General features: G+C 35.0%; 6 protein-coding genes across 8 annotated transcripts in view; 2 read left to right on the top strand and 4 right to left on the bottom strand.

The window, feature by feature from the left end:
- The window catches only part of LOC129257553 (uridine phosphorylase 1-like), a 13,194-nt gene extending 5,383 nt beyond the window's left edge, over positions 1-7,811 (top strand). The window contains exons 5-7 of the mRNA XM_054895910.2: positions 310-448; positions 1,714-1,860; positions 3,338-7,811. Coding sequence (XP_054751885.2) covers positions 310-448; positions 1,714-1,860; positions 3,338-3,477 — 426 coding nt within the window. The 3' untranslated portion in view covers positions 3,478-7,811. The remainder of the gene's footprint in view (positions 1-309; positions 449-1,713; positions 1,861-3,337) is intronic.
- Positions 7,812-8,909: 1,098 nt separating this feature from the next.
- LOC129257555 (uncharacterized) lies at positions 8,910-42,814 on the bottom strand. Of its 2 annotated transcripts, XM_054895911.2 has the most exons (21): positions 42,514-42,814; positions 41,404-41,457; positions 30,926-31,626; positions 29,868-29,976; positions 28,077-28,174; positions 26,680-26,816; positions 25,059-25,198; positions 22,850-22,873; positions 22,169-22,228; positions 21,942-21,982; positions 21,513-21,599; positions 20,903-21,058; positions 18,082-18,177; positions 17,823-17,924; positions 17,493-17,603; positions 16,616-16,790; positions 15,857-15,978; positions 14,492-14,585; positions 13,631-13,867; positions 12,868-12,965; positions 8,910-12,272 (listed from the first exon to the last, which is right to left on the bottom strand). In XM_054895911.2, the coding sequence occupies exons 1-21, from the start codon at positions 42,605-42,607 to the stop codon at positions 12,168-12,170; spliced, it is 2,841 nt and encodes a 946-aa protein (XP_054751886.2). In that variant the 5' UTR covers positions 42,608-42,814; the 3' UTR covers positions 8,910-12,167. The 2 variants fall into 2 exon arrangements, with proteins under 2 accessions (XP_054751886.2, XP_063952771.1); XM_064096701.1 differs by lacking the exons at positions 41,404-41,457; positions 42,514-42,814 and adding an exon at positions 38,091-38,420.
- An 8,395-nt stretch (positions 42,815-51,209) lies between these two features.
- Positions 51,210-61,096, bottom strand: LOC135153559 (uncharacterized). The gene is made up of 2 exons (XM_064096699.1): positions 59,044-61,096; positions 51,210-53,687 (listed from the first exon to the last, which is right to left on the bottom strand). The coding sequence occupies exons 1-2, from the start codon at positions 60,425-60,427 to the stop codon at positions 53,659-53,661; spliced, it is 1,413 nt and encodes a 470-aa protein (XP_063952769.1). The 5' UTR covers positions 60,428-61,096; the 3' UTR covers positions 51,210-53,658.
- Positions 61,097-66,593: 5,497 nt separating this feature from the next.
- On the top strand, positions 66,594-109,405 carry LOC129256432 (histone deacetylase 11-like). Of its 2 annotated transcripts, none has more exons than XM_054894639.2 (10): positions 66,594-66,888; positions 69,735-70,105; positions 71,216-71,316; positions 75,873-75,899; positions 79,828-79,944; positions 85,851-86,130; positions 86,785-86,854; positions 87,724-87,832; positions 88,171-88,351; positions 89,523-93,990. In XM_054894639.2, the coding sequence occupies exons 1-10, from the start codon at positions 66,794-66,796 to the stop codon at positions 89,654-89,656; spliced, it is 1,485 nt and encodes a 494-aa protein (XP_054750614.2). In that variant the 5' UTR covers positions 66,594-66,793; the 3' UTR covers positions 89,657-93,990. The 2 variants fall into 2 exon arrangements, with proteins under 2 accessions (XP_054750614.2, XP_063952767.1); XM_064096697.1 differs by lacking the exon at positions 75,873-75,899 and adding an exon at positions 106,688-109,405 and having other exon boundaries at positions 66,696-66,888; positions 89,523-89,648.
- LOC135153558 (uncharacterized) lies at positions 99,474-103,853 on the bottom strand. The gene has a single exon (XM_064096698.1). It carries the CDS (start codon positions 101,845-101,847, stop codon positions 100,507-100,509), a length of 1,341 nt encoding a protein of 446 aa, XP_063952768.1. The 5' UTR covers positions 101,848-103,853; the 3' UTR covers positions 99,474-100,506.
- Positions 109,406-115,679: 6,274 nt separating the features above from the next.
- Positions 115,680-143,903, bottom strand: LOC129255750 (uncharacterized protein C12orf56-like). The gene is made up of 11 exons (XM_054894078.2): positions 143,649-143,903; positions 132,116-133,051; positions 131,494-131,570; positions 130,775-130,916; positions 130,014-130,123; positions 128,032-128,121; positions 126,826-126,967; positions 119,729-119,803; positions 118,381-118,461; positions 117,614-117,795; positions 115,680-117,157 (listed from the first exon to the last, which is right to left on the bottom strand). Exons 1-11 carry the CDS (start codon positions 143,901-143,903, stop codon positions 117,010-117,012), a joined length of 2,238 nt encoding a protein of 745 aa, XP_054750053.2. The 3' UTR covers positions 115,680-117,009.
- Positions 143,904-144,179: the final 276 nt, after the last annotated feature.

Genomic DNA, 144,179 nt, shown 5'->3' with positions numbered 1-144,179 from the left:
TAATTGTCGGATAAAACAAGATTTGTTGGATGAAACGTCCAACAAGCCCTTTCATGAAACACTCTCCGGGTCTCAGCTATCTTTCTAAAGCAAAACAGGAGATGGATGGCATATTAATATTGTTCTTTTGGTTCTATTTTCAAGGGTTGCTTGAAGTCATCAAAATATAGGAGCTGGGGGTAAAATAATATTGCTTCGCAATTTCATATCTCTCTGTATTATGTTTCTTCTTGAAAATATTTTATTAGAAATGCGAAATATCATTGGTAAATCGATTATCCTCATAACGTGTAATATTGTATGTTTTAGCATGTTTTAGGCAAGGTGGTCACCCGTCCTACCCAACTAAGTCATGTATTAGCAGAGGATATTCTGTCAAGTCAGTCATCTAACAATGGCTTCAACATTATCAGAGGGAATACATTGTGTACATCAGATTTCTTTGAAGGTGAGTTAGTAAGCTTGTTTGTTTGGGTGTCCATATCAAGAATGTAAGACTCAACAATTATCAATTTTATGATAAAGACCATGGTCATAAAATTTTACGTTCACAAATGATTTTCATGTATGTGTCCAATCAAAGAAAATATTTTGTGATTGTTTTCTTTCTCCTGATTCATCTTATTAGTGGTATAGATCTCTTTTTTTATCTTATTTCTCTAATTTGCACTTTTGTATGTCTTTTAGCTAAGTACAATCCATTGTTTTCTGTCAATACCAAATTTAGATTTACTCATTCTGTAGATGGTACATGTTATAATATGATTAAAAAATCACCATTTTACTATGATGATTAATGCTTAGGTCATCTTTGCCCATGGACAATATACAATAATTTTATCTATGAGTTATCATACGATTTGGATTTATTGTAGATGGCTGCAGTCTACCATAATTTATGCCCAGGTCACATTTGCTTGTAGACATTTGAAGATGATGGGCAAACTATCACTCTCGAGGCAAGCTGGATGTAGCTATCTTGGTGAAGCAAACATGAGGATAGATAGCGAGAACACCCAGCTTGCCGTGGAAGTGATAGTTTGCCTCATCACCTGAATTCAAGAGGTGATTTTATGCTTTATATTCCACATCGGGGACCATGATAAGCGAAGAAACCAATATTCATATATCTCTACAAGAAGGAAGTTTGATTTTAAAAATTTAAGCTTTCCTTTGCAAAAAATATCATTCGAGTTGATATGCTTGTTTTAATGCTAGCGCATACATGTATGTAAACTGTTTACCACACATTGTGAGATTTTTTAATGTATCGTAAGGGGTAAGCCATACAGAGGCTGTCAGGAAATCATGCAACAATTGTCAGAATAGGTTAATCAACTTACCATCTCACCCGCCTCTGCCTTTAAGCTTTACGATGTACAGAGATTGTATTATTTTTGTGCATATATCTACCCAGAATTGTACTATCACTGTACAATAATCATCCAGTCAGAGCCGTTTCCCCAGGAAAGTAATATGATACAGGAATTACGGTTACGGGCATTCGAAGATCATCGTAGGCCAAATGTGACTGGAGCATACGTGATTGCCATTATGAAGATTTCACATTGTGGATTTTTCCCCCGACTTCTTCATGGCATTAAAGAACAAATTTGTATTTGCATGATTCTGATGCAAGTATAAGTATGTAAGATTATAAGCAATTTATTTTTATAAACATTATTTGTGATTTTTTTCCAACACCTATTTCAGGTCAAGCTCGGATAGATGGAGCCTTCTGTCACTATACAGAGGAGGATAAGATGGAATACTTAAAGAAAGTCAGAAATGCAGGAGTAAGAAACATTGAAATGGAATCAGCAGTGGTGGCTGGGTTATGTAATGCTGCAAATATTAAAGGTATTGAAACTTTTGCATTCCTGTAATTTTTTTATTCATTAAGACTATTTATGAAAGTAAAAAATATGAACAGTTATGGATGCAAATTGTAATATTATGAATGTTAATTCAAGGATGCTTGACATATGTAGGACTTGTGTCTGTAGCTCGATTGAAAACTTACTGTAATTGTATGTTTCCATTTTCATTTTTTCTGAACATATATTATATATAAGTCATGTAAGTGCATCCATATTAGATAGACTCACATTAGTGCATCCATTTGAAATTTGCAATCAAACCCTCATATTAATTCATGCAACCTGAATTTGTAAAGTCCTCTGTATATTATATCATGGAAATATGCAAAGTTAAATACACAAATACTTATTTGTTATGAGCGTAACTTTGATAAAATTCCTGTACTCATGCTGAGCTGTGTGTAACTAAGTGCGTTTGAACCCCAAATGGAAGAGTCTACCAAAAATATTGTCTTTATTGAATCTCTAGGGACTCATGAAGTAGCTATGACTTTAAAGACAAACTTTACTTACATGACCTTTAAGAAATTCCTTAGATATGAAAGAAGGTGATCTTGTGAACATCTTCAGTTTTAATAAGGATCAATTCATACAAGGTCAACTTATACAGCAATAAACTTGATACAGAAAACTTTCATCAGTTGGGGATGATCAAATAACATAGTGTTAAGTTTCGCTTCTACCAACCTTGATTTTGTTTTGGGGGTGAGCTTTCGTCCACTCCTGTGGACTTTCTCAAGCCAAGTGATCAGTCATACACAATGCTGCCTATGGTCTGTGACTCTGTGTCTCTTAAGGCCACCGCACACCTTACGACTGGTCTGCGACCCGATTTTGGAACAAATCACGTTTTGCTCATTATCTGAAGATGTGAATGGAACATATCATTTTATTTGAGGTTAGAATTAATTGAAATAATTATATTATAACAATTTTGAAAATTGCAAGCCCTTATTTTGGAGTAAAGTCCAAATTAGTTTCAAATCGTAGCCAATCGTAAGACTGCTATGACGTCATTACGACTAGATATTAAATTCGCTTTTATTCTAAGAATGATGATAGCATAGTCACAAATTTGATCATAGGTATTCGTACGATGATTTCGAACATTACACAGTAACTTATTCCAAGTCTCAATATTAGCATCAAATTCTATTACATTTTATTCTGAAATCGGGTCGGAGACCAGTCGTAAGGTGTGCGGTGGCCTTTAATCACTGGACTAAAGATGGGTGCATGACAATAGATATCCAGAGTCTCTATTAAGGACTGGGTTAATCCTTTTTATCCACAATGATTCTTTTACCTTTCTTTTCCAGAAGTTCCTTTCAAAGTCAATAATAAGGAATAAACTTATAATATCATTTTCCATAATATTTACTTGAAAGTGGGTCATAGAAAACAAACAAAACATGTAAACCATTTTTGTTTTCCATTTTTTCCCCTTTGATTCTCAGCGGCTGTTGTTTGTGTAACTCTGTTGGATCGCCTGAAGACAGATCAGGTGACTCTCACACATGATCAACTTATGAAATACGAGATGAGGCCAATGGATGTCATTCTTGCTTTTGTCAGTAAGAAATTAGGTAAACAATAGAAATTCCATTACAAATATATCTTCCTCTTTTTGTTACCATAGGGGCATGGGATGAGTTTGTAAGGATTCTTAAATCTTGTTGCCAGGTATATAGCATTTAAATGTTTTGCTTCTAAGCAGTTGCAAAGAGGGTATATTTTATTATATTTGCATACAAATAATATAGTTTTTATAGAATTTGTGTAGATTTAGAAAATCAGCAAAAGTGTATTCCATTTTGAAATTTTGAAGACCTTGTACCGCTGGATGCATTGTGATCATATATCTATGAATGTATATAGAAGCAACATGGAAATAATGAATTTTGGTGTTCTAATGAAGTTCTTATCTAGAATCTAGAAAATCCATCATATTTGTTATATGCATGTCTTCAACCATGTTTATTTTGAAGGTATCATCTTAAAGTACAGTATTCTTTAAATAAAAAACTTTATTATTTGATTGTTAAAACAGTTTAGTACCATGAAGCATGTGTATTGAACAGTAAACATCCAACAAGAGAGATAAAAAACAAGCATTTTCATTAACACGAATCAACAAATATGGAATTACTAAATACTAATAGACTCTGATCCTTACAGACTGGTTGTTGCCAAATCAGATTTGGTGTAAGAGAGGTAATTTCTGATATTTTCATTCCATCTCTTTAATTTATCTCATTTATTACCACAAAAAAAAATCAAGTAAATATAGTCAAATATATCATGGTAATACAATAAACAACTTGTGCTATTGTTTCAGTAGAAGTAAACATGTTAGCGTTTGTGTGAATATATAATCAATATTAGAAGAAGTGTGAACTTCATAAACAACCTTGTGATTTATATTTTTTGAATGGAGATGCCCACTATAAAGCATAGCTTGTATTTTGTGGGCTCTTCAACACTTGCGTGATATTTTGATCATAGTTGGAGGCTTGATATTTTATGTAAGTTAATGCAGCTGTATCCAGTACCAGCACCTTTTGGTTTCTTTAAATGCAGTTACATATAATTTTCACTTGGATATAGTGTCTTAGTATATCATCTTCAGTGTTGAGTCCAATAATTTAAACTCACTACATGAGATTCCATTCAAATAACAAAATATTAAAGGGAGAGCTTGGTCTAGAATGTATTTAAATTTTAAGACTAGATATAAAGACCATTACTGCCAAACATACCTTTACTGCCAATGTTTACTATTTAGTTCATGATTATTTACTACCCCCCCCCCCCCACCCTTCTCATCCTATTCCATATGAGTATGCATGATTATTCCATGTAATGATAAGCAGGCTATGTTATATACTTCTTTTCAAATGGTGCTTTATATTATTTATGTTGCATGTCAGTGCAATATGATAAAGATAAGGAATGCCATGCAATGACATGCAAAGGAATGATTTTTTTAATTACTTGTTCATTTGTTGATAACAAGTGATCACTGAAAGACCACTGACTGTGTTCATAGACTTATATCACTTAAATTACTGTTATAGACATTCCATGTACAGATTTTTTTAATCACCCAGCATATCCTGCTGTTTTTTATTTTGTTTCAGGTTCTTTCCTTTTGTTATGTGAAACAGTGGCCAAAAAGAGGAATTATAAGTTATAAGTGACAGATTTATGATAAGCCAGAAAAAAACCTTAGCATATCAATTGAAATGTAGGTTTTTGTTTAATTATGCATGCATATCTATAAAGTGGTTATCAATCTGTTTTCTTAACTTTGTTTTATCCAATAATGTTCAATCCATTTGAAATATGAATTATCTAGCTCATTTGCAGGCCTATCATTTTGAATTCAAGAATACTTTTAAATTATTCCATTATTTAAAAAATTATAACATGTATGTTTAGAATGTGTTCAATATGAAATAACTGAAATACATTTTGTGAGTCAAACTATCATGTTTATCTTTAATTAGATGTTATGTCACTTGAAACTCAATAGATTTTAATGTTGTGTATTTTTTGTACTACATTTTAATTAGATGTTTTCCCAAGTTGATAAGAGAATGCTTGACAGAGAAGTCAGACTTAGGAGAATAGATTTGAATGCAAGGCTGATTGTATTTATTCTCACTAAAAACGCAATTGGTTATGTGTGATATAATTTCAAGGGTACAGTTGTGCCATGTTATCACTCTACAAATTATTACAGGTGTTCATAATTCCCTCTTTGATATTTATTTTGTAGTAGACGTACAATTGGTTGTGTCGTGAAGTTATTCATGACATTACAAAACGACTCTTACGGCAATAAAAAAACCCACTTTGGATGTTTGTCCAATGAAATACATCACCGATGCATTCATAAAACATCGAAATGTATTCAAGTTTCAGATCGAAATCTGAAATTATCAAACAGAACATAAAAATTTGAAATAATCAGTGATGTTCTGCATGAAAGAAAAAAATATTCATATTCTATATTGCTTTGGTTTGCTCGTGTGCTACATTTAATCTTCATTTTTGACATTTTGCTGTTGCACAATGCACATATACTGTATATTGACTGCAATACTGTTTAATAGCTGAAAAGCAAATTTCATTCTCACTAGTAGCCACATTGTGAGGCAATACAATCAGCAATAATTTCATACATATTTGACCTTTACTGCGACCTAATGGCTTCCACTTCACCAGAGTTTGAATAATTTTTTTATCCTCGGAATCCAAATCACAGATTTGGGATGACCGTAAAGCATATTGGAAATATCATCTTTATACCGACACAATTGCACATACTATATAGCCATTTTGTTCTCAAGAATCGTATCAAAACCGACAATACCTTCCCCATTTTGAGGTCAGTGGAGCAAGAAATAGTCTCAGCAGATCAATTTGCATTACATTATACAGTGAGGTTTGAAGCTATTGGTATATTCAGGGAGTTGGGAGTACTACCTGGTATATTGCACCATATGAATGGACTGTGATTTATTTATTATTGCAAAAATAATCAAAAATTGTTTTGTACTTCTGGCAAACTGCTCGTATTTTTTTTGGCTTTCTGAACCATGAAAATAAAATAAAATAAATTTATATTTTCGACCAGAGTGCATATGTATGTGTGCTTGCAGTCTGCTCCATGTACATTTATCGTTCTTCCAATTTGTGGAATACAATAGTTGAGTCACAGTATTGATAACTATTGATATTATTTCATTCATTCATTCAAGTTTACCTAAGATACTGGTCAGTATACAATTACATGTAGGAAAAAGCAAAGTATGATAATAAAAGTGTAGGCCATAGCATAACGAGGAGCAAGTAGAGGCAATCAAACTATATTTTTCTTATGAACTTATTGACTCAGACACTTCCAGTCCCGGTTTTGAAAGACAGTATCACCATTTACAATGGATAGCGCTTTCAGTAATCAACAGCAATCTATGATGTTATTTGGGCATGATTTTCACCACTTGTTATCGATAGCACAAATATGGTCATGAGTGGAGACGGATCGCATTTGGCAATCAGTTGCCACTCATGATGAGGAGCACACAGACATGCATTTTTTTATATAAATGCATTCTTTTACCACTGGTGATTGATAGCATTATATCCATTATAAGCGAAAGGGAGGCATGCCTTCTATCTATCGGTGACCTGGGTCACTGAATAGACGAAAATCAATTGTATAGCCGCTCTGCAAAATAATTATGTCTGGATTATGTAGTTGTGATTATCATTAATTGGACCCATATTTGCATTGTAGTAATTATTGCCGCAGAGTTTGCATGTTTTTTGTGTCATAAATCTCTGAATTTCCTATTTTTTGGGACTCATTTCTTATAGTATGAAAAGATATTTTGTATATGGGATTTACCAACTTCAAGCAAGACTGACATTCTCATTGTTTGTGTGATTTACAGGTTCCATTTGAGGCTAGCCTTAGGCCTATTGAGATTGTTATTATATGGATGACAATCAAAATGTTTTACTTTTGTTTTGTTTTGTATTCCTAAACAGTGTGGACATATATAGTGTCTTAGTTTATTCATTGTGTAGAGCAGAGAAAAAATACAAAAGAGTACAATAATTTGCTTACATTTTTTCATTAAAGAAGGTTTGTCATTGTTTAATCTGTTGACTGCGCAAGCTTCTTTTTTTTTTACATTTCCAATTGTTTAAACTCTATTTAAACTGCGTTGCCTTGAAAAGAGGCCATATTTAATTCCATAGTATTTTGCTGTGTCAAATCATGTTCTGAAATGATAAAAATAAGTACGAAATATTATTTTAATTGCAATATTGCAGAGTGTTATTGCTGAAATGCTATAAGGTGGTGTGATGTTGCATGTTGAAAAATTTTCCTATTAAAACCTGAGCTTGATACTAAAACACACTGTTCCAATATTATTGTCTTTATTTCATATTAAAGGACAAGTCCACCCCAACAAAAAGTTGATTTGAATAAAAAGAGAAAAATACAACAAGCATATAACACTGAAAATTTCATCAAAATCAGATGTAAAATAAGAAAATGACAATTTAAAATTTTGCTTAATTTCACAAAAACAGTTATATGTACATCCTGGCCAGTATGCAAATGAGGAGACTATGACATCATCCACTCACTATTTCTTTTGTATTTTATTATATGAAATATTCTAACGTTCTCATTGTCAAGTGATACGATTAATTCTTCCCTAAATATGTGGAATTAGCATTTTTTAATACTACATGGTTCAGTCAAGTTGGTCCTTATTTTCAAATCTATAAAAAGTGAAATATTGTATAATTCAAACAACAAACAAACAAAAGAAATAGTGAGTGATGGACATCATTGACTGACTCACCTAGTTGTGCATATCACTGTTTTGTGAAAAATAAGCGAAACTTTAAAATGTCATAACTTTCTTATTTTACATCCGAGTTTGATGAAATTTTCAGCACTATGCTAGTTTGATTTTTCTCTATTTATTCAGTCCGCATTTTCCTGGGGTGGACTTGACCTTTAAAGAGAAATCATATAAATACCTAATTTACTGTTGAGAAGTGATGTTCTTTTGAATATATATTTACAGTACAGGCCAAAAGTTTGGGGCCACCCTCAGATTTAAAAGATAATAATACATAAGACTGCATTCTACATATAAGTAAAATATACTGATACTGAATGGACTTTGACAGTTCCATTGCATCACACAAGCATGTTTCCAGTTGGTTTTTACTGCACTTCTCTGAACCCCATTCGGTTTTCATAATATATTTTAAAAAGTAGTATTTTCTGTTATTATTACCAGTAGTAATATTGATTATTCCATTATTCCACATTTTATCTTTTGGTATGAAGTAATTTTATTGACTTTTTTCTTGATTAAACTTTAACAATTAATAGTTGATTCTTTTCAAATTGCAAAGATTGGACCCTAACTTGAATATTTTAGGGATGAGTTTAATTTTGACAAAAAATAACACAACTAGCACTTCAATCAGTTATCTTTGATCATACGCAGTATAATTTATTAAAATTCTTATATATTTACTGTGTTCAGCCTTGATTCTCCAACACCGTGTAATTTGCATATTGCTATTAATTTACATATATATCTATAAAGAAACGATATTTACTTATACATTCAGGATATTCAAAAGAAAATACCAATATTTAATTCAGTGCTTATTTATTTTCAATCCATTACATGCCAAAAAAAGAAAGAAATGTAACCTTGCAAATGTTTGCATGATTTTGAATAAAGCCTATTTTATTCACAACAGTATACCATCAAAATATTTTTGCTATCAAAATATATATTAAGTTTAATTCCAATGGACCTGCCATCTGTTAGTGAAACCATGTCTACTGACTACCTTCACAAATAAAAACTCTTTTTTTTTAATAAATACAATTGAACAATTATATCAACTTCATTTATATTACCAGGAGTAGTTTTCACTTACATTTAAAGTTAAAGCTTTTCATAGTGACCTAGACAAAATACATTTCAATATGCCATGTAGAGTTTGTATACTTCAATCATGAAAACAATGAAATCCAATTATGTATGATATATTCAGGCAAGAACAGAGCTTAATATAATCTTAAGATACATGTACATTGTCAAAATCAGCATTGGTAATGAAAAAATAAATATGTACTTTTCCCAAATATCATATCGCAATTTTCTTATTTGTGAAAAAAAATAAAGACAACAATATTGATATCACATAAAATGTCATTTTGAATACAAAATATTAAACTGTGAAGAAAGCATGTCTACTGAGTACTGTATTTATCTTATAAACATCCTGGTTACTGTTAGTCACTAAAAATAAAATATGATTCACAATAAGGGTCATGTATGGGAAAGTGGATTTTAATTTAGGTCTCTTTATGCTGATGAACATATAGTGATGTTCTATCCATGATGACTGTACTTAGTAAAACTCTCTTTCTTAAAAAAAAATGTTTTGGTGAATAGAAAGCAATGTATATTTTCTTATGATAAAATAAAGATATTACATTGATGCATTGCTATCATTGCCTTTTTCATGAGATATTTATCATAAGTCCAAAACATGCTTTTTGAAACTTTATATGAAGGATATTTTGGTTTATGACATCGTTTAAAATTTGAATATGAAAATAATATGATTGAAAGAATTAAAGAATTTGGTAGCATACATCAACAGCTTAAAGAGCAAATTTACAATTATTTTTCAGTCCCAAATTTCTCACTATTATATTTGTGTATTGAGGACAATGTGAAAAAGGCAACTTAGGTATACTTGGAACTTGGAAATATGATAGCCACGTTTGTTGATGAACATTCAACTTGAAGCAGATTACACAACATAACGTTTCATTATAGCCTCGGATATACTTTTTGTATAAAACTGCAAGCAGGAATTATGCATACATTTATTTCATTACTTGACACATTGGTAGCTCTTGCTATAAAATATACATTAAATAAAAACACTTGTAATTAAGAGTTTGTGGAGGAAATGGCCCCAAAACCTCATTTGTATAGCATTGTTTTTCATAAATACAGTATATTTATCTTTACTGCCCCTCTGATCCAGATTAATATACAATACATGAAATATTGTAATGTTCTTTCCAATCTAATAAACCCCTAAAGGAAATGAATGAGTAATGAAAAAAAAAGGATGGATGGATGGATGGGTGGATTCAAAATGAATGAAGGAATGAATAAATTCAATAAATAAATAATGGAATACAATTCAATAAATACATTTAACAAGGCATGGGTTTCGGAGGAGTCAGTCATATGTCTTTCATTTATATATTAAAAAAGAGTACAAATGAATTTGCTAGAACTGATCTTTCCTACTGTTCAGATGTGCACATTTAATTAATGATATAACAGCATCATTGTTTTTAATACAGAGTTGTACTTAAAAGAAAATGTTTACTTGAGCTCCATACTGATACTCTAAACTGATGATTCTATGTCATAAAAGTTGGTCTTCATTTGTTCATAAATCCAGACTCAATTAACCATAAGGCCACTTCAGAGAATACATAGGCCTTATTACCTTTTATTAACTTGCAATAATTGTTCTTGTCTTCTACTAAAACAGAATCGTGAATTAAATTATATTGAAGATGTAAATTGAGAAATTGTTCCAGTTTCCAAATTATAAACAAGGTAAAGACAATGCCTAATAGAGATAATGCAATCATTGTTGTCATCATCACAGTCATCATTGTTGAAATCATCACTATACTGTTTTCTTTCTATCTTTGTCTTCCTTGCTCTTTGAATCACCTCACAGTGTTATGATGGAGAGAATGCCATCATTGTTATTATTATCATTATTGTTGTGATCATCTCTACAGTGTTTTCTTTCTATCTTTGTCTTCCTTGCTCTTTGAATCCCCTCACAGTGTTATGATGGAGAGAATGCCATCATTGTTATTATTATCATTATTGTTGTAATCATCTCTACGGTGTTTTCTTTCTATCTTTGTCGTCCTTGCTGTTTGAATCATCTCGCAGTGTTTTGATGGAGAGAATTCCATCATTGTTACCATCATCATATTGTTGCAATCATCTCTATACTGTTTTCTTTCTATCTTTGTCTTCCTTGCTCTTTGAATCACCTCACAGTGTTATGATGGAGAGAATGCCATCATTGTTATTATTATCATTATTGTTGTGATCATCTCTACAGTGTTTTCTTTCTATCTTTGTCTTCCTTGCTCTTTGAATCCCCTCACAGTGTTATGATGGAGAGAATGCCATCATTGTTATTATTATCATTATTGTTGTAATCATCTCTACGGTGTTTTCTTTCTATCTTTGTCGTCCTTGCTGTTTGAATCATCTCGCAGTGTTTTGATGGAGAGAATTCCATCATTGTTACCATCATCATATTGTTGCAATCATCTCTATACTGTTTTCTTTCTATCTTTGTCTTCCTTGCTCTTTGAATCACCTCACAGTGTTATGATGGAGAGAATGCCATCATTGTTATTATCATCATTATTGTTGTAATCATCTCTACAGTGTTTTCTTTCTATCTTTGTCGTCCTTGCTGTTTGAATCATCTCGCAGTGTTTTGATGTAGAGAATTCCATCATTGTTACCATCATCATATTGTTGCAATCATCTCTATACTGTTTTCTTTCTATCTTTGTCTTCCTTGCTCTTTGAATCACCTCACAGTGTTATGTTGGAGAGAATGCCATCATTGTTATTATCATCATTATTGTTGTAATCATCTCTACAGTGTTTTCTTTCTATCTTTGTCGTCTTTGCTCTTTGAATCACCTCGCAGTGTTCGAATCCATTTTGTTTTTGACTCCCGTAAGTGTCCAAGCCATGTTTGCTGAACAAAAAAAATATGTATATCATTATAATCATTAAGAATATGATCTTTTACTCGTAGCATTAAGATTCTTCATTCTGAAGCTCAATACCCTTTTTAAAGGAAAATAATATGGAATTTCAAAGATGTCCTGATCATCAAGAGGACCCATGTACAAAATAAATATGATCATGGACAACTCCTGACCAAATATGCCTGATGTACTACTGTGGTCATTGAATAGCTAATTTTGCAGATATTTTTTGCATTTGCTTTCATTATCAACAGAGGGTTGTAAAGAGAAAACCACCCCATCCATCATGCCTTTAGAGGTGTTATGGTCGTAACAACCTGCCTGCAATTAAGCGTGGATGTGTGGGAGGAGCCATTGTGTGGGGGTGAGTGGGTGTGTGTCTGGTTTGTCTCTGTGTGTGTGTGATTACACATGTATCATAGATTACATTCAGAGCACCTTGATAGTGTCTTTTCTTTTTCATGAACACAGCATATACTGTGTGATCTCTATTTTTATACAAGACAGACAGGAAATCATTATCAAATTAATCTAACTTAAACAGGTTTCTGAATAAAGGAGGAGGCTTTTATGTTAGCTTACCTGTTTTGCTTCAGAAGGTGCAGATAATGCAAAGAGAGTATGAACCTGTCCGTATCTATTCAACTGTACCAGCACAAAGCAATGCTTTATCCCGTTTGCTGAAAATGAATTCAATCCATTGAGTTTTGGTCACGCAAAGTACACATCATTTATTTGTGGTTTTATGAAAATTTAATCAATTATGGATATCCCACTATAATTGTTTATACATGATATGCCTGCAGCCAGTGGTTACCTGTTCAGTAGTTCAAGTTTTCACTCATATTGATAGACTGTGAAACTGTATCAGTATCAGGTATAAAAAATTTACTATGAGTTTATAATCATGATAAAACTATTACAGCATGTATTATTGCAAGGATAAACATAGTGGCTTTATTTGGACCAATACGTATGTATTTATATAAAAATACATAGAGGTACTCACAAATGCTTGTTTTGTTTGGTTGTGTATATGAATATCATTCTCCAGTTATATCAAAAGTCCACTTCACAAGAGTCATTTTTTTAGGATATGTGGAGAATATGCAAACCTTGAAAGCATTCTTTATTCGCGGGATAGAATCAAAGCTAGAATTCAATGGCATTTTTTTTCTACAAGTTTTACATATTCCTCTTTATGGTTTCACTACACAATAATCTAGCAAATACCACTTTTTTCTTACAAAAAAACTAAATCATATTCAGTTTTTTTTTTTTTTTTTAATATTGGGAGGTTAAAACTGCATTTCATGAAAAACGCAAATAAAGAAGAAATATTTACCCATGGCCTGTTTGGCATCAACATCCACAATTTCCAGGCGATCAAGTGGAAAGGGTGGTTTACAAACGGTGAAATTATACCCATCCCTGTGTTTGGGGACAGAGTTCTGATTCTGGCCAAAGGGTGAGGAGTTGTCTGTAAGTGATTTCTTCTTGTTGAATGAAGTACGCCGCATACGGGTGATTAGCAACATGTCATCAAACAAAAAGACATACACATCTTGTAGTCTTCCATTTTCTGTCGGACAAAATAAAGAGATAAACAAAATCATTAAATGGTAGCACAGTGTTATTTCCATCAACCTGATGACAATGGTCCGTATTCTGAAGTCAGGTTTAACTAAAAACTCAGGTTTTAAAGTTGTGGACAGCCAATTGTTACATAATCACTAACAGTACAGACATCATACTTCAGCTCATTCGGCTCTCAAATCATTCATAATTGTGTAGGAAGTATAAATAGATGATTGTCTTCACCATCGATGAATCAGGAAAGAGCACAGTAAACATAAGAAACATACAACTTAATAACAAATTTGATAATTTTGGCTTCCCATACTTAAACCACAACTTTAAACCTGACTTTAAGTTAAACCCGACTCCAGAATACGGGCCAATGTGTCTAACTATATATTTCTATAGATCACAGGTTCTTACTCAATTTTCACTGAGGGCCACTGAGTAAAAAAGTTCACAGTGACAGATTTTGATAATCCGTGATAAAACCGTTTTGATAACATCACTTTCATGATGATAGTTGTAGATCATACTCATTGTTATGTTTGATGGCTCTATTCGTTTAGAAGGCAAAATGCAGACAATAACTTTTTATTTCCACAACGAGATTTCTTAAAGAACTCACCAAAGACTTGAAGATGACCTTCATGTGTCAATGAACGTTTAGTGCTGAACCAGACGACATCTCTTGATTTCTTAGCGATGGTGGATTTCAAAAACTACAGATAAAAGAAAAATTTACAAACTTGCATGGGAACTGAAAATTAACCGTGGCATAACAATATTTTACATGATGCACACTGGTCTGAACCGATTAATTATTATCATGATAACACTAAAATGATATCATGATGGTGAATAGATCCATTATGGAAATGTAATCAGTAATTGCACTATGCCACACTACAGTGTGGATGTGATTCATAAACACTCAATTTGATAATCACCCTACACAGTGTGGCTTAGCAAATAGTGGTATACACAAACCGATATTCAAGCTTATTGCACCTTGGATTTACTCGCAATGTCAAGATGTGAAACTTTAATGAAACTTGAATTATAAAGTGTGAACATAATATTTCGAATGTCAGTGTGAGTAACACACAATGGTGTACATGTTAAGATGTGATTGACCGTTTGAAACTCAAATCTAAAAATCATGGACATAATTTCACACCTCCAGTGTATACAATGGTTATATGTATGTAATACTATCTGACTTGTGGATTAATGTTGATTAGTGTGGATCGATTTACAATGTCAATGAATGTGAACTTTGAAATGCCCAATTAAACTGTTGAGATGACAAGCAATGATTATTCAGCTCTATAGTGTGGTTCACCATAGTGTTGACATAGTCTAGGTTGGATTTCACAGTGTGGATATGTGATTGAGACAGTTAAAACGCTCACATTTGAAAAGATGTTGATTTCAATTCAATTGAGTTCATCTATTTTTAACAAGCCAAACTAAGTCACAAAATGGTCAACACAGTGAACAATATGGAACAGGGTGTTTTTTCACTATGAGTTATATTACAGGCAAGTTCCTCAAGTCAGCTTAACATCTTAGATTACAATGATGACATTCCTTAATCACAACATTCCTTTCTTTAGAAAAAAAAACATGGTTAATCATATTCTAAATCAATCCTTTAGTTATTATATTCTAAATATTTGATTTCAATTCTTCTATGAGGACACAAAATTGGCATATCTTCTTTTCTTATATATATTTTGAACGAGAGTGATATAAATTGATGAACAACTAAATTTTGTACGTCAGAATGAATTTTAACTTGATGAAATTTTTAAAGAGGCAATTCTCTTTTAAAAGATCTGCTCTTCATCATTCTAAATCCCATATGAATTAATATGATGAACACATCCCCTTGTACTGAATAGGTATTTGTGATTTAGTGATTTAGTAAGCTGTTATTTTGAATAAAAAATACTATAAAAAATCTACTGTAAAGTCTACTACTACTTACATCAGGAACAAGGCCAGATAATTTTGAGTCGATTTCTTCAACTGGAGGCCAGCTTATCATCTGCTGTAGTTCTCTCACCCGTTCAAAGTTTGCCAACCATTCTACCTTACCTTCCAGGTCACCTGATGGGTAAACAAAGTTATGGAAAGAATGATTCAGAAGTTGTAACCATGGAGCTCCTAACTGCTTTGAAAATTTCAAACTAACGTTAGAAATAAACTAAGACATCTGTAATCAACATTATTGCCCAGAATCTTATGTATAATTGCAGTTTCATCCTCCTTTTGGCAAAAACTATATATGTATATCAATATTCAATGATGAAAACATAAATTCTTAGTATTTTTAACAATTCTCTGTACATTTTCGAATTATTTAACAAATCTTCATTAATGAAAGCATGTCAAAAATAATACTATACTAATAATAGAAAGAGGCCTACTTATGTTCATATGACTGTGTCATGTTAAGATAAACAGCAGGTTTGAGTAATGTCATACACATTTGCACAATCGTTTTGTGGACTAAACATAGACTTGATTCATTTTCAAACAGAATATATCCAAATTTACTGATATCCCATTTTTTCAAATACTTGCCAATCCCAAATTTGTTGAACACATGAAAATAAATCAATACTTCCAAGATCCTACACTAACATAGTCCTATATTTTTTTAAATATCGTTCCACGTTTTATTTTTCACATGTATATTGAAGCTTAGAAATTCAAACTACAGTGTTCTTAATTTGAAGCTCACCTATTGCACTTTCCACAGACGTTATAGTGGAGTCTAGTAATTCCTTTTCACTGGTTTGTGAAGTACACTTTCTGATATCTCTAAGCAGCAATGTATACTTTGTGATTCTTTGGATAGGTGTGATGAGAAGATCGGTGAGTTGAAGTCTTTTACATCGGCTGTCCTGCTCACATATCTAATGGTTCAGATTGCCAAAGACAAAAGGAATGAATGTGAATAACCTTATTTTATACATATATTAAAGTTATTGATACGAATGAAACCAAATTAGAATAACTTAATTTGATTAAATAGAGCCTTTAAAGTTTCCATAGAATTTTCTAGAGGATATCAGGTATTGTCAATAAAAAATATTAAAAAATCTGGTTTCATAAGGAGAAAACAGAAGTGATACATTTTTGCCATAATTTCCCATTCACCATCTCTCAAATCATATTACCTAGCATAGCATGTTGCCCCTTTCTTAAAGTAAGATCACCTCAAATACATTTTGTGGTCTCTCTTTTTCCCCAAAAAATAATCCATGCAACTTTTTATCAACAAACCAACAAAACATTATTTCCTTTTTACCCGATCATTAGGAAGAAGTGCACCCTCTTTTCCACTGCAGTAATTTCCAACTTAGTTAAATTTTAATATATAATTCTGCTTCTGCATGAAATAATCTAACTAACCCATCATCATTTCTGGGCAGATATATTCGATTAGAGACGGATCTTTCATGATAACTATTGGAAGTATATAAAGGTGAAATCTATAAAAATGCTAGCCTGTAGTCTACAGGCTAGCATTTTCCGTCAATTTTTGCATTTACATTTGTTCCAGTAAGTAATACGGTAGATTTATACAAGAGGTTTCATATTGACTCTATTCTCACCTTACAAAATTCATTAAAGTCATCTTGCTTCTTGAGAGATTCCAGGTATAATAGGGCTCCAGAGTAGTTCATACAGTAGCTTGAAAACGCGGGACACACCTGTGACTCAAACTGAGGAAATAAAATCAGGGAGGAATAAATCGAGTCACAAATTACTTCAAAAATTAATGACCAGAATAAACGCATAAATTTCCTCAATGTGTTAGCCTCCACGGTTATGAATTGCTCAATATTCATAAATAATTTTCTTCTTTAAATTTTGGTAAAATTAAACGAAATGAATGTAGTACATCGTCAAAATAAAGTTGATTCATAATAAAATATACTTACAGTAGCAAAGGCAGCTACGATTGCATCTGCTTGTCCAAATTCTCCTTCAGAAAGTCGACTTGAAAGGTTGTTGACCAGATCCCAGCACAAATTTGCACTTACCTAATAGGATATGGCAAATATAAGAAAGAATATATATATAGTATACATCTTAAATTAAAAATTCAATGAACGATTTACATCAAAGTTAAATGCTGACATTAGATATCAGACATTTTATTAAAATGAAACAGAAAGAACGAAGTTGGGATTTACTTACCGTACATAACTCATCGACATTGGCAAAGAGTTTGACAATCTCTATGTGCATGAGATGATCTTCACACTGAAGCCAGCGAAGTCTTTCTTGAAAGATCTAGAGTAAACAGAGATCCAGATATTTTTTTGTTTTATTTTTCAGGACATGAATCTTGTGAATTAAAGCCAACACTGTGACAGTGATACTCAAGTATTTGATATAGAACTGAATTAATATAATTTACATACACAGCTGGACCAGTGGCGTACCTAGGATTTTCCATAGGGGGGGGCAAAATCGGCCGCCAAAAAATTTGACAAGCAAAAAAAAAAAAAAAAAAAAAGGTCTTCAATATAAAAATAAAGGTTTTCGTACCAGAAAAAAATTTGACAAGCAAAAAAAAATAAAAAAAGGTCTTCAATACAAAAATAAAGGTTTTCGTACCAGAAGAAAAAATTGACAAGCTAGCAAAAAAAAAAAAAAAAAAAAAAAAAAAAAAAAAAGGTCTTCAACCTCGTCAGGGGGGGCAATAAAGGTCTTCAAGCTCGTCAGGGGGGGCAATAAAGGTCTTCAAGCTCGTCAGGGGGGGCAAAAAAGGTCTTTTAAGCTCGTCAGGGGGGGCAGGTACAAAAAATATGTCTTTTGTATGGGTTGTGGCTCGTCAGGGGGGGGCAGAGTGCCCCCCCCCCCTGCCCCCCCCCCCCCGTAGGTACGCTAGTGAGCTGGACGTTGTGGCATACACCTGCAATCCAGTTTCGTGTAAAAAATCCAAATTCAGAGATCCCCGGTTCGATCCGCGCCCTGTGTCGTCTTTCGCATGGTGACGTTAATAATCATAATTATTTGAGTCAAACAAATCCGTAAAAAAACACACACACAACATGCCGGCATTACTTTAAAAGATTTCATAATTCCGAGTGTGTTAGTTTAATCAGATCATTTGAATAATTATTTTTCTTCAGCCACTCGAAGAACTTGTGACGTCTTTATGAATGAATTCTTTAACTGAATGTTTAAAGGTGGACTTTATTTTTATTGGGGGTCGTCGGCTGACCATTCAAGTCAACGAATGATTTTATTATTGCTTTGCTAAAGTTAGTGGTCTCTGAAGGGTAGGGATAAGCACGGTCGCATATACATTTTTCATACCTTTTTGGAAAAGAGAAATTTGATCTACCTTAATTCTTCAGGAATTTTTCTCTAATTTGAACATCTGGTTCGAATTAGGGGCAGCAAAGATTGCTGAATATACAATATGTAAACTTTCTTAGTATCAGCCAAACCTGGGTTTATAGGATTTTTCAATAGTTCAGAATATATCGAGGCCTCCAATCGGTTAATTCTTCTGATAAGTGACAAATATTAAACCTTTTCAAACGCAGGAAATTATGAAAGTCCGACATCGAGTAAACGGATGGCCATAAAGTAGTAGGCCTAAATTACATTTCAGTCATCATCTTCCCGATATTACAGTATATAAAGGTTTAGTTCTGTCAACCATTTAAAAAAATAAAATAAGTGATGAGTAATTTTCACTTTAAAAAATCTGTCATTTACACTGACATCAATGCTTTAAACGATGTATTGCCTGACATATCTCTGAGCAAGATGAGTTTTTTATGTACATACGTTGGCAAAGGGGTAGAATTTACCAAGTGAAACATACAGAGATTATGGAATTTGAATATCAAAAATAGAATACGATGATGAATGGAAAAATGGCCTTGATGAGCCAATTGCTTTATTGACAATCATATTCTCAGTGATATCAGATATCACCTGATATGTTACAGATAATACCCGTCTCGAGAAGGCATGCACCTGCGAAAATCACACAGGTAGGTATAACTTTCATTGATTGAAATGTCAACATTTCATGCAGACCGTTTACACCATCGCCGAGTTGTATCGATTGAATTAATTGAGGTAGTTAGGGATTGAAGTTATCAATCAATATCTTCACGAAGAATGCAACAACGGTCAGAAACCTGATAGGTCATAGATATTACCATCTTGATGATAATGGAGGAATAATAGAACTAAACCGTAAGAACAGATCCTCACTGTCTCTATTATCGATTTGAATGAAGAGATTCTGTCATTTGATTATTCTTGATAATGAACTAATTCTGTACTGACGTTAATCACATATCGCTCTACAGATCTTAGTAATTTCGTAATTGCTAAGTAGAACTTTTCATTAAAAACAAAAGCAGCAACAAGAAAATAACATTTAATCAATTTCACACGCTCTTGAGTAAACATTTCACGAGTTAGAATAAGGTTTTCACTTTAAATAGTAAGGCACTCCTACATTGTAAAAAATTATGTGCTAAGTTAGCACTTACAGTGCTTGTATAGTGACTCTGTCATTTTATTATTCTTGATAATGAACTAATTCTGTACTGACGTTAATCACATATCGCTCTACAGATCTTAGTAATTTCGTAATTGCTAAGTAGAACTTTTCATTAAAAACAAAAGCAGCAACAAGAAAATAACATTTAATCAATTTCACACGCTCTTGAGTAAACATTTCACGAGTTAGAATAAGGTTTTCACTTTAAATAGTAAGGCACTCCTACACTGTAAAAAATTATGTGCTAATTTAGCACTTACAGTGCTTGTATAGTGACTGCACTACGAGTGCTGATTTTCTAGTTTAAATTTGAACTAGAAAATCAGCACTCGTAGTGCAGTCACTATACAAGCACTGTAAGTGCTAAATTAGCACTTCATTTTTTACATTGTACATTATTTTCTGACAAGCAAAGCTAATTGTTCTCATTAGGATATTGGGCAATTTTTCATAAATGGAAACGATTCGAAGTTTTACACTCACCTCTTTCAAGACTAAAATATGGTCAACGAGATATGCGCATTCACTTCTAAACACTTCCCATACTTTCTCCCGCCTTTTGTATTCTTCTGAGTTGATTGATGATGTGTCGATAGGGCGACCAAGTCCTGATTCTATAAAGTCCTTCCAATGCTTATCCTACAGAGATAAAACCCAATTATTGATACATAGGTCCTTATATGACATGATGATTTTAAATCATTAGCAAGTCATATTGTCAAATCCAAATAAAAGCAATTCCATAGAAACATTACTTCTGTAACACACAGTATCACGAAAAGATAATTATATTTTTAATTCAAGCGGAAATCTTTGGCCTTGGTTATTAAAATAGTTTTATCTTCCGAAAAAATTGATATCTAAAAAAAATAATGTTGAACTAATCATTATGATGAGCTGTTAAATATGATCCTATGCAAATGCTGATGATGATATTAATCATGACAATGATGAAAATATAAAATAACAAATTAATAGTGATAATATAAAATAGCATGATATGGGTAATAATGGGAATAATTATGATTATAAAGATAATGAATTGTGCTATTGAAATACAACGAAAAGAACATCGGGAGAAGATAACATTTACCTTGAAGATAGCGTATTCGAGTTCATCTTGGTCGTGCCGCTTGAAGTTTGAAATAATAGCCCCCATTCCACTCTTTTCTTGCTTTCCCTAAATTAAGCCAAATATAAAAATGGATATTTAATCATATATCAGAAAGTAATAGAATACTGACATGTCATATCTGATGGTACATGCAAACGAAAAACAAGTATTCATCTGAAAAAATAGCGTTCTGAGAAACACTTGAACACAATTTTTGAAGTACTAAAATACGTCAAAGAATTGACAAAATGTCAAACCTGCCAGATATACAAGGATAAGATATTTGATGATGTTGAAAATTAAAATGCAATTATAATAATGCTAAAACATTGTGAAAATGGGAGGGTCTACATCCCACTCGGTCATACAATTACAACGTTATATGACATTTGATAAATCCATACTTACAAACTTTTTCCTGAGCATGGCCGCTATCTTTTTCTTGCTATCTGTTGGTGAAAATAAAGACAAACAAACAAACAAAATATATCTTTCAATCCTGACAAGATCATACATTGAATTTGAAAAAGGATTTACAAAGGACACAATGCGTGTCATAGCAGAATTGTACATTGATTGTCCAAAGGTTCATTGAGGAGAAGATAAAGAATAATCATGATAAATTTGATACATACCTTGCACTTCTTCACTCGCAACATGGTTATCAAGGCCTTGTACACTTGATTCTATGAAACCTAGACATGAAACAGAGATAGAATAAATACAATGATTTACAAAATTGATTGAAATATCTATGGTAGTGCGTCATGACTCAAAGGGAAAATGACATTTATATTTTCAGACATGTCTGTCTTTATCGCTCCTTTACCTTTGTATCGTACTTCATCTTTGAACTTTGCCATTATTTGCAATTCATCATTGTAGTGAATATGCTATGTAATTATCCACCTAGATGATATACAAATAAAATGACATGAACATAATACTAAAGAAATCATGATGTATTCAAATTTTTATATCTACGAGACAATAAGAAACGAATCGTGTAATGCAATAATCATTATAGTCATTAAACAAAGCTCCTTTTACCTTGCTCAAACAAATGGGTACGGATGTTTCTATTTCTTTCCTCAAAAATTGACATATGCATTTCATGTGCATAAGTTCGAAACATAAACAATTAAAGCTGCAAACTAAACCGATGAGAAAATAAACAGGATAACGATACAAATTGGATATATTAGATAAATCATTAAAAATCCATTAGATCAAGACGTTTCATTATGATCAAATAAATAAATAAAAACAGCAGGTGTAATTGTCAAAACCCTAATAGCCGCAAAGAAAAATCTTACCTTGAACATGTTTGGCTGCAACAGCTGAAAAGAGGATTGAAAAATTGCAATTTATTATTAATCATTCAACAAAATTCATTAATCCTGTTTCCTATCACATTTCCCTTTCCCACCAGCTTCCAACCCCGACCGTATACTATTCTCAGACTATCTCTCTCCCAATGCATCTTCCTCTCACACTACTCCTCCCTCCCATTCTCCTCCACGCATCTCGTAGTTTTCTCTCACATTACTTCTCCATCTCCCCCTATATCACCCTCTCCAAATACCCTCCCTCCCACACTCACTCTCCCACTACATCACCCTCGCCATCTACCCGCCCTCCCACACTCCATATACCACTACGCCACCCTCTCCAACTACCCCTCCACTATATCACCATCTCCAGCTACCCTCCCACACTCACTCTCCCACTATATCACCCTCTCCAACTACCCTCCATCCCACACTCACTCTTCCGCTACATCACCCTCTCCATATACCCTCCTTCCCACACTCCCTCTCCCACTATATCACCCTCTCCATCTACCCTCCCACACTCACTCTCCCACTACATCACCCTGTCCAAATACCTTCCCTCCCACACTCACTCTCCCACTACATCACCCTCACCAACTACCCTCCCTCCCACACTCCCTCTACCACTATATCACCCTCGCCATCTACCCGCCCTCCCACACTCCATATACCACTATATCACCCTCTCCCCTCCCTTCACATCATCTTCTCACACAAACCCTCCGTCCCACACCGTCCCTCCCTCCTACACTACCTCTCTCACTGCACCACCCTCTCCCCTACCCCTCCTCTCACACTACCTCTCCTACTTCATTGCCCACTCACAAACACTCTCCCACACACACTCCCTTTCCCACCATATCCACCTCTCCTACTGATCTTTCTCCCGCACCTCCCCCTCTCACGTTGCCTTCTCACACAACCCCTCCCTCCCACACCGCTCCTCCCTCCCACACTACCTCTCCTACTTCATTGCCCACTCACAAACACTCTCCCACACACACTCTCTTTCCCACCCTATCCACCTCTCCTACTGATCTTTCTCCCGCACCTCCCCCTCTCACGTTGCCTTCTCACACAACCCCTCCCTCCCATACCGCTCCTCCCACACTACCCCTCCAACTATATCCACCTCTCCTACTAATCTTTCTTCCACACACCCTCCTCTCACATTGCCTTCTAACACAACCCCTCCCTCCCACACTACCTAACTCATTACATTTTCCTCTCACACTACCTATCCCTCTATAATGTTCCCACCCTAAGTCTCACACAACCTCTACTAATGCTATTTTTCTCCATTCTAACCCTCTCCCACACTCTCTCACTGTTCACCAGCCCATCTCACCACATATCCAACTACACGTACCTCTCCAACTCTCCAATCCACACTCATTTTTTATATCTTTTTATGTATATTCCCTCTATCTCGCTATCTCTCGCACTCTCTCTCTCTTTCACTCACACACACGCACTTTCTTTCTCCCCTTCCCTTACTCTTCCAATCCCTCTCAAACTCCCCACACCTCGCTCATCTGCCCCCGAGCTCCCTCCCCTACCTATTGCTTACTTTTCTCTCCCCTTCCCTCATTTCATCCTTCCTTCTGCCTCTGGCCGGGAAATTGCAAATAGTCAAAACAAATGTGAGGCGAGTATAGATCAATACACCTATTATCATTTCAGTAAATCAGGGAAGACCACAAATAATCGGTTAACAGTGTGAGTCTACTACATGGACCTTGTGACCAATGGCGTCCTACAATGGTTCTTTTTCCTCAAACATTTGTCAATCAAGCTTATCGATCTGAATAAGCTTTATATAAAGATGTTTACTCCCCCGTCTGAATGTTAGACATCTCTATGTATGACGTACGTGACAGCAGCGAGGTCGTACAACAAGACTGCATCAGTTTAACATTCAAAGATTCAACATCCAATTACATTTTCTTTATATTCTTTAATTGATAGTGTAATCTGAGCAAAGTCACTGACCATAATTCTGAAGAGACACAGCAAACTCGTGTGGTCTCTCTAAAATAAAGTGGCATATATCTCAGTTTACAAATATTCTTTCCCACATTTTTCATATGGTTAAAAAAAACTTTGATAAGTATAAGGCATTTTGATAGTTTAGGGGCTCTTCTAAAATGTCATCATTGTGACCTTTACAAATAATACGAGGCTGACTTACATTGTAAAGTGAAACTAGCTTCGCTCATGATACTAGCCCGATGCTCGTTGGATTGTTTCCGTGATACCGTAGGTACAAGAAAGTCCATCTGTGGCGTGGTGGAGTTCCGTGTCGCCTGCGGTGGTGAATCAGGCTTGTAACTGCAGAGAGGACAATAAAGCTGAAGTGAATATCTTGCAAATTTGTGTGTTTTTTTTAGAAGGCAGACATAACGACGTAAGATAAATGGAAGGATGAATCAGGAGTATGAATATATTACAACTCAAGCATCATTTTTTGTTACTCATTATCATTATTATTATTATAATTATTGTTATTATCGTTAATAGTCTAGTGGTCTAGTGATTCTGACTCATGCCTTTCAAACAGAGGGTCGTGGGTTCGAATCTAAACCATGGCGTGTTTTCCTTCAGCAAGAAATTTATCCGCACTGTGCTGCACTCGACCCAGGTGAGGTGAATGGGTACCCGGCAGGATTAATTCCTTGCATGCACTGAGCGGCGGTGATGGTAGCTCGAGCTAAAGCCGGGGTAATAATAGCAACGCTTGGTATCCTCAGGCAAAAGGCGCTTTATAAATACAGCTATTATAATTATTATTATCATCATTATAATTATTGTTATTTTCATTAGAAACTGTCTGGAAATTATTTGGACAATTTTCTTGGCCATGAAATAATAAAACCACAAAATAAGTAAAAATATCGAATGCAGCATCACTAATATATGTATCACATTTGGCAATCCAGAGATAAAGCAAGGATATGAACACGGACTTAAGTTAGTACAACTTAGTGAATTTGAACCATTAGTTAGCATTCTAATCTATGGTTATTTTGTGGAGTGCCCTTTACGATCTTAACCATCTTAACCTGTAAAGTTTATTGTAAACCCGCAATGAAAAAGGGTAAACAGTGATTTTGCACTAAAATAAAAAGGATAATGTGAATATGAATAATATAATCCAATAAGTATTTGATACATCATCTTTTCCATGCAAAATCAATGAGAAAGGTGAAGCCTGCCATTCCTTATCAGTGTAGACTGTAATTCTTGTTTAGTCTGGGCTTAATCCCAGCTTATCTATTGAGATTACCATCCATTGTATTTTTTTAATTGTGAATGGAAGAGAAATGTGTTTACCTGTAAGTTTAAACGAAAAGCCTATACAGTTGCTTATCATGCAATTCAAAATCTAATTTTGCCTGAATACTTCTTCAAGGGCTGTTCGTGGAAAGGGATGAGGATGGATGATTTCATTTGCGTTTGATCAGTCTCAACAAAAGTGTTACGGAGCTACATTAAAAAATGTTCTATTTAATCCCAACCGATGACGTCACATTTTTCAAGCAAAAGATAACAATTGAAAAAAGTAGTTACAAATAATAATCGAACATCAATTTTAATGCATTTTTCAAAGCATTCTTGTGACCGCAAGGGTATGCTGTCATGGAAAAGGAAAACAAACATAACAAAGAAAATCGTAACATACACATTGTGTTTTACGAATAAAATACCGAAAAACTTAAGCATTTTCTTTTAATATCTCTGTGACAATCAGGATTATTTAATTATTCAAAACGTAGTCATGAAGTTTTAAAATTAGAAAATGTTACACGTACTTGTTCAACTCGTGTTCTTCAGAACCCATATCTTGGGCCGAGGGTGCCACTTGTGATATGACAGCATCTCTTCTCTGTCTTCGGTAACTAGGGGGAGGAACGGTCTCTTCATCTTCACCTTGTTCCTCGGGCTCAATCTATGTCCAGATAACATTTATCAATAATTAATCTGACACACAGAAACATGACTTTCTAAGTAGATACTTAAAGGACAAGTACACCACAAAAGAATTCGATTTGAATAAAAATCCAACAAGCATATACACTGAAAAATTCATCAGTAGGACGTGTTTCGCTTAACTTCACAAAACAGTATCTTTAGTATTTTATTATGTGAATATTAAATATTCTAAATTTCCCCTCATTGCCATATGAAACAAAGTTTTATATTTTTCTGAACATGTGGTATTAAAATTATTTTAAAACTTTATGGTTCAGTCAAGTTTGTCGTCAAATCTGTAAATATAGAAATATTGTATAATTCAAACAATGAAAAAGATATAGTGAGTGAGGGATACATCAACTCTCTCATCTGCATGTCACTGGGTTGTGCATAGAGCGGTTTTGTGAAAAATATACTTTCTAAGTTTACATCCAATTTTGATAAAATTTTAAGCATTATGCTCGTTTCATTTATTCTTTCTTGATTAAAATCAACATTGTCTGGGGTGGGCTTGACCTCTAAATAATGCGTTTACATATTTTCTTTCAATATATTAATGTTTATCATAAGCTCCAGTACTTTTATGACAATCCTTCATCTACCTTGGTTTTCGGGTTCAGATAATAAAATTAAAAAATAGTAAACAACTTTCTGATTTACCAAAGATGTATTCGTAGTATATGCTCCACTTAAACACTGCAACGATTTCTTGATTATATAAAGAATGTGGAAAAAAGGATACTGACAATAATCGGACGTAGCTGTATGCTTCAACTGTACTTCTAAAACATTCTGTCTTTAAGTATACTTTATAACTATATGGACATATCATATCTTTGTGTTAATATACACCACTCATTAAAACATGATCGGATGATATCCGTATACTGGTTTTGAAAAATGAAACATAGAAATCATTCTACAGAAACCATTCACCAGAAAGTTCAAGAAATCTTTATTGTAAATGTCATTGCATCCACCAAATAACACACTTATCATCTGTTTTAAAAGGGCCTGCATATTATTTATTACACTCTTTCAGTACAATTAATAATTGTAAGACACTGAAAGTATTCTCAATATATAACAGTATTTTCCTTTGTAATTACAATTGTAAGTTTCGTTTGGAAAAGTATGTACAAGCAAAACATTATCTTACTCAATTATGATTATGGGTAAACTTGAAAATGGTTATTTTTCAATGTGACAGTTAAAACACGGAAAGAAAACTTACCTTTAGATGTTTTGGGTAAGAAGTCTTGATAGTTTGGAGCAATTCTGGCGACGGAACCCGGAGTGAACTTCCGTTACTTGTTACTGACCCAGACGAATCTTCATATGAATGGCATGAGAAATTGAAATTTTGTTTTCATTAACAACGATATCATTATGACCGTCCTCATTATATTGTGCTATAAATCATCGTTTGTTCAGGGGCTCGAAATGAAATGGTGAAAATGCTTTTTTGCCAAGCTTGCACATCTATCATAATCTATCATAAATATGCATGATAACAATTGTATAGTGGTTAGTTGCACATTTATACAATCTAACTTACAATTTAAAACACGAATTATATAAACAATGGATTTCATAATCATTTGTCTTCTCTCACTATATGCTTTTCAAATCCTCATATGTTTTCTTGATATCACAATGTTATGAAATCTCCAGAAAGACTGTAACATTGATAGTGGTATCTCAATGAACTTTAAACAACACATTGTCATTTTTAAATCTTTTAATAGTTCTCTTCCCTTTTACGACCTCCAAGATTTTTTTCAGCCAGGAATTATCTGTTCGTGTGGAAATTTAATTCCCGAGAAATTAAAACTGTCTTTCATCTGATATCAAGAGTTTCAGAATGATAACATTAAACAAAGACCTATACGTAGAAAACTACGGTGTCATATGACCAGTTTACAGAGTGAAAGCATTAGGGATATGAATTTCTCCCTGTTTTCTATACTAATTTTGATCCGCATTTTCTTTCCACAAGGAATACTATCGACGATCAAAATATGCTCTCGCGCCCACTTCATTCCACCCCCGCTATTTCTGATTAACATTTCAAATCGGTAGCACCAGATATGATCTTCACTGACCCTTCCTGCCTGTGAACTGTCCGTGTAATCGGTCAGAAGTCCGCTGGACAATACTTGAATAATTTTACATTTAAAATACTTCTATCTCATTCCCACATCATAACCCAATCAGTGCGTTAAATCTGGGAAAAAACCAGGTATAACCGAGTGTAAATTTGGGGTTTGGGCATCTCGGTGCAATCCTCTCACCTAATTGCCCCCGACATATACTTACTGGTGCGTTCATTTAAAAGCACCCGAAGATAAAGGAGTTCTTTGCTAGCTTTGTTAGACGATGACACGGTTGGGGCTCCCAGAAGTACCTGCATGAACACCGTCTGACCAGGGAATTGTTGGTGAGAATTCCCTGGTCTGACCATGCAAGGACTGTTGATCATTAAATGTAGGCCCCACAAGAATGTTTACAAGATCTCGGTTTGGGTTATCCCTATATAACTATAGTCCCTATAGTCCATCCTGATTCATTACACTGACTCCTACAATTAAGTCTGAGATGTAAATCATAATGGACCGGCCGTAGATAAGTTTTACTTGTTTATGGCTCCTACCGTCTTAGTATATTAATTTTTTGTTAAACATTGTATTATGTGTCATATTTCTTGTTTTTATGCTGAGAAAAATAAATCAATCTGAATTGAATCTGTATCCCCATCACGTACATCATATGATTAGTCAAGTCTTTAGTGTATTACAAGATTGATGATTTTTAGTTTCTAGAGACGTATATGCATATAGAACATTGTGAGATTAATATTGTGTTTAAAGACATAACATGAAAGAAAAATAATACCTTAATTGTAAGATCTGCAGACAAAATCACTTCGCTTTTTGTCAAATCTTATCGGAATTATGCACATAATGGGTGATGTTTTATGTTTGTAACTTAGAATTTTTCGACTGGTCGTAAAAATATTTTATACCATCATGACTTCCTGCATTAATTCCCGATAATGAGTCTGAATCATCTGGATGATAGCTGAGAACAACTGTAGGATTTGCGCTGTCGACGTCTCTCCCAATCTGCTTTTTCTGTAAACATGGTAAACATAAATGAAAGAACATAATATATCTCCCAGTGTAAATCTAACAATGTTAATCTAAAAATTGGTGCAGTGTATCATCGGGCTTAATCTGATAATCGACACTAAAATATGACCATACACAATCCGAAAATTGACGCAAACATGAGATTATAGACTATGTAATGTCAAATTGTGATCCGTACAGAATGAGATAGTCACACACGCATGCAAATAAGTTAATCTGAAAATTATTCCGAATGAAGAGATGTGGTCTGCATGATAATCCAAAACGCGACAGGATTCAGGCAGAGTCGTATTATTTTCATGTCTGTAAATTATTATTATATATTTCATTGCATCTGGAGCATAAACTGTGGCTTTGCAATATTACGAGTGTAAGACTGAAGCTCCTTTCAATCATAAAGAAAAATAGAAATTTACTGAGGTGATAGGACAATTGTGTGAATTGTATAATAGGTAAAATGAAATTAGACATGATATTCAAATTCACTGCATTGGAGCGGTGAGAAGGGTAAAATAGATTATGTAAATATACTTTAAAAATAGACTTAACTTTAATTTTAGGGGTACTCCCTAATTGTTTTTTTTTTGGGGGGGGGTGCTGTGAGGGGTTATGTCTGTGCTAACTTGTAATATGTTGCGGATTCAAAGTTATGTTGCACAAAATTCATTTCCCAACTTTGTCCTTCGTTCGTATTACAGCACCCTTAATACCATTTTGGTACATAGACTTCCTTATACACGTAGTAAAACGTTAATTCTAACATGATCAGCATCAGAAGCATGAGAAGTGGTGACTGAAAACGCAAGGAAATGAAAGGAACTTAATATATCAAACTAATCAGTCCTTAAATAAATATCACAATCAAAGAGTACTTAATTTGAATGATCTTTGTTATGAACAATGAGATAATAACGATTGTGTCGTTTCTTACCGCCACATCTGGTGAGGGGAGCGGTGACGGGAAGGGTGATGGCGTCAACGAATCCGCAGTATTGATGTTTGGCATGGACAACCCCATCACATCCCGGGAATCGTGTATGCCTCTGATATCAACAAGTGGTCTTCCAGTGGATGGGACACTGATGCTTGCATGGCGAGATGCTGGAAGGAAGCTAAGGTCATTTCCTATTGGTTTGAATTCAGAGCTCTGAGATTTGGATAGTTTGCTCCTGCGAAACACTCGATTTAAAATCGACGACGAATTGTCCCCTTTGACCACCCTCTCGGTGTAACACCTCTCACATACCTCTGTGAGTTCTGTCTGGATGCTGACATTCCTGGTGCCCTTGCGACCACATTGCGTCATCACATCCTGTTGCCATGGATACCGTCCTCCAACAATTTCTGCCGACACCGCATACGAATCACCATCAGTGTCGACGGTTCCATGTTCGGATTTACAACGCAATACGATGTCACCTTCGTCGTCCTGTTCGGTGGACATTGCACTCATTCCATTCGATGTCTGCAGCTGATGGCGATTCTGGTTGGCGTCCGGAGAAGGCAGGTAGCCTTTTGCTTCGCATACACCAACCATATCAACCTCATGTGATCCGCCATTCGTTTGAATCCTGCCATTAGACTTGGGTCCTTCTGGCATCATTGTCTTTGCTTTGGTGCTTTCTGATCTCTCTGTAAAAAATCAGCCAAGAAGTAAATATCAAGTAGATTATATGTACATGAAACTCAAGTACTCTTACCAGTTGTAAGACGTTGGGTGTCTTATCAAATCTCGTATTTCCTTTTGACACGGATATGTGCACTTTATACCGAGTCCCGTATCCTTCGATGCACTTCACTGCCTTCCTTCATGCAGACATATAACACACACGGGTGAGAGGAGTTAGAGCACGGTTAAAAAACCATAACATCAAAATAACACTAGAGTATTCTATTACAAATCAACAGTTCAATGGTATTTATACGACACAATGCCTTTCAGACTGACAATACATTAGGACCCCCAAAACTCCTTTTTGTGTGGCTGATTTTCTTTGTAACATACAAATTATAATTCATACCTTGCTAAGTTTATCGCCCCTCCCGGCGTAATTCATTATTTTCTGGGACACTTTTATGAAATCCTTTCAACCCCGTATATACTTATTTGTCGTATATACTTATTTGTCTGTCTCTTTGTGATTGTTCTTTCTATCCTGTTTTTTTTTTCCCTTGATGATCTTCTCGATATCATGAAAGTAGCATGGAAAAGAACATTTATTTCAGAAAAAGTTCGTTAACAAAATAAACTTCATTTCACAATTTAAAAAAATCACAAGATAAGTTTTAGTAAACCAGAACACTGTAATAATATGATATGAAATTCGTTCATTTCCTGAACACTTGTATCTATGAAGTGCAGATCCTGTTTATTTCACGGCAATTTAGCTTTTAGCGATAATTGGTTTAGTTTATGAAAAGTATACTAATGCATCAAATGGAAATCCACTTTAGCAATCATTGTCATTTTAGATTATCGAAAATTGTATGTGACCCTATTCTTTGAGTACAGCACATAATTAGTTTCAAGAGTATTTTTACAGAATGCAGATGGTTTAGTATTTTCATATTGTTAAAATGATAATTCCAGTACGTTCATATTTCGAACATTCGGCAAATTCGTTCAGATGTTAGAAAGCATTGTCAAACACCCGCGGCATCCGGGAAGATTTCACAAGAAATCTCAAGTTTTATTACGACTGGCTAGACTTTAAAATGTAAATGGGCGATCTTTAGGAACATATATAGCTAAAATGATATTGTAGGATTTTGCCGTTATCAATATTTGCATTCATCGAAAATACGTTTTTGCCCATGAAACGCACTCCTTTAAACGCGACAGAATTATCATAATCTATTCACCAGCAAGGAAATCTTGTACGAATGCATTTTCTATTCAAATGTCTTATTTTCGAGAAGCAAGTTGGTGGTGTGACATATATCGTTTCCCCGAGCATCGGTTGAGAACGACGTCATTTTGTTCACTTCTTCTATTTCCTCTGCGGTAATTGTCCAGGGACGAAATTCAACACTCTGGTACATATATAGACCGACATAAGTGGCGCGACATTTTTAATAAGTGCTTTTTGGATCAGCTTATCCATTTGATGTTGTAAACTTCCCCGAGTTCTCCCATTCGCTGTTCTTTGAAAACAAAACTATACATATCAGCTCTTGCATGTGCACTCATCATCATTCTATATTGGCAAACTAGTATTTGAACAGTATTTAAACAACAACAGCAAAACAAAAATCGTGAAAATCTGTTTATAGGGAAAAAATTATATTTTAGAGAAATATGCTATCTGGTTTGAGTCCGAGACATGTGTTTTAAGGAAATATCCCATCGTTCGGTATTACCCACTATAATATTATGTGAGATAATTAGCTCATTAGAAGGAACAACAAAAATCTTTGTCTCCCAAACCATACAGGTTTACTATGATCAGAATTGTGATGATAACCATGGAATAATCTTTTTTATTATTATGGGTAGCCAAATGTAACAGCATTGTCGAAATAATAATATTACTTTTTGTTTGTTTAGTATTATCTTTCAAAGACAGCTCATAACCAAAGTTGAGTACCGAGAAATATCAGTAACATAATAAGGCGAGTCTTTTGAGTGGCTGACCATTATTTCGCACAAGATTTAGCGCAATTGAGGCGAGAGGGAAATTTGAAAAATATATTACTTTCTAATAAAAACATTATGTCACAGATTTGGCGCGGAAATTATTACACAGGCCAGATTAATACAAAAATAATTCAATGCATAACATTAAACAAGTGGAATGCCTCTGGTGGTCTCACCTGCATCACGCGATTCAATATAGCAGCAGTGCTGACTTTGAAAACTACTATAAAATAATTATTCACAAAAAACACCATTCATATAATGATACAATACTACATTCATTGACATTCGACCTTGATCATGTGACCTAAAACTTGTCAGTGATACTTGATTACCCCTATATCCACATTTTATACACTATGTCTATAAACTTTGAAAGTTATGACAGCAATCTAATAATTACCTCTAAAATGGCCAAAGTTCAATGACCATAAATGACCTTTGACTTTGGTCATGTGACCTGTAACTCGCATGAGATGTTTAGTGATATTTGATGACTCTTATGACCAAGTTTTATGAACTAGACCAATATACTTACAGAGTTATGGTAATTCAACAAATACCCCCAACATGGCCAAAGTCCATTGACCTTTGACCTCGGTCATGTGACGTGAAACTCGCCCAAGATGTTCAGTGATACTTGGTTACTCTTATGTCCACGTTTTATGTACTAGACCAATACACTTAGAGAGATATGGTGGTAATTTAACAAATACCCCCAACATGGCCAAAGTTTATTGACCTTAAATGACCTTTGACCTCGGTCATGTGACCTGTAACTCGCATGAGATGTTTAGTGATATTTGATGACTCTTATGACCAAGTTTTATGAACTAGACCAATATACTTACAGAGTTATGATGGTAATTCAACAAATACCCCCAACATGGCCAAAGTCCATTGACCTTTGACCTCGGTCATGTGACGTGAAACTCGCCCAAGATGTTCAGTGATACTTGGTTACTCTTATGTCCACGTTTTATGTACTAGACCAATACACTTAGAGAGTTATGATGGTAATTCAACAAATACCCCCAATTTTGCCAAAGTTCATTGACCCTAAATGACCTTTGACCTTAATCATGTGACCTGAAACTTGCACAGGATGTTTAGTGATACTTGATTACTCTTATGTCAAAGTTTCATGAATCAGATCCATAAACATTCAAAGTTATGATGGTAATTCAACAAATACCCCAAATTTGGCCAACGTTCATTGACCCTAAATGACCTTTGACCTTGGTCATGTGACATGAAACTCAAGCAGGATGTTCAGTAATACTTGATTAACCTTATGTAACCTTATGTCAAAGTTTCATGAACTAGGTCCATATATTTTCTAAGTTATGATGACATTTCAAAAACTTAACCTTAGGTTAAGATTTTGATGTAGATTCCCCCAACATGGTCTAAGTTCATTGACCTTAAATGACCTTTGACCTTAATCATGTGACCTGAAACTCAGGCAGGATGTTTAGTAATACTTGATTAACCTTATGGCCAAGTTTCATGAACTAGGTCTATATACTTCCTAAGTTATGCTGTCATTTCAAAAACTTAACCTTCGGTTAAGATTTGGTGATGACGCCGCCGTCGCCGTCGGAAAAGCGGCGCCTATAGTCTCACTCTGCTATGCAGGTGAGACGAAAAGATACATTTGTCACGGCTAACCATAAAAAATATCGGACACTATCTTTTGAAAAAAATAAAAAAATAAATGTATTAACAAGCTCGTAAATTTTAGTATGTTCCAGTAAAATGCTGACACTCACCTCGTCAACACACATTTATCTGGAATGGTTACAGACAGACAAACACGTGACAACTTGGCGTATCCAAGGGCATTGTTTCTGTCCATATTCTTGACTGTCCAAATATTGTATGTACATATAGAAATTTAAGTAAATACTGATACTCCATAACATCATATTCCCTTTTTGCATAGCAACTGTTTCAGTATAGCAGCATATATGACAAAGAAAATAAACATATTGTGTCGATTGCCACATACACGACAGCACAAGGTCAAAATATGTCGAAAGGGACAAAATTGCGTTCCGGTTCGTGGATAAACAACTGATACAAAAAAAGAATATTCGTATTGTTTGTTCAACACCTTTACAGAATGTTACTCTCTTCAAGAAAGAGATAGAGGTGCCAGTCCTACAAATATATGTATACTTTAACGTGTTATATTTCCTTCTCCGAACTATACTAGTCATCAACCAAGTTACAGACGTGTGGCTCTACATGCACTGGATGAAAATTAGTATATTCCATGTAATGTCAGATTACATGATTATGTTAAAAAGTATACACCGTCTCATAAAATAAATCATAATATACAAGTAATAGCCTAAATCAGACCTACTTCAGCTACCACCTGTAAAAAGGAACAACTGTTTTTAAGAATAAAAAAAAGATGGTCTCTCCATTGAAATATACATAGAAGGAACGTGTCCATCAACACCACCATTTCTTCCATCCATTAGATGTTCTTTGTATACAGGTTTAACTTTATTTCATTTGCACCATTCAAATAGATAATCCCTTTTCGTATCATTAGTAAGAAGTAGGAACCTCAGAATTAAAGATATTACCACCGCATCTCCTCTCTCTTTCCATTTTCCTTCCATAACCATGTGTCTATAGTCAACCTCTCCCTCTCTCACAAACACTTCCACATATTATAAGCCCCTCACATACATTTTCTAAATGTTTGTAATGATTTCATCAACAGAAAATTAACAAAACCTGTATTATTTTTCTGATAATATATTCATATGTAACATGTACCACATACAGTATCACATATGAATATCGATGAACATGCATGAATGCACCACCCCCTCTCTCTCTCCCCCTCCCCCTTTCTGTCTTTCTTTTTCCAACACATATTTCGAATACTCTTATCACATTTGCAACTCATCCAAAACCTATTAACGTTCTAATGACTCTAAATATAATCGTGGATGCATAATGGGTGCTAACGATTTGTACGGAGTGGAACATATCATTTTATAGGGGAGCAATGTAACACTCTTAAAGGTCATTACTTCTATACAAATTTCATTTGTTTCAATGCCAATAAGTGATATGAAACTCTTGTACGTGACTTTTTACATGGTATAGATCATGAATGTCAATTTGATTTTGAAATATCATATTCTGTCATAAAAACATCTTCAATTTTAAGTTTCAGTTCACATTATGATTATTACTTCTTGATTTACTTCATGAGATGTCTCGGGACGATGGAACAAGGGGGAGGGGGTAACAATTGGAATAACTTTCTGTTCCAATTATTCCTATAATCCACAATTCGATATTACGCTCTCATGAACAATGAACATTGAATGAGCAGACAGGGGGCGACGTTTTTTTTTTGCGTGGGACGAGGTCAAACTGATGAGAGGATGAAAATATTCTTTTAAACTTGAGAGCAACACTGTTTATTTCACAAAGGAAAAAAATGAAAATGTAATCCATCAGTATTTTTTCACTTAAATTTTCTTACACATTCAATTCTGGGTTTAATAATAAATTATTGCATCATCATCATGACCATTCGATGGTTAATTAGATTCGTCCATTCCCATAAAAAAATAGAAGAAAACTATTAGCGAAAAGAAAACAAATGTATTATTTTCATATGAAGTCTGATTTCTTTATATGATTTTTTTTTTATCATTCGGGGGGGGGGGGGCTCCGATGGTGAACCAATGTTGGTATATAGGGGCACACTATATTATTCATGAATAAACGATTAAATCAAAAATTGTATAATCATATCTGATATATTCTTCTCATATTTGGCTCAATTTGTAGTTTGTGTGATGATAGCGAATGATAAAATCATTATTTCAACATGCACCTAAAATTTTCAATAACAAGTACAACTGAATCCATACACGATTTAACCTTACCAATCACTACTTCATTAGACTGATCACACAGTGTCTCCATGCACTGGTAATAGTGAGTCAACAGCTAAAGTGTACATTATGCTTCGCGGTAAACCTGACATTCAATTTTGTATTGCAATCTTTCAAAACAAATATTCCAAAAATATCTATGTAAAAACTACTAGGTTTCAGTTTCAAATGACATTTATATTTTGCACTTCCTCATCTATCGTTAATTTATTATAAACCCATGCAAATTAGAAATGTCGAAAGTCGTGTAAGTTTTGAGAAATAATTTGATGATATTTTTCGTAAGGTTACCGATGATAATGAATTCACTGAAATATAAGTAATGAGTCAAGGAAATAATAAACTAATTATTTGCTTTGGACAATGATATTCTATATGGTACCCGAACATTGTCGAAGAGACATGTTCAAAGTAATGTCATCCTACGCCAACTTTGATCAGATGTAGAACTGAACATACGTTGCTATAGAATGGCAAACATACCAATCAGCAATCATTAACAAAAATAATAAAATGGTATTTACCGACAGGCAGAGATAGTTTTTCTCGGTTTAAGATGGGCATTGAACGCCGACGCAATTTAGTCATAAATGTCGTCATGATGAAAAATACAAGATCACGTGCACTCAGAATCACGATATTAAAACCATAAAGCTCTTTTTTCTAATGATAGCCAGCAGCAGGTACCGATAGGGGGAACTATAATAGCATCCTAAATAAGATTCCTGATTCTTCCAAGCATGATAAAGATGGTGGAAATGTCTCCGGGGTTGAATTAGGTGGGTGATGTCATGTCAGGCGCGAGCTAACTCAAAGAGAACTCATGCATCAAGATACCTTTTCTTTCACCGACTAAAATGCAGGCTCTCTCGAGAGAGAGAGACCGGGGTGTGGGTGAAATCGGGACCCGCTACGCAATCACCCTTTGCTTTATACACATTTCTAAAAATAACAAAAAACCGCCAAAAGAAGAAAGGAAAACATGATGCTCAAAATAACCATGGTGAGGTGTGTTGTTCTTTGCATCCGGTTGTGCATCATCAGCGAATCAGAATCTACATAATGAATATATAAATTTTTAAAATATTACAATTTTTACAAAATACTTCTTTGATTTCGTTAGTAAATCAGTTTATATTTATTCCAGCTGGTTATGTTATAACATGAAATTTTGCATAGAATCCCAACCAGTTATCCATTAATATTATGCGTAGGCTTAGTTTTCGGATATACCCCACCTCTCTCTTACACTTTCCGTCCAGAAACTTCATAAAACTATTTCATACAACCAGGTCATCTACTTGCCAATAAGTCCAATTTAGTTTTCCCCGAACACATTTGACTCAAGTATACTACTAACTCAAACTGTTGATGTCTTAAAATGTACTAGATATTTTTTTAACACAGTTATGTTTACAATTCAAGTAATTTGAACTTGTGGTATATCAACCTTTACCAAGAAATCCCGATTCATTTTTGACATAGTTTTTTAATTAACTGCTGTTAGGTTCATATTGACAAACAATTGTTTTGAGAGAGTGTAACGATTATTAAAATTTTGAATGTACTTAACGATCAAAACTGATATATGTTTTATACGAAATGATAATTTCCTGATATTGTCCTGATAATTTTATATATGATTTGTGATATATATTTTCATATGTACCTTTTAAGGCGATTAAAGAACATTTGAATTGATTGGAATCGAAAAGTTTAAAGAGTTTAAGTACTGTTTAATCCATTTAGGAAAATTAACAAATAATTAATTATTACTTTCAAATATCATTCTTAACATAATACCACCGAGAGATCAAGTCCAACCAAACAACAAATTTATTTGAAGTAAAAGGAAAAAAATGAAAAATACATTGAAAATTGATTGCACAATCATGTGCATGTATAATCAAACTCTGATAAACATTATAGAATAGGGAAAATAAAATATTATATGTGAAGATAATTGACGATATTGGTTCCTCATATGCATACCGTTGTATTGAACTAAATACAAATGATAGATATACGTTGTGAATTTAAGCGAAGCTTTTATATGTCACACATTTCTTATTTTAAATCTGATTTCGATAAAATTTTCAGCGTTTTGCTTGTATCATTTTTGTACTTGTATATGCAGATCATTTTTTTGGGGGGGGTGGACTTGGAATTACAATAAGGTCAAGTCGTATCTTCGAAAATAATGGGCTCTACCAAAGTTATACAAACTATGATAGTGATGAAAACGAAGTGGATAAGATCGTTGGTAATGGACGAAATGGCGATATTGTTTATTTGTTTTTATTGCAGGATAATTAATTATTTTTTAGTGATAACGAATACTTGAAAAAAAAAAATCAATTTATGATGGATGCATATAAAGAAATACTGTAAATAAATTATGCTTATTTGCTATGTTGAAATACATTTTTATTTTCGTATTTTTTACACTGCTTAATCATCTAGCAATTAACAATTTTACATAATTGATGTCATGTTCATTTAGACATATGATTTCGTTAATATGATAAATGCAAGTTTCAGAGTTGCCTTACAAAATACACACTGTACCTATTTACCCTTTAAACGTTGTTTTCCCACGCCAACAAATAAAATATCAATTTATTTCAATTTCCACCCTATTATTTGCATCCAATTTAAAATATCTCAGCCCAGCCGTGTAATTTGGTCGTTTATATAAATTGCTAGTAAACTCAAATTAACATCAAGCCACTCAGTTTTGTATTAAGTTAAATCAATAAACTTTCCCATTCCCCTATATGCACAATTTACTCACATTTTTACATTGCGTGGTCGCGTGCAAACATGCTGTTTAAGAACATTTGCAAAATTCAATTAACTCGGGGCAAAACAATTGGAAAATGTGCAGTTTTAAAAAACACTCCTTATTTTGATGATTCACATATTGATTTGCTTTTTTAAACGTAATATAAAAAAAAAAAATATTTCGCTTATATTTTTAAATATGTTGTATGTAGTAGACCAAAGACTTTTTGAATAGCAATTTAGAATAATGTATTCATTTCTAAGCAAAATCTTCCAACGTATTTTAGCTGTTGGAGATGATGGGGTCGGGTAATAATAATACGTCAACTGCGAATTTCGCTTGTATTTATACTATTTTCTGATTTAAATAAACTTAATCGCATTCTTGTGCAGTTCCTTGATCACCAGTGGCGTATTTGGGGTTTTTTATCCAGCAAAAGTTAATAATGTCATAAATCTATTATTTTTCATCCGATTTTGATAAAGTGTAGAGTGTTTTGCTTGAACGATTTTTTTATATCAATTCACATAAACTTAAATTTGGGGCGAACTTGGTTTTTAAATTATGCAATCAGAACAAAATGTGGTGGCTACATTCTGGTATGCAGTCTAAATTTGATTGAAACCTTAATATAATGTCTCCAAATCATGTCTTGTTTTTGATGCGGGGGAAACGTCTCGATTTCGACCTCCTTCCGAGTAGAACCACAGAAAGGTTAGGGGGGTCAATAAGCGTTAGATGACAGATGGGGATATAAGCGGTATACCTGCACAGACATGGCGTCCTTAGTAACACAAAATACCACCAAAATCCAAATCACAAAATACTCGATTCCCCGCCAAAACCACCCATCAACAAGTCCACGAGAAAGCTCAATTTCCAGTCATATATCCGCGGCATATGCATATAGAACGTTGATACAAATCCCTGTTTGCAATTAACAAATAACAATTGTTGTAATTTTGATTTAGGACATTTGTAACATCTGCCCCGAATATGTCCCATTCAATATCATCAAACGTTAATAATGGTGTCAATCAAGGTATACGTACGTGTGGAGTTGGCTATCGGCAAACTTGGCGGTGCTTGTTTTCTTGTCATCATTGCTAAACAAATTCAAGATGAACAGAAATATCAATCATCCGTGACCTGGCATGGCTGACTGGCAACGTCGATGAAGAAAAGGCACATTAATCTACTCGATAATTGACCAGGAGAGAAACGATGTTTTCTAGCTATTTGAGGAGACATTCATGAATTTTTCAGATGAAAATGCGTTTCACCGTCAACCTCCCCGCTGGCAAAATGATGATGCGAGCCAGGCGAGGCGAAAATAAAAACACTACCTTGTCCAGCGCAGATGCAAACTACATATTTCAACACAATACGGAGAGGCACTATAACTTGATTCCTGTATCACTGGATCAGCGTCGCATTCTTTCCTATATATATTTTTTTAAAGGCAACCTAAAGGACAGATTCGTGAATAAATAGACCTGCATCATAAGACATTTTGCTGTATTTCTTCTAATTTTATTTTTTATTATCTCTGCCCATTTTTTTTCAAGAATAACGTTGGCTTGATGAGAAACTGATTAAGAATTACTCCCCTAGTTCCCTATCCCTTCCCCAATGCGTGTTCTAACACAGGAAAGAAAACATCGAAGTAATGTTAAGTGCGTATATTAGTAATAGTTGAATTTTGTAGAAAAAACTGTAACATAGAACGTAACAAGAAGCGCTCATTAATGCTCGAGGGAAGCGTCGTGGTATAATGGTTCTGACTCTCGCCATTTAACCACAGGGTCGTGCGTTCGAATCCAATGGCAAGGTGTCAATCCACAATTTCCCACTCTCCACCCAGGTGTTAAATATATCAATAATAATTAAACAGTTAATCCATATCTCGTACCATCTTCCTTTCACTCTCCATTTGTCTAGGCCTGTAGACCTAGAACGTTTGATTTAAAAATATATATATTCCCGTGGAATGTGAATGTTGGTTCAAGAAAATTCGAATGAAAAATGTCCATGATCCAAATACTCAAAGCAGAGTTATATATCAAACGTACTTCAATCCAATGTCCTCGCGATCGGCAAGTTACATGGGAAATACATAGTGGCATACTTATATGATTGTACCGGTATATGATTATACTCACCAGACTCTTCATCTGCTTCCAAGATGTCTTCGAAGTAAGAAACGCCTGAGAGACTCAACCGGCATGACCGGAAATCGTCCAACATGATCGACATTAATGAAATCCTTGATCACCGTATCAAACAAGGGCAAAGTTCCAGCTTAGATAGAGAGACATGTCAAAATAACCCATCAAACCGAGATACATCCGTGTTAACGTGGCCTTGGTGAACCGTACTGAATCTCATTCTCCGCTCTAGTTTTTTTTCACCATCCGCCACCGAAGACAGTCTCGCGCAAGAAAAAGACGCCACGATAATTGCACATAGCTTGAGCTCGTCACCGTATCAAAAAAAAGGCTGGACAATGGTCGATCACCAACCATAAACCGAGGGCATTAAACTGGATATCCTGTGTTCTGTATGAATGAGAAATTATTCGCCCATTTGCACAAAGAGAGTGCAGACATGCCTAGCTGACTTCAATTCACTGTTATCCTTTTCTTGAGCAGTCGATAGACCCACCAGTAAAACATAAAGACAGTGTTTTATGTAATGGCCGTCTGTGATCTTATTCTAGACACCATTAGGCCTATTCTTAAATCATTCCATCCAAATTTATGAGAAGTTGAAACCTATCGTGTTTTTTTTTTCTTAAATGCCAGCAGACAATTTTGTTCTGCCAACGTCGTCATCTTCCGACTGCAAGCTCTGGATCAAATGATCAAAGTCTGGCAACTTCTAATTTTCGTTGTGAATGACTTAATCTGTAGAGATGTCCACCAAGGCGGACTGCTCAATGGAGATTTATTCTTTGTCCTTGACATTCAATCCTCTTTTTTTCAACACGAATAGGATTAAATTGCCCTTTTTTATTCGAGAAGCAAGTAGCTGGGATAGCATGATTCTTCTTTAAAAGAATGAGACCACTGTCTCGTTGCATGCACGTTACTTTACCAACGCACTTCTAACAACCGATGCCTTTCTTTGTTTGTGAACCATGACCATGTATGACCAAAAGGTTTCTTACATTTACAATAGACTTGTTTTGTTTTGCTTTATCCTACTATCGATTATCCAGAGATGAAATCAATAGAAGAAAGGCCTATATGATTCACTTAACCTGACACCACATCTCCAACTAGTTCACCCGAGATTTACAGGGCCTATATGTTCTAGACGATACCATTTAGAGGGTATGATTTAACACGACAGGAAGCATTATGCGGTTAGAATCGAGAAAATAAACAATCATACAATTGGATGTTTTTTCCACATATTATTTCTTTTCACAAATTGTGATACAGTGTAATCCAGAAAAGAACTCTAAACACCTATTGGTCCAGTTCAATGAACCTATGATATTTATGTCGTGGGTGGCGCTCTTACGGTATTCAGCAAAATGCTGATTGGTTTCATTTGCTCTGAACTTTCGAAACGTGTGCAAGTTCGAATTTAGTTGAGTGTTCTACAGCGTATCCGGACATCTACCCCCTGGACATCCACCCCCCGGACATCCACCACCCGGACATCCATCCCCGGACATCCACCCCCTTAGGACATCTACCCCCTAGGACAAGTACCCCCTAGGACATCTACCCCCCGGACATTTACCCCCCGGACAAGTACCCCCCGGACATCTACCCCCCGGACATCTACCCCCCGGACATTTACCCCCCGGACATCTACCCCCCGGACATTTACCCCCCGGACCTCTACCCTCCGGACATCTACCCCCCGGACATCTACCCCCCGGACATTTACCCCCCCCCCAGACAGGCTACCCCCGGGCATCTACTCACGGATATTTTGGATACGGGGGGTAAATGTCCGTGGGGGGTAGATGTCCAAGGGGTAAATGTCCGGGGGGTAGATGTCCGGGGGGGAAATGTCCGGGGGGTAGATGTCCGGGGGGTAGATGTCCGGGGGGTAGATGTCCGGGGGTAAATGTCCGGGGGTAGATGTCCGGGGGGTAGATGTCCTAGGGGGTACTTGTCCTAGGGGGTACTTGTCCTAAGGGGGTGGATATCCGGGGGGTGGATGTCCGGGTGGTAGATGTCCGGGGGGTGGATGTCCAGGGGGTAGATGTCCTAGAATCGTTTTACAGACGTGCCGTAAGTTAAATAATTATTTACGGTTTTCTTGAAGTCACCATCCGATAGTATAAGTAACTCAATACGCAAACGACGGGCCTCTGAATTAGCGCGCAACTTCTACACGCATCTGGAAATATCAACTGGTGAATTGCATTTTTAATTCATTTTACAGAACACTACAGTGGATATCGACATATTCCACATAAAATCGGCAAAAATAAGGTAAATCAAATGATAATTATTGATACTGACCATACTGAAGTCAACAAATGTGGTCAAGTGATGGCGTGGTGTACCTAGAAATATTTTTATCTTTTTTTTTTAGTTGACAAGCCCTTGCTTCCCCCTCCTTTCGGGTACGCTAGAGTGTGATGGAAAAGTAGTTCAATGCCAGTTTCTGTAAAGAGTTATAATCCTTCAATCCTTCCTTAAAGATCATAAACGCATGCTTTAGAGTAAATTAAGACATTCTACATAGACTAAAATCAAGTTGTGAACTTACAAGTATAATAAATCCAATCAAAAAGGTCATAATGAAGTTATATTGCTGGACGGAGAAGGGTTCACTATTTTCACACCGTTAATCACAGAAAACTGTGAATTGTACAAAATATTTAACGAGTAAAAAGCTGGAATAATGATATACCCTACATTGATTTAAAGAAATTAATACTGAATGAATATAGGATTAAAAATGGATTTGATTGAGGTCGCTTGGAAAAGTATACGGATGCAATAAATGTAAATAAGTTGATTAAGTTTCGTCTCGAAGGAAAATATCCAATAAGTCATACTATAGATCATAGCAAGGATCAGTTATTAGCAAAAGGTGTGGCACCATAAATTGTAACCTGATAAGAAGTAATGCTTTATTATCAAGGGATGTGTACAAACGAGGATTTAATACGATAACAATTGTTCACGCTTTTCAAATTGAATTATTATAATGAATAAGTTGTACAGTTTGATAATTAGTTTGTAGTGAGGTATAATACATTTTATGAATCAAGGATAATACCGATGGAGCAAAGTAAACAAGGTTTAGATCCATTTACCTGAGTTTTTGTAGTATACTGATTACTTGATTTTACGATCCTGCCAGCAAGGACAAGAAATAATGTTCTACCACATAGACAGCCTCTTGATTGCATTGATGTTTTATAGTAATTGTTCAAGCCTTAATAGAAGCGGCTTCTCCATGCAAAGTAGACATAATTATCGGACACAATGTTTATTATTACAACATATTATGAACCGTTGTGGTGGAACGAATAGATCCATGATTGTAATTATGCCTATAGAAGTTGGGATGTAAGTTTTCAAATTAGATATGAGAGACGTACTCACCATGAAGAGTTGAAATGTATTATTCCCGTTAAATTCAATGTTTGACACTCAAATTACATCTACCAAATCCTCTTAGAGTGTAATATCCCTTGCGAGAACATTAAGAATTAACCACAGACTGTTGGGCAGCACATATTTCAGAGATATAGGCCTGCCACATATTATGTTACTACGGTGTAAGAATTCGAACAGACTGTTAACAATTTTGTAGACCGACTTTAAAATAAAATTACTCGAATGAGTGACAAATACATGTAGTTCGATAACTAACTTCACATTACATTATAATGGGATTATATTTCATTATTTTAGATAATTGTTCATATCATACTTAAAGTTTAATTCATAAGCATCTTCCGTTCAATGATCCCATGCAAAATGCATTTGATATTATACAATAATACTTTAAATATCTGAAACAACACAATCGACTTTGATTTGAAATTGAATGCTAATATTTTTATTACAAAGATAATTATCAATTTACGCTGTAAATTAATCCATAACAGCCAAATAAAAAGCAGTTTGAGAATTCTTAATAGCCTCCTTGTATGTTCAAGCATTATCAATGATGATACGGTCGATTCGCTGAGAAAATAATCACCATCATTGGATAATCCATACACGGAAACGCCCCTTCTCATCGAGGTCTCAAAAGGGCCGTCTGCACCATCCCGAAGTTTCAAATTAGCGCGCTATTTCTGATCCGGCAAATTATCCCGATCTGAAAAATCTCGAGATAGTTGGCGGTGCAGACGCAATTATCGCGCTAGTTCGTAGGATTAATCTCGAGATTGCAATCCCAAGTCAACTCGGGTTTATTTGCAAAATAGCGCGCTATTTTACGAATTATCCCGCTAATTCGTCGGTGCAGACGCACTCGAGATTGGACTCGGGGTAATTTATTCATGACGTCAGTCCATAATGCAATTCGCGTTCCACTTCCTTCTTGGTCAAAACATAAACACGTGCGAAAGTCAACTTTATACATGCGAATAGCGTTCATAAGCAACGATGGTGTCCCCACCAGTGAATGGATTTTGGGAGAGACCCCGGGAGAGACCAGACCGAAGGGGGAGGCGCTCATCACATCGACGATGGTCATATTCAATAGCAACACTGACAGCAGTGTTGTCTTATTCCTTCGCAAAATGTGAGCAAATAGCATTTCTTTCCTCCTTCTCCCTCTCTCTCTCTCTCTCTCTGTCGTTGCCTCCTACTCCGCCATCATATTTCACGAAGAATACATCACTTCTTCACTCGCTGAGCTGAAAGGATTGTTGCATAACACCGGTTGAATTCGGCGAAAGTACTAGTGAAAGGAGTTCATTGCTTGCATATATATCGCGGGAAGTTATTCAAAAGCGCGGGTCGTTGAAACTCCAAGATCCGAAAGTGCGCATGCCTGGAATATCGGGCTTGTTGCCTCGCTCGAGCAGATATAGCTCCTCGTGGGATGGTGCAGACGGGGTTTCTTGAATCTCGAGATTAATCGCGAAGAGGGCTGATCGGGCTAAAATCTCGAGATTGAGCAAACTCGGGATGGTGCAGCACCGCCTAAATAGGTCCGTATGAACCATAGAGATACAGATATACATACTAATAACATATCTCTATGGTATGAACTAATCTTTACTACATTAATATTTTTAGCCCTCAAATTATACAATTTTTACAGAATTAAAAAAGAACTCTCTCGAAAGTTCAATTTCAATTCAATTCAAGACACTCTTTCGGGCGCGTATGAATTTATCAATTTATTGACACTATAGTATTTATTATCAGCAAATGCACAAAAATGGTACAGAACCTAAACACAATTAAACGGAAATAAAAAGAAATATTACAAAAGTTTCAAGATGCATGTAATATAATCGAAGAAAATAACAATATGATATAATGTAAAATTGAGATAAGAAATATATAAGAGAGAGATAATATTAGATAAGGCCAGATAGGATCTGATAAGATATGATTGTATGAGGTAACGGGAGTGATGAGATATCGAAATAATACTTCAGGAACCCACTTATCAAGATAATGTTGCCTATAACTACTTCGAGAAGGCGAAGTTTCGCTTTCCACACTTTTGTTCCCATCATATTCGAGTTTTATTCTCTTTAACGGTATGTTTTTGTTTCTGAGACTTTTCTTCGCGATTCCATTTCATTGATAATAATATTGAAAAGAAATTTATTATTTTTTTAAACAATAAATTTGCAAAGTAAGGCGAAATTTAATACAACATAATGAAATTAAATTGTATCTTCCTGGAGAAGAGCCATTCAACGAAGGTTGCCTTCAATAAAACGAGTAAGTGACATATAAATACAAAACATAAAATTTATATAATATACAAATCATATCTTGGTTCATGTAAATTAAATATAAATGTCTTTTTATGTATTGATAAGAATTTATCTGTTACTGTCCCATTGTCCCAAAATGAAAGAAAAATGAGTCAGGATGATATGACAGGATAAGTGAATTGGACAAACGAGTAACAAAATTGAGAACAGAACGTTACTTTAACAAGGCATAATTATGAAAAAGCGATACACGAGAACAGGACAAAATAAAAACAAAGAAAGGAAAAAACAAACATACTTAGTAGTACTAGCAGTAGCAGCGGTATATACAGTAGTTATAGATGCTGTTGTTTTTGTTGTAGTTGTAGCAGATTATACACTGTGAAATTATCGGGTAAAATTTTAACCAGCACGAGGGTAATTATGTGTCCAACCAATTTGAGGTAGTATTTTACCTAAGGCGGGAATCATATTGTCCAGTAAGGTTAAAAAATAAGCAGCAATTATTTTAGAATGGGCAAAATTCTTTATCACACTGGATAAATAAAATGCCCCAAAAGAAATGCCGAATGTTGGTTGGACACATAATTACCCTCATGGAGCATTTCTTACCCAATATTTTTAGAGCGTAAGTCTACATGGCAAATAGCCTGAAGATTGAAGTCACCATTATTCCATGTTATTGCTTTAAAAATATCCATATTGTTCACGTAATCTACCAAATATTTTGAGTATATCATTATAATCGAAAATTAACCCATAAGACTATTTCTTTTTTTCTTTTTTATTAAATTACTGGCATTGATACGTTTCGAATCACTGTGAAAAATAAAAAAAATACAGAGATGACTAAAATAGGCCCATACACTATTCTTTTTTTTTTCACATGCAGATGTGGACCGGGAAATAGGGAACAAAGTATATTGTGAAGAGGGTGATGTTTCGAGGACGAAAAACTATGCAAATCTTTGAAAAGAAATCTGTGAGAAGACCAACCTCTTAAGTATTTATTGTGTTTCTCAGCGACTGGAGTGTCTGAAAAAAAAAACCTAAAGACAAAACCATAGAAAAGGAATTATAATCAGATAATGCGCGGATTGTGCTAAGAGATGCAGTGATAAATTGTGTGTATTTTCAGGCGACAAGATTGGAGTATATGCACCGTGAATTACATGGGAACTAAAAGAAAATAACAGGCACATGGAAACTAGCGACTCTCTTTGCTTCTTGGGATATGATCTTTATCCAGCAATAATACATGTTGACAAGCGAAGATGAGCTTTCAGCCCGAAGGCTATACATACTAGTCAAATACTAATCAAATTCCTATTATGGTCTTCAAATTCAGATATCGAATATTCGTTATTTTTGGCTCATCAGTATCACAGAAATTTAGGATTAACCTATAATGTTCAGCAAAATAGATTTATAAAAAAATGCATTTTTTTCATTCATTTATCTTTTTTTTTTTATCTATTTGGGCTGGTTATCATGTTTATGTCTGTTTTCTATGTTTCAATTTATATTCAATCAAGGTAAACAAATTCATGAGAATGCTTTCATATAGCTTCCATCGTTCTTTTCTCACTTATACAAACATGCTCAATTGACTACATACCGTATAGTGTTATTTACGTATAGTATATTGTAATAATATACATTAAGAGCTTCTATTTTACTATTGATGTATAATACTAATATTCAAGAAAATTATATTTTATTTACAGGATAGGACGTTAGATGGAGGCCCGTGCAGAGGAGAGTCACCATCTTTGCCCATTAAGATCCCACTGCACTATTAAAAAAAAGGGGGGGAAAAGAGTAGAGGGAAACCCCGCGAAGTGGTCCACCTGCACTCCCCAATCAGTTATATCGGGAGGAGAGACATGCGGGTCACAGAGATTCAGTTCGCTTTTCGCCTCCCAGGCACAGGTGACGCCAAACAAATAATAATGATAATAGTATTTAATAAATCATTTTATAAGTAAATCATGGGTAAATACCGGGGTGGATACTGTCTCCCAACATTTGCCAATGTATCCAAACTTGAGGGGACAGTTTTGAAATATCTCCCCGCGGGTATCATCCTCTCATACTTTAATTTATACTTTCGGATAAATGGTGGTATTGGATGTTTGCGTGTATACTTCATGTTTATTGGTTGTAAGAGGAGATGAGAGGGGACATAAATACAAGTATGTGGTAGAGACCAATGACCCAGATGAGATACGTCACAATTAAACCTGTCTCTATAATGCAGACGTAGATAACGGGAAGGTGCCAAATAGGTCGTCATCACTTCCTTAAGTAGAAGAAGCCATATTAAAGCTGGAAATTAACTATTCTATCCATTCACGAATGACATATGATGAAAGATGTCTGACACTACAAATCAGAGAGGGATATCGATCAGATGGGTCGCAATCATATATTCAGCATTTTGTAAGCCGAGTTGACGCCTGTTTGTAGGCTTAATGGGGGATTTCAAATGAAGCCGTGTGGAACGCTAGACTATTATTTCACGTTCTGTTCACTTTATAAATCATATTATCCAAAAAGATGATAAAAAAGATAGCATCTACGTGAGAGCTGGAGCCGTGACGTAAAATATAAAGCTAACACGTTGTGGCACGTGCAATATCATATAATAGTCTGAATTGAAATAGATAAAATAATGATGGCAGAGGGATTACGCTATAGGTGATATTACAGGCATTGAAGCAACATATAATGATCCTGATATTGCAAATTACACATGCTGGGCCGTGTAATGAGGGTACCAATTAGTTTATGGCGAACCAGTATACAGTATAACAAATTGCATATATCAATGGTATATTTTTTTTAATACACCCCTTAAATTACATCTCTATACGGGAGAAAATATACCTGCGTTGCATGAATTCCATAATGATCCATTGATGGTTATGAACTCAAATAAAGCTCCGTTTGTGAAGACGCCACAATAGTGGGTATCATTTTATTATGAACATATTTGTTAAAGTATAAATGCATCGTAATATTGTATACCGACCATTCAATCAATCTGGATTAAAAACATCATGATATACATGTAGGTCCACTTACATAGCACAGCTACTTTACTCTACTGTCCTTAATGTTTCCAATGATATTACAACCCTATGACAATCAAATAAAGATGAGCCACCAGGCAAGTAACAAAGTCGTTGGTCACCAATTCCACTCACTTGGATAAATTCCTTGCTGACAGAAATTGATAGGATTCGAACACACGACCCTTTAACTGAAATGCGAGGGTCAGAACCACTACACCCTTACACTTTTATCATAAACATAACCGTTATTGAATCAACATTCTGATATTGATATTAAAACAAACAAAATTTACTGTTCAATACTTATTGCTTATAATGGCCTTTATTTCAGACCTCGTCACGTCAAGTACTAATCCATATAAGAAGTGGTAAGAATCCTAAGTATCCAGAAACTCATAATTTATATGTTTATGAAGTATTTCATTAAAAATTTAGTCCGATTATTAAAAGTGTCAGTAAAAACTCAGTACATAGGATTTTCCAGGGGAAAACAATACTTCTTTTTTTATATATTTCTTGACGATGTGGTCCGTGTCCTAAAGGATTGAAATGTAATCATGTACGCAGATGATACCACTCTGTATGTCACCGGTAGTTCTATTCAAGAAGTAGAATATAAATTACAACTTGAATTTAATTCTATAAGCAAATGGATTTCAGATAACCGATTATATCTGAATACAGAGAAAACAAAAGTCATGGTCTTAGGGAGTAAACAAAAACTTCATATATATAGAAATTATTGTATTCAAATAAACCATAATGGTAACGATATAAGTCAATGCTCTAGTATCAAATGTCTAGGTGTTATAATTGATAGACATCTTTTGTGGCATGATCAAGTAGATTCTGTTTGTAAATAAATATTTGCTGGACTTGCTATGTTAAAAAGAATTCATCCTTTTGTAGAAAATGATACTCTGAAATCATTATGTATGTGCCTTATTGAATCACAAATGAATTATTGTTGTGAGATATGGGGAAATCGTTTTCAGATTCATGTGGATCGAATTACCAAACTCCAAAAAAGAGCAGCCCGTTTGATCCTTAGTTGTCACATATATACCCCATCTAAAGAAATGTTTTCAAATCTAGATTGGACGACCTTCAAGTACAGAATCATTTATTTTCGATATATATTTGTTTATAAATGTGTTCATGGACTCGCACCAGAATACTACTCAAATTATTTTCAGGATCTAAACAAAACCCATTCGAAAAATACGAGGCAGTCCGTCAGTCACGATCTTGTTATTCCAAGGTGTCGTTCTGATTATTGCAAGCATTCCTTATTTTACGCCTGTCCAAAACTGTGGAATAGCTTGCCGGTCATCATACGGGAATCGTCATCTTTAAATTCATTTAAATATAATCTTAAAAAACATCTCAGGTCGATTGACAATTAAGGTTTCGCTGGCACTTACTACTTTGTAAAATTTATGTATTTGAATGTTTGAATACCATTGAAATAATCTCTCTAATTTTGCAATGTTTATTATTGATGTCTTCGCAATTCAGCTTGTATTACATTTTTTGCATATGTTAAGTTATTTTGAATGCTTTAATCTGTAAATATTTTCTGTTATTATATTCTTGTGTATAGGGGCCCCATGGGAGATCAACTGATGTTGAATGGGCTACCCCTTATTGAATAAATAAATTTTAAAAAATAAATAAAAAAACTGAAGTAAAAGAGGAAGAGAAGCAACCGGGTTCATGACAGGCATTAAAAGTGAAATCAAAGAAAATTGTCCACACTTATGTAATGTATTAGGTCGTGAAATTTCCTGGACCCGATCCGTATGGCCATCATGGCCATGAACGCAGTTGAAAGTTGTTTAATATCCACATACAAACACACCCACCCACACACGCACGCATTTCGTTACTAATATTTGTAAACAAAAATTGCACAAGTATACACATACCACACAGTCTCTCCCTTGAGAATAAAGATGGGACGAGGGAGGAACCTTGGAACACACACCACGCGCACACACGCGCTCACCCTCCATAACATAGGCAACATCACAATACACATTCTTACTTAATATTCACCCAAAATACATAAATTACAAGGGTCGCAGAACCGGGGGCGGGGCCTCTTTTTTTTTTATAAACGTGAACAAAACGTAAAAAGTGACAATCTCTTTCTGATAGTGATTTTTTTGCGTCAACCTCACTACCACGTTCAAAATCCTTCCACTGCCCCTGAATTGATTTGAGACCTGTCCGGATCGAATCAGTCTTGTGCAAAGTGAACACGACTCCAGTTCACGCCGACCTCATTCCCGCGATCCAGTGAAGCTCCTAGAAAAGTCAAAGGGCCCTTATTCGGTTTACCCACGTGGACACAAAAAGAACATCCCTAAAAAAAGACAAATGAAGGGGAAAAGAAAAAAAAAGGAAGACTATTACCTACGTCAAAAGTTGGAATGAGAACCATTTCAGCACCTATACTCTGGCGCCAGGTGTTGGAAGTAACACTGCGTTTTGCACTTTCCTAGAGTATTGTTTTATTATTTTAAAGATACGCCATCGGCGCAAAACCAACCGCCAATCCACTTACCCACATCCCTACCTACACACCCACACCTACCCCCCCACACACACACACCCTTTCAAGATTTCAAGAGTCAGATTAAGGTTTTTTTTTTCAATATCCGAGATGGTGACTCAGTGGTAGAGCACCCGCCTCATAAACGGGAGGTCCTCGGTTCGATCCCTGGCCCAGTCATACCAAAGACGTAAAAATGGGACCTCCTGTCTTCTTGTCAGACGTTCTACATACTATGAAGAAGAATGTTAAACATCACCTATTATGCTATGCAAGGTCCGTTTGGAATTACAGTTTATAGGAGCTAAAGTGTCTACCCTGAGAGAATAAGAATCCTCATCATTATTATTATAACATCATGTTATCATTGGTTGTAAAAAAAAGTAAATCACAAAGATCAGATTGATTTTATATCATAAGCAAAATCATTTTGTTATTAAAGAACAACTGAATGGAATTGCGATTTGACATTGGATTATGGACAATGGTCATACTGACAGTTTGAAAGTTTGATCAGTAACACACTTCTTTCAATAATAGAAGCCGATGTCACAAGAATATAACGTCTAATTAAGTCTGACGTAGAATATAATGGAGTTAATATCACATTAGATGCAAGGTCAGAGTTCTCCTTAATCCTGTCAAAATTCATCTTTTACAATTTATGAAAATGACAGTGCATGAAGATGCTTTACCCAATTTAATTCTCTGTACAGTATTTTACTTCTTGATTTTACTTCTTTCCTTTTTTGTTTGGATTTGTGTAACCAAATTATTCATGATAGATTTGTTTATATTAAATTATGATACATACCATTATTTTGATAATTATCGATTTTCATGATATTTCTCAAGATGAGGTCGAAGATCAGTGGTGGACATAACTTAGGGTCTCTTTGGAGAGGAAGGAATCCATTAGTACAAAACAGCCACTGTGCCACTAAATGGCAAACCCATCAGTATGATTAGCATTCTCCCGAATGTCGAGTTTGATAAAAAAAAAATTAAAAAATCTTTGTATGGAAAATCATAAGAGACATTAACTACCTATCATCATTGTGGGATCATGTCTGTGTCAATATTTATTGCTTTACTACTTTCAAACTTTCACTATTGCCGCAAGCTTTTAAGTAAATATTCTTCCTCCTCTCAGGTTTCTTTTTTTTTTTCCTTTCTTAACTGTGCCATGAGAATCTTTTCATGATGGACGCATAATAATTGCCCAAATTAGATTCATTATTATTAGTATCATTTCCTCACATTCATGTGCTATTCCCTTCTGATGTTGATGTTTACTTTTCATTGAGCTAGTTGTAATATCTTAATTGTACTTAAACAGCAAATGGGTAGTGAATTTGCCGTCGAATTTTTTGGCATATGCATGCATAAAAAAGCTGCAAATGAGAAGGAGCATTAAACGTAGTTCAGATCGTCGAACATACCATTATAATTAACTAATCAAGATTAAAAATTCGATGGGGCCGTGCAAAACAACTATATGGCAATCTGTAAATCTGTAATCTGAAATACCACTTATTTCCAATCGCATGTGATTTATTTCATTTTGATTGCAATGAGATGAATAAAACAAAACTGAGAGGAATGAAAACGAACCGCAATGGAACCAGGTGAATTGAAATAATATTGTTTAAATATAAATGTGTGTGAGGGTGAGTGTGTGAGTGAGAGAGTGTGTCAATGTGGGTGTTTCTGTTTAAGTGACATGACAACTTTTAAAACTTTTACGTGTGACGATCAAGCTTTAACGTCACGAGTTTGAATTAAGTAAAGTTGTATTTATTAATTTTTAACAGAAAATAAACATACACACATACTTACTATGTACAAAACACTATCTAACAGTGGAATGCATAACATTCCGTCTTCATCTGAAGTTCCATTTTGTAAGTCCCTCTTCGACGAAGAAAATTTTCACGACCCAAGCACCACTTTCGTATTTCTGTTGTGTTGAGAGCAATAAATTGTTAAAAATTTCAAACTTACTTCACTCTTTATAAAAATTTATGTTGCAGAATCAAATAAATCTCAATTGTTTCCTGACAAATAACTATTTTGAAGCATATTTGTATTTTCTAAAGTCATGTAATTCAATCAATGATTTACAAAATTGATTTCTGTTTTTTCTTTTTCGGCCAGTAACCTAAAACGTAAAAATACAAACAACTAATTGTGTTCACGTGTCCCATGTGTTACTGAGAAATCATTACAAGGGAAAACCTCTTCATTTATGCACTTATTTATTTTACAGATTGGTGACAATGGAGAGCGGTGTGTATTTTTTCGACGGCTTGTGAATTCATTTTGTTCCCTTTACATCTTCCCCGAGAAAGGATGCAAAGTTCGTAGGTATAATGTCGGAGTTGCTCAAGAAAAAGAAACTTAAATTTACAGAAGTGAGCCCTATACGCTTATAAGGGATTACTTTCATGTTTAGATAATGAGTTCTCACAAAATTGTATGCAAAATGGCAGATTTAACACGATACCATAAAGTTCTTTGCGCTTATTATTGTCTTTGATGCCGCCATTTTGATGACTGTCAAGATAAAGAATGGTACCAACTCAGCACACTTTCTTCCCTTGTCCATCATGGAAATTTTTTTTTTCAGGTGGTCTGTTCAGTACAACATGCTTTTCGAGAGGATTTTGTACAAATTTAAATAGGTTATAAATGTATAAGCCTCTCTTTAAAATAGATTTCAACCATGATAAGTGGCACGAAAAGGTATTTTTCCCCTTCCATTCCAAGTTAACCCCTAAAGTAATGAAAGGGTTATACAAAAATCATATTAGATCAGACAATATACATTCCAATATATGTTATGTAATATATCATAGTCGTATGAGTAAAACCAGCAGAGCATAATTGTAAACAGATAGATCTGTTAATATCCTCTGGGAATGAAAAGGGGCAAGAAGAGAAAGTTTTGTGTAAAGAAATTCAATCCCTTGTCAATAACACTCGAAGCGATGCAAAGATTCAATCCTCTGGAGTGCATAATCCACACGAGACACGTATTAAAATATGGTCGACGCCCAGTGGACTACTAAAAAATGAGCGCAAAATTCCAAATTCGATTAAAGTCCAATATACACCCCTATCCAAATACTGGAGGAGAAAATACAAAATATTGAACCATGATATTGTAAACGTATTTTTAATTGCATTTAAATTATTGTTGGAAAGTTAATGGATGGATAATATTGAACCATGAAATTAAATGCAATTGCTCATTTCTTTGGGATTTCTTTCATCAACATTTTGGGCGTACAGTTCCGTGTTTTTTTATGGTAATGACATGCTTCATGTACTTCTGTCATTAGTTTTAACTCTTATCGGAATCTATAATTATTTTCATATTTATTTCATGTTTTCATGCCTACTTAAATACTTCCTCAATTTCATTCCGAATCAATAGTGTTTTGTTCCGAGGGGGTGTATCTTTCCATCTTGCAGCAACACTTTAAAAACAGTTTTCCCAATATTGGGTAAAATGGGAACATGTATGCTTGCTGGGTAAAATGATACCGAATGCTTTGTAAATTTTACGCAATGTTGCGTTGAAATTTACCCTTTAAACTTGCATTTTACCCAATACGCAGCAAACATGCTTCTGCCCATTCCATCCAATATTGGGTAAATTTGTACTCAATCTTTTTTTAGAGTGAAGACAACTCGATAATTCAGGAATGTTAATATTAATTAGGAAGAATGTCGATTGCCAGGGTTACCCGAAACAGCAATGCGTTTTTACTGTATCATTTATTTCATATATTTTTTTAACATTTATTATGAATGAAGTGGTTTTGTTTGAAAACCCTCACTTCAGACGCATGAATTCCTTGATATTTTTATTTGATTTTATTTCTTTTTACATAAAATGGAAATGATTATGAACATTATGAAGGTGAAAAATATTACACAGAAATGTATTATCTTTGACGGAAATAAAACTTTGATTTATCTTGACACAATAAGTTCTTATCATTTATTTGCTGTGTAGATTCAATCCACTGAGTAAGATCGAATTCTGAAATCAAAGATAAGTTCTCGATCAATTTTATCTCAACAATATTGTCCAGAAAACGTAGCTCAGTAGAGTTTGCTGGTTTGTAAGATTTCTTTGTCCTCGAAAGAAGATTTCGCTGTGCGTTGTGATATAACTCCCTTGGTATTAAGACGTAAACGTTACCAAAAATGACAAAAGGGTATATCGTCTTCCACCGGTTTAGAACCACACTGTCATGAATGATAAAATACATTCTCCTTGAAAAGGAAGCCACATTGTTCTACATTTGACCAGATAGCCTTTCACAATACATAAGGTTGACCAAGTATAAACAGGTGAATGATGTTTGTAATATCAGTCTTAAATGATGCCAAATGCCAATTTCCAATTTTCTCCTGTCAATATTTTATTGATAATATTAATGACAGCATAATGACTTTTATCACGACTCTTTCTTCGAATGTTTTCTTTCTGAAAAAAGAAGAAATATCGTGTGTGATTCCCTTGTCTGTCAGGGATGTTGACATGCATGACCTTCCGTCTCAACTGACAGTTGTCTTTTTCACAAAAAAAAACTTTTATAGTAATAAGTTAACCTCTATCTTTTGTATGTAAATTGTATAAACTCCTTGAGAATTAAACTCTCAATAACAGATATAAACGTCCTTTTGAAATAGAAGGAATGCGATCCAAGCATCGCACATAATTTGGCAATTTTGTGATTATCTGGGGGCGTCGGAAAATAGAATATAAAGGTGACATCACTTCTTTTTATCTAATGACAGGTTAAATATAGAGACTCACAGGAGCAAGACCTCTCTTTCCAATACTATTATGTCTTCTTTATATATTTTTTATGTTTTTATTTTCACTTATTTATTTTACTTATTTACTTATTTATTAATTTAGTTGTTATTTATTTATTTATTGAGATAGGCCCTTTCCCCTTTTTACTACCTAAACAATCATAGGTGAATGGAAGCCCCTGCATCCACTTTAGCACACTCTAGTGCTTTCCTTATAGAATATCAAAGATCAAGGTGAAGGAACATATTATTGAAAATGAAGGAAAAGTGAGAGTATACAACAAAAAAGCTCAAATCAGGATTGACGATCATGAAATGAATGACAACTAACCTTGTAATTTCCTTTTCAGTTGTCGATGTTGTTTGACGAGTCTGATGTAAGCTTTCATCGCCTGGACCTCAAAGTCGATGGTCTCTCTTAATTGCCTTTCAAGATCTTCATTACCTTCTTTCAGCTTGTCAAGTTCCTCCTGGAGATCTTTCTGACCGTCCCCATCATTCATTCTCGATAAATAACTTTCTGCATTGCCTCTCTGAAGTTCATTACCGTCAGATGCAACCGAGACTTTGCTTCCTTCAGTTTCTCGCCCAAGTAAGCCCCGGGGCAAATAAGTTTGATCTGGATAGGTGATGTCAGTTGAAGCATCAAGTTCGGCACGGTTGACATCCGTTTGTGTACTTGATTCTATGAGTTGTTGGTTATGGATTGTATTTGATCCTGATTGCTTAGGGTTTGATCTTCCCGTGTCGCCATCGATTGGAGTCCGTGTCGAAATCATTTGTTTCCCCGATGATCTTAATGAAGAACTTGCAATCGATTTTTGAAAATTACTTTGGTTGGTTTTCAGTCGTGCATTGCTTCTTGCCTCCGCAACCAAATTACCTCTCTCGGTGTGGGAAATTGGTTGTGTCGAAACCGTCGTTGATTGCAGTTGAGGTTCAGCTGCAATCCCACCAGTATTAATATGATCATTCATTTTGTTTGGCATTTCTTGAATATTCAAATTGTCGTCCACTCCCTTTCGTTGGCCATTTTGAAAGATTTCCTCCCCTCTTTTTCCATGTTTAAATGTTTTGTGCTGTTCTGTGGATTTTCCGTTTTTGAACGGCTTAAGATCACCCAACCCTATTGCCGTTATCCCTCGTTGATCGGGGATTTGTGGATTCGTTTTACTGTCTTCCACAGTGTTTCTACGTTTAGATTCTAATGCTCTGGAAACTTGGTAGTTTGAGTGAAATGTTCCTTTTTGCCACTTCTCTACCCCATACCAACTTTCACATGTTGTATTTTCTGCCACCACGCTCTCATCTCCTTCTTTATAAATATCCTCCTCCTGAAGTTTGTCAATTGACACCACTGTGTTTTGAATAACCTGGAGTGCCGCAAATGCAGTGGACTCTAGCTTTTCTAATTGTACAGGGTTCAGAGTGGGTTTTAACTTAGCATTTTCACTGCCATGTTTTCTTCTTGGTTTTGCCTCGGGTGTTTTTGAGGATTTATATCTTTGCTTTACACAGGCTTCACTGGCAGCTTTATTTCGTACTGGATTTTTGTTTGGTTTGGGGTCATTGGTGTCTTTAAGGTCCTTTATGATAGAGTCTAATTCGCGTTGGTATGCGCTAAAATTTCCTCGATGAACATCTCTGGACTTCCCTGATCCCTTACTTTTCTTTGCATTTGTCACATTTGCCATCGTGGCGTTTGAATTCACCATTGCAATTGATATCAAACGAAATGTTGAAAGTCACCGTTTACCACTTAATATTCATCTATCAAAATGTCAACAAGCTAGCTATTCATAGATCCACTCATTACAAAGCAAGTTTATCGTAAACCATTAAAATGATCAGCAGGTGGTTTTGTGCTTCCTCCATTTTGCAAAATATGACAGTCCTGTTCATCCCATCATGGCGTATTTTTTTTCCACCTCACTACTGTGTCTCACCTCTCCATCAGGTTAGTGCATTATTGTTTATCAAAAATAAAGCAACAAGGAGTTCATTATTACACAAACTAGATATTCACAACCCCATACTCGTTCCATCGTTTATCAGCTCGCCTAATATATCATCTTACGTAATGACGCATACATTTTTCCAAAGAGGTATCGTGGATGCAAATCCGATGGCGTAGACTGACTAAATATTGGTAGCTAAAAAGTAACTTCGCACGTCACAGATCATAATTTTGAAGCTTTTCTGAAATACTGATCATATGAAAAGTGCACCAAGGAACTGGGAGCAGAATGACCAATATCATTACTGGTTAATTGCTTTTCTAGGTACTTGTGCCCCGGTGACTCCTGGGTTTTGCATCGATAAATCCTTTTGACGAGCGTTCTGCCTCCAGTCAGTTAATGAATGAAATATCCAACTGAATGAATGGCATTTTCGATCCCTCTTCGATAAGATATAGAAAGGGTAAAGCGTTGAGGGAAACGAACGTTTATTTTCAACAGACATGCTTGTTAAATCGATACCCTTATAGGTGGCGCGTGTATACAATAAGATCGTTGCTTGTTAAACCGAGCCCATGTTGGTTTTTCTATCCAATTTCTATTGACCAGCTTAGCATGCCCTTGTGCGCCACTCCAGTGGGCTAATCTCACTAAAGAGGTTATAATCAGATGGTATAAAGTAGTTGCAAATTGTGGAGTAATGTCCCACTTGGCCATAACTGTCACTGTTTTGCATATTTTGTTGTAAAACTAAAAGTATAATGGGAAACATTGTCAACAAGAGAGATGATGAATACACTGACTACTTTTAGCATTAAAACAATTAGAATTAAAAATGCACTTCAGAAATGACAATGTATATGAAATATAATATTGTAACTATATATAGACCTTTAAAGTTGTTTCTCACTGCACTTTGAGTTCAAATAAACTTTTTTATGAACAGATATCATTAATCAAATACGGTATCCTAATGGATTAGAATTTAAAAAATCCAGGCCTTTTCTTCGATGTGCGCTTTGAAAAAAAAAACCAACAACGCCATTATCATTACTGTTTCGACTAAGTAAATGAGGAGTCAATATCAAGAAGACGGAAAAAAGAAGTTTCCCCTCCCTTAAATAAATGATAAACATCTCAGACATATAGATTAATGGATAGTAGAGAAAATGATGGATAACAAGAAAGGACACTCAGTCATTCAATCATGTTTAGATAACCACTCTTTTGAAGCTTTTCTGTATTCATCAACATTATTATAAAAAAATGTTTTATTTTTTTTTTTTTTTTAAGATTTTCTGCTTTATCATGCTGTTAAACGGGTGAAAAAAAATAGAATTTCACTTTAACATTGCCAAAATATCGGTAAAGTTACCAGGTATCGGTTTAATTCATTCAAAACAGTATTGTATGGCGGTACAATCTGAAAGGTTTACGCCAAAAGCATTATATTGATTACTCGTCCCCCAAAACCAACAAACATGTTTGAGTTTAAATAGGTGACAAGAACGGCTGGACAAAAGTCATGAAATTTAACGATTCAGTCATGTATAATTTAAGATATACTGTCAGGAAAAGGAAGCTTTGAATGATTTTAGGAGCTAAGGGCCATGAAAGATAGAATGAAGGAATTGTGATCTGGCCTGTCAGTTTTCGGAAGATTCAATCAATGAATGTTTTAAGGTTTATTCAAGAATTTGTGAAAGCCTGCCCTGAAAATCTGATACTTGAAACACATTTTTAACCTTTTCTGCCCCCTAAGAAAAGTGAAACGCATCGTACATGATTAAATCAACAAAATAAAATTCATGTCCCCTTAACAAAATATATGACATAAACATACACCCAGCTGCACATGCATTTACGGGGGTTGTCATTATCACGGAAGGACATAGCTCTGGAAGCAAATTCTCACTGAAAAAATGCTCCTTAATAATAATGAAAAATCAAACAAACTAAAGAAGAATTAAATAAAAACGCTAACAATAATAAGCAGAAAGGCTTCCTTTTCCCCTCTCACGCACACGCTCACACATTCAAACTCTAACCAATCTCTCTTCACTCTTCCTTTGATTTATCATCACCAAACACTCTCCAATGACCATCGTCATCATCATGGCCTTCATTTTCACCATTGTCACCGTCATCCTAATCCTCACCATCTCCATCTTCATCATTAAAATTATAAACAAATATTGCCATTCTGCTTTATAAATGTTTTAATCAATTTAATGAGTGTTAATCCGGGCTTGTCATTTTTGTTCAAAGCAACAATGACAATCCTCCTGCAAACTGTATATGTTGAAATTATTTGGTAGTAGATCAGATCTGTTTCGAATGACTTTTTATGTAGTTCATTTTTTTAATGATTCATGCCAAAAAACACTAAGCAATATATTATGTTTGTTATGTAATGAAACATGTATTACATATGAATGTTATGATTGAAGAAGAAAACAATGAAATCAACTCAAATCTCGTACCACACATCGCCTCAAACACACAAAAAAGGGAGTGAAGAGAAACAGAAAATTACGGAAGCTTGTAAGTGCCGTCTATATTTTATCGTGCCAAGCACTACATGGCAATTTGCCAACTATAATTTGAGTATGTTGCCATGTCGACTTCGAAATCATACATCTTACCATGGAGACGTCTTACCAAGTCGACTTTTAGACAGTTACATGTCGCAATGGCAATTTAGTAAACTTCAAAAAGGTTTATAGGTCGTCATGGCGACATAAGTCATTTCTCCAAGTCGACTTTTAGAGACTTAGATGTTGTCACATCATAGAGAGTAAAATGATAAAGTAAACTTCTGGAAATTTATACGTTGACATATGAACATAACTTATCTTTCTACATCGACTTTATAAGAACTTTGTCACTATGTCAGCATAATGAATTTTGTGAAGATGACATTTTTGACTTTTTTAAGAGCTTGAAAGAAAATGAAGAAAATAATTTCGGATATTCTACTAAGTGTAGTGAGGACTGGTACCAGGGGCGGCGATCCTAGCGGGACTGTGGCACAGCCCCCCTCAACTTTTTGAAGCACTGAAAAAGTGCCCTTTTTATGCGAGAAAAATGCCCCCTCAAAAACATGTACTGTGCCCCTTTCACATGCGGACACATTTTAGGTGTTACCAAGTGCCCTTTCTCTTTAATATAAGTGCCAATTAAAAAAAAACCTCTTGAATATGTTTTGTGCCCTTTCCACCTGAGAAGGACCTGTTTTATGTGTTAGCAAGTGCCATTTCTCGCATTAGTGCCCATTTTTACCCAAAATTGCCCCTCACGAACGTGTTCTTTGCCCTTTTCACCTGAGAAAGACCCGTTTTATGTGTTAAAGAGTGCCCCCTTGCCTTCTTGTAAGTGCCCTTTCTTGAATCAGTGCCCCTTATATGTATAACTACTCATGAAGGAAAACACTTGTAAGAATAATCCCGCGTGTCTTAAGTTTCATAAGCCATGTGAGTGGGGGTAGATAAGTCTTTTTTTCTTTGTTTTAAGATAGTGCCCTTTTCGAAAGAAAAGGTGCCCGTTTCCCCTGTGCCCCCCACTTTTAACTTAGCTCCGCCGCACCGCCACCGACTGGTATTCATATCACATAATAATATTTATCTTATCTAAATAAATAATATTCTGCCCTTTTAAATCCCCCTTACATGTAGCATCGGCTTCAAAAGAATGACTTTTAGATCAGGAGTAAATATTTTGTAGCTTGATGTAATTACTTCCAATTTCATAACACCTTGTCCGAAACAAGTACAATACTAAAAACTGTTTTGAAATCACGTTCATGCAAAATTAATGATTGCCGTGCGGTCCAATGAAACTAACTGGTCAGTTGGCTGAATATATACTCCTTGCTATCTACTGAAGATAACATTCAATTTTATCTTCAGTAGATAGCAATGAGTACATTAGACTTATTTGACGGTGTTGAAACGGGGTTCTACACCCGCTATTCTTGAAGATCGCTATAGTCGTAATCGGAAAAGGGGCCTTCATTCATAAAGGCCGCTGTTCATAATCACATGAGAGGGTCAATAATTGTAATTGAATAAGATGGTCGATAATATTAATCAAATAAGAGAGTTGCTAGTCATAATTTAATGAGAGGGTCGCTATATATTCACAAGCAAATAAGACGGTTAATATTCTTAATCAGGGTCAATAATCCAAATTTTTGATAGGATGTTCGATTGTCTTTATTAAATGAGATGGTTGCTATATACCTGTAATTGAATCAACCGATCAGGAGAAGGATATGCAGAAGCTAAATTCCATTTAATTTTACAGGCGATTTCAATTTATAATAACAGTCGTACCGTAAGTGAAACTGAAACGCATAGTACACACCTAAGTATGATGGAAACCCATGCAGGGGGGGGGGGTAATGTGACGGCATCCTAGATGCGAGAGGCGTAGCAACCGAGCCAGAAAATCGTTTTAATCAGTGAAACTTATACCATTATTTTTACCTTAAAAAGATACCCTGCATCGAAGGGACAATTATGATATACATAAGTTTAGAGACCGAAAGAAAGTCTACTATTTCATAAATGAAATTTAGAATTTTAAACCCCAAAAGCGCTGTGGAAAAGGGCAAGAATAATAATTTAGTTTTCGCCCGTCAACATGAGCGTTGTACCTACATGTACAACACAATACATAACAGTACTATTGATATTGTAGTAAAGAGATGAATGTATGTTATATGCCTGCGAGAGAGCGTAACGACCGTGTAAGAAATTTTGAGTTTATCTTGTGAAACTTTTGAACCCACGCAGGAATCAATTAGGGCACTTTAGTAGAAATTAGTACATTTACCCACGACACGGTAACCAAAGGGCCTAAAGTGAGACATTCCATTGAATGGGGCCTTTCTTCAGGAGTAGAGGTATCAAGTGTGTGTGTGTGTGTTTTTTTTTTTTTTGGGGGGGGGGCTATTTAATCTTGCACAAAAATGCCCCTTCATTGAATCTCTTATTGATAGGGTTCCAAGTGCCGAGTTTTGGGTCATTTGGTGAAAATAGCATATATATTATTTTGCTTATGATACGGTCTTGAAGGTCCAAATATATTCCAAGGTCCCCTCCCCAAATTTCCTATCACCAAAAGCAAAAATGATTTTTTTAAAAATGGGAAAAGGGTGAAATAATTTTTTCAAATTGTTGGAATCTAACACAAAATATGCTTATCATATTAAAGAACGTCAAAATGTTTGCTCGCTTGCTTCACTCGCTTGCAACATTCTAGAAATCTTGCTCCATAGGCCTATATGTTTTGCCCATTTCCAATGACAGAGCCCCGCCTCCAATTAACTCTTACAAGAAAATAATTAAAAGACGAAAGCCCTTAAAAACTGCGTGATAAGAGATACATAATCAAGCTGATATAATTATGTTATAACTTTCGACCATTATTTTGCTATAAAATATAGGCCTAGATAGGAATCCATTAAAAAGTTTTATGAATCTAGATTATTTCTACGCATCTTTTTTTTTTATCCAGCGTGTTTAAACAATAAAAATAACAATTATGCTTGCTTGAAACTAAGATTCATTTCATTATCATTCTATACAAACTTGCATACTTATATTAATACACAAAACAATATTCATTTTTGTGTATGTGCATAAAAAATATACATTTTCAGGGTTGAGAAGGCCGACCCTCCCCGCTTAGAAGGAGAGCCCCCATAATGGACCCCACATGCCTGTAGTCGTGAGTGCAGTGAGCTTTCCAAAAAATCTTAGTTTGATTGAAAAAGGAATGAATCCTAGCCAACATTTATGTAATAAAATAATGAATTAAAATTATAATATCAAGAAAAGGGAGGTGGAGAGTTTTGGTTTACCGAGAGTTTACATGACATCCATTGACAGGTACATGACGTCAATCATGAATATTCATTAGTACGGTACCGTAAATTTGGCGAACATACGGAAAAGCTGTGGCCTGTGCGAGTTATTAACGAACGGTCCTTTCCAAAACCCGGGCCCAGCGCGGCCCCGATCACGATTGTCTGATTTTCGCTAGATTGCATATATTGCGACGTATTTTGGTTCAGGTGCTACCAACGATGTTCCGTATAGGTCTACAATTTCTACAAATATGGCAGAATCTGGAGACAGTTTGCTAAAAACCACAGACGGAGAAGTTGTATTAACCGAAGGAGAAAGGAATGGGAATAGAGAGAGTAAACATTGGTAAGAAACACGAGAAATATTCTGACAAAAAAAAAATCAAAATCATAAATGGAGTCTGGACTCTGGAGATGATTAGACTCTTTTAACGTTAGAGCCGCCTATTTTAATTTTTAGGGAGTAAAATAATTCACTATTATTAAACGATAACGTGAGCTTACAATATGTTAGTGAATGATTTTTACTCTCTAACATTAGGAGCCTCCTGGCCAGGGGCGGAAATCTTTCCCAAAAGGTAGGGGGGACAAGGCAGGGCTGGAAAATTTGACAAGCAAAAAAAAAAAAGGTATCATCCCAAAAGTAAGGTCATCTCGTCCTAAAATACATGTTTTATTTCGATTTTTAATGATGTATTTCTTACCATCATAAAAGACCACAAATAGTACTTAGTAGGGGGGACATTTGATAATATTGTGTCCCCCTACTATTTTGAGTAGGGGGGACACGTCCCCCCTGGGATTTCTGCCCATGGCAGCTCCTGGCTAGGGATGACTATAGGTCTAGTCTAGAATCAAGATCTAAAAATTGTGACATTAAAACTCAGAGTCAAGAAAATAGTGTCATGTTTTTAGATGATTGATGGAGGGGGGGTGGGCGGAGATACCTGCCATTGGACAGTACAGTGACAGCATCCGCGACAAAGAAAACATGGGAAAAGGGGTGTGTATTTTGTGGGAAGGTGCGGAACATGAATAGGGGGTGTTGCAAGAAAATAATTGCAATCGCAAATATTCTGTTGCAATTCTACAGTTGATTGATCACTTTTAAAGATAAATTCCAGTTGTGGGAATGATCTCAAAATGACTTTTTACAGAATTTAATATAATGATCACCAAAGTGTCTGTTTGTATGAATAAAAAATATGTGCCAAAGGATTCTGGAAGAAATTGTGTAATTGCTGAGAAATAAGCAAAATAAGCGCGGATTCGGTCACTTCCTTCGGGTCTTTATTCCAGCAATAATAATACACTGTCCCACGTGTGCCTATCTGTGTCGGCGATCTTCAGTGTGATCATTTTTTTAGCTAGATATTATGATTCCACAAAGTTCAGTTTATGTAACTGTACCAGATCTAGATCCACGATGATATATCAATACTTTACCTTGGTTTTACAGACTTTCTCACGAAATCAGTGTTTTACTGCAACTACGTTCATTTAGCTTTAACAAATCAGATTACACTCCTTGTTTCATGGAGCAGATGAGCAATCAATTAATTGCATGGCGTATGATTGATTTCGGGAACGAAAATAGACTTGCAATTGATCGCAAGTTTCTTGCAACGCCCCAAATGAGGAAAAAAAGAAAAGTCCCCTAGATCTAGATCTCAATGGTCTGAAATGCGAACACTGATATGTCCGCACTCCGCACTCGAATATACTGTACCACTACCAAACACAGGGTATGTTTAGTGCATGCTGCATCAGTGGCCTGCATCAGTGGCCTCATTCACTCATGTTCAGTCATTGAATCACCCATGGAAACAACATGCGCTGCGCATAGAAAATCACAGGCACAACGCATGTAACACGTCCATGGGATTGTGTGAAATTCCAATGCCTAATCACTACATTAATAGATTTAAACTATAAACTTACCGAACAATATGAAGTCACTTTCCCGCTTTTTCATCCTTCTCTTGATTTTTCCAAATGATTTTTCTTGATGTTGACGAGAGCCATTTAACTGTCAAAGCGATATAGGAATTTTTCACCTTAAGAGGGTGCACAATTGACACTACATCATGGAAAAGATGAGGCACTCAAACTATTTTACTAGCAAATCAATGCAAAGTGTCATGCAAGTCGGCAATATGTTCAGTCTTTTCATTGTAGATCTATAGACTTTGGTATACCGTTTGTTGACAAACGAACAAAGGCATGTATGGTTGGAACTACCCCTTATCGACCACCTAATCTGCAAAAATATTTATCAGTTTTTCCTTATTTTTCACAAAACAGTGATATGCACAACTTGGTGAGTCAGTCGATGATGTCCATCACTCACTATTTCTTTTGTTTTTTATTGTTTGAATTATACAATATTTCATTTTTTATAGATTTGACAATAAGGACCAACTTGACTGAACCATATAGTATTAAACAATGCTAATTACACATGTTCAGGGAGGAATTAATTGTTGTATCACTTGACAATGAGGAGAAAATTATAATATTTCATATAATAAAATACAAAAGAAATAGTGAGTGGATGACGTCACAGTCTCCTCATTTGCATACCAGCCAGGATATATGTGCATATAACTTTTTGTGAAATTAAGCGAAAATTTTTAAAATGTCATAACTTTCTTATTTTACATCAGATTTTGATGAAATTTTCAGTGTTATGCTTGTTGGATTTTTCTCTTTTTATTCAAATAAACTTTTTGTTGGGGTGGACTTGTCCTTTAAGGATCCAGGCTATGCCTTGCCTACAACACACTAGTGTTAAAGGTGCAAGTGGAAACCAGTTGTTGTAGAGAAAGCCAATATGTGTAGCATTGGCTACAACACTGAACTTCTCAATGGCTAAATTGGCCACTTTGCATTCAATTATGAGAAGTTAAACTAAAGGTTAAACTAAATTTTTTTCAAATGAAAGTCCATCAACTTATATGTAGTTAATTATTTAACTATTAAACATGTATGCAAAGTACATGTATACTTTGTAGGCAGAGTTGACTTTTACTGTTTCTTGATGGTTCCTGCCATTTATACTCAATTCCAAATGTAATTGCATGTACAGTATTAAGAGCTCCCTACATACGTGAACATGGAGTTCTACAAGTCAGCTGTCTTTATATTGCTGATCAACTTGAACCAATGTTTTCTTCTCATTCCCTTATCCAGTGAAGACACAAGCATGGAGGCTGAGAGTGAACATCAAAATAAAGATGCAGAGGAGAGATTGCCAGAAAATCAAAGTGAAACAGAACAAAGTCCAGTTACCGTACAGGAAGAAAGACCTGTTGAAAGAAGAACTTCTGAAAGTGATGATATGGAAGAGGAAGAAAGAGAGGAGGAAGAAACGGAACAAGATACCGCAGAGCAGTTTGCACAAATCAAGGAAAGGATTCAAAAATCAAAACTGTACTTGGATGTAGAACCTCATCAATGGCCTATAATCTACTCACCTGATTACAATATTAGCTTCCTTGGATTTGAGAAATTGCATCCATTTGACTCGGGAAAATGGGGAAAAGTCTACAGCTTGCTCAAAAGTAAGTGAAGAATTACATTAAAGAAACATCTCCGGAAAATAGAGTGTAATCCAAAGAGGCTTTGTTGTGTTCTGGGATGGAGGTAGCTTTCAATTACCTCAAGAATGTCTTCATCTAATAGTCTTCCACAGTCTTGCACTCATACATACATCTCATTCTCAGTTTATGAACTTCATGTCCTTGTCATACACCATAGGTTTTGTCTTGATAGTAGATGTAGTTTCTTATTGCTCTCTTGATGTCTGCAGGGAAACCAATGCTTGGTGCTTTATACATATACATTTACAGGTACTTGTACATTGATGTAATTACTCAGTGCAGTTACCTTGGCTTATCAGAGCTTTGGTATGATCTACGGTACTCAAAATATTCATGGAATTTCTTCCAAGTGCTCTCTGATGAACTGTACCTGGATCAGGGGTAATATCAGAGATCTTACCCCTTCCAAATGGGACAAAGCTCGAGGGGTTAGTCAAGGTTCACCCATTCAAAAGTATAATTCTGATGATTTGGGGTTTGAAAGATTTCTGTGCAATCTTGGTTTAGAGTCTGAAAACCTAAATTAGATGGCAAGCAAGTGAGACTATCGGGCTGTGTTCCCATTTTGACCTCGTGCTCAATCTAGCAGAAAATTAATGTGTAATCAGGTATGTCAGATGTTCAATTTACAGTCTGACAAATGCTGAGGGAATTGTAGCAGTTTCATACAATGTATTTCAATATATGAAGCAGTTACTCTCTCCTACATTTTAGCTTTATGCAGTGGTAGAGATTTCTATTCTTATTTTAGATCATTATGCTAATTTTAATAGTGTAGGCCTATGTATTAGTAATTTTGCAGGATTTAATTCAAATAACACAAAAACCACCAGTATTTATTTCTTTCAAATCTATTTGGCAGTGTCACTGATTTTACCTTATGATTTTCATCAATTTTTTTTTGTACATTTGCAGTTTTATTATACACTTATTGTTTTTCCTCATGAATAAAAGTAAGAATAAAGATTTATGGCTTGTCTTGATTTTATTCACTTGATATAATTAGAATTTGATTCAAAATAATTTTAAACTGCTGTATTAATGCTTTTATATTTTCTTCTTTCTTTTCAGAGGAATGCATGTTGTGTGATGAAACTATAATCTGCCCATTAGAAGCCACTGAAGATGATCTTTTAGTAGCACATACAAAGAAATACATTTCTCGTTTAAAGGTACATACCATTAATATTTGATTTTGAAGACTTATATGGACACATATGATAGTCTACACTGTGTTTGCATGACTTGTACATAAATATTCTTTGTTGTCAGATTCTTTGCCTTTGCCACTAACCAACAAAAAGTTGATCTGGGTAACAAACTAATACTTCATATAGGTGCCTCGTTAAATCCGTTTAAAGGTAAATACCATTTATATTTTATTTTGAAGACTTTGAAATACACTTCCCTGTGTTAGTATACATGTTTTGTTTGCTGTCAAAGTATTTGCTCTACCATTAAACAACAAAGAATATTTTGATCTGTGTAGCAAACTCATACTTCATGTAGATGCCTAGTCAAATTCTAATGTGACTTTTTAATCAAGCTTGAGATTAATTCCAGTACCTGTATGCACTGTTTATCATAAAAACAACAACAAATATTGGCATAGACAACTTGAGACACCTGTTGACCTCAAAATAAGGGTTTGAGTCCTGTGAGATAACGTTTGAAACATCTTTATTTTTTCTATTTTCTTCATGTTCCTAAACTATCTTTCTATAGAATGCTTTTAATATTTTGCTTTGCCTATTGTGCAGATTTTGTTGTTGTTATTGTTGTAAGGATTGTCATTGGAGCATATGTTGTGAGATTTTTAAAATCATACCACACATTCATTCTGTCATAATATAACATCACATTTGCATATGTAGCAAATACCCACTTTTCATTTTTATAGAGGAAGACTATTTCATCAATTAAGATAATTGCACTTGCTGTTTTTTTCTTATAATTGCATGTAAATGAATTCCCCACCCCCTCCATTTATGTGATATACTCTCTGTATACTATACTTTCCTTTCACCTATTTGGTGATGTGAGCGTGGCTTTGGCATTTACAAATTTCATTAAAGGTGTTCAGTGTCTCCACATGTTAATGTGCATCTACATAGAAACGGCCGAAACCCTCCCCAATTTCGAACATTAGTTGAAAATTTATTATATTGACATCTAAGTCTGCGTAATATAATTTAGTGCTCGGGCAATCACATTTTGCTCCTGACTAAAGTTAATTTTTTCCAGAGTCATTTGATATTCAGTAATTTCTAGCTACATACATGTATATCTCAGCCCGTCAAAATACCGCTCATTCATCATGCCTACATACTGTGCATTATAACTGATTTCCCATAACCCTGATGAAAACATGGAATTACTGTGAGTCTGCAAAAAAAATCTAGTTTCATCTGCCGCACATGAACTGTTTATATGATAAGCAATACAAAAGATGAGCAATGGCCATTGCATACAGAAACCATGGAAGATATATGCTTTGAAATCTATATATAATATTGTGTTTGTTTTTTAAATTTGATATATTATAAAGACTTGAAAATTATCGGATGAAAAAATCAGTTACAATAAGTAGCAATAATATGGCTGGTACCGTAGTTTATTTGGCTGACCACTGCATTTATTGGTGTGATAATAATTTTTCATAAATTATATTTTTCTATTGAAGTGATAAATAATACAAGTACATTTAGAAAGTTTTTTTTAGAAAAAAACTAAGGATCATATTGGCCAATATTTTGAAAACTATGATTTTCTTTTTAAAAATGTCAAAATGTCAAAATTTTATTTGCTTTGGTTTACTGTTTTTATTCTCCATGTCGTAATGATGGAATGAATACATGTACGCATTTTCTGTTCTCTGACAGTAATGAATAGATGAGTGTCAAATACGCTGACAAATTAAATCTCTTCTGTTAGGTATTTGTGTCATATTTGGCTATCCATGCTAAACCACAACTTTAGACCTGGGTTTACAAACTCAAGTTCAGAATATCAGCCAAATTTTTTATTTCAATTTGGATACAATGTAAAGTGAATAACTGTTAAATTAGACCCTGTTCCCATCTACATCCTTTAACTAGTTACATGAAATAGTAGAAACCTGTTTGTTGTATACAGTAATGGAGATGCTAGAAGCAGTCTTTGAAGCAATTTTAAGTGTCTTCCAAAGCAGTTTGGAAAACCACCTCGCGATGTGGTTTTTAAGTATGCTTTGCCTCGTCAAACTGGTATAAGCTTTGTGCAGAATGCCTACACTACGGTTTCAAATTTTTGCAAAATCATGTGACTCCTCTGAGAGCATTCCATAGCAACAATACCACTTTTAATATGTGAAGTGGTTCTGGAAAGCAGTTCAGGAGACGGTGATGAGGACGCTACATGTAGTTAAGCAATCCTCTAAACTTATTTCCTAAACTGGTTTAAAGGAAACCAGTTCAAGAAATTATACTGAAAATGGATTCTGAGACTTGTCATACATGTAGTAATCATATAATCATATAATGATTAATCATAATAATCATGATCATATTTATAATGTTGGCTTCTTTGAATGTGATTACTATCATGATATTTCATTTTGATGTGATCCAGATTATATATAGGAATTCTATATTTTAATACCGGTCCTTTCTCTTTCATGTATCTTCACTTTTTGATACTCTGTGGATGATGGCAAATCCGTGTACATTCTACTCTCATCTTTGTAATACCTATGCCTTATTTCCTCATCTTGTGTCATTTACATTGCTTATTTTATAAACAATCCTTTGGCAACTTTCATCTCTTTCCTTCTGCGTATATGAGCATGTAATGGGCATGAGGCCTGTGGAGGGTGGATGTGGTTACGTGTGTTCAATATTGGTTTAGATTAGTTACCATGCACGCATGTAATAAAGATGACCCAATCTATAGAAACCCTGCTCTCATCGGCAATAAATATGATTTATAAAAACATGACGGATAAAGAGCTACTTTTGTTTTTGGTAACTTTTTTTAGTTGCAGATTTATGGGAAAACGATTATTTATGTAAGCAAGATTTCATTGTATAATTTCTTTGCAAAAAAAATGAAGAGATACTGTAATAGTTTATTATCATTTTATTGTTATTATTATAATTATCATTATTGTTATTATTATTGTTATTATTATTATTATCATTATTTGCATTTTCTATTGGTAAACATAGTCCCGTCAAGTTCCTGATTGGTGGATCAGGAGAGGGACTTTTTCCTAAAAGTTGTTATCAGTTGTACTGTTATAATATTTGATTGGTTGAACCATGGAGGTAGAAACTTGATTCCATCTTTGTGATAGAATTTTGGCCAACACAAAATAGAAATACAATTCTATGAATAGGGTAATATGCAGACAAGATATTTGTACCAGGGAAGTGTTATAGAATATACATGTACTTGTTGAGTCTGACAGTGTATGCTGTTTCTTATGATTCTGTACGTTTCCTTGTCACTTCTGATTAAAAAATTGTTAGTTAAACAATTCAGATAAATTGAATTGTTCACCCAAATACCTACATGTAGATGAGAGTTTACCATTTGAAAATTTTCTCATAGTACAAGCATTTTTTTTTTGCATTCTAATCACTTTCTTTACATTCTTTTCCACTCTTCTAATGGTATTAAAATGCAACTAAACTTTCATTAAAAAATATGATTCATTCTGACTTTATTTTGAAAATAAACATTATTGTATGAAAACATATCTTTACAGTTTGTTCATACAAACTACTAGTCTACACAGCCTAATCTAGTGTGACCATTGCGACTCCTTCAATATTCACAACCCGACATCACATGACATACATGTAGAGTAAAAGGAATGCTATAAAGATTGATCATTATGAAATATTTGGAATGCTACTACTTTGAATCTGAAAGATTGAATTCTATATACAGGACTTAAAAGAAAAATAAGGAAAGAAGAAAGGGGTCTTTGAATTTTGAATTCCTTTCTTTATGAACTAAGTGGCAAAATGTGGTGTAGGCCTATTTTTAAATTGTGAACAAATGTTGTCTAGATTAAGGTAAGAGGGGTGGTCTTTCACAAACTTGGTATTTCTTTCATGTCATTCATAAGTGAATAGTCGAATTTTTTCATTCAATTTCGATAGAAGTAATTATGATTATTCATGCCTTCATATTGCATACAATGATGGTATACCATGGAGCTCTGTTTGAAGCTCTTTGAGTACATGCAGTACATGATGTATTGTAGGCTAGATTAATCGTTGACAGATGTGGTAATGTATCAAATCCTTTGCCACATGCCACCATCTGCTAGATGCATGTTAATTTGTCAAAAATATTATAATGCTTTGAAAATTTGTACCTGAAATCATACATTTACATATACATCATCATCCACTAATTTCAGAATACCGGGTAATAGAATTTACAATTCATCTTTGTATTCTGCATTTACTGCACATGACTTATTTTTAGAAGGACCTGTGCTGAAAATGTGTTATCTATTTATTGCAAAATTTGATAATACCATAGCTACATGTAGATGTTCTTCAAAGGTGATGGTTCTAGTACAGGTATATAGGTACTTAATCTGCTATTAATATGGTGGAGGCTCTGATTAATTTTATTTTTTTGGTGATATAATGCGAGAAATCAACACTTGTACATTTTTACCCCCTATGCATTTCCTATGGGCTCTCTACAATGCAACGTCCACTCTATGCAGAAGGATATATCAGAGGGCTTTCCTAAGGTACACATTATTTATCAACTTCAGCCTCTTAGACTCATTATTCATTTTAAACTCTCATGTACATTTTGTAGACATTCCCATTTAGAATTTTTATTTTACAGTTTGGTTTTTACATGTAGTTCTTTCAGTTGATATTTACTTTATTTTGATTTTCTTTGTTACTGTACTATTTTGAGATGTAAAGTAGTCAGGTTTTGTTTTGATAGTACAATTTTTCATATATTTATTTTATGCCTGGAACTTATCCTGTACCCCAAGTGAATATTTGTGAGGAAGAAGTTTTGTATGTGTTTGTGGGTTTTTAGATAAAATTAAAGTTTTCAGCAATGTTTCAGCTCGCCAGCTTAATATACGGTACATGTATGTACTTGTATCTCTGCAATAAGTCAACCTTCTACAAGTGAAATAATTGCCTGATTCGAAGCAAGTTTAGACCAGGGCCCAGTAACAAAAAGGTTAGCAAGTAATCACTAAATGAAATACCCTATCAAGATCATTGTTCCATGTGCATTTTGCTCAGTAGACTGACTAGAAACCAATCAGATTTTTTTTTCAAATCAGCAATTAATTGCTTGTCTTACTGGGCCAAGATTATGCAAGACATTTATTTTTAATGGCACAAACGTTCATCTTGCGTAAAGACATGCAAAATTCATTTCCCAAGTGTATTGGAAGCTGCATTACCATGGTAACAGCATACATTGTGGGGATATTAATCACCGTATTAGTCTTTGGCTAAAGATTTCATTAGTTTTGTACAATCCTGTGGAAATGTAATAAACCTTCTACAAAAATCTTGTGCCGCAGTCATACAAAAAAGTATTCAATACCAGGAAAATGATTATTGTGTGGACCCTTCTTTTTTTGTATTCCAAAAATAGATTTTCTGAGGAACTCTTTCTCTTGAAAGCATGAAGCATAGAAAAATGCTAATGAGCCTGGGTCGTTAATTTGAAAACCACTTTTTATAGATACTATGTAGTGTAAATAAGAAATTCCATTTGAATGAACTTACATAAAAGAGATATCCCTCACAGAAAGAAAGGATGGACAAAGGTTTATGCACTATTGAGGAGCAGTTTCATCTTTTCAATGTGTGTTTTGTGTTGTAAAATGTTGATGAAATGCCATCGCTGATCATTTTAGACATCTAGGACTACCACAGGTTTTAGCTTACTGCATCTCAAAAGAACCAACTGATGATGATTTAATTATGAAAAAGAAGTCCAGATTATGACACACACTGAGTAGTGAGTAGTACTTCCCAAAATGTTGTTTTGTAAACTTTATAAAGGGTACTCCGGGCTACAAACACTAGTGTACCCAAGGGGGGGCAGACTGCCCCCCTGACGAGTCACAAGCAAAAAAAAAGGAAGCGAAAAAGAAAAGAGGGAAAAAAAGGGGGGGGGGAAGAAGAAAGAGTTTAAGAGAAAGGAAAAAAAAACCTGATCCAGGGGATGTGCCCTCCCCCCTTTTGAGAAGCAAAATTAAAAATTTGTAATGTAAAAATGCAATGAAAACAGACGTGTGCCCCCTCTTTTGAACTTGAAGACCTTTTTTTTTTTGCTTGTCAATTTTTTTTCTGGTACGAAATCTCCTTTATTTGTGGTTGAAGATCTTTTTTTTTTTTTGCTTGTCAAATTTTTTCGCGGACGAAATATCCTCCGAAAAATTTGCCCCCCTTTTGGAAAATCCTGGGTACGCCGCTGGCTACAAATAATATCTAAAGAGAGTAAAATTCATTGAGAAAAGAGACTTATAGTATAGATTGAATCATGCATGAATAATCAACCAAACAGAATGTGACAAATATTTACAAAAGTACATTTATTCATAAAATGAAGTAGGAAAAAACAATAGCCCTTGCAGGATATTGTATAGTCTGTAGTACATATCATAAAAAATATGAGTATGATTCCCTCTAAAAAGACTAACATTCCATGGCATGATTGAGCCATGCAGCCACCCATAAATACTTTCATTTGCAATGGGTTCAGATGAATTGCATTGATTGTGCTTTCAATGCAGGGAGTGTCTCAAATCCCTGATCAATGTGATTGGATGAAATAGATGCACATCTAAATGAATTCTGATGGAGACTTGACCTTGTGATGCTTGCAATGCATGAAGTACATGTATTCAAACAGAAAGCATTTTATCATGCCAGAAGGAAAATACATTCTCATCAAATTCAAGCTGATTGAATAAACCCCTTCCCCCTCTTAAAAAAAAGGTGAAATTGTCATAACATTAAATTAAACTAAATCATCATTTTAGACAGTATTATGAAACATTTATTATGGTGAATGAGCTGAGGCTGAAGCCTGCATTTTCTTTTGTAAAATAGGTAGACATCACATCTTCCATTAGTGTTGATAGTAATCTCTCAAATTGACCTGATGCTCTCTACTATAAAACCAACAACGAATAATACAACTATAAATGCAGCAAGAATCTTTAATATTGTGGTTCCCCTACATGTATCATATGTATTCATGAGTATGTATCTCCAGCTGCCACTCGAAGGGAACATTCTGTATGCTTTAGCATGTTCGGTGTGTACATATCATTATTCATCCAAATGTGTTATTGCAAAATGATAACCTAATTTTGATTTGCACTGGGGCTCGCACTTGGGGAAGTTCTTCTCACGTATAAGCAATTTACATGTATATTGGCCAAAACATGCCAATACACCAAGTGTACTAGTTCACGTTGAGAGTGCGATATTATTCGAGACGTTGTTTTTTTTTTCATCCATATCAGTTTACACATGTACGTGATCCCTGAGGCACCTCAATTTGAAATTGCATAATTTTTAAGGTGGGAAGCACTTCCAAATACTTAATGGCATCAGATCCACCCATAACATGCATACACATTTATTGCAGATATAATAAAAACATATTTTGATTTACATGTATATTATTACATAGTATATTTCATATACGATGTATACATGTATATTATTTATTTTTTGTATAATATAAGTATGTGTTTAAAGTATATGCTTATTATTCAGGAGATATTCAGGGGGGAGCTGAAGTAGACTCTCCTATTTTTAACATTATACATTTATATGTATCAGTGCCAGTTTGAATTGGGCAATTTTAAAACTGCAATCTGAAAAAAACCTAGATTTGTGTGTTAACAAATAATGGCTCTAAAAATTAGCTAATGGGAAGATGAAGATGCATTTTGATAAGGCAACTAGACAAAATGCACTGCTATTATGTTGGTCTTTGAAAAATATGCATCCTGGGAGAATTTATGCTCTATAAATAATTTGTGTATACTGCCCCCCGGTTGTCTTATCATAATAATAAAGTATTAATACATGTATGTGAGGTGTTGCAACGTGTCCATAATTGCAGAGCCCTTGTCGAAATTTACAATACATTTGTTCCACGTATATTGCGAGGGAATAATACAATGACTTGTACATGAACATTGCTCTGTCAGCTGGAAAGCTAGAATGGTTTGTGTAATACATTATTGTATACTTTGATACAATCCAGTATGTACATTCACATGCATAAGGAATACAGGGTAGATTTGCTTTCTCCTTTATTAATATTCATAGAATACATAATGAATTTGCTTATTTCTTCAGTCGTTCGCATTCTGGTCTTGTGACGTCTTGGTTTGTAAGAAGTAGGATAAAGAAATTTGACAATATAAATCATATTGTAAAATTTACCAATAACATTTTATATTAGAATACATTCATTATATTACCTGTATTGAACGAATATGAATTGAAATAAATCTGTATGTCTCCAATTGTAAGGGTTACAGAAGCATGTGTGGCAGGCTTTACCCTCAGTCCTTAATGGCACAGAAATATGAATTCTATTTATCATTATTGAAGATTTATTAGACACCCTCCCCTAAATTGTAGATATTTTTCTACCTTGTTTCTTTTCAGTGGAGCATTTCTGTAGCTGGTATAACCGAAGTACCTCCAGTTGCTCTTCTTCCAAACTACATCGTTCAAAAGAAGGTGTTACGGCCGCTCAGATTACAAACAGGGGGATCCATACTAGTAAGTATAACTTTCGATCCGCTATTTTCAATCTGGGCAATAAGAAAATAAAACAAAATAAAAATTTGGCCAATAAACAGCTAATTGAGCCCAAACAATATTTTGTTTTTAATACCACAACTGCTTTTCCACATAATAATATTATCAATGATGTGCATTTGTATCACATTACTTTTCCAATTGAAAGGCACATTGCCAACATAATTGTAAAAATTACACCAAGTGAAAATCAATAGTTCCACCTGCATTTTTAGGTGGTCTGTCATTAAGATGACAGATCACCTATTATATTCGTCAGAATTTTCTTTATTTTTATTGCCAAATCTTTGTCCACCTCTATCTCAAAATCGGGCATGTCAATTTCCTTGATTTTCATGTCATGTATGGGCATCATTATGGACATGGGAATCGAAACTTTTCAAGGTTATCAAATCATGATGACGTCATCTAGGCGCCATTTGGTAAAATTAAATGATTGATCATATCATCGCAATTAATCATAAAAAATCATCCATATTTGCATCATATCAAGTTCAGGTGACAGGTCATCAGGACATATCATCAGAGGTCATGCAAAGGTCACGACGCGCACGTACGCGCGCGTCAAAATTTTAAATTTCCCCAAATCGACCGTGGTCAAGTTTGGGTACGTTTCTGGTCATTTTGAGCATGTCAAGAATTTGCGCGCGCACAGGTATGCGTGCGCGTTCTTGCACCTACCATCGTTATGCATCTTCGAGTCATCATTTCTTTCATGTCTTTCCATTGTCCATTATCTTCTGATTAATTTGGTACCTCATTCAGCCTCTTACGACCAATAATACGGGAATGCGCGTCCATTCAAATTTGCATTACGCGCGCGTAAATGGGCAAAAATATGCCTATATAAAATTCACTGTAGCTCTTCAGGGAGTCCGTTGACCCCAATTTTTCTTTTCATATTCGAATAGAGTATGAATAGGAGATATGATTTCATGCCACATTTGACTCTTAATTACATCGTGACGTCATCAAAATGGCGTCGGAACTAAGAACAAGTGTTTTCTGTTTCATGATGTCACCACAGTCATTTAAATTGATTTTAATTCCGTAAATCTTGGTCTGTTCTCGCCAAATTTTCAATATGTTTTAGCTTAGAATGTATCCTTTAGACAATATCTCCACTGTTTCATTTTAAAGCTTGTACTATTCTCAAAACTAGAATTTGTAGAGTTTTGTCATCATGCCAATTTGGAATTGCAAGAATGTACATTCAATGTCAAGTTGACAATATGTTTCCTATTTTGCTCTCTGTGCTTGTCGTAAACACTGTGGCCAACTGGATAACACACCTGACTGGTATACCAGGGTTCGGTGGTTCAAACCTCGCTGGCCCCCTTTTTTTTTTTCTTCTTTTTTTGGTCCTTTTTAGGTGGTCTGTCATTAAGATGACAGATCACCTATTATATTCGTCAGAATTTTCTTTATTTTTATTGCCAAATCTTTGTCCACCTCTATCTCAAAATCGGGCATGTCAATTTCCTTGATTTTCATGTCATGTATGGGCATCATTATGGACATGGGAATCGAAACTTTTCAAGGTTATCAAATCATGATGACGTCATCTAGGCGCCATTTTGTAAAATTAAATGATTGATCATATCATCGCAATTAATCATAAAAAATCATCCATATTTGCATCATATCAAGTTCAGGTGACAGGTCATCAGGACATATCATCAGAGGTCATGCAAAGGTCACGACGCGCACGTACGCGCGCGTCAAAATTTTAAATTTCCCCAAATCGACCGTGGTCAAGTTTGGGTACGTTTCTGGTCATTTTGAGCATGTCAAGAATTTGCGCGCGCACAGGTATGCGTGCGCGTTCTTGCACCTACCATCGTTATGCATCTTCGAGTCATCATTTCTTTCATGTCTTTCCATTGTCCATTATCTTCTGATTAATTTGGTACCTCATTCAGCCTCTTACGACCAATAATACGGGAATGCGCGTCCATTCAAATTTGCATTACGCGCGCGTAAATGGGCAAAAATATGCCTATATAAAATTCACTGTAGCTCTTCAGGGAGTCCGTTGACCCCAAATTTTTTCTCACTGTTTTATATATTCAATATCTCATTTGGAGATTTTGTAATTACGTCAATTTTAAGTTATTAGTGAAAATTACTTATTTCCGCAACAAACGTCAACGTACTTGACCGTATCTTCGTTATTACTGGTCAGATTTCTTCCAAATTTTGATATGATATAGTGAAGACAATTCTCTACAAATAACGTGGAATAATTTTGACTTTTGACCACAGCATCACTGTGTTATGATGTGTTAAAATTTTTGCAAATTTTTTGTGGACGTTATTTTTGCGAAATTCTTTAAAGAAATGTTTTATTAACCAATTGTACAGTCTTCCTGAAAATTTCAAGCCCACTTGCCTTGCATTTTTTTATGTAGGACAATTTTTGTAATTTTGCCGGAACTTTTTAAGGGGCAATTTTAACATTGTAAAACATTATTTATGTATTTTTTAGTAAACGCTGCAATATTTAAACGCTATTGGGTTGAAAATTTTCATTCCGGACATTTTGCGGAAATTCCTGGATTTTTTCTGTTTGTTCATTTTTACTTAATATAACATATAACAAATTTTCAGGTGCCTTCTGTGAAATGAAAAAATTGTGCAATTTAGTTAATTACACATGTTCCCGAAATTTTGCGGGAAAATTGCCAGTATTTGAATCTTTTACCTGACTTTTTTCAGTAAAAATCATCAAGAAAGAATTTTCAAGTAAATGTCAAAGTCATACACAATTAAATAAATGGATATTGAAAATTTTTGACGGAAAATATTATTTGAAATGTTAAAAAATTTTCAGAAATTTGGCAAACATTTACAAAAAAATCTGGTTCTTTTATCCAATACATCACTGATGAGTTTTGATGTGAATGCTGTGAAATTATAGCATTATGAAACTTCTCATTAAAATCTATTGAAATGTAGCAGAAAATTTGAACAAAAATATTTAAGATATTTTAGCTTTAAAAAAGTATCACCTATGAATTTTCAAGTATTCTGTGAAATTAATACCCACTGACATTGTGAAATGTCAGTGGGTGAAATTTAAAAAAAAAATGCTCATAGTACAAAGAATTTTTAACAAAATTTTGCATGAAAAACATCAAACTGTCGATTAAAAATTAGCTGCTGTGAAAATTAAGGCGCCTTTCATTGCGCAATTTTGGAAAGCCAATTTCGGTAAAATCGTCTGAGATTTTTGGAGAGTTTTTAAGCCGGCATTTTACGTGCTCCTAACTTTATTTCGTATTTAACATATTGCATTATCACCACCATCATTATAATCATCACGATTGTCATCACTACATTTATAATCACATTTAGCAATGATCAAAATTTATTCCTTTGATGTCTATGATCAAGATTATCAATCATATCTGAATGATTCATTCCCGGGATTCATTTTATACAACATTAGCCGACAATGAATGAAAAATCATGACAGACCACCTAATTCGTCCGCATGACGAATTAAAATCTAGTTATGATTCTATCTGGTGTTGAGCACTGACCTAGATTTAACAAATCATGATTAATTCAATGATGTATTGTGCTGTTCATGGATTTTTGGATAGAAATGGAGTTGAAAGAGTTAGGTGATCAATGTGTTGGCTTTTCTTCACTTGTGCGAGTAATTACGCAGGTGTTATTTTTTCTTTATTGTTTATTATATATTTTTTGCATCTTGGAATAGCTTGATCATTGTTTGTTTTTTTGCAAAAAAAAATTATGTTTGTACCACCTTATGTTATTCCCAAAATATGATTTTGTAATTAGATTCATAAAATGAGACCTAGATTCTCAATAGAACATTTGATTTGTCAGATTTTTAAAAATATACATACCTAATATTGACAGGCTGCTAGCCATGGTATGAGATTTGGCAGCAAAAATAATATAAGTAGTTTCCATCACTTTTGTAAACAAAGAGCTTCACTGTGCATTAATTTTTAAGTGATGCCAGCATGCTTCATTCCCAACTAACTAGAAAGGGCAGAGAAAAAACAGGAAAATTGGCTTCCATAGCTATTTTTATAGAACAGTAATGAACGGCCATTTTAGTGCTTATTTTGGCATCACTTTCCCCTAGTCATATGCTTCCTATAAAAGCTGTGTCATCTATCAAGCTAATATTCTCCTACTGTACTTACTCCAAGGCAGGCTGCCAAACTAAACTCTAGGTAGGAAGTATGGAGTGAAAAAAAGAAGTGGCTGTCACCACTGATGGAGGAAAGTCTTCTGTCCCTATATACTAGCATCACATTTATTAAAGGCTAATATGAAAAGCTCTATGATTTTATTAGGATTATTCTATTTTTACACTTAGGATGCAAAACAAGCCATGGAGAGAGGTTTAGCACTCAACATTAGCCTTGGCTTTTATCGATGTTCTAGCAAGCAAGGAAGATGATTCTATTTTTGGAACATTCGATATGCCCTTTGATTCAACTTTGAAATTTGTTTCTTGAAAAGAAATGAAAAGGGGGAGGTCTTTATCCGGGGGGGGGGGGGGGGGGGGGTACTCGACCAAAAAAGTAGTAGGTACATTGTATGTGCCGCGGGCGAGACAAAAAACGAGGGCTTTGGAGCAGGCTTATTGTAAAAAGGAGGGTCCTCGGAACGTGCTTCGGAACTACAAATGTTTGTGAAAACGGGGGTCCTTGGAACGGGTCGCCTGCGTATGAGTTTGTATGCATCCCTATGGAATGGGCATACCTGTGCATGCAGCAAGCCCGGCGGCATGGGCGCCGGGTGCGCTAGCGCAGAGGCGATGGTCGGACAGCGCTTTGCGGCCGCTTTTCACCAAAATTGTGGCTCATTGTAGCAGATCAATGCCGCCAGAACGGCGTAACGGAACATATGCGAAGCTTTGGAGCAGATTTTTTTTTGATAAGAAGAAAATGCTATGCTTTGGAACGGAAATTTGAGTGTAAAAATGGGGGTCCCCTCCGCGGCACATACCCACTATGCATTATATACTGAGTGCCCCCCCCCCCCCCCCCGGGTCTTTATAAGCTTCTACTAACATTTCATGTGAATACAATAGTATATGTACTTCATAAATACACACTTTGCATCTATCAATTTTATACTCTTAAAGCCTATTATTTATAGCTTTGGTAAATCCCAACAAAAATGTCACTATTCTATATTCTATATGAATGTTTTTACCCCAAAACAGTTGTGATTTGAAGGATATGGACTAAAAAATGTGTTTTATTGGATAAATTTACCAATTTTACATCAGATTTTAATTTGATCTGGTGACTGATCAAAAAAGAATATCTGCATATTTTTGTCTTTGTTTATATAGAACACCTTCTTAAGCATGGAATCGGCTGAAAATTTCAGGATATACATGTACATTTATCTTTGTCAGCAGCGTTCCAATATCCAATTACATGTAACTAAATACGTAATGTATGTGTTCAAACGGCTATTTGAAATGAAAATAGAAACATTACTGAGAGATGATACTAGATTTAAATTGAAATTCCAATGGCACCTCAAAATGCCATATTTAACAGCAAGTTGGTTAAAAAATTACTTCTGTGCTTTTGTGCTACTGTAATGTTCTATGATGCTTGAGTATAGTTCATATTACTAATCCTTTATCAAAGCTAAAGACAGGCTTTAAATATAATCTCTCATATACAGACTGCTAAACTAGCCATGGGATGATGTTGAGCAGTCGATATTGGACATGATTTTAGTCACCGTTCTGGCAAACATGGAGATGTCTTCTGTGTCTTTGCTAACATCGCCTAAGGCTAATCCTTTGTGAATATCTTGTACCTATTTATCATTTGTCAATGTTATCATTTCATCTACAGGCTGCCAAACTAGCCATGGAGAGGGGATGGGCTATCAATATAGGTGGTGGCTTCCATCATTGTTCCAGTAAGCAAGGAGGGGGATTCTGTGCTTACGCTGACATCACCTTGGCTCTTCGCTTCCTCTTCCATCAAGGTACCATCCAGAAGGCCATGATCCTGGACCTGGATGCGCATCAAGGCAACGGCCACGAGAGGGACTTCATGCAAGACAAAGAGTCGGTCTATATACTGGATGTCTACAACAGGCATATATACCCTCGGGATGGATTTGCAAAAAGTAAGAACCTATTCATTGTTACTTCAGGGCCCCGTCTTACAAAGAGTTACGATTGATCCGATCAACCTCAAGTATATTGAAATCTATCATTGTCATAATTTTTTCTTTAGGAAGTTTGCTCACTGTTCTTTGAAAACAAAGAGAAGCATACTGATTTGTCCAGAAAACAGTGAATGTATGAATATACACCATATCAAAATATTTTGAACAGACCTGCATTTTAGATGTTGACGTTGCTGGCTTTCTATAGTTGTGGTTGATTGGATCAGTCGTAACTCTTTGTAAGACAGGGCCCAGAAATACTTGTATATCCACTGCTGTACTGGGGAAAGAGCAGTGCTCTTATGGTGAATAAGACTTGGCGAAGGAATGTGTGTTCTAGAATCTCAGTTACTGCAAAGGGGGAAGGCACAGGGTCATTTGCTACAAATAAGCATCAACATTTGTTATATGTATCATCTTCAAGGTGCCGTGTTCCATGATTCCCTTTTTTCAATTTTCTATACCAATATTATTGTTCGCACTATGAAGAAATTTGCTTTTTATCTTTAATATCTTTAGTATTTTTCAAATTCTCTGCAAGAACATTGTTCACCATGTTTATGTGCATACATGTAGAGTCGATTTCATATTTTGTTCAATTTTCCTTCACAGGAGGCATCAGTCGAAAGGTAGAAGTGAATTATTTCATCGCTGATGAGCAGTATATGACATTGGTAGCAAGGTTGGTTCATTTACATCTGAATATTTTTACACTGATTTTTAGGCAGTGATAATGTCAATTGGTCTTCTAATCAGTTTTAGATAGTGTTTTCCTCTTTGTACCATTGAAAATGAAGATTAGTAAAAGATGTTAAAAAATGTTATGTTGCACTCTCAGCATTTGTTTTGTTTGGTTTGGTTTTTATTTACCGTATAAATATCAGAACAAAATACATTGCACAAATAAAATAGTTTAAAAATGAATATATAAACACTGAAAAAAGTAATTGAAGAATCACTCTATTCATAGCCATTGGTAACATGGCTCTGTTCTTCCTAGAGGTCGAAGTATAGTTCTCTGGTTTAACAACAAAGGATAAAAGTAATAATTATTGTTGTTGAATTAATAACAAATATGCAATTTTCAACATTTACACAGATAGTCCGTCTTTAAAAAAAATCTTTTCCTGTACCATTGTTCCAGAGAAACTATGAATTCTCTTCTATCAAAATTAATTCAAGAAACAACGTTTTTATACTAAGATCTCAATGAGATGCTTGTTGAAAAGTCATTAGCCAGTATTGGATTGAAAGCAGTGGCGAATCCAGGGGGGGGGGGCACAGCCGGCCCCGTGCACCCCCCCCCCTTTGAGAGACATAATCAAAATTTGTATTTTAAATATACAATTTTTACTCAAGTGTGCCCCCCCCCACCTCTTGAAAATGAGGACCTTCTTTTTTTGGAGGGGGGGGGGGGGGGGCTTGTCAAATTTTCATCTGGAAAATAACGTTCCCCCCCCCCCTTTTGAAAATCCTGGATCTGACCCTGATTGAAAGTAAATAAAATTGTTGCCGTATAACTTCTGTGGTATACATGTTTTATCCCTACAGTAACCTAGAAGCAGCATTGAATGAGTTTGAACCTGACATACTGGTCTACAATGCTGGTACAGATTCCCTAGAAGGAGACCCACTTGGAGCTCTATCTATATCTCCTCAGGTATGTGTGTTATGATGTGATCATTTGATTGAAGTTCCCCTGTCCACAGCAGTAGAACATTTCACACAATACTTTGTGATGTCCACTACACTATCTCAGAAACGGTATCTGAGATCAGTTATTAAGTGAGTTTCATATAAAAATGAGGTATTTGACTAATTATAATTCGTTAATTAAAAATTATGTACAGGGTTCCGCAGTCATTTTGTTTGAGTGCAGCTTGCCACACTCTTACGGTAACATTGTGCTTTTTTGACGAGCAGTTAATTGAATATTTGTTGTGTAGGAACACTTTTTTGACCAAATCTGAGAACTTTGACTCTTTTGTTTAATTCCAGGGAATAATCAGACGCGATATGATGGTGTTTGAATTTGCACGCGACCGACCTAAACCCATTCCGATCGTCATGGTGACATCCGGAGGTTACCAAAGAAACAATGCAGATATCATTGCAGCTTCTATCCTGAATCTATGGAGGAGAGGACTGATATCATGTCCAGAAGCAGAAGAATTTCAAGGTAATAATTGTTTAATTTACATACTTGCAGATGTTACACTGTAGCTTGTGATATGGGGATGTGATCTTGTGAGGATTACTTCAAACTGATAATCTGTCATGCATCAATTTAGCCTATCTAATGTTTGGCTTGAACAATGTAATTGTCTGGACATAAAGATTGTTGTGAATATGGTCAAATTCATTTAAAAAGATCTTTTCAGGATTGGAATGCAGCTTCGTGGTCAAGTTGTATTTGCAGAAATTACAGGATATTTAAAGGTTACCATGAATATAAAAAATTGTTAAGAGACCTTATATAAAAAAGGTGCTGTCTTGCTTTCAAATATCAGATGTAGATCACAGGCACTACCTGTTATGATGCTAACACACCTCGTGAAATACAGTGTACACTCTGTCCATCTTTTGACTTGAGAGGCAAAATCCACTACTTGTTTGTCTGTCCCTAGAAAGAGAAATCAATTATTACCACAAAGTTCACAACAAGCTTTGAAAATCCCAAGTGTTTTGCTCATGGAAAAGCATTTTAATGCTAGAAAAACAGGTGTCCATTTGAAATTAGTTACGTTTTTAACCTCAACTCTTTAATATTTACTCACCTCGTTATGTTTGAATTTTGTCACAAACCAATGAAAAGTAATATTTTTGAAAAACATGTGTACTGTTCTTGCAATTTGCACTGAAAGTGGCAGGCAAGTGAAACGACCAGACCTTTCTGTTGTGTAAATGGACAGTAGTGTTTTTGTGTTGGTATTTATGTATGCATGAAACATACTTACGTGTTTCATATAAGTTTTGTATATTATTTACATTATGTTTGTACCCTGAAAGTTGGTTGAAAGAGTGAATAAAATCTTACAAATCTTTCATATCAGTGTACATAATTGGTGTTGAATGATTGCTATATTTGTGAGAGTGGTTGTGGCAATATGGTGAAGATGATAATTGTAGCAGTAGTGGTTGTTATGGTGATAGTGATGGGAATTGATGATGGGGATGATGAAGATGGTGATGGTGGTTACATTTTTGTAAGGTGTCTCGAACACATATATTTGAGAATTTGAGAATTTGTTTTTTTAATCATGGCATTGTATAATCATATTAAAAATATCACCAGTTTACATTTGTAACAACTAGTATAATCATCCATGTTTTTTTAATTTTATTAACAGCCAAGCAAGATGGACCCTCAACAAGTTCTAGACAAACCCCAGAGGGCGAAGAGACACCTTCCACATCAAACTCAGAGTCTGCTCCACAAGGGAATAGAGGGTTCTTCAGATCATTCCTAGGATTCTGTAAATAATGTTAACTTCAAGAGTTTAATCGTATTTATCATTCAATCAGTACTTTGTATATAATGTACTTAATAACTTATTAACTTATTTCAACATAATGTAGCTATGGGACCCCAATTATTTCAAATATGGTCAAATTATATATCAAGTTAAGACCTGAATGAGAGAAAGACGACAGTGAAAATAATAATATCTACAGCCATTTTTTAGGGATGCACCCTTGTTGCGATCATATTGTACCCTACACATCCAACGATACTCAAATGTATGTGACATTGTCTGATGACAATTTCCTGATATAAATCATTAGCTATTTAGGAGTGCACTAGTGAAGAAACCAGTTTCAAGTTCCAGTTTATCAATGATCCTTCAGGCTGTATGAGGATACAACAATACAATAAATACAATTAAGATGACAACCTAAGGGCTGTGAAATTACACACACACCCCTCACAATTCCTGTTGCTCCAATCCATGAATTTGCCAGTATTGTGTATTAAGTAATGGCCATAGTTAGCCTGTAGTTATAATGTAACGTGCACCAACAGACTAAGGCCCGTATTCTGAAGTCGGGTTTAACTTAAACTCAGGTTTAAAATTGTGATTTAAGTATGGAAAGCCAATTGTTACATAAATCATTAAAAGTAGAGATATTATATTTCAGCTCATTTGGATCTCAAATCATTCATATTTGTCTAGGAAGTATAAATAGATGATCATCTCGGAAGTATAAATAGATGATCGTCTTCACCATTGATGAATCAGGATAGAGCACAGTAAATATAAGAAACATACAACTTAATACAAAATTTTGACACTTTTGGCTTCCCATAATTTCAGAATACGGACCTTAGAGTGGGGTGAGATGAGTGGGTGGGCCCTCTAGTCCTTCAGAGCAAGCTAACAAGAGAAAGTAATCATGGCAGCATGAACAGAATTATTGTTTGTTTATGTTTATTTATTTATTTTCTGATTATTATAAAACACAATACATGAATATATATAAATAACATAGATGGCATCAATAGAAATAAACAAAATGAATTGCAAGTATGTTGAATAGATGATATAATCGAAAGGATTGCCTGTTTCAGAGTCATTAACATAATTACTCTGTTCTTCCATGAATCTGACATACAATATAACAACAGTAAAAAGATAAAAGTAACAATTAAAACAAAAAAAGTTCAACATTTTAACATTCAAAAGCAAGAGAAATCAACTGTAAGAGCAAGTGAATGGCTAACAGTAACATCAGCAAAATTAATTTATCACCAGTTTGGTGAGGGCAGCCATGTTTTTCATGTCACTTCATGCAGTAGAGTTAAAGAGGGAATGCATTGTTATGACTTGTTAGAATATAAGTGTCAAGGAGAGAAGATCTTCCTGTGTTAAAATGGCTACATAATGAAATTCCTCTCAGAACCCTAAATACCAGTATAAACATGTCTTCTCTTTCAGTATTGGAATGTTCTTGCTGTTGACTCTATCATCATTAACATTTGGCAGAGCCGTAGTGTATGACATGAGTTTGTATCGCAAGGTTGTCAGGTACTCGTTAATGTAAATCAATCTTTTGTAGATGGGAATGTCCTTCAACTTCCTGCAATTTGCGATGAGCTCATCCTTAGTTGATGAGTTGACAAAGCAGCAGATCACGGCCCTTAGTCTCCCCTGCATCTGCGGAACGAATCTTGAACTTTTTCTGCAAACTTGTTCATTGTTGTCAATGACAGCATTGGTCGACACAAGTAAATCCTTTGTTGTTATTAATTGACATAGTTAAGGAATGATTATCTGATGGAAATACCGGGAGTTAGGCTTTGCATAGAGATCAGGTGTCTAGGTGAGGCAAATGTGTTTTTCAAAATTAAAATCATCTTGGGAAGTAGTAAGTGTAACAAAAGGGGGGGAATGGATCACAGTACAGTATGTATAATACATCTACATTCATAATGTTTCATGGCGCCCTCAACACTGTCCATGCAGTTGGTCTGTTAGTAAGAATTTAGTCTGTTTGCTTTTTGGTAGCACTTGATACAGATTTGTACAACATGCTACTTGCATGCTGCTTCTCCACAAAGCTGACATTGCCGCTGGGTCTTGGGCAGACCCTTTTTTTATCCTCTTGTATCCATCACCATGGCAATCTTCCAGACAGCATCTACAGCGTCACCTACTTTCAACCACAGGCTCCAGCAAATCATGGAGGTCATGTTGTTGAACAGCAAGCGGTTCATTGCCAAGGACTCTCTGGATCTTCTTCATCACTGGCGTTGTCAAACCGCGAAGAGAATGTACCTCTATGTGTGGCTTGGTGATCTGTTCTCCTAAGATCATGCCAAACTCAAAGGAGTCAATCTTCCTTGGGTCCTTCCCTGTGTTCAGTGCATAGGTGGTCATGGCATTGATGCGACATGTGTCTAGGAGGTATCTGATGGCAACGATAGTCCATCTATTAGATTTTACCTTACACGTGAAACTCTGAGCCCGTTGATCTACGATATCTGTGCCACCCTTTGTATAGTCATGTAATTTGAAGATAGCAGGCTTCTCCTTCAAATCGTCGGTCATCACTCAAAGGATGCTCTTCATCGTTGTCATGATGAGAACGTTCTTGGTGCCAGAAGACTTTGTATTCACAACATGGTTCAAACTTGTTTGTTTGTTTTTTGTAGCAAGTGATATACATCCGTTTTGAATAAATCTCTTGAAAACCACTTTTGCTGACTGAACTGGATAAAGCTCTTCAAAGATGCATATAAACTTCTTTAAAAAACACAACTGACTAACCAAACTGATGCCAAATTAAGAACAGTTGTTGCACAATAACGGTAATGTAAGTTACATGTAAAGTATGTTACCAATTAAGAATGGATGGTAAAAACAAATTTCATGGTTCAAAATATATCTGATTCACTTTAATTAATCTTTGTCAAGATTATGCAATACTTCCTCTTTATAGAAAAAAAGGCTGTAAAAGCACAGGCAATGATTCATGTGTGCCAACCACAAATAACCTCGTAGGGTAAATTTCTCAACTTGTTACAACTGACACATTTTAAACTGTTTTCACGATCATTTAACTGAGACATACTGATATCGTTTATATTCCAAAAGCAACAATTAAGTATAACGTTAATGCAAAAACTGGTAAAATACGTAATATATGTTTCACATAATGATCATTACACACTATTTAATTAATTTTAAAACCATACCCCAAAACACAAACACCCTATATTTTCCTAGAGCAAACTGCACAATATAAACTGGGAAGAATATAGACAACAAGGTGTTCCGTAAAACAACTAGGAACATCAAATGTGAGGTTACTCATAGTTTTTATGGCAATTAGTATGATAATTTACCATGTATAGGTGCTTTAACTTTGGAAAAAAGTGACCTTTTTATGAAGGTTTTTTTTTTCAATGTAGATTATACTTGTCATCTTTAACATTCAATATTAATAAATAATTCAAATTCTCACTTATAACTTTATCATTTGGTATCATTCAATAAATCAATCACAATTTATACATATCTGGAATGCAGGTTCCCATAAGAGAAAGCAAATTGTATAACTGCAGTATTATTATAGTAATAATTTATAAAATATGACAAGGGATATCAGATAAAATTAGAAAGAAATGTGTCATTGCTCAGAAATTTGCAATTTGAGCTAAGATTTCATAATTTTACAAAGTTTCTCATGATTGTTTGCTGCAACTCCTGTCCTGTACCTTAAAATACTAAAAGGCTAAGCTGGTGCATGGCAATAGCTGTGTGCACAGACAGTCAGAAGGTCTTGTGTGGTCCTCTCCCCGTCTCAGTGCTCCTCCCAGGCTCTGAAGACACGGTCTTGCATTGTCCTGGTCTGTCTACTCTGATGGCGGGTTATAAGACGCCTGTCCACCATGCGCACCGTTAGATCCACGAGCTGTGACTCCTTGAAGAGCAATGACGACAACTGGTACACGCTCATACTCTTCCCTCCCGCTCTTCTGTTGAGTCTGTGGTTGTAACATTTCAGCGTCGTTGTTGGTCCTGATAGCCTTTCCATACATTGACCAGATTTGCACTGGCCAGGTTGGGTTCGTTATCCACGTTGACCCTAGGTAGTCAAAGAGCTGGAAAGATAAAAAAAGAAAATGAAGTATTGTCAATATTATTAATATAATTGTGTATCATGAGTTCAAATATTTCTTACTTCTTATAGTTACAATGATTTGCTATGCATGTCTTCTGGTAGCTACTAAATCCAATCAAACCTTTTAAAATGTCATGTCATCTTTAATTAACAAGTGAATGCATTTTTATGTAATAAAGTCAATTGAAACTTAATTTACTCTTCAAACATATAATTTCAAATGAAGAGTTTGTGGGCTCTTCATGGAATTAGAAAGTGAAAAACGTTACGTCTTAAGTTTGAACTCTCAGAAGAAAGTTAGACACACACAGTGAGAAAGACAGAAACGGAGTCAGAGAGACAGGACAGGAGAAGGAAACTTAGATATACTATGCTGATGACACTCGAGCCATGAATGGTAGGCGCCGGCTGACATCCAAATGTAGTTAAAGGTCAAGTCCACCCCAGGAAAATGCTGACTTGAATAAAGAGAGAAAAATCAAACTAGCATAGTGCTGAAAATTTCATCAAAATCGGAGGTAAAATAAGAAAGTTATGACATTTTAAAGTTTCGCTTATTTTTCACAAAACAGTGAAATGCACAACTAGATGAGTCAGTCGATGATGTCCATCACTCACTATTTATTTTGTTTTTTATTGTTTGAATTATACAATATTTCATTTTTTAAAGATTTGACAATAAGGACCAACTTGACTGAACCATATAGTATTAAACAATACTAATTCCACATGTTCAGGGAGGAATTAATCGTGAGAAAATTAGAATATTTCATATTTCATATAATGAAATACAAAAGAAATAGTGAGTGGATGACGTCATAGTCTCCTCATTTGCATACCAGCCAGGGTGTGCATATAGCTGTTTTGTGAAATTAAGCGAAACTTTAAAATGTCATAACTTTCTTATTTTACATCCAATTTTGATGAAATTTTCAGTGTTATGCTAGTTGGATTTTTCTCTTTTTACTCAAATCAACTTTTTGTTGGGGTGGACTTGTCCTTTAAGTTAGGGGTTGAATAGGCTGAGTCTGCGTCTGGTGTAATATGGAGAACCCCAAAATCCAGAGCAGCGGAGTGAAGATGATCCTCACTGTTGCTGCCCAGATCCGAGAAATTTCAAATGTTACACCTTCTACCTTACCTTCTAAAAAAATTTCATGCCCATTTTCATGAAGAAACAGTAATGAAAAAAAGAAAATTTATATTTTTGTGTTCAACTCAATAGCAATTCTTCTTAAACTTTGAATTACACAAAAAAAAACCAGGTCATGAACTTTGATATGCCTGTATGTACTCTCAAAATATATGATTCATGGTACCTAATACTATTTTCATCTTAAAGAAGTTAAAATACATTTAATTGTGATTTATTACCTCATCGATCAAGGGACTGTCGCTCTGAAGCCGAAGTCGTTAGAACTCTGGGACCACTTCTCCTACTGGCAGGAATGGTAATGCCATCAGCTGTTGTAGAAGAAGCCTCTTCTCATCCCTTGTGTACATTGGTGCTAGGCCAAAGGCTTGGATCTTCCGGTAACACAATATTAAAAACTGCAGGGCAAGGCTTCAGTCTCGGCCAAGCTCACGACTGCAAGTACATCCACTTCCATTGGCGATTCCGGCTGAATTCCACCCCGGCAGCCTGACATTCACCCTTAAGACCAAGAAATAAAATTAAAGAAAGTAAATCAGGGAAAAACAAGGAATGGAAAGGGGCACGATGAATTACATCATTTTATTTTAAATCCTGTAAAATATAAAAATAATTTGATTAAAAATGAAGCCCCGAATAAAACTTTTTTTTTTTTAATGGTTACCCTCAGCATGGCATGCCCACACAGCTACACCTAGAAAATTTTCACATTTCGTCAGCCGACGGCCAGCCTAAGAAGGCCTATGAATGATGACATCTAAAATCACATACAATTACAACAAAAGTAAATAAGGTATACACAAATTAAACCTAACATTATAAATAGCACATTAATATTTACGTTAAAAAAAAACATTTTCAGATCAAAAACTCCAAATGTGTTGAAAGAATTGGCCAGCGAAAATTGAGAAGTCGGATTGAATCAAATGCAATGATAGATAATGCAAACACATTTTGAAAATATGCATCTATCCAGCAATCCTTCCAATATTAAATCAACAGAGCCACAATTTATGATGTCACTAACCATGGCAAAAAATTTTTTTGACTGAAAGGACTGTTTTGTTCTATATAATCTGCCTGCATGAATACGCTTAAAATGAAATTAAAAGATTGTGATCTAACATTCGTGATATTTGTGACAAGGTTCCCTCAGCGCCCCTCCCTGCCCCATCATATCAGGGCCAGCCTATGCTTTTTCAAATGATGGGCATGACCATGTGTGACGGGTACCTGGCAAATGATGCAGCACTGAATAATTTAGCCATGGCTTCTAAAGAAAAAATCTTGTGGGCCCAGTCTCACAAAGAGTTACGATTGATCCAATCAACATTACTCTATGGAAATCCATCAGTGTCATAATTTTTTCTACAGGAAATTTGCAAAATGTCCTTTGTAAACAAAGGAGAACACACCAAATTGTCAAGAAATCAATGAATTTATGGATATACATGTACCTACATATCTAGACATTTTTTTTGAACAAACATGCATTTTATATGTTGACTTTGCTGGCTTTCCATAGTTGCGATGATCAGATCAATCGCAACTCTTTATAAAGATGGGCCCCAGAAGTCACTAATGTTTTAAAAGTCTCCTGTGGTATGGACAGCAGAAGGTGGGCTCTATGCTTTCAGATGCTTCTTTCTTGGTGCATCCAGCTATGTATGGAATGATTGAAGTTCGCGAATTGTGATCAGAACTAAAAGGATTTTGACTTAAAAATCATACTTCCTGATGAGTTGTAAATCAGCATCTTCATGCCTTTAGTCTGTATCATTGTTTTGTCCACTGCTTTGTATCGAACGGACATGCTGTCTTGTGGGGTGCAGTTTCCTCCAAAGCCCTCTGTTTGGTTCCAGTTGATTATTTCTTTCAGGAATTGTTGAATTCATACGCAGTTGGATAGTTATTGCATTCAAGCGGAGATCACATGCCACAGAAGAAGAATTCTATGTGTTCCTGGCTCATTTTATATGTGAGGAGATATTTTAGTTTTGGACTCTCTTTAGCTACCAATTTGTCATACATGAAGATTGCACTCTTGATTTCAATCGAAAATCTGAGGAATTGTGTCTTGCAAGGTGTAAGGTACATACTATTTCTGTGAGCATCAATGATGGAGCTTAGGTAATAGTATCAATATATAAAGACTCATCTTCAGAGGTGTTCATTTTCAAGATGAAAAGGAGCTGTAAAGCTAGGGCCTTCAGTATTGTCTCAACAAAGATGGGTATTGTTTATTTCTTTTTAAAAAGTACATAAGCAGTAATAACAAGGAGGAATTATCCTATTTATCAATATACAGGTAACTTTCTTCTATTCTCACCTAAATTTATGTTACATATAATAAAAAATATGTGCATTTACAATTTATAAGATATATTCCTCTTACTTTTTACTTGTTAGTATAAGTGCTGCTCCTTCTCCCATGGCAGCTTTGCTGAGTGACAGATGTGTAGCTTCCTTAGCTCTTCTGATAATATTTTTGCTGTATTCCCTTTGAAAGCAAGGGGTATCGTGTTCAAGCATGAGGGCTTCCAAGGTTTTTGCACTCGATTTTGGACAAAATGCAATATGATTCTTCTGTACAACACTTGATGATCTGTCACAAGATGCATTTGAATGAGGAGTGACCAAGATTCCCTTCATCACTTCAGTCAAAGTAGGATACATCCTTTCACTTGTACATTGATCTCTGAGATTTGAAATCCTATGCCATGATTGTGAAATCCCTAGTGGTAATATGTTCACTTACTTTACAACTTGCTTGATCGTAGAACCAGAAGGACCTGGAACTATTAAAGGATTAGTAGGTATATAGGTGCTTCCCATTCCACGTCCAAACCCAGTTCTGCCGTCACATATCAGCGTGTGGTGTGAGGTTGGCCGTGCGCGCGAGATACGTGCATACATATGTGTGCCCTAAAGTATGGCAAGCCATCTTTGTTGCGTACATACTAATCTATTTCACTACACACCTCCGGACCGACAAGATTTATCCCTATAAATCTCTTTTACTTATTATGTAAAATATATACATATATATATATATAAATGTAAATATATATATATAAAGGGGATGTGGCCGGGAGATATGAGGGCAAATCTGTAGTATACAACTTGTCCATGGTAAGGAGTCTGAAATAGTATGTTGACACATGGCATTACTCACAATAGTGCAGCTTGGGTATGTTTAATTATACAGTACATATATATACAGTTTGCATATATGTTTCGTCTCGTGTTATTACCAACTTCCATTTAAAATTTATATGGAGGCGTTCACAGAATTTGATGTGTATTTTAATCTGGACAATCTAGCCCAGTACGTCAGGCAGACTTCTCAGTCTAAAATAGTCCCAGTTCCCCCTTATACATGAAAGGGGCTCCAGGTTTTGCCAGCAAACCCCTGCTGTTTAAAGCAAAAAAGTGTAGGTATGGAGTGTAATAACTTTGAAAACACAGATTCTTAATTTAGGTACGATATAGCTATGGTGATAGTTGAGTAATCAGCCTAGGTAGTTAACTAATATATTTGATGCTGACACTCTGGGCCTTAAATTGATTTATTTATTCCTTTTTAATTTTTTTCTAAAACAGAAAACCTGTGTTCGCTCTTTTGCAAATGTCATGCAAAGCTTGGGTGATTTTCCCTCTAATTACATAATTACAAGTATAAAACAGGGAGGCTTTCCCATAAATCAATCAAAATTAAAATAGATTGACTTTCCTGCACCAGAGGAATCTCCCAAAGGCCTGCCACCTACCCGCCTACATCGCCCAGGAACTTTGGTTCATTAAACCACATTCTTGGGCAAGAAGGAAGGTATGGGGCATCTGTTTCTAGTAAGAGCCTTCCTTCGGGAATCTCCCTCACAACAGTCTTCTGGGGGTCGGAGAACTACCTGGTGAGTCCTGACAGGCCAAAATAGCAATTTGGAAACTCACTTGACCAGGCTCTCATCTGGGCCATAGTCCCATTGAATGAATGTAATTTTCCTAATTAGGCGGTGGCTAATGGCATGAACACTCGTCCCATCTTCTGCAGCACTAGCACCCATTCTCGAGTGCCCAAAACAGCTGTTCCTGTTTGGGCCACTCTTCGGGGACATTGTGAAATCGAACCCAACTTCACTCAAACCAATAACTTGCGGGTTATTGAGGTGCCGAAGAAGGGCCCGCCAATGCCTTTCGGTAAATGTACTTGCTTGTTTCGGGTGAATACCCATTGCTATCTTCCAGGCATTCCTTCCACCCTGCAGCCTGACCAACTCGTCGACAAAGTCTGGAGATTTGTTAGTCTCTGGGTCCCAATAATTCAATACTCCTCTGACCAAGTCGACGGGTTGCTCAGGCTGTTTCCCAGGTTCCCCTAATACCTCTCTTTTGGCTTGGATCCTGTCAGGGTGGAAATGCGTATTGTAGGCGAGGCATGGGGTAATTGGCACAATGTTGGTTTTTCGACCAGGTAATAATTTTCTAGGCCCCTACCCCTGCCTCGTCTTACAGCCATATTTTAGGGGGTGGGCACAACAATGTTTTCTAGGCCCCTACCCCTGCCACGTCCTACAGCCCTGTTTGGGGGGCACAACAATGTTGGCCCTGCCCTTTATTATATGGGGGCCAGAGGCTTGGGCACATCCTTGATGATGGCCCTCATTTTTGCCACCTTCCTCCTCTTCATGCGCCTCACCCATGTTCTTTTTCTTTTAGTCGGTGAACGAACCGCCAGCCTGGGAGAATTGTTAGGGGGCATCCTCTGCTAGCTGGGGGTCTTCCTCTTCTTCCTGCTCTCCCCAGAGCTAGCAAATAAAAGAATTTCCTCTGCCTCCATTGGGATAACACAGGATTGTGTCATGGTGCTCCTGTGAAATGAGAGAGAAAAAACAAACATATTTTGCCCTCTTCTCTTGACGGATTGTGTTATTTCTGCCTACAGAAGGGGCAAAAATATTTATAGATGTGCAGACTTTCAGCTTCTGTCACACAGACGCAGTTACCATGAAACCATTCATCACACCCATCACATTGGATCATGAGCGAACCATCATCATGCTTCCTGCAGGAACAGTATATGTCCCGCCAAGAGTTAGATGTGGAGACCTCACTCCGATCTGTACATTTTTTCAGTCTGTCGTGGTTAAGAGTCAACACTATACAGATATTGACTGCCTAGAGGGGAAATATAACATTTGAGATCCTCGAGGGAGTTATATTTTTGTCGAGGGATATTATATTTTTCCGAAGCGCGTAGCGCTGAGGAAAAATATAGTTCCCAAGACTAAAATATAACTACCCAAGGGAAATGAAATGTTATATTGTTCCCGAAGGATAAAGTCAATATCTGTTATATTACAATGACCTGTATAGATGCATATTACAAGATAGGTAGAAAATTGTACTGACTCACCAATATTGTAGTTCCAGTGCACTAGATGTTAAGAAATCCGAAAAAACGTGATAAAATCCAATTGTAAAATATTTCCAAACACCAACAAGTTGAACACACTAAAATTCCAACGCTTTAAAAGTAAACACGATGCTGAATACGTCTAGTCTCTATCTAGATTCCGTTGTATAGATTTATAGTCAAATGTTAGTTGTAAAAATTGACCGTACAATTGTAAAAATTGTACTGCCGCTTGTCCAAGGCTAATTTGTTCAAGACAACATTTATTTGAGGTGAAGACAGACTGTGAACTTTGTGACGATGCATCTTCGGTGTTTGCTGCTGGCATGAGAGCTGTAGGATTTTGTCCTGGTCCTGGACCTGTTCCTGGACTAGTAGGCCTAGTAGTAGTACTAGGATGAATGCGAGAAGTGGACGGTGCTGTAGGCCTCGTCTGTGTCGATGGACCAGCTGTTCCATCACCCATAGATGACAGGCATCTGCTCATGCATCTTTTTTTAGCTTCATCAACATAAGAGTAGTGTTTGATACTACTTTCCGACTTGTGTCCGGATACGGACATGATGTGTCTCGCTTCAAATCCACTCGCATCCAGGACGTGGATGTACACCTTTGATGTGTGGGCTTCAAGTGATATTTTCTTCATTTTATCACCCAAAGTATTCTTGCCTGCGGGAGAATTATAGTACCACACTTGTTGATTTCTTTCCCCACTTATCTTCGGACGCTGAAAAAAATCCTCACATGCAGGATTAAGATGAGAAACATACAGTTCAAACGTTTTAACGCGACAGTCCGGTTTATGGGTTTGATACATCCTTCCTTGTTGACTGCGTGAGTCGTCCAGTGATTCTCCACGGTGATCTTTAGTTAATTTATCAGTGGCGAGGTAGACATATTTCTCATTTGTTGAATCCTTTACAACGACAAAATCTTTCTCAGAAAAATTCCGCAAGTTTTCTCTCCCACGATTGCACAGATGCATCATAATGTCCATGAAAACTTTGTTTTGAAGTCCTTTCGGTGTGTTCACATCAGTTACTGTCGATGATTTAATTTTCAAAAAATCATCTTTTGTGATCGGCTCCTTGTGATCAACAGATCCTTTTCCTTCCTTCTTCAGCTTTACAAGAACAGCATGAAACATGTCATTTGCTTCTCTGAATTCCGGGTCATTCACGATGTTGAAACCAAATTTGCTGAAATGTCTCTGCAGTCCATATCGTAGCGTTATCATCAAACGTTTACTGTACAGTTCACCGTTTGATCTACGCACCTCCGCATAAAACGATCGAAGAAAATTGCTCAGCTCAGTTGATGTGATTGTTTCTTGAATTGTAAATCCTTTGTGTTCACAGTAAGCTTTGAGAACATTCTCCGCCAAAGTGATAACCCTTTTAGTTGAACGGGCATCTTTTTGATCAATGATTTCCTCCAATTGTTCCTCACCAAGCGATGCGAATCGACTCGCTGAATCAGCCATTTTGACGAACAAAATTTTGTTTCTTCAAATTTCGCGCTGCGCGAATGCGGCGCAAATATGCTCATGTGACGTCATACCTGGGAATATAACGCACGAGGTATGACGTAATCACAGCGTCATATTCCGAGGTATGATGTATTTTACGTCATGTTGGGAAAGATACCGATAATCATCCTTGTTACGAAGGTCACGTGACGGTATGCTGACCAATCGCGCATTAGTATCTATATAGGTCATGTAATATTTTGTAATATATGACTTGGTACAGATAGTACATCACTTGTAGATTATTGCTTGACCCTTCCAAGGGGACAGCAACTTCTTGGGGTTCCAGAATCTAAGAGATAGACCCGATCTCCCTCCTCAAATCGATTTAGGTGTACCCTTACATCGTAGTCTTTCTTCATCCGTCTTTGTGTAGAGCGAAGTGTTGCACGAGCGGTATCATGTGCTTTAATATTTTCTGCTAGTTTGGCATAGTAATCATCAAATGTCATGTCAGGCACAGATGGAGGAAGGGGAAAGACAAGCTCTGCAGGCTGATAGGTTTGTGACCCAACATAATCTGATTGGGTGTGAATCCCGTACTCCTATTTACTGTGGATCGAATGGTCCCTGCAATCATGGCAAGATGTTGGTCACATTGGCCCAAATTATCAAACGGTTGCTAACTTAGCCGATAAGCTAAAACACTTTATAATTCTAATAAGAAAGAGTTTTTAACTCACTTGATTTCATGCTCAACTTCATTGATATTGTTGACTTCATCATCCTCTCTTGCTCTTCCTCTGGCTAGGAAATCTAAGGCATTGATGGCTTGGTTATTGTAGCCGAAATCGACATCAAATGGGTTTGCAAGTTGAACAAAATCTGTAGGCACAATCTCTTGTATCAAAATTGTTGATTTGCTTAGTGGTGGAGGAGGCCCGACCCCTGTTTTTTGGGTGTTCTTCCTCCACTCGCTGTATTCTCTTTTCGCGACACACCTTATCTTCTTTTACTTTTCTTTGATTTATGGAAGAGTCCACTTGTGCCCAAACTTATGCTGTAAAGACGTTTGTACTGCCTCCCATGCTGCTCCTCTTTATTTCTTTGTGTGTATATCTGAACACTTGTTTGAGAAGATGGTTGATGTCACGAGCGAAACTGCTCTAATTAACTTATTCATCTATAGGATACTTAACCACCCTGAATAAAAGACGAAAGGATAATCAAGATATAAATTAAGTGATCAATTTAATGTCACAAAATATAATAAGTCATTATCATCATTTCGTTGAGAACATAAATGTATTGGCAAATGAATATTCAATAAATCTTTGCATATAGAAATTATAAAATATATGCATAAGAGAAGGAGGATAAGCATCGATTTTCCAAGTTTATGGTAGTAGATCGATCTAAAAATAGGCCTTTAAAATTATGTTTCCGAAAGTCCTGGAAAGTTGATCAACTATTCCATCAAACCTCAATCGGTATAAATGTGGACTTCAAAGATGGAAAAGATCGACGATCCAAGACGACTACGAAGATGGACGGTTATGACGAAGAACAAGTATGCCGATGGTTGAAGAAGACGAGGCATGATTATCTCTCTCTGAATCATAGATCAAATATAGACCATTGACTCTAACAGACTTGCAAAATACATTTCTTTCACCGGAGGTATCACGTAAAATATTCATAATTTGCAAAACAAGGCTTTCTACCAATGACACAGAATTGTATGACTTTAAATAGCAAAATACAACTCTGTTCATTGTAGTAAGAGTAACTATATTCACTTTGAAGAATGGAGTAAACTAAGAAATATATGTCATTTGGTGACAAAATGAGCAGAATATATGTAAATCTATCTTTCTTTCTGGAAACAAATGGCATAAACACTTAAAATATATAAAATAAACATTACTTACAATTCTGCATTCAGAAGAGAGCAACCTGCCTGCACTGGGTCGAGTGGCACACACCCTTTTCCTTGGTTAGGAAAACACCCCAAATCAGAGTCCTCCAAAATCAAAAGTTAGAGTGAGCTGGTTTAACTTTTCTTGCCAGCACACCAATCAGAAATATGTGACAAAGAAACTGCAATCCTAAACACCTGCTAACCTATAGTCTACTATGACAACCCAGCCTGCTGAAATACCAGGCAACCTATCATGCCTACAGTCTAGATACTATGGGTAACATGCCCATTGAAATGCCAGGCAACCTACCATGACTACAGGATTTTTCTAAGCTTTATCAATTGATAAAGCTCAGCAAAATCCTCAAATCAGAGCTCACTTCAGTCCTCCTTTGACTGTAGATGTTGTTTCAGTTTTTCTTGACTTTGAAGAAATTTGGTCTCTACAAGATGAACTTGAAGGGTCAATGATGCTACCAGCTCTCATCATATTCACAGTTGCTCCACTAGTGCTTGAAGATTGTACATATAGCTACAGATCCCACAGTGCCAGTACACACAGCGGTGTACTATGCTGTTGGCTTTCATTGGTTTCAATCTACGATTAGTTCAATAAGTTTTAGCAAGTTTAATTTTGAAAGCATAATAAGGCATTGCATCTACATTTTAACCCTAAATCTCCCGGGGTATTTTTATTCTTGTCATTCCCGGGGTCTCAGCCGCGGATTGCGCGATCACAACGAAAGTTTGCATGATGGTAGAGAATGACGTAATCTACGCAGTTGCATTGGTAAATTTCACTGAATTCATATATTTTTATTTTATATGAATTAATTATGCTAATTTATTCATGAAATCATACTTTTTGCTCTGATTCACTAAATAAAGCTCCTAGAATGCTATTTTTTGGTGAAAATATTCTTTATAGCATTCCTAACAATTGTGAATGAAAAAAATTCTGGTACCAAGACCGATTTCTTATGTATTTTATTTGTTTTTTAATTTCTTATGTATTTCTTTGTTTTTTTAGTTTTTGTTTTTTTTATTGTTTTTTTTATCATAAACAAGGCAAAAGTAATAAAGTTTAATCAGTAAAAGTAGAAATAATGATACATTTATGAATTTTTGCTAAATTCACAATTTGCATTGGATTTGTACATGAAATCACGTTTATGAGCAATTTTGGGTCTGACATGCACTTACATAATGTTGCGTAATGTCCTAACCGCGTACCCGGGCGTCACAAATTTGATCTCAAAATTTGCGCGAGACTTGAAAGTAAAAAGTCAGTGAGCGGCGAGGTCAAAAAATTTTGCGCAGCAGATATATCGCGAAAATTGTCGAGGGGGGGCCATTATGGCCACCCCCCCCCCCCCCGGGAGAATAAGGGATAAAAGATATTGCTGAAAGCTGAACACTATTGGAACAGTATCTAAGCAAATAGAAGAAGTCTGACCTGTCGGGTTGAAGCACTCCTTTAAGAAATGATCAGAACATATGGCTGAATATCGACTGGGCATTTAGTCAAATTCACTAGCAGAGGGTAATTACCCCTTTAGCCAAAAATTTATCTTATCATTCTAAATTTGTAATCAATGTATGACTCTCAAAACATGTAGGCAACATACCAAATGTTGTCAGTTCCTATTGGTGCCCATAGCTACATTATGTTAAAAACCATTTATTTCTCATGTACAATGCATCTTGAATAATATTTATATTTGAATTGTATGAATATATATTTTCTGAAATTTTGTTTCTTTCATTCTATAATCACATATATGTTTGCCTTTTATCATTTAGAGGCCCTGTCTGACAAACCTTTTGTCAACAACTTTTTATAGGAATTTAGGACAGTTTCCTCTTCACCAATGAAGTTGCAGGATTTAAGTTGCTTATAACAGGAGCTTGTATCCTCCATTGATATGTAGCTTTGTGAATCAGGGCCATTATATAATTTATACATTGTTTTCATCTGCAACAAGGCTAACATGACCTCTGTACATTGCTTGTGTGAAATTGTACCAATTACTAACATATGTTCTGTTTATATATCTAAGTATTTTATTCAATTCGAAACTTAAACCATACTTATATATTTCAGGGTATTTTATCAACAGCACTTTTGTTTTTACTATTGCTATCAATATTTATTTAGTTTTGGAGGGGGATGGAGTCTTTTTCTCCTTTATTTATTTTAGCTGTTTATAGCTCCTATTTTTCTAGAAGATTGGTCACTTTAAGCAAAATGGACCAAGTGCAATGAACATTCTCCTGTGTCATCTTTCTTTATCCTTTTTAGAGCTGCCCAGTGATTTGCATGAATGTTCAATCCTCTAGTCAAGGATTGAACCCTTTCTTGCAAAATGACTTTTTAAAACTTTTTGATATTTAAAATGAATGTATACATCTACTCATTTAAACAATCTTCATCATCTAATCTTTTAACAAAAATTGGTAAGCATATTCTCATGCAGCAATCATATCATTTATAATTCACCACTAAGGTTACTAATCTACAGTAAACAATCTAGCTATAAATACATCTTGTTTCATGAAAAGAAAGAGCACAGTATGGGTGTGTGTACTGATATACCAACCTTTAAAATGATGAGATATCAAGAATATGTTCTGCATCATATGATAGATTACTGGAATATTCCATATAATATAGACCTTGTTCTACAAAGAGCAATTATTGATTTAATTAAGATTAGTTTAAAGGAAGACAATTTTTAAGACATTTTTAAATAGATAATGTGACTTTGACATCAGCAATATATTTAGTTTCTTGGTATTCTATGTTTTAGTTTAAGTACCAAAATGTCAAATGGAGGATTCAAGTGCATAACAAACAGATAATTTTCAGTGATATGCTTATGTTTTTTATGATCCTGACTAACATCTCTTTTCTTTCAATATTTCATTCAATAGTCGGAAAATGATTGGAGTTGGCATTATGGCAGTGTTATCATAAAGGTAATGTCTTCCGGGCTTCTGTTCATTAAAACTTGCCATCAATGATTTATGGTAAACAGCCAATCGGATGGCTTGTTTCTAGTAGCTTTTCACAGTTATTGTGGTTGTAATTGACAATAAACTGTATGAAACAGGGCCCCGCACCACACTAATTTTGAAAGCATGAGAAGAATCTTCAGAGGGTTATCACTGAAATTAACTGTAACTTTGCATACACAAGAGCCATGATTAGCTGTTACAGCATGAATTCACCAAAAATCATGTTTAACCATATCTGCAGAGGCTTTAGCTCCCTACCGAGCTTTTCTAGGAACACTAAAATAAGCACTGATAAGCACACATTGTACTTTTGCATACCTTCAGTAAATAGGCAAAATCACATTCAGTGTGTGCATACTTTGAAAAAAATATATCAGGAGGATGGGGGGGAGGGTCAACATCCTTTGTTGAATGAATTCTGGTCTACCTTAACCTTTTAAAAACAGAGCATTTAGTGTGAGTTAAAAATATGCCAGGATACTTTTCATAACCGTTTTCCCATGATTCGCAATACTTTATTTGTCTGTGACCAAGACTGACTTTTGTAATGTTAATTTTCTTTTAATCATGATTAGCAAACTAACTAGCACATAACAGCTCTTTGTTTTGATTAAGCTACTGTTTTTGTTAAGTTAGCATATGCTTCCATTGTGCGGCGATGTTTGAGCCTTTAATTTCTGTCTGTATTGCCTTATATCTTTCCTTGCCTGAAAGAGAGCTACAGATGAATTTTGTTACTCTGCTTGAGGAAAAGGTTATTCTAAACTTATGAAAGATTTTGTCGAAAAATTGTAGTGATTTGTTATATTCTTTATATTTTGCCTTTTTTAACTTTGTTGCCTGTATCCTCTTCAGCTTAAAACCCTCTGAGTTTTTTTTTAATAATTGAATCATACATATATATCAATAGAAAGTTTGCAAAGCCAACATAATGAGAATGTAATATGTAGCATTTCATTTTAAGAACAATTTTAGTCGCTTATTCAATGGCATATGATTTATTACCGCAGCTGTATTAGCTCTAGCTGCTGTGTGTTATCAAAGTGTCAGAGAAATGTAAATAATGTTTAACTCTTATCTATCAAATTGGAAATGCCAAATATTTCTAAAAACCTTGAAATATGACTTAATTGAGGGATAGGTGTTCACAAAGAGTGTTCAGTAAATTAGTTTTTTTTCTTTTTACAATTATTGAAAATAAAAATATTCATCATCGAGGGCAGTAGTAAGAAATGCCAAACCAGGGTACCAGAACAATTCAAACTGTATAATGCCCAAATCAAATTATGTGTATTTGTTTTATATGATGATATGAGAAATCATCATCTCAAAAACATCACCCATCATCATACTTCTCTTGAACTGGTCATCACACTTTCAAGTTAAAATTCTGCAGTATCTCCCTCAAACTGTCATGCTCTCTAAACTGCCATGTTATTTATTTTTCATGTTAATGCTTGCATAAATCTTTTGATAGTTTGATTGAGATATTGTTTGCATGTGTTTGAAATGTCCAAATAGGACCATTGTGTTGCCAGTTCACAGTTTCACTTTTGATTTAATATCTCAAAATCAACATCATAACTAATATTTAACAAAACTGACCATCACATGTCATATTTGTACTTTTCAAATTGAGATTGCATCAATTATGGGTTGTGCTTGAAATATTTAGATATGTAGCATACAGGTCCATTGTGTTGCCCGTTTAGATTTAACTGATTTAACTTCTAATTTGATATTTTCATGTTAGTTTCTTTATTCTGACTTGGATGGTCTTGGGGAGGTTTTAGAGGAAGACCTGTATGTAATTGTAATTATTAAACCTTTTCTGTACCCAGGCAGCCACTCCAACACTTGTGCATGTTCACTTGTCAGGCAACATAATTGCTGCAATCGCTGTGTTTCTCTTTGAATTATTTATGATTTGTTTATACGTTTGTAATTTTTTTTCATTTTGAGCTGCCAAATTAAATAAAAAGTATTGAGTATAAACCAAAATAATGATTGGTCAATGTATACACTTTCAATCTGTTATATGGTTCGGATCAATCATATTATCTTGTAATACTAGTATCCATTAGTGTCAGTCTGTTTAATATTCTGCCTAAACTTGAATATGTAAATTAGGAATGGACCAACTTATTTGTTGCAGTAGAAGAGATATCATTCTACAAAGATAAAGCTATTCTTATATTGCACTATACTTTCAGCCTAAAGCTTAATACCAATGTCAAATTTATTATTTATACATATTTATTATGGAAAGTTATATGCTCTCTTGTGGTGCCAAGAGAAGTAGTATAAGTGGGACTTTATGTAAAAGTAGTTCATATGCCATATTGGTACTTATAAGATATCTTAGAATGTTGATTCTTGGATCATATCAACCCAATTTAGAAATATGTCCATATTGGTCAGGAAATCAGATCTGCTTTATTCACACCACGGCTTTTCTTGCCCAAGAAGTTTGTTAGAATGTGCAAACAAACTAACTTGTAAAATGTAGATACTTTTTGGAATTTCCTGTATGGTTTAGTTTTTTGTGCAATACTATGTATAGAGAAATGAAATATTAGGAAGTTTATTAATGATGAAATGTTAGAATTGAAATATATTGTATGATATACTGCATCATACCAAGTGTTTTATTTGACTTCATGCTTTGTATTTGGTGCATAATATGGACATGAATTATCCCCTCCGCCCCTCCTCCCCTCTCTGCCCCTATCACTCTCCCTCTTTTCCCTCTGGTCACTTCTAGTTACCCACAATCTTTCTCCCTCAACAACTTTTCTTATCTTCTCTCCTCTCATTTCTTTCAACCATTCTTCCCTATTAACCCACACTCTCTCTCTCTCTCCTCGTCATCAACAAGCTACAATTGCTATACCTTGCTCCTCTACCTCTCTCTGAGCAAACCACTTTTTTATGAAATCAATTCAAACATCTTTTCTTTCATGTCCTATCCCAGCAAAGTTTCTCTTTTTCAAGAGTAAAGTAAGGTATGTAACCTGTGCAGAATGCATGCTTGAATGATGCATCATGGAGATGCAAAGTATGTTTTCTCTCTGTTGTTATGAAAATGCAGTGAGTAGAATGAGGTATTTATGAATATAAATGAATTTTGTTGATGCATTTATCATTAAATGCAATCTTATTAACAACACACAATTTTAGTCTTTATTTCATGTACCTGTTGATAGTTGCAAGGATATAGATGGGGGAGAGAGAGAAAGTAAGAACAGGTGAGAGGCAGAGAGAGAGTGCAAGAGAGACAAAATGAGGAAAAAAGGAAAGAAAATTAAAATGAAGAAAGACAGAAAAATAGAAGGATGTAATGCAGATAGAGAACACTACGTTCTGATTTGGGGAGTAAATAAATAGCGTTTCAGTAATGTTGATCAGCTACTTAATTTCAGATCACACCCACTCTCCATCTTAAGTCATTTTCTCAACAAAAGCACAATGACTGAAAGTATAATTATTTTCAAAGATCTATTTTATTTAGCTAACTGAAGAATATCAGTATAGGAAAATCATGCAGAAATTTCACATTTCAATTCAAGGTGATTGATTGTACAAGAAGCTCAAATTTCTTTTTAAATAAGTACACATAAATGCAAATACTTTATACTCTATAAATGCAAATACTTTATACTCTATAAAGACAAATATATACCACACTCTAATAAGATAGAAGCACACTATAAACTAAGTTCATAAAATATGAATTTAAAACATCTCACTTGATCTAGTTTTGTAGTATGTCACTGATAGTTGGACAGTATCTCAACTCTCATAGATCTATATTACGATCTATATTACATTTTCATTTTACAAGTAAATCAAGCAAGAGGTAGAAGGTTCATCCACATAAATTTATTAAGTTAAATGATTATTACATTTAGTTGATACCTCGCTTGCATATGTTTGTACACATTCCTCTCTCTGACTGGCCAAATATGTTTGTTTCTTCTTCTTCTTCAAGCTACACTGCCTCCTTCAATCCTGAAGATTCTTGCAGTATTGTAGTACCGGGGACCGGCAGGTGCAATACACCGGGTGAACACCCTACTCTTTGACGAATAGTGTATTGGTTTTAACGTGCATAGGTTGTGACTCTCCTATACACGGGACCAACATTTGCGTCCTTTCCGATGGACGGAGTGTTTTCCAACTGCATTCACACCCGCACTGAACACAGCGGTGAGGCACGTTAACACACAACGCTAGCATCAGTTTTTTTTTATGTTAGACGTCTTCCGGCATGCTGCGGGACTCGAACCCACGCACGTTGAGATCTACGATCTTTTCCGGAACAGGCGCTCTAACCGACTGAGCTACACTGCCTCCCTTGTTTATCCAACTTTGGGGTATATCAATGTCATATTCAATTGACAATCTGACTTAAAACAAAAATGAGCTTTACTGTATAAGCAGTTCTTTTTCTGTACAGATATTTTCTTGTCCCTCGTTTGCATTCATCCTGAGAGACTGGTTGACCTGTGCATTAATAACAGTGTTGCATTTTCAGTTATTAAATGCTGGATTTAAACATGACAGTTTTTGCAGGATCTCACTTGTAGTTCTAACGATCGATCCTTACTCTTCCCTGTGCTTGGGATTCATCGTTCAGTTAAATATTTCTTCAATTTTTCAATTCACACTTGTGTTTCATGCTATCGTGTATGAAATAGGAAAAGGTGGACAACCCACAAACATTCAAGACACGTACATGTATATCATGAAACGCTTTGAATCGGCTGTATATATATATTATTGTGATAATTGTGATCATGTGCAAAATAAATTGTAACCAAATAGCAGCAAAGCCCTAATCTTGTAATAATAAAGATAATTACAAAAAGGCAATTACAATCATACAAAATTACTTATTTGAAGTTTGAAGATTACATGATATATTTGCATCGGAAGAAGGCAAAAGGCATGCATAACAATGTATCAGTTGCCATCTTAATGGCTTGTGTGATATGGTGTTATGTTACAAGGTGAGTACAATAAGGCTTCTTTGATTATATTTAGCATATTGAACTAAATGCAATTTAATACTGTCCATAAAATTCAAACTAGCAGTACAACTCTAGTTAAAAAACATGAACTACGTACATGTAAACATTATTCTTACAGAGCCAACAAAATAAAACTTACCACAGCAAAAGGCTTTCACTAAAAATCATTTCTATTGATAAACTATAAGCCAAGAACATATCTGTTTGCACTGCACTGTGACAATGATAAGCTAACAATTATTGTTGTAGGTGCATGTCAATAGACCAGTTCGTAGTTACTTCATGGACAATTTTGGTCAAATGACCTTTCATTTCTTTCATTAAGATAGGCAGATTTCAAAGCAAGATATTACATATGCATGCCTTACATAGCGGGATGAAAAAATTGAATAGACCAGGTGACTAGAATAGCACATCAATGAACACTATTTGTATTTGTTGCATTTCTACTTTGAATGCATATTAGAGATGTACAATGTACTTGGCAAACTGTGAAATATACCAGTCATTCGTGGACGCATTGTTTTTTGTGAATGTGAATGAAAAACACAATTCAAAAGAATATATGAATAATCAAGACATCGAAGTTGGTGCTTATCTCATTAAATTTTAAACCACCATGTCACTTTAGTACAAATGACCTTCCTCTGATCATGCGCAGAATGGAACTACGAACTGGCTTATAGAAGTGGACAGTCATAACACTGAGATCCGTTCTGTATGATGTCGACATCATGACTTTCTAGAAGCTTGATTTACGGTTTCTAGAGTCTACGCTTTCTCGAAAGTGACAGATTAAACCAAATACATAAGACAGTGAGAATGACCTGTTAGGGCTGCACCTCTAAGGAATATAGTCAATTCATATCACTTTGGGTATCAGTATAAACCAGATCCACTCTCAGTCGTAAAAGTTTGTATATTACTCTCTATTACAGATGAAAATGACAACATCCTATCCTTAGTATTTGTGTGATAATACCCAAACACAAAAACACATGAAAACACAACAGAACTAATACCAACTTCGAGTATGTGTATAAAGAAAGTATCTTGAAATAAAAACACAAAAAACATAAAAGAACTAATATCCAATTCAGGTTCATTGTTTATAAACTTGTACACGTACCATTTTCAAACATTTTTCACAGTCAGAACCCCTGAAAATTGTGTAATAAAAAATAATGTTTTCTTTGGGTCCAAATAATTTCATGTATCAATATCAAATATGACTTTTTAATTGCAATAGAATAAAGTTGGTCCTAATATCTCTTTATCTAAAACATAAAACAAAGTCTTGAAATAAAAATATTAGATTGTAAAACCATCTGTTTGCTAATACTATTAATACACAAAACACTTCATGTGTTTCAAGACAGTATCAAATTCAAAACAACTAAACTTGACCACAGTAATGATAGCTGTAAAGTGCTCAAATACGCCATTCTGATGTATTAAGCGCTATATAAAATAGAATTTTGTTTTCACTAAGGTTTATAATTCTTCATTTTACATAATTAAGGCTACTGATATATCTAATACTTTATATTTTATGTGGGACAAATGTCACAACAAAATATTCATTTCACGTTATGTGTTATCAAAGCTTCAGAATGTTAAACAAAATGGTGTTTTAGAAGTTACTTGTATATGAATATATAACTATTATCTGAACGCTAACCTACATAGGATTTTTAAAAGATATAGTGAGTGTAAATATATAATTTCACAGCATATATACATCACTTGAGTGTTTCGTAAGCAGATATAATTTGAAATAGATTTTGTCAGCCTTGTTAATAGCGATTTCATTGAAGACAAATGGCACGGATTGGAATTACATAGAAAGACTATGGTTCAAGAAGATTTTAGAAGATTCATACAAAATTACAATACTCTCACGAATCTTAGAACACAAATCACACAGAAACACAAAAATATCATATAAATATTCACAAAAGGCAGGCATAATGAAAATCAAGGTGATATTAGGAATAAAAGTTTCACTGGAATCTGTTTCCATTAAATCATCATTCAGGCACATATCATTATGAAGGAATCAACACAAATGATTGCATATTTGCATCTTAAAATCATTTACAATTTCTTATAAATATTTACATAACATGTATTAATTTCACCATATATATTCACACAGCATACATAATTTATGGTGACAGTTGAAACAACATCATGTGACTAAATCTACCAAATATTACAAAGTGATTTTGAGATTTCAAAGCATTGGACTTATTTTCATTTAATAAGGCAACTGATTAGAAGGCGATTGTGTTTTTTTTTTTCTAATCAAACAAATTAATTTTACAAGAATACATTCTGAAAAACAATATACATGCTACTCTGGTTACATACCAGTTCAAGAATTATATTTCTGAAGCATCCACAGCTTCAAAGCGAAACAAAACTGATTATAAAACAGAACAATGGGCATCTTGTCCCGGGGGGGCCACTTACATTGACGAGTGGATACCATGCGCGACCAAAAAAACACGTAAAAACGATGTCTTTTCAAGATAGGGCACGTTACGTACGTAACGTGATAAGGGTGTCAAAAACACAAAAATAATGAAAAAAGGGTATCTATTTCGCTAGGAAAGCTACGTGTTTAGGGTCAACTTTGCGGGGATGATAAAACAAAATTAAAATGTTTTATAAAGGATGTCCTTTTTGCCCCAACACTACGTGTTTAGAGTCCGATTTGCGCGAGGTGTGGAAGCTGGGGCCGTAGTAAACCAAATGGTGTGTAAATTGTCAAGGTAAGACCGACGGACCGTTTTAACAATAAAATATCGCTCTACTTGTTTAGGGGTTCATTTCAGGGAATACTTGCCAAGAGTGTCGTTTTGTTTCCAATACTTGTTAAGGGTAGGGTTTCAGACGCCAATACTTGTTAAGGGGTGCATTTTCAGAATATGGAAAATACGTGTTTAGGGTGCTTTTCGAGATCCCTTGGTCGCGCATGGTATCCACTCGTCAATGGAAGTGGCCCCCCCCCCGGGCATCTTGTAAGCATTGATAGTTTTAAGAAAAAAAAAACATAATATAAAGGAGAATAAAATTAATGTCTTCAAAGAAAACATAAACTGATTAAATATCACATGCATATGCCAACTCAAGTTCACAAGTTTATTTTGTCCAATGGCAACAAAGCTTCAACATTTCACTTTACTGTAACTAGCATTTTCCACATTTCAAATCTATTTACTTTAGTACAGATTCAATTGAGATTGAATATTCAGAGCAAACTAAAAAACAACAACATATAGTTACAAAAAAAAACAATGGTTGGGAAAAATCAGAGTTTATATGACATATGTAATGATTTACATCTAATAAGTTTATAAAACTTTAATATAGCTATAATAATTTCAATTTGATAAAGATGTCATTTTGCAATCATATCAATATTATACGCAGAAATAAGCAGTCATATATGGCTATTGGTGTACACATTTTTTCTTTGTTTATCATTAAAAGTTTGACTTACTCATTTCAGATGGACAAGACATTTTTTTTATTTCGTACAATCCTTTCCTAATGTCCTTATCATCTGCAAAATGGATGTTTCCCCTTGATCAGTTGAACATGGCCATTTGACTTTAACAAACAGTTAATGTTTGAAAGCAATTGAGAAGTTACAATATATATCATGAAGATAGGTGTCTAAGATGCAATATGGTGATCATTATTATTAATTTTTTTTCAAAAAATGCAAGAGAAATTCTCCGAAACAAGTACATGGGACCACAATCACCACACATAAAAATTAGCATGAATAGCAAGAGACACCATTTTAGATGTCTCTTGTCACATTTCCAATTCAAATGGCATTTGAAAGGCACACCCTTTATCAATGAAGTTGCCCTGAAAATTACATGAAATAATGTGAAAGCTCATAAACGTTTTCCACCTTTCCAAGATCTGAAACTTCCCTTTAAAAAGAAAAAGACCCATTGAGAATAAGTGCTTCAGATAAGCTGCCAAAAAGAACAGCTATACATTCAAAACCAGTGAAAATTATAAATCAGGAATGCATGTTTCATAAAGATTGATCAAGCACATGCTGATCTAGAATTCATTCAGAATAATGCAGCATTACTCCATTTTTACCCATTCTTGAACGAAACGACTTTATCATGGAAAGCAGAATGTCTATTTTCTATATACACCAGAATAATTTATCTGAGGTTATATTATCTTTGGCTTTTTAAGAATTCCTACAGCAGCGTGGCATCAGTGAGCATATTTTTTTTCTTCTAATTAACTGTTTGAGGTCATACACTTCTACCTCAACAGTAAAGTATTCAATACATGCCATTTAGGTGCAAACATATGATTTTGCAGGAAAAAGAAATTGCATCTATTAATACATGTCCCAAGATTTATTGTTCTTTGTTTTGACTGATTTAAATAAATCTCATTTAAGAAAGGCCATTGATGCCATTATTCTTTATCTCTTAGTGTAGTTCTTTCAAGTGAAGACATACACTTATGCACGAGTAATAAACTTAACCAGTGCTTTGTCTTGAAGATGAAAATTATGGTACACTGCTGCTTTTTTTTTAATAATATTTTTCAAGGCTGAAATTGAATCAAAGTTCTTTTTGGGCTTCTTGGTAAGTAGTGAGGAAGGCTTTTGGAGAATATGGCTGATGACTTCATCAATGACCCTTAGTGTCTAGGAGTTCACTATTCTTCTTTGGCTTCTTACTGAGTAGTAAGGCAGGCTTGTTGAGGATTTCATTGATAACCGTAGTGTCTGGGTGTTAACTACTTCTTCCCGGGCTTCCTAATGAGTAGGCAGGCGGGCTTCTGTAGCACATGGCCAAGGACTTCTATGCTGAACCTTACAAGTGTCTGGATATTCACTACTCCTTCTTTGGCTTCCTAGTGAGTAGTGAGGCTGGCTTCTTGAGAATATGGCTAACCAATAATGGTACATGACTTCATCGATGATCCCCAGTGTCTGGGAGTTCACTACTTCTTCTTGGGCTTCTTGGTGAGTAGTGAGGCAGGCTTCTGTAGGACATGGCTAAGGACTTCTATGCTGAACCTTACAAGTGTCTGGATATTCACTACTTCTTCTTTGGCTTCCTAGTGAGTAGTGAGGCTGGCTTCTTTGGAATATGGGTAAACAATAATGGTACATGACTTCATCGATGATCCCCAGTGTCTGGGAGTTCACTACTTCTTCTTGGGCTTCTTGGTGAGCAGTGAAGCAGGCTTCTGCAGGACATGGCTAAGGACTTCATCAATGATCCTCAGATTCTGGGATGTGATAGGATAGACCTTTGGCAGCTTCTTCACAATGTGTGGTGATTGCACGTAATACCTGAAGGGATATCACAAAAGATAGAGATATCATTAAACAAGAGAATCATAAAGTTATAATATGCTGTGTCGAAAATAATACTCAGGATCTAAATATATATTTTGGGGCATGTAACTGTTGGGGGAAAAAAAGCTTCCAGATAATTACCCATCATGTGATCCAAATGAAAATTCTTGTTTCCCAATGAGGTCGCAAGAATGACTCAGGTGTGATTTATTCAAAATTGGAGAGGATCTGATTGAACAGAATGACACCTCAGAGAAATCAAATAGAATAAAAAATATATATATCATATTAAAAAATCTAAAGAATTAATTAATTAGAGCCAATATCTATTAATATACAATAAGTTTTGAACTGTACACCAATATTGCTACCCGCTACACATGCATACAATACGGAGAATATGATACATGTGAAGGGGGAAAGAATGGATTTTGTTCAGGAATACCACACCTGAATTCTTCATTGTAGTTATTCCTGACGTGAACAGAGACCTGAGGACTGTACTCCAGTAGTGTTTGGATGACAAAGAACTGCTGGAAAAGGAGCACTGCATCACTGGGTGTCAGCTTCTCATGACGGGATGGCATCAGGAGCTTCATGGCTTGAGCCAGAACTCTTGTTACAAAGTCCAGCTGGGCAACAAAGGAATGAAAGTGATCATGATTCAGCTATTATCTACATATTGGTTGTAATAATTCTGCTTTGCTGTTTTATATTCCAAGCCCATATTTAAAAAAGAAAGGCATACCGGTAGTGAATTAAATTACAATTTAAAGCTGGTTCTATCGAAGTGCAACCATATGTCAGTCAAATCTTAAACATGTTATGTTTGATTTAGTAGCATTTTCGGTATTCGTAAAACTGTCAAATCAACACTCATTTGGCTACCCATTCATAACTGTTAACTCCATGTTAAATAAATAAAACCTAAACAAATGTGTGTATAATTTTAATAAAGTTTCTCTGGAACCAATGTATCATTCTTACTTCTCTAATTACTGCAAAAAACACAACCATAAATGCCTCTTCAATCTTTCACAATGTTTCAATTACTGTTTTGACATATAGAAATATGGCGTGGAATACTAATAATATTCATAATAACGATTGATTTAGGAAGCATACAATAAACAAACATCTCTCTATGTGCTTTGCAGAGTAAGAGCATTATACATATACACTCATTCAAACATAAGAATTTGGAACATTGATCTTACCAAAGTTGTTTGCATGGTCTCTAACACTCTCACAAGCCAACAGATGTTGAAAAACTTGCCTTCTCCGTTTCCCCAGTTTGACTAAAAAAATAAATAAAAATATAAAAAAATCAGCCAGAAAAGATTAATTATATATATATATGTAAATAAGGTATTACTCAAACAGTTTGTTTGATCAACCCCAATCTGTAAAGAACAAACCTCTGATTGAAACATAATGGTTTTAAAGAATATTAATTGTTTATCTTTGGAATATATGATATTTTGCTGAATTCTTACAATGTAAAGCTGCATATAAAGGGATGACTAACTTGATCTTTCAAGCAGAATGGCTGAGAGAATGTACTGAAAATAATTTTTTTTTATTTTTTTTATTCATTACAATTTGAACTGTAAGCTGTAAAAAGACGTTTGAGTTTTGTGACATCTATCTTGTCACAATAGTGAAGTGAAAAGCTTGAATGTATGATAAATACATACTCCATATTCACAAGTATTCACAAATATCCAATGCATCACGCCAACAAATGTGTGTTTTGGACATTACTTGCCCTTCTTGCCATCACATGAGCATGAGAGTATTTCATGAAGTGTTACATAAATGATCTTCGACTGTAAGCAAAGATACTACAAGGGGAAGATCGGACAGTACATAGACCGCGTAATGAAACGCTCGGGAAGAGCGCCCCACAGCATTGAGTAAGTAACGACCTTTTTTTACCTTTGCTTATCGCGAGATGGTTGTGTACAAAACATATGAGAGAAATGGTGAAGGTTTGAAGGAATAGACAGATTTTTTACATTTTAAGATTTTTTTCATTCAATTTTTTTTTTCTTAAATTAAAGATGAATATATCAGAGGTTTTTGGTTAATGAAAGGTGGAATCATTCCCATGCACCACCCTTGAGCCCTCTCCAAAGTCCCCTCTCTCATTTCCCCTATATGTTTTATACACAGCTGCATGCCAATGTGCGATGGTTTACTTACTCAACGCTAGTGGGCGTCCTTCCCCATGAGCATTTATCGTTTCAAAGAATCGCCGAAGTGTCCGATCTTCCCCTTGTAGTATCTTTGCTGAAAGCTACTGAAAACCTTTGCATTTTGACTGAGAACAAATTGTCATTGGAAATCACTGAAGAAACACTCCCCTGCATAGCAATTCATCTTTAGAAATATGTGACATTTCATGAGGCACATTGTCAGTGATTTTTACCAGAAACTGTTAAAAGTTATTGAAATCCTTCAATCTGATTGGCTAAGAGCATGTCTGACATGGGAAATCACTGACAAGGTGACACAGTCCCCTTTCTAGTGTGTTTTATCTTTAAGAAGGACTATCATCATTACCTGATGTGCAATAAGGATCAGTTCAAAGAGAACAGCTGTAGATGCATTGGTCAGTTCCTGGACTAGTTTCGCAACCTGTATTCAACATTGGAAGGAAGAAAATAACAATAAATTAATAAAAATAAATGATACCATGCTTGTTCTGAAGAATAATAAATCTCACTGACTATTAAAGGTAGCACAATAAATTGATTATATAGAAATATGTGATATATAATTGCTTATCATATCAAGAAATGGACTATATTGAAAAATAAAATTAAGCACATTGCTGTTTATTTATCGGGTAATTTACTTGGGTCAAAATGTAAGTTATACTTTACAGACATGTACATCACATCAGTAATACTCTTTTTTTTCACTGTCTATATGAAATCAAAACCTAATTAATGCCCATTTACGAATACATCACTTACATTGATATTACTGTACACTTATGTAGGGTACTTGTAAATCACTCAAATATGCAAAAATATCACCCTTTGGCTGCTGCAAATATGAATCTGTTTAGAATTTGAGCTAGAATGGCACACACTTATTTTACCTAGTGCATGCTATTTTTATGATTTCAAAAAATGAGTTTCAATCTTCCCCGAACACATGCAAGACATCCATACCTGCCAGATTACAAAAATACCTGTACATAATGAGAGCACCATCATGCCTTATATCCATCTAATTAAAAGCAGATGAAGTTTTCATAAGTAAGCCGGCATCATATGAACAAGACCTGAATGATGCAAATTCTTCTTACCTCTCATCAAAAGTTCTATTAATTTGCTTTGATCCACACTGAAAAAAAAACCCGTGTAACCTTGATCCCCACCAAAAGTTATCGTAATTTGTGGACAACCTACTAACTTTAGTACAGTTACACCTCTCCTAAGGGTCGTCTGCACCAGCTGGAGTTTTCAAATAATCGTGCTATTTCAGATCCGGCAAATTATCCTGATCTGAGATTATTTGTAATGGAGACTCAATCATCGGGATAGTTTGCTGGATTAATCTCAAGATTGCAATCCCAAGTCAACTTAGGATTATTTGCAAAATAGCGCGCTATTTACGAATTATCCCACTAATTCGCATGTGCAGAAGCGCTCGTGATCATTTATTTACGGCGTCAGACCATAATGCATTGATGCCTCGCTTGAGCACGAATTGCTCTTTTTGCGCTAGTGGAGATGGGGTTTCTTGAATCTCGAGATTAATCGCGAAGAGGGCTGATCGGGCTAAAATCTTGAGATTGAGCAAATTCGGGCTGGTGCAGCACCGCCTCTAGTGGCTACTTCTCTACAGTGCGTATCAAAAAAAAGTTTACACTTTGAAAAAGCCCTTGGAATTAAAAAATATACAACATGTGGGTAATTTTTTCACATATAATCTTGGGTTTGGGTCTCATCTATTCAATGAAAGTAAAAGTTTTGACAAAATGTTACACTTGAGTAAGCACTATCTATTTTTGTAAAGCTCGCAGAAATGCTCGTTTTCACGCTGTGTCAAGGGGAAAGGGCGAAATCAAACTTACCCTACGAAAAATTTCTCATACATATCTCTTGCACTTTTAGTCAATTGATGGGTTTGTCTGTATTTTCTTTTAGAAATATTACAAGTAAGGCTTGCTTTTGCACTTGCACAGTGAGTGAAAACAGGAACAGACTGTAGACAAATTCCACCTGGAAACCCTTCCAAAAAAAAAACGTTAAATTTACATAATCTGGAAGCTTATTTATCCACACACATTTCAAAATTGAAAACCAAGATGAATGGCACAGAGAAGATGGATTTGTTTTATGCACAATATGAATTGAAAAACATTATCTTTATATTTTTTTACAAAAACTTTCACAAACATAATGTTTCCTGTACACAAAATATGAAAATTTATACAAGAAATAAACTGGTTGCATGCAACATTGTGAATGTTCATGAATTTCCCTATTTTTATAAAAAAGCAATCTCCAAAATAAAGGAAGTCTCTCTCTACACACACAGTTGTTTCAGTTTAATGCAATACTTGAAAAATAAATATATCCTGTTTAGAAAAAAAATCATTAGTGTTTTATTAACTTTTATATCCTGGATGTACTCGTTTCTTTAAGTCTGGACTGGGTGAATGTGATGTACATTTCATATATGAACAACCTAGCTAAAAGCAGCCTGCTTAATAATAGTAGCCCCTATTTGGCTTGCTCTTGTTTTGTATTTTTTTTACAGGTCAAGTATGCCATTTTCACAGCAAATACAATAACCCAGCAGACTGAAATTGAAAACTTATAAACATTAAAAACAAAACACTTGAGTATGATCATGCAGATACTACCCTACTCCTTTATTGTCATGTAGAGTGTATGCCATTATGACTGTAACACATGCAAAATTTCATGAGCACAAAACAGTGAAGCAGTATTATACCGTACGTTGGATTTGCAATGAAAATACTGCAAGATCATATCAGGGCCCTGTCTTACAAAGAGTTACGATTGATCCAATCAATCGTAACTCAATGGAAATCCATCAGTGTCCTTTGTAAACAAAGAGAAGCACAGGGAATTTTAAAGAAAACAATGAGTGCATGAATATACATCATAGATAGAAAATATTTTGATTAAACATGCATAATAGATGTTGACCTTGCTGGCCGTCCATAGTTGCGATTGATCGGATCAATTGCAACTCTTTGTAAGACGGGCCCCTGATCCCTATATACTAACTAAATTTGTTTGGCCTTACCTGTACCAATTTATGTTTTATTCACAGGATCAAACAATATATTCTCCCATCACAGATTTAAAAAAAAATCAATGTTATACTATTATTGCTTTACAGCTGAGCATTGTTCTCTTGTTACTGATAAAAGGAATGATGAAGTGAATGTACTATCAGTATAAAAAAAACACAAAGATAAGATGTAGAGATAACATAAATTATGAGAAATCAACTCAAATAAATAAGAAATAGGAATAAATTATATCTGAAAACTGAGCAACGTAGAAGAGAGAATTGAGCATAGTCGAGGAAGCTATATTAACTGTAATAAATAATAAAAGTCAAAAGCTGGACAGATACTATTTTAAAGTTTTCCTTTACATACATGTACATGTATAATGATTCCAGGTAGCGGAAACGAAAAAAGTTAGGTAGAAGAATCCCCTAGTTTAGTTTTGAGGAACATAATGTAAATATGAACATGTATAAATGTAACAAGACTTTAATTTACAGACATGGAATGGTATCGATGGAAGTAATATTTCTTTGTAATGTGGTTAATTATGGAAGCTAATGATACAGCTCATGCTACTAATTTAAGAGATGGACTGAAGGCACTATTCAACATGAACAAAAATGTACTCCCTTTTCTTGTATATATATTTTATAATAATGATAATATCCCAAAGCTGTTTGAAGAACATGAGTCAAAAAGGAATTCAATTCTTGAAGGCTGGAATTGTTTTAGTTGCACACTGTATCAACATGAAAATTTTTGATATTTTGGAGAAAAGAATAAGAATGAAATTCAATATATATATTCAGTTATTTTATTTTGTACTTTTTATTCTTATTCATTTCTATATTGTTATTTTACTTTGTACTTTTTATTGTTATTCATTAATATATTCAGTTATTTTGTACCTTTTATTCTTATTCATTTCCTATATTTTCTGTTTTCAATAAATTCCTTGCATAAATGTTTGTGTTCAGACACTAATTTTATTAATCCCATTTTACAAATATATATACAAGCCTATAATATATTAAAGACAGCCCATCCCCCCTCCACCCCACCCCCCACAAAAAAAAATCAAGACTTCATCATAATTCTTTGATATTTTATGAATTTGGAAGTGAGAGTCAATTTTGCCAGTTAAATAGTACCTTTCATTTATATGCAATTCCGTGATTTTCTAAGAAGAAAAAAAAGGGTGCAAAAAAGCTTGCTTTTAATGTTTGCTTGAATGAGTTATATCTCCAAACACATTTTGTCAGTTGCGCAGAAAAGGGCACTTTGCCTGTGCAACCAACAGTTTATAGTATGAAAGAGTATAAATGTACTTTACCTCTACAGTCTTTGAAGTTTTGGTATCAAATTATAGAAGAGCAAGATGGAAAGGATTATCATTATTATCAAACCAGAAAACACTGTTGAAGTTTTAAAAAAATCCTCTATTTAGTATGGTGATATAAAACATTATTTCCAATACTGTACATAAATATATGATTTGACCTAAATTTAGAGAGAAAAAGATGACTGTACATAGACAGTATTTACATTTGTTACCTAGTTTTTCTTGCCAATTTAGTAAATTAACCAATATGTAATTGATGACACGTTGATTTTGAAAATCTTCAGTTTTAAAATACCATTAAGATAAAAAAATGCTTGAAAACGAAAATGTACCCCCAAAACATGCATCAACCTGTGTATTCACACACAGACTACTCTGTCTTTTGTCAACAGCTTATTTTCCTAATTTTTGTACCTCTGAATTTGACAAAACATGATATCCTATTCTATCATTCAAAGGAATATCAAAGATTTGCTGCTGATAAAAATGGAGTCTTACATATCCTGCTTGCGATAGAACCCTGTTCTGACTTATATTTTTCATTCACTTTACAGAATTTATAGTGAAAAAATAAATCTCTTACCACTGCCATGTCAATGACTTTCAAATAAAAGAATATCTTTACAGATATTTTTTGGCATCTGTTTCCAGGATACAGAATCTATAAATGGGTGAGAAACTACTCAATTCTCTCGGGACTCTGATGTAATGAAATAATGCAAGGACGCGTGTTTGTGAGGAGGAAAGGAATAGCAACTAGGAAAGGGGTTTTTTTTCCTAGTGAAGGGTGTATTTGTGAAAGCAATCGGGAGAGAGTTTCACAAGATCAAGAGTGACTTAAAGGTCAAGTCCACCCTAGAAAAATGTTGATTTGAATAAATAAAGAAAAAACAAAATCGCTGAAAATCTCATGAAAATGTAAAATAAAAAAAGTTATGACATTTTAAAGTTTCGCTTCTTTTTCACAAAACAGAGATATGCACAACATAGTGATTTGCAAAACTCAGTGACATGCAAATGAGACGGTCCATGATGTCCCTCACTCACTGTTTCTTTTGTTTTCTATTGTTAGAATTATAAAATATTTCATTTTTTACAGATTTGAAAATATAAGGACCAACTTGACTGAACCATTTCATATTAAACAATGCTAATTCCATATGTTCATGGAGGAATCAATCTTTGTTTCACCTGACAATAAGGGGAAATTAGAATATTTCATTTTTCATATAATAAAATACAAAAGAAATAGTGAGTGGATGGCATCATCAGTCTCCTCATTTGCATACTGACTAGGCTGTGCATATTACTGTTTAGTGAAATTTAGCAAAACTTTGTAATGTCATAACTTTCTTATTTTACATCCGATTTTGGTGAAATTTTCAGTGTTATGCTTGTTGGATTTTTCAACTTTTTGTTGGGGTGAACTTGTCCTTTAAAGTTGCTTTTTGCTTCTTCGTTGTGTGAAGGATATAAGGCAGCATGGCATTGGTCAGAATCACAGTGGGAAAAACTAATAGCATAGTCATCAACGAGGTTACCTGTTTATAGTTTATGGCAAGCTGTAAGTTTGTTGGTAAGGGCATGTGTTGAGGAGGGATGCTGATTATGTTTTGAGAAGGGGGCTTGAATTCGAGGTGGCTGGTCAGAGGGGAAGGGGGCGACCGAAGAAGACATGGAAGAAGCAAATGGTGGAGGAGAATAGGAGGGTTGGGTTGAGAGAGGAGGATGCGCGGAATAGAATACAGTGGAGTTTCGGGTGAGGGTGATCTCTGTGAGTGCGAGGTGAATCCGGCCAACTCTGTAGTCAGGGACTAAACCGGATTTAAAACACGGATGACTAACTGACTGTTACAGGCCTTGGCAAAGGTTAACAATATGAATTATACCTGAGAATCATCTAATATTCCAATCTTACATAACAGAAGAAACTACTGATTTTTTTTAGCCGTTGATTCCTATACAAAATATGAAATATCTTCTCTTTTTTTGCTATAAAAGAGGCCTTTTGAGGACATACCTTTAACAAATTTAGTGATTGAGTGTTGGGAAGCTACAGACAAAAATTATATCCTGAAGCTTTCAAATGCATTCCATACTTGAGAGTTGTGAAGTGCTTTAACATAAGAGAGATGATATGGCAGACGATTTATTTTTATCAGTACCTCATCAAAATAAATATTCATCACTGAATTTTATCCAATAGCAGTTTTATTATATCTTCCACACTATAACAATTTTAGGGTACACTAGTAATTAACTGCAATGGTGACATACACTCTTAGGTGGATTTACCAATACGTATTATAGGCTTTAAGAATGACTTTAAGATACACTTGACTGTGTGAAAAAAAATCCCAACTATTACATGTAATAAAGGCAGAGGACAACATGAAATGCAGTCCTGAGCATAAGGAGGAGTTTGCCTACAATCAGAAATGCAACCAAAATACCAAAGGCCATTCATTTCCTGAGGGGGTGGGAAGGGGGAATTCATTATGCGTCTTGTTCGTGATTTTCACTATTTACTCAGCTTTCCTTGGATGCAAGTCAGGAGAAAATTAGAGGAGCTTGGGTATTTGTGTCTTGTCCATCATGACTGATTGGTTGTATAGTTGCTGCTCAGCAAACAGTAAATGAAAAGTTAAATTCCTCCTGCTTCAGAGATTTTTGCTGACTTCTTCTTTTCAGATCAAATCTGAAATACTATATATCAGGCGCAAGCCAGATGTTATTTGGCTTTCCTTGATTGTAAGAAACCAAACAGTATGGATAATCATCTTACTTCCTACTTATGACTGATTCAAGTCTGTATTAGCTTGATAATTATGGTATTGTTGATGATGAAGGAATATGTGAAAACTGACATGTTGTCTTGAACTCACTCCAAAGAATGTTCGTTATTACCAAGAAATGATAGTAGGGAGCACTTTTAAATGAAGTTCAAAGATTTGTTGGATTAATATATATTTTGTATATAAAGTGAACCTAAAATGGATGAGCAAGTAGTAAAAACATATATAGTTTACACACCTCTGAATCAGCATAGGTCTTCCAGCTGTCTGTATCGGTCACCAAGCCAAGGGATTGAGCCTTGGTCCTAGGCGGTCGCCAACGCTGCGGAATCTCTGGCAGACACGTCAATACTACTAGCAAGTCCAATGCAGCCTTACCACTGTGGGAGGCAAACAGTGGAGACAAATTTCCTTCAAGCTCAAGTTTCATGAATATAATAATATAAAGCATTAATGAGCCACCAATCAACTAGTTGCCTACCTATTCAATGGCGATTGTGAATTATACAAAAAAGCAGACAAAGACAAAAGATAAAACAAAGGAGTGGAATGGAAGTTATAGCTTTTAAGATGTATCATAGCATGAGAGTTTTGAAAGCTGTGGAGAGCATGATGAAATGCATGACTTTTACACTTGTGTGATTTGCATACTTTCCTTGCTAAAAGTCTGTTCAGAGGTTTTGTAAAGGGTCAGTTATGAGCATCATCGAACATTCCAATTTCAAAAACATACATGTATCGTGGCTATTGAATTTGTTTAACCATTATTCTGTGTAAAATTTTAAATTTTGATTTATATGGCACCCTTGTTCTAGCGATGCAAGTTATTTCTAAATGGCCCTTAGAGCGTTTATCTTACAAATTCAGTGGTTAGCTATCAGAAAGCGACACAAATAGATTTTATCCTGGAATTAAAGACACATCCACAAACATTAGTGTGTGGGAAAAGGGAAAGGCCCTAGGGATTTGCAAGTACACATAAACAAATTACTATGCAAATCATATACAGCCTCACCGTGGTGGTAAAAAAATTAAATGCACTTGATTAATAATGAAGGTTGGTGGATAATCTGAGGGTAATCGCTGTATGAAATCATGTAGATAATGAGAGAGAGAGATGGAGAGGGGGACAAAAAGAACAGAAACTGTTACTAAAAAGAGAGGGGGAAAAAAAGAAAGAAAGAAAATAATGAATGAATGAAAAGATATAAGTGAATGTCCTATGAATTTTATTCAAGTATATTGAATTCCAATTAATTTTCCTACATAAATCAGTGTCAAGTATATTTGCACACAGATTGACATGAAGGTAATTACATGTTCTCTATAGCAAGAAGCAATGCCACTGCTGCTAATGATAATAATGATAATGTCTGATGATGATGATGATAATGATAATGATATGATAATGTGCACAATTTTGGAGATGATGATAATGACGTACCTATTTGCCTTGATGAAGTCCAATCTCGCAGGTAGCACTTCTGTCTCATGAAACATCACCCCTAGGGTTTCAATTAGGAGAATTGCCAGTCTGTGGGGGAAAAAACACAAATGAATTCAGATTCTAAATTAATAGAATGAAAGGTCAGTGGAAATGGAAGTATGACTGCAATCTCCATGATGGAAAAGAGAGGGGAAAGAGAGCATGACTAGAAACGATAATAAGTTTTAATCTTTGTAAAATCAGATTGAACTCTCTATATGCACAGGAAATTGAAAACAAATTACGTCACGCATGTCCCTTCTTTCAGAAACCTCAGTCAGGAATATGATGGGTCAGTAAAAAATAGAACACATATATATATTCAATATTCATACTATAAAATGTGGAAAGGGAGAAGTTTTTTCAGATGAAAATGGTTCAAGTAATCATTCCTCATCCTATTGAAAATCAACAAGATAGGTTACAATGTATATCAAAAGAAGAGTTCTTCGGCAAAAAAAAGAGATAAATTTCGAGCTGACTATAGATTGCAAAACTCCTAATTTCAATTTCAAGTGTGAGAAATTTGAACAGTATTGATAAGAAACACAGTAAAAAAAAGTCTTATATTTATTCCCTTTGATTTTATAACAATTTTGCAATGTACATCTTATCAAATCTTCTTTACCCTCCTCCCTCAAATTTCACTTTGTTTGTTTCAGTTCATCCTCAACCCAACCCTCCTATGTTCATGATTTATTCACAATTCAGGAAATACTTTAGCACTTCATCTTACAGTCTTTCCTAAAATCATTAGTAAATAAGCAACAGCTTAAAATGCAGCTCAAGAAACTTTAAACTCTAATATTAATAACATCATATAAACGAACATATAAATAATGAAATATCTTTAAAGCAAAACCAGATGACTAAAGTTAATTAACCAACTGAAATTGTAAGGTCCTGACAGAAGATAGACCCCCTACAAAGAAGGGGGTCTGATTTCTATTAGGTCCTTATAAACTTGTTTTCAATCTGCACTCATGCAGCTGTCATTTAGATTTGAAAATAATATTAAACCATTTGGATATCAAGCAAAGGATGTTATGTACCATCCACTTACAAAACACAGGTTGTTTGAAATGGCAGCTATAATACAGCATTAATAAAGACAGATTGATATGAATGACCTTGACATATGAGATAGATCAAATTGTAAACGTGTTTATCACATAGATCACAGGGCAATTCCAAGGCAACAGCTCTTTGAAAAATGCTTTTTATCTTCATAATTATCAGCTAACTCAATTACATATACTACACTTAACCAAAAAACCAAGGATACACAACGTAGCATTTCATTATTAATATCAAAATGACAAAGGTCTTGGTGCATCACCCCCTAGTTTTTCCTCTCTCTTCTTTTTTTGGTGATAAATAACAAGTGACAAAGCAGGTTTCATTTTCAGGTTGAATGAAATATTAATCCCTATTTTTCTCTCTTCCTTTGTGTGTATGCATGGGGGAGAGAAAGAATGGCATTACTCCATGAAATATACTTCAGAGCATGAGCTGAACGATACAGATCGAGAGGAACCTCATTGGTATCAATCGGTTTGCCTTTTCAATAATCATTAATTGAACAATACAGTAAGTCAAGTTTGAAATATATTAAAGTGCACACTTAAGGCATGTTTTTCCTTGGACAAATCAACAATAAGTATTTAAACTTTATTCTGTAAATCAATAGTGCATCCCAGAAAAAAAAAGCCTGTGAATAATTGATTTATCATAATTTACAAATTTAGTGGAAAAATGACAGAGAACAGACTAACCTACAAGTCAAGAAAGACAAGACAAAAATGATAACTATACCAACACCAATACTACATTTGGGAAACTGGAACTGAAATAAATACAAAAAGAGCATATCCCAATTAACATGTACCCCCTTTAAAAGTTTACTTGTGCATTTATGTAATAAAAAATTGAGATCTCACTCTAGTTCATCTGCCCTGTGTTGTTTGCCCTTCTCAGTGTGGACATTGACTGTTGACTTTGGAAGGTAGCGCTGAAGTTGTTGGAGGATAAAGTTAAACAGGTCTGGTTGCTGGAAAGCAGAATTATATAACAATTGTTAGTTTATAAATCACCAAAATAGAATATACAGTGCAACATGCTAGGTAAAGAGGTCATTAATGAGCCTAGAATTTGACTTGAAACTGATCGGCCAGTGGTCTTTATCAATATGGAACCTTATGGAACAAGAATGAAGTCTTCTAGACACATCTTGTCTTTTGTTTTTCTTTTCAAGAACTCTACCTACATGTACACAAGTTTCTCCTACCCCTGTTTAAATCAATACATTTTGTTTCTTCAAGAAATAAAAAAAACATTGAAGTTGTAGACAAAAACTAACATGTGAGACAAGAGAGAATCATTGAGACAATCATGATCTGTGTGGTGAAGAACAAGTATACATGAATACTATGAATTTTAATACATATAACTGACTGTGCTATAGATTCGGGCTTAGATTACATTACATTATTTGTGACAAACCAATTTTCTGTAGAGAATTTTATTGCTACCCCCACCAATTAATATTGTCCGTCAGTGCTAATTTTCTTCCAATAGGGTTTCTATTTAAAAAAAAAGAAGTTCATGAGACTTCATTGAACATATATACTTGCAAAAAACATCAGATGGCCTTCATTATAAAGTATTTTCCCCATTTCATCAATCAACATTGGTAGATTACCTTCCAGAATAGTTTCTTGAGAACAAAGTATTTGTCTGCAGCAGTCAACAATTCCTGCACCAAGCTGAAGAGTTTCTCCATGGAAAACCCTGAGTTGAGAATCTCTTGCTTCATTTGGGCAAACTTTCTCTCAAGTTGAGCTCTGGCAAAATCATTACAAATAAAGTAATATGGATATATCTTGTGAGTTCATTTACATGTACTTGCACAAATTGCTAGTGGCAAATGAAATAAAGTTATATCTAAGTATATATACAATGATAAACAAATACTAAGACAATATAAAAGAAATTACAATTATCTCTTTGAAACATTCATTTCAATTCACTGATCTTTTATTTTTTATTCACCCATCTACAAGTATTTGCTCCTAAATCAATCCAACCAACCATCTATCCATCCATCCGTCCGTCCAAACATCCATCAATCCAATGCACCTACCCATCCATCTATCCATTACCCAACCATCCAGCCACCCATCCATCCATCTATCTACCAAACCATCAACCCATTTGCTCATCAATGCATCCATCCATCTATTGATTCATCTATCCCATCCATCCACCTATCCATCCATCTACCCATTCATCCATATGTATCAACCCATTCATTCACCTTTCTGCCCTTCCCTCCTTCCTTCCATCCATCCATCCATCTATCCAATTATTCATCGACCAATTTTATTTCTTTTCTTAATATCTTTAATTTCTTCAAAATACCTTGAAGGTCCTTTGCTTGATCCAATCCCAGGTTTTAATCTTTCAGCAATCTCTTGATCTGTCAACAAAGTAGTTTTCTAGAGAAAACAAAAATAAAGACTACTGATCCAATCCTAGGAAAAGATACATCTTTTTTCTAATTCATATAATACACAGTGAATGCACAGTATAGCAAGTAACATTTCACAAACTTTTCAATAAATATAAGACATGTACACATGTACATTTCAAATTGTGTTTATATGCTGAAAAATATTCATATTTTTCAATAATTGTAATCATGCAAAAACTTAATTCATGTATTTTCATCCTTTTGATATCATTTCATTTCAACTCAATATACAATTAAATGCACTCTTCATAAATTGTTGTATTCTCACTGAAAACATTCATGTACATGTGGGTTAAATACAAAGGAGTGGTGATTATGAAGTTGTTTATAAAACAAGAAAATGTTGGAGCATTGCTCATTAAAACATCTGCAAGTATCTCATTTTGTTACCAAAAAGAAATGTATAGACTATCCAAATCATTCAATGAAATAAACAGCATTCTCAAGAAATGACAAAATTTATCAGAAGTCAAATTAATTTACATCATTGGAAACACTTGAAGAACTTACAATGATATGATTGTTCCATGAGCTCCTGAGATGCATAAGCATTGGTGATGACAATGAGATGATGTACAAGTGCATATCCTCTTGATTCTGTTTACCATACTCTTCAAGAAGTTCGTCAGCTAACCTGTTCTCCTTGTTTTCATTCCTGTTGTGTTTACTGGGAACACCATCGTCTAAACTCTTGTGTCTTAATAGAGGTATGTGTGAATGCAGCCCTTTCTTGGTAACCTCTTTCTCAGAAGAAGGAAATTGGAATGGCTTAGATTTGGATTTGTCTGTGTCTAAAGGTTCTGGTGAGGGCAAGTTCCGAAGCTGGGACTTTGTTGAGGAGGATGCTGGTGGTGAGGTGGGGGTATTCGCTTCCCGGTTTTCAAGCGATGAAGCAATCTGGGAAGAGAAACTCTCCGGTTTATCGATGCTTCGCTGCCGCTGTCCCCTGTTGATGGGCGGACGGTTGGGCAGAGGGCGACAGGTTTCAACACCCGTGATTTTCCCTTTGCTTTTGTCTCCTGTCAGCATTTCACCACTTCCCAATGAGAGCGACTCCAGGCTGTGGATGGACATGTTTTCAAGATCACCAGATGGCATGGACCAGGACAGTCTATCCTCGCTGTCAGAGTCAGAGTCAATGGACATGTCTCTCAGTGATTTCAGGTCACTTTCATCCAAGCTGCGGTTAAGCTTGAGGCTGCGCATGCTGCTGGACCTCGAGGGATGTTGGGAGGGGTCCAGAGTGGACCCATTGGGCTCCGTAAGAATGAGTTCAGGTACAGGACTGCTACCTCCGCTACTACTCCCATCATCAGTTCCATTGCCAAGCTTGTCGCCGCTCCCTTTCTTGCGATGTTTACTAGGTTTTTTGGCATTGTACTTGATGTGGATGTGCTGGCAGTTGTCCCTTTCTTCTCCATTCAGAAACTCGGGGAACTCATTTACCTGCAAGATGAAAGCAAGACCAGAAATAAGAAAAATATGGATGTTTTGAAAAATAGAGATAACTGAATATAGTACTTGGGGATAATGTGTAGAGCAAATGAAAAGAGTGAGCAGCAAATTATGATATGAAATCATGGACAGTTTAATTAAATTTTTATTAAATTTTGCCATTATTGTAACCATGGTAACAGAGACCAACAATTAACAGTCATCCAAATTTGAGGTTTTTATGGTGTTGTATAAGCTTACATACGTGCTACAGAAGTTTTCATGTATATGATGTTTTTTTATGAAACACATTAGAATGCACTTAAATATAAATTATTACAATACACTGTATAGTGCATTAGCATACAACTATGTCTGTCCCCAGGTCATTCCTAGATTATACATGAAAGAACAGACCCTTGCAACAGGTACAATGCAAATAGCAACTCCTGTTTATTCGTCACTAAGGAATCAAACATTTCAGAGCACGGGCTCATTGTCAGAGTATATACCAGTAGGCCTATTGTTATTATTTGTTTCCAAAAATAAAAGTTGATCTGCTGGAGTTGCTGGACATCCCTCACAGATCAAAGAAATTTTCTGGCGCATCCATCTACATGTACTGTGTCAGAGAGCAAGGAAGAAAGAAGACAACTATGGCCCGTAATATTCTGAACTCGGGTTTTAATTAAACTGTGGTTTAAAGTTTAACTATGGAGAGCCAATTGGAGCACAAATCTCGAATATGTTCAATGTATTATGTTATAACTGTCTCAGAATGATAACAGGTATTTTATTCATTATGAAAGCAAAGGGAAACAAAATAGTAAATATAAGAAATATACAATGTAAGCAGACTTTTTGAGTTTTTGCCCCCCCCCCCCATAACTTTAGCACAGAGTTAGACTATAGTCGAAAGTTAAACCGGACTTCAGAATACCCGGCAGAATTCGGGCCCGTGACTTGAAAACTTCATACTGTACAGTATACTAAATAGGCCTGAATAAAATAGATTATTCTAACCCTTGATATGACACAGTTTACATGTATGTAAAAAGTCTAAGATCATCTGGATACAAATCAATGATGATATTTGAAGACAATGATGAAGATGTTTAGAATACATTCATTAGACATTTCCGAGCTTCAGACATTTGTATGTCCAGTAGAAACAGCACTCCGGTAACTATTGCACGGAGGATCAAAAAAGCAATATATTGATTTTAGCTACTTTATTCATGCATGGCATGGTTTTAAAAAGAAATGTACAGATAGCCAGATGTAAAACCTTATTGTAATGCAACCCCCAAGCTAGAGCACATATGGTGCCTAACTGGCTACATAATTATGTATACATGTGTTCATGCATGTTTGCACAATTATACATTTTTATTCTTAAATTTTCTTATTGTTTTACAGTTTTTCTTTAAAGGAAGAATTATTATTCTCATTCGACCTTGATGACATTAAGGGAATAATTTATAATAATAATGATAATTAATGATGATTATTAATTTATTATTATTAGAAGACATTTGTTTTTACTGGTCCAAAATTATGGAATTCTTTGTCAAAGGATATTATACAATGTAATTCAATACAAAATTTCAAAGGAAAACTCGTTTTTTCCCAAAGTAATGTAATTCAGAACTTAATATGTAAATGTGTTTATTAATTTCTCTTTGTACATATATGTTTAATCGTTTTATGATTTCTCTATACAGTGTACACTGAATCATTTATTTTTATTATTATTTATTTTCATTATTTGTTCATTTTTTTATTCATTATATACATTGTTTATTTCTTTATTTTATCTTATTTTTTATTCATAAAATTCACTTATAAAAGGGGACCTTCACCCTACAAGCTCTGCTTTTTAGTTGGTCTCCTTCCCTTTCAATTTCATGGTATTATTGTATTATAAAAAATGATTTAAATGTTATATTTTGTATATTGAACTATCATTGCAAATGTCAAAAGATTGAAAGAGAAAATAAATGAATTGAATTGAATTGAATTATCATTATTATAGTAATAACAACAACAATTATACTAGTAACAATACAAAACAGTAATAATGCACATAATTTGAATAATGCCTTTTCTCATAAAGCAAAGAGTATTGAACAAAGAAGTAAATTAGGGAAACTCAAATAGGGGTCTAAAAATCAAACAAATTAATGAACTTACATGTACATATATACATAGGCCTACATGTAATATGCAACTATGCAAGTTATACACAAATTACATCGTAAAATAGGTAAGTTTTGAAACACTTAACTTTAATAAATGAGGTAAGTGTAGGAAAACTTCAATCTTCGATCTTCATCATACTTAGACTTTCACATATTGTGTATCTGTGTTATCATGGTAGTAAATGGAATTGTGAACATGCAAGAGTGAATTTTTATAGCTAAATGACAGTAGTTGCAGTAAAATACTGATTTCGTGAGAAAGTCTGTAAAACCAAGGTTAAGTATTATTATATCATCGTGGATCTAGATCTGGTACAGTTACATATAAAACTAAACTTTGTGAAATCATAATATCTTAGCTAAAAAACGATCACACTGAAGATCGCCAACACAGATAGGCACACGAGGGACAGTGTATTATTATTGCTGGAATAAAGACCCGACGGAAGTGACAGAATCCGCGCTTATTTTGCTTATTTCTCAGCAATTACACAATTTCTTCCAGAATCCTTTGGCACATATTTTTCATTCATACAAACAGACACTTTGGTGATCATTATATTAAATTCTGTAAAAAGTCATTTTGAGATCGTCCCCACAACTGGAATTTATCTTTAAATGGGCTCTAAGAGCCTCCTTAACCCTGCCACACTCATCTGTACACCCTCCTTAATAGTCATGAAGACAGTGAGATGTGGCCATCAACGTAACTCAAGGAATAGGCAAATGAATAAGAGTGCATTATATTGTACTTTGACCTTCAACAAATGGACAAAGTGAATCTGCTTGTCTACAGTCGGGTTAATTAAATTTGCAGAAATTATTCATTAAAATGAATTCTGAATCTGAAATACCTTACATTTCAGATTTTATTTTCAATGTTTTGCCAACTAGTATTATTGTAGTTGTATTGTAGTTCAGTTTTCCAGAAAAAATGAAATAGAATGGATCAAAACATTGCATTTTTTCAATCCAATTACATTTTAAACAAAGCTCTCTTTCATACACTTGATCTCCCCATGCTTTATTGGTTTGAGGAGGTTAGGTTTGACCTCAGCTGACCTTAACAAAGGTTTTGATACTTCATGTACAAAGCTATACAGGTCCAAATCCAGCATGAGCTTGCTTGGTTGCGGACCTGGCCTGCCCAAATTTTAAAAAAAACATGAGAAACTTTTGGCCACTCAAAAAATTGGGATATAAAAACTAAAAAGACTGAAGTTGAAATGATTAGAGCAGATAGAGAACTACATGTATCAGACAAAACAACTGAGTATTTGATCAAAATTGGACAAGGAATAGCAAAGTTATGACATTTTGAAGATTTGCATTATTTTGGTGAATAGTTCTATGAATGTCTTAAATTCAGCCTGGAGTATCCTTTGAAGCATCACAGATTTGGGCCGGCTACAATCTCGAGCCCAATGGGGTTTGTGCTGTAAGTAATTGTTGAAGTGCTCATCTCCTTCAAAACAGATGAACAAATGAAAAACAAATTGAATTGAGGTAAACACCTGTAGGGTCTAATGGTCAAGCAATTAGTAACCCTTATGTGATTTGGGACTTCATTAGTGATGTTTGCAATTATATATAGTGCATTGAGTATTGCAGACAAGGCAAACTTCTCAATAATTTTTTTATTAACTCCTGAGTCCTACAGAGTACATACATGTAATGATTGTGTTTGCTTTTGATCACTGCTCTTACATGAAAGTCCTGAAGAAACTGATGGGACCTACATTGGAATTGATGAAACAGAGGTGTTACATGTATATCAACAGTGACAGCAGTCATAATAATAATGATAACAGTACTTAATAACTGAAGTACAATCATAATAATGATAATGAAACAATCTTTTTGAATGACGATAATCAAAGATGAAAATAATGAGAGTGACATAAAGCCTTAGTGACATTTCTCTTATCACTGATAAGAGTAATAATAATGATAATAAGAACCAAAATATTAAGCAATATACATGTAGCCAGGATTCTTTCTATAAACACTATCTTGTATTCAAGTTAACTATCAAGTACTTGTATCACATCAGAAATGTCATTTTAACACATACATGTATCTACAAATGTAGAAAGTACATCTGTACACACAGTGTACATTACATGTGTTTAATATACATGTAGTCATCATTTCATAAAATGTACACAGAAAAAAAAATGTTGACATACATCTAGATATTCAAATTAAGCACTTAGGAAATAATAATTTGGCCTTCAAAAATCCTTTATACTGTCAGTAAATTTTTATTATGAATTAAACACTGTAAAACTACCAAGCACAACCTAAGAAGTCATCATCACTCTGATACCCCTCCCCCCCCCCCCCTCTTCAAAACCATTCCATCAGACCTGCAAAACAATCTATGATTGATAATGTAATAAATTTAACACAGAACCAATTAATTTGGAGAGTACATAGTCTAACTAAGTATGCTGGTCACTGCTGTTAGATTGGAAGAATAACCATGGTAACAATATAAACAACATGCTACTCACACATGCACGCTTACATGTATGGAGGGAGAATAATAATACTTCCCACTTGCATGGTATCTCAAGCACACAAAATAATGGAATTCATTATGAGGCAGGCCAGGAATACACATTTTAATACTGGTTATTCCTGTATACCAGCAGATATCATGCATCCTTGCTAGCCCATTTCTTCAAACAATGTAATAAACATTATTTTTTTATTTATTTATTTCTTTTAAGTTTACAGAGGGGTGTCAGTGTCAATTTACTTAAATTAAAATTCAAGTTGCATTTGATTGGAGTTGCTCTTGATTGCAACACTTTTAGCCATGGGCCCCAGAAAGACAAGGTTTGTTTCATGAAGATGATACTGTTCTGTACTTTACTGGTCCAATGACTGGTAAAATGTCCTTGTGGCTAGGTGTGCTAAATGAGATACCCTAATAAATTATTAAAATTTCCCTGCAGGTTTAATAAAGTTGGACTGAATTTGCATTCAAATGCTTGTTAAACAACAATAATCTAATAGAAATCAAAATGACTGAAAAATCTGAATAGCACGTACAGTGTACATGTAAATAAAGAACATGTCTCAGTCTCAATATCTCAGAGGAATTCACTCATTTTGCCAAGAACATTTTGATATGCAAATTTTTGTAAATTTCAAACATAAAAAATTAACATTTTTGTTTTGAATATCAAACACATCATAACTGCTGAACATTCTATTGTAGAGTTTAAATGTCAAACCTGTTCTATACAGCTGTAAAATAAGACTAAACTTAAAGGTGTAGCCAAAGTTGTTCATGTTTAAAAACAACACAACAATCCCTTAAAATTCACATGTAACGAGCACCATTTATTATAAATGACCCTCATTTTTTTTCCTAATAATATTGAGCGCAATATTGCAAATTTATGTGTCTACATGTATGAGCTTTTATTGTTACATGTGATGTAGACATGAATGAGCTTACACTTACAGGTAATGTAGCTTTCAAATAACACCAATTTTATGACAATATATCTCCATTCGGATAAAAAATCACAACATGACGGGTTCCTTTCTACAAGTTTTTTATTTTTATACAAGGATTTTAAATGTTGAATATTAATCATCATTCATTAGTGACAATAACAGTAATCAATTGAAATGCATTGTGACAAGCGTTGATTAACAAGTGGAACGCCTCTGGCAGTCTCGCCTGCATTACGCGATTTAATATAGCAGCAGTGCTAACTTCGAAAACTACTATAAAATAATCATTCACAAAAACACCATTCATATAATGACATAATACCACGTTCATTGACCATAAATGACATTTGAACGGTGACTTAAGACTTGTCAACTACATGTACATCCATGTCCACATTTCATTCACTCTATCTATAAACTTTCAAAGTTATGATGGCAATTCAACAATTACCCCAACATGGCCTTATTGACCTTAACTGACCTTTGACCTTGGTTTTGTGACCTGAAACTCTCAGGGGATGTTCAGTGATACTTGATTACTCTTATATCCCAAGTTTTATGAACTAGATCCATAAACTTTCAGAGTTAGGATGGTAATTTAACAAATACCCCCAACACGGCCAAAGTTCATTGACCTTTAATGACCTTTGACCATGGTCATGTGATCTGAAACTCGTACAGGATGTTCAGTGATACTTGATTACTCTTATGTCCAAGTTTTAAGAACTAAATCCGTAAACTTTCAGAGTTATGATAGTAATTCAACAAATACCCCCAACTTGACCAAAGTTCATTGACCCTAAATGACCTTTGACCTTGGTCACGTGACCTGAAACTCGAGCAGGATGTTCACTAATACTTGATTAACCTTATGCCCAAGTTACATGAACTAGGTCCACATACTTTCTAAGTTATGATGTCATTTCAAAAACTTATTCTTCGGTTAAGATTTTGAAAATAATTCTCCCAACATGGTCAAAGTTCATTGACCCTAAATGACCTTTGACCTTGGTCATGTGACCTGAAACTCAGGCAGGATATTCAGTAATACTTGATTAACCTTATGTCCAAGTTTGATGAACTAGGTCCTTATACTTTCTAAGTTATGATGTCATTTCAAAAACTTAACCTTAGGTTAAGATTTGATGTTGACGCCGCCGCCGTCGCCGTCGGAAAAGTGGCGCCTATAGTCTTGCTCTGCTATGCAGGCGAGACAAAAATCATTAAATACAAGATTATACATCTTTAACCTTTAAAAATTACAAATGTAGATCCAGGTTCAATCTCTCGCCCCATGTACATGATTGTACAGTATGTGTCTATCCCATTTGTGTGTATACTGTATGTACCTCCACCCCCCCCCCCCCCAACCATCACCATTTTTTATTAGATCACACATGCTGATGTACATTGTACCGGTACTCATATTTGAAGACATGATACTAGAGTATATATTCAGCCTTCAAAATCAATTTCTTAAAGGTCTGCTCCCAGGTCAAATTTGCCCAAATTTGCAACCCTCAGTAGCATAGATCTACTCAAATTTGCACCACTAAATGGTAATCATAACCAATTTAGCAAACCTAAATGGCACGAAGAGAGAGAGAGAATAGGCTACCCTAGTTGGCGATTTATCAGCGAATGGTGCTGAAATGCAACCCTTTTTGCCAAAGACATTGACGATGCCTGAGTGCCTGAAACGGGACCCTTTTTTACGCTTTTTCTGGAAGCGGGTGCGTAGCAGGCCATGTGGAGGGTGCCCCCCCCCCCCCCGGGACATGTACATGTACCCTCAAAACTTTTGAATGGAAAGAACCTGAAAGAATGCCCTAGCCTTTTAAACTCCTCCATATGTGAGCTTTGTAGCATCAAATATCTGTCTATATTCTATGTCAAGTTGCATTTCATACCAGTCTTGCTGCCTTTCTTTGAACATTCAAAATTTCATGAATACAAATGGCACTTGCAGTCTGCAACCCCCTTGCCTGTATCGAGTCTATATGCAACACACAACAAAACACTGAAAAAAGGGTCTTAAAAAAATCCTACACCTGAATATCACCTTCCTTTTATTATAATCTTCGTTTTATTTCATACACCAGAGTGCTCAAAATCTGTAATTCCATGAGGCCCTCTATTGAAAATTAAGAAATGAAACCCACAAACTTTTTTTTCATTAAAAGAAAAAGTTGTGCTTTTTATTACATGTATGTAAAGTACTATTCCTTATCTATAGAGTATAATCATAATTTTTTTTTTTTTTCAATGTTGAATTATGGTTTCAATACCCGAACCATTCAGGTGTGAATATTTACGCATTAATTGTGGTGTGTGTAAATAAGTTTTGTCAGACGTGTATCAATCAGATATAATTATTTATGCCTGGGACTACCAGTAACCCTTTAACGTCACCATCTGAAAGATGTGACCGGGGCTGAAACCTCAAACCTCTGCATATGAACGTATATATACATACATGTAACATCCCCATATAGCTTGGATTACTTTATACAGGCACATGCCACAAAACCTAATCAATTGAACCTTGGGCCAAGGTAACTAGTAAGTAGTAGAATCAAGCATTTATCCACTAATAGATTAACTTCAAGAGAAAAATAGGCAAAAAACAAAAAATTGTTAAAATATACAATTCAGCACAGTAGCCCACAGGGGCTATATAATCACTTGCAGTCAGCAACATTTTTTTAATATATTTTTTACAGTATTGATACAGGATTTTTTTCAATGAAAACCTTTGTCATTATTAACCACTGATCATTGTTTTATTTCTATTTCTGTATACATGTACCGTAAGTCACTTTTATTTTGCAGGCCTCCCCTGAATTGAAAAGCAGGCCAAATGGCTTGAATGGGACAACCCTGTGGGGTTTTTTTTAAGAAAACATGAATAATAGAAATATACTGAAATAATAACATCTTGACTGTACAGGTATTGAGTCACCATGAATGCAACATAACACACACCCAGAATCATGTATAAAGACATGCCATGGGGCATCATTAATGTCTTTGCAATCTGAAGAAGACTGGCCGCAATATTTTTGCATCATTTTATTTTGTGTCTTCATTTACTAAAGCTGATCAACGATCTTCAACCTTAACAGAGGAAAGATACAAAAAGAGAGAGAGCAAGAAAACCAGCCACAAAAACGGTTCCATTATCATTACCGCCATCTGTGATTTCTAATGCACACATTTCCCCTATGGATATCACGATTCTGTGATATAGGAGTTCAAATTGCACATGAGATAAATCCCAAAATTCTAATTATAACCTCGCATTGGTGAGTCCGTCGTTGTGTAGACTTCGGCTCTGCTCGCAAAACGGAGCCTTCATGTATTATTAACATCCAAAATAACTTACCTCGGTTGTGAATTATAACTGAAAATTAATTTGTTTCATTGTGTTCTAAGGGAGGGGTAAATATCCGACAGTAAATCATAAAAAAGTTAGGGTACACGTACATGTAACATGTGCCTACATGTGACATACTTAGCCTGTGTGGTTTTGTACTGATATAAAAAGGATATTATGGAGTAGAAATTACATAATTAATTAATTTCCTTTACTTATACATGTATATCCAAGTCTACATGTACCTACAGTCACACCCACACAAACACACACTAACCCACACCCACAACCATGATTCTGAGCATGAAAAAAATATTTTTTTAAACAAATAATTTAGAGTTCTACATGTAGATCTTTCATAATTTATTATTAGTAGATCATACTCTCTCCCTATATTTTTATATATATATTTATTCATCTTGTTTATTTATTTCATTTCATTTTTGTTTATTTATTTATTTATCTTTTTTGGAGGGGGGGTCATTAAAAGTGAAAGAAAAAAAGGCAGTGTGTTTGTGAAGTTGTATACCGGTGTGAAAGGGTGGTGGGGTGTCAAAATACGCTTAAACACTTTAAGTCTGATTTCCCCTTAATAAATACACCTGGTGCTGATGATTATTTTAAAAATCATATAATGATAGTGCGATTTAAATTTAGAAATAGTTAATGTCCAGTATTATGCAAAAAAATGTGATGAACTTGGGCTCCTAACGTTAGTCCTACATAGTATGATGGGGTGACCATAATTTGCGCACATTTTAAAAATTATCATGAAGTTGATTTTCAATCAATAATTTCTCACAGCTCACACAAAATTAATCAAAACCATTAATACCAAACGGAAGGCAAGATCCCAAAGTCCAATTCGCTTGACGGAATTATTAAGTAGGTCAAGGGTTTCGCTGGTATCACGATCTCAAAATTCCATGGCGATCGACTAGTGCGCGCTCAGCTGAAAAAGTGTCATAAAAAAGTGTGACCTTAATTTGCGCACGATTGTTTTGCAAGGATCTAGAAAAGAAATCAAGCAGACAAAGGTAAGATAATTATATCAGATGGAGGTTAAAATGCCATGAATTTGGTTGGTACCACATTTTACTTACTTATTTGGAGAGCTCTGCTTGCAAACTGGCGATTTCTTGATGCTTGCCGAGAAGATCGAATTTTCTCGGAGCGGACGCAAACGGTGACAAAATTTGCCGATGTTTTGCCAATATTTTCACAAATAGAGACCTTACCTTCAAGAAAATTACCATACTAAGTAATTTGAAGTCGCTCTTACTGTTGGTGATATCAGTTTTTCAAGATATTAATAGAAATTGAGATATTCAACCGTGCGCAAAATTAGGTAACGCGCGAATTAAGGTCACACCACCATACATGTAACCCTTGCGGGCTCCCTAACCGGGCTCCCTAGTAATAAAAGTAATAACAGTAACATGCCTAAGAAAAAAGTTAAGGTCAGGCCCTGTAAATGTAACAATTTGAGAAGGGATGTAATCTGAAATATTGTGCATCCATCATGTATTGTAGATTTACATGTATAATAATATCTTACCAGTTCAACAGATATCAATTCTCCAAGAGGCACACCATCCTCTTCCCGAATCGTCTTGGGAGGATTCTCCGTCAGATAAATTCTATCTGCACTGAGGACTACATATTTGAAGGCTTTTTTCTCTTTCCGATGATCAACAATACAAGGCTCATATGCTATGATCCGTTCATACACATTTTCAGGCAAATTGATTTTGAGAAAACTCTCAAGTTTGCTGTTCCGTTTGGTAGTGGCTTCCTTGGCATTTCGCGCCATACAAAAAATCCAACAGCACAGAAGAGCCTGCGACTGGGACTAAACAAACAAACCAAACTGTCACGGGCACGGCCACCGACCCCCGTTGTTGGAACTCAGTCTCAGGACTCCTAATGTCATCTCCTTTTAAATCCTCATCAGTCAGTTACAAAATATTTCCTCTTCTTCAAAAGTGACCTGGGAATAACATTTTAGCACTACCAGTGTTACGTCGTTGTTCTCTCTCTATTTTCCTTCCAACGTACAGTGTACATGGTGTATGATATAACTCATACC

Source organism: Lytechinus pictus, chromosome 3 (assembly GCF_037042905.1).
Source record: "Lytechinus pictus isolate F3 Inbred chromosome 3, Lp3.0, whole genome shotgun sequence".
Lineage (NCBI taxonomy): Eukaryota > Metazoa > Echinodermata > Echinoidea > Temnopleuroida > Toxopneustidae > Lytechinus > Lytechinus pictus.
The sequence above is the reverse complement of the archived record's forward strand: the minus strand, read 5'-3'. Positions and strand labels throughout refer to the sequence as shown.

What these genes read in the sequence shown, in the direction of transcription:
- LOC129257555 (XM_054895911.2), bottom strand. Translation starts at nt 42,607, where the DNA reads ATGTCGATCATGTTGGACGATTTCCGGTCATGCCGGTTGAGTCTCTCA. An exon ending in GTCTGTGGAAAGTGCAATAG is followed by an intron (nt 15,979 to 16,615) that starts GTGAGCTTCAAA and finishes TTTACCCATCAG; the next exon opens with GTGACCTGGAAGGTAAGGTA. An exon ending in CACCTTCTGAAGCAAAACAG is followed by an intron (nt 12,273 to 12,867) that starts GTAAGCTAACAT and finishes TTTTTTGTTCAG; the next exon opens with CAAACATGGCTTGGACACTT.
- LOC135153559 (XM_064096699.1), bottom strand. Translation starts at nt 60,427, where the DNA reads ATGGTGAATTCAAACGCCACGATGGCAAATGTGACAAATGCAAAGAAA. An exon ending in ACTGAAAAGGAAATTACAAG is followed by an intron (nt 53,688 to 59,043) that starts GTTAGTTGTCAT and finishes GTCTTTTTTTAG; the next exon opens with GGATGTTCTTTTTGTGTCCA.
- LOC129256432 (XM_054894639.2), top strand. Translation starts at nt 66,794, where the DNA reads ATGGCAGAATCTGGAGACAGTTTGCTAAAAACCACAGACGGAGAAGTT. An exon ending in AATACATTTCTCGTTTAAAG is followed by an intron (nt 71,317 to 75,872) that starts GTACATACCATT and finishes CACTCTATGCAG; the next exon opens with AAGGATATATCAGAGGGCTT. An exon ending in TCGGGATGGATTTGCAAAAA is followed by an intron (nt 86,131 to 86,784) that starts GTAAGAACCTAT and finishes TTTCCTTCACAG; the next exon opens with GAGGCATCAGTCGAAAGGTA.
- LOC135153558 (XM_064096698.1), bottom strand. Translation starts at nt 101,847, where the DNA reads ATGGCTGATTCAGCGAGTCGATTCGCATCGCTTGGTGAGGAACAATTG.
- LOC129255750 (XM_054894078.2), bottom strand. Translation starts at nt 143,903, where the DNA reads ATGGCGCGAAATGCCAAGGAAGCCACTACCAAACGGAACAGCAAACTT. An exon ending in AATTGATATCTGTTGAACTG is followed by an intron (nt 133,052 to 143,648) that starts GTAAGATATTAT and finishes TTCATCTTGCAG; the next exon opens with GTAAATGAGTTCCCCGAGTT. An exon ending in AGACCTATGCTGATTCAGAG is followed by an intron (nt 119,804 to 126,825) that starts GTGTGTAAACTA and finishes TGTTGAATACAG; the next exon opens with GTTGCGAAACTAGTCCAGGA.